Below are 144,179 nucleotides of genomic sequence, written 5' to 3'. Positions count from 1 at the left end.
AGTAACTAAGATTTATATCAACAGTAACAAATTTATATCAATAGTAACAAAGATTTATAGAATATAAATTGTTTAGATATGCAGTACTATTATTTTATTTCTGCGATTTTGTATATAATCTTCTTTCTGCTGCTCTCATAAATATATAATGATTTGAAAAAGAATGTTCAAGATTTGATTGTTGTTTACGGGGTATCACAAGCGCTTTGAGAAACAATGCTACAAATGGAAAATATAGGAGCGAGTTACTGCCGCATTACTAGATACTATTCTCTTAAATCGATCATAATTTAAAAAGAAAGACAGTTTGACATCATATAAATGTATATTTATCAATATTACATTAGCTTTTAAAAAAAACAACAAGAAATATGACATTTAATCGAAAGTGTAGGAAACAATGCGAAAAGCTACCGAAACACTGCCACCTGGATGATCTCTCTCTCTCTCTCTCTCTCTCTCTCTCTCTCTCTCTCTATATATATATATATATATATATATATATATATATATATATATATATCAGATGAATATATAGATAGATAAGTACAACTGATGAAAGTGATACGGGTATGAAGATACGATTATAACTGTAGTGAATGAAACGTTCTTTTTATATGTTTTGTCTCGTACTCATTAAAGGTAAAAAGGGGCTTTATTGTCCTTGCATTCTTTGCGAAATGGGCCGTTGAGATTTATGTCATTTGTGCACGAGATTTGAAAGACTGGGTTCGCATTTGATACCTAGTTTAACCTCTAGATTAGGTGGCCCTATACAACGATGATATGACTCTTAAGAACGCCAGCTTCAAAGTAAAATATGTTCAGATCGGCATGGTTATGAGCAGTAGTTTATTTAATTTTAATGCCCATTGTTAGCCTAGATGATACTTTGTGTTGCATATTTTCTTTCTCTGTCCAGACAGCGGTTTTGTTGACTACAACGAGTACTGCGACCTGATCAGAGAGTTTTCTAAACCAATAGAGATAATTGAGGTTGAGCTCCGCGAAGCGTTTCGCTACTTTGACAAGGACCGAAATGGGAGTCTGGACGCCAAGGAATTGAAACGAGCCCTCATGTCTCTTGGAGACCCTCTCGGGGAGGAAGATATTAACGAACTGTTTGCTCTGATGGATTTGGATAAAAATGGCAAGGTTGAAGTAGAAGGTAGGCATATTCCCAACTACAACCATCCTATCTCCCCTTCAAAGAGAAAAAAAAAGAAGTGAAAATGGAATAAGGTCTGGATATTTAAGCTTTACGATATAACTTCCCAAATATATATATATATATATATATATATATATATATATATATATATATATATATATATATATATATATATATATATATCACTTTATCTTGGTGTTGTGATATCGCCCAATTCAACTGAGTCATTACATACATCAATTTGTTGCACAAATTGAAATATGACTGAGTAATGACACTGAAAAATATCATTGTTTGGTTTATAGTACCATGTGATTAAGATGAAACTGAGCTGGTATTTTGATCAGGCCAAGTAAAATAAATTTAATTAGTCAGCTTAAATTATATACAATTTATTTATTTGGGAGTCTTTGGAAAGATGCTTGGTATACAAATTAGGCAAGATTAGTACGCCTTAATCTCATCAGTTTTGTTAAAGGATACTCTATGATCATCGCATTAGAAGAGGGGGGTAATCCGTGAATGGATAAAAAAATGTTCTGGTACAGGGTTAACAGAATTATCGCCCTACACTCACTGAGCAATCAAATGTAAATTTTATTTATTTTACATGCTAAATGTATACATGTCGCATGACAAATGCATGTATTTGACATTCCAGATTAATGTATGTAACATGCCAAGTGCATGCACATTACTTGAACAATACATGTATATCACATGACAAATGATATGTGACATGCCAAATGCATGTATATGGCATGCCAACGATAGTGTATGTACAATGCCAAACACATCAATATGACGTAACCAATATGTGCATGTGACACGCCAAATGCATGTATATCGCATGATCCATGTATGTGTCACCACATATGCATCTATGTGACATGACAGATTCATGAAAATCATATAAAAATGCATATATTTGGCGTGCCAAACACGCGTGTGACATGAGAAATGCATGTTTATATCCAGTTTTCCATTGATATGTCTGACTACTATACTTACGAATATAAGTATATGTTTGCCTTACATTATGGATGTGTCCATCTGAATGTCCATCTCTCAATCAACCGATTTTGTTTAGCAAACAGGTTAGTTGTTTGTCTCTTTAAATTTCTGTATGACAAAATACATTTACTTTCCTGTTGAACTAACTATAATAATTGCAATAACAATATCAACAGTCTAACATTTTATTAGTTTGGACTGATGCATTTCATTTAAAGAAGGCAGTGACCGTGAAAGCTATTTTGAAGACACGCCTACATTTAAATTCCATTCCTTATCGAATTTTTAAATGTTTGACTATGTCATTTTTCACAAAACCCAACAGGAGTGACTAGATTGAAAGGCTTATACTTTAAACAATTACTAAAGCAATATTATTGGCAACTTAACGATTTCAGTTCCAAAATAAAAAAGAAGAAAGAAAAAAAAGAAGATGATGAAAATAGTGATTGTCCAGATTATTTTTATTTTTGTTATTTCCCGGATTTAGTTTTAAAGTCGTTATCACTGTAAGCTTTCGTTCTTTTTCCTATTATACTAATTACTCAGCATATGAATATCTGCAAAAAAAGTGCATCGTAAACGGAGAGAGAGAGAGAGAGAGAGAGAGAGAGAGATGGACCTGTACGAGGTGCCCTAAACTTATTAGTGAATATTTAAAAGTTCGATGGGGACCGAAGTTATACAAATGAATAAAAGAAGAGCTGGATCAAAGCATCAAGACTCGTTGAAGGCACATTTGGGTCCACTGTATTAACACATGTATTTCCTCTTTTCTCTTCTCTTTCAGAGTTCACGAAGTTTCTATGTGAACCAGTTTTGATCAAGAAAGGTTAATAGTAATGCGAGTCTGATTCCAAACTGTTCTGAGGATAATTTCGTTATTTTTAAGAAATATGTATTTTTGATCATTATTGACATTTTAAGGTTATAGTCTGTTTAACAACTGAAACACTGCTCGATATTTTTTGTCCAGCTATAATTGCAGCTTTTAGTGGCTTACATTATATTACTATTTTTATTACATATCCTTGGACTTGCCAAACTATTTATCGTTTATACAAGCATTTCTGGTTTATCATTGTTTAATGTCAATGATATAAATTCAAAGACAAATTTACAATGGTTAACATAATGGTACCGTTTTTATTATAATAATTTTGGATTATTTTATACATATTAATTTTGTTGTAGAAACCTTTCCGTTGTCTTTTTAGACGTAAAATTAAGAGAATTGTTTACTCTAAATTATTAATTCGTATTTTATATATATTTTCAATAAACTCCATATATACTTCATATATTCCCTATATACTTTTTTAAACTCTGAATCGGTTTGTCATACAGTTATATAGGATTAATATAAATAATTACACTTTTGTTTCTTTACATAATTGCATTACAAGTGTCATTAATTTTTTCAGCATGACAATTAAGCTTGCACGGACTAGTGGATTAGATAATCATCTAGATTAATGTCACTGTATATAGCCGACAAGTGTTCGAGCCAGTCACTAGGTGATATTATTTTCAAAACCTGATCTCGTGTACAACTTTACTTCCGGGAACAACAACAGTAAGAACAACAACCAAACTTCTCAAAGGATTGACTTGCTAGAGATAAATGAAATGAGAAATTAAGTTCGACCTTCATCTTTAACACACCAGACGTTGTGTTGGCTGGAATCTGCCTCCAGCACTTAGTAAGATGCACTGAAAGAAGACACGGACGGACATATGTAATATAATTTGTTCTAATGTTTGTATCAGCACAGTTAAATCATTCATTTTATGGGCATAAACAAAGCGGTCAAATCAAAAGTAGGGAATTGACAAATCTGTGAAGGGGCACATTTCTGGCGATCTATGAAGTACACTTTAACTTGGGCCAGAGAACAATTAATTAGATTTATGGAGACACCCACGTATCATCACGCTATACTGCCATGATCGATAATGTCTTTTCGAGGGAAGAATGTTATTCTTAATTAAGCATTCGTTTATTTAGCCAACAGAAGAATTGTGGAAACAAAAGCTAACTTCGATTCCATAGCGTAAATGTCAGGATTGAAAGGTTGCAGAACTCTGTTACTCAAACTACATTAAAAAAACTAGGGTCATTATAGGATATGTGGATCCGACCGATAGCCTTAGCATCTGTTTAGCACCGATAGTAAGATCTGATAACGAGCGGGGGATAATGCAGGCCTATGTTATCATAAACAACAGAAAATTTATGTTGTCTCTATTTATGTTTTTTTTTTTAAAGGGCGAAAATAGCTCCTGTTAAGTATTACCTCTGCGACGTATTCTCTGACGTATTATCTCTGGGACGTATCCTATGACGTATTACCTCTGAGACGTATCCTATGACGTATTATCTCTGAGACGCCTTCTGACCAAAACGATTAATGTAGATTTAACTGTCTGTGTCACAATACATGACACGATCTCCTAACAGTTCTAAAGAGTCGTACAACTTGAAGCGAGCATGGGCTGTCACGTAGGCCGCAATGATGACATTTTCAAACTCATCGGCCTCTGCAGTTAACTAAGATCAAGACTTCAAAAATGACGTCTACGTGTTTCGTGTATTTGGTTGTGTAGTGAATCATCTGAAGGTAACGGTTCTGTCAAATACTCCGTCTTAGGTAAACACGGTCGTTGTGCCATTTTTCGCCACAAGCAATTGAAATATCACTTTGGCAAACGATCGCCTTACTTCGTTTTTCTCCACATGGTCTAAAGTGATGCCCTTCTGCTCAAAGTACTTCTCTTTGAATTTATTTTTGTCTTCAGGAGTGTTGCAACAGGAAGTATAGCCACTAGCTTCTTGTTCTAGTTTCAAAATGGCATCATCGTAGTGCCTGAAAATGCCTTTCGGAGTCTTGTCACCCTTTTGGAACTGTTCTGTCTTGGAAAAGTGGCAAATTTCGTACACCTCTAACAGATGGTATCCCAGCTCCAGAGTGTTAAACAATTCCACGCTGACAGACGTTTCCGTCATTGTTCGTTCTTCTTGAGTGTGATGACAAGGTTGGTCATGGTTCCAAGTTTCTGCACAAGTACGGCACAAAAAGAAACATCCGTTTTCCTTAGCAATGGTCAGGTAAAACGTGAAAATACAACTCCGTGGGGGACAAGACTTTGCACATGATGAATCCTTTATATTGTCGAACGTTTTCCAGGTCGATGTACCACGCACTTCTTGATGATTCAATTTCAATGTGTAGCGTGGACCCAAGACATCTTGCAAGTTTTGCATTTCAGGAATGCCACAAGTGGTGTCTTTGGTTATGTCGACTTGCTGTAACAGGAGTTCTACTTCACTTCGTTTTATGGCTCATTACGATCGTTGAATAGTTTTCCAGGCTCTTTTCCATTCTACCTTGTCGTTCGTATCGGCATACATTCGTCCCACGATAATGGTTTGGGCTAAACATATCTTGTCATGATTATTGTTAATTTGAACGATGCTGCGCTTGATGCTGCGAAGCTCGTCCACCAATAACACTTGTATGCGTTGTCCGGTCCATTTGAGATTAGAAACGTGGGTCATGTACAGTGTCGCTTTTCCATGGTGATGTGAAACGTGTCATTGAGTTGATGCACGTGTTGAATCTTGCCGATGACTTTGCAAGGTGTCAATTCTGCCAGGCTGCTAAACTCGATCCGAACAGATGACTTCAAACTGTCCTGATGAATGGAAAGTCTCAAGATATCGTCTTCTTTGGCTTCACATCGTCGTTTCAGTGTGGTTAACAAAACATCCCACAAATTGCTTTCTCCAGTGGTTCGTCTGACTTGAAATCTTTAAACTTCATAGTGTAAGTATAAGCCATAATTCTAATTTTACTTGAAGAGTGTTTTCCCGTCTCCCGGATGTGGTGATACGTTTCGGATGATACTAGAGGACTTTGGTTTGGAGTAGGCTCTCTTGAAGGTGTTGGTTCAGGCTCGCTCATGTCTTCAATTTGAGCGAACACTTCCTTTCGTGTATGAGGCGATACGCGACATAGCTGCCTCTTACTGTCTTCTCTGCCACTGAAATCGTGCGATCATTTCATCTCGATTGCTGATTCAGAAATGATTTAACCAAGTTTGTTCTTTCTATATATACCCTCTCTACCTCTTGTAGTCACAATTACTTGGTATATTTCACAAGGGCAAGTGAAAGCCAAACGTATCGGAACCCTGGCTGACTTATACGAACGACAACGGTGCGTCTTAATCACCTCGCGCATTTTGTCGACCCTTCGATTCAAACCCTACCACGAAAAAAAAAACGTTATAAGAAAAAACAGATAGTTGATGTCATCAATAGAGCTAAAGATGGTATAGTGCTGTTAGGATACGTACGTACTCAAAAAATCCACGCTACTCGGCAACGGTGTCTCCTTCTATCTGTCACTTCTACTTTGTCGTTGACCACGATGTCTACCAACCTGATTTAACACATGTGTTTCGTCATCTGACATTTAAAAAAACTCAACATATTTTTTTTTAAAGAACTACCCTTTTTCGAAAGCAGCGCCGACGTATTCTCCTGCTCTGACCACTCTGTTGCACCTACAAAGGTGATCTCTTCTAAGACCGAATACCAAAGTATGAGACAGAGCAAGTAAGTCGTGAAGTTGAATGGATGTATCTAAACAACAACTCTCAAGCCCCTATGTTTCATTTCTGTTTGTGATACTAACTTGTGATACTTCACATTTTCTGAAGTGGAAATGTTATAAAGCCTTACATAAGTTTTGTGACTTTAGCTTTTGACACTTGCGCAGACTCGTCACTTTACAAGTGTCACGTGAAAAATATCTATCCAATGTTTTACCATGTTACAAAACACGCACACACTTGCAACGCGACCAGAAATCTGTACTTCTTTATTTGTGGATATCCCACGGACCAATCCCAGCATAGAGAACTGGTTAAGAACTTTAGGAATATCCCCCGATTGTTTCAGAACTATCAAAGTTTTTATGTGTATTTTCCCCGTCACACCCTTTATTAGTGCTTAGGTATGTTCCCTAAAAAACAAACATTTTGAAAAAATGAATTGTGAATGGAGGTTTCTCTCTGTTTATAATTTTTTTTCAAGCTGTTCGTGTATGTCAGATTACATCCGCATACCTTCTCAAAGTGAAAGGCATTTCTACACTCTGCAAGCCACCACAGACGCATCATTGCCGTCAGTTTGTGGATCTATTCTGTACTTATACCGAATTTTATTCAGGACTTTAAATTATTAGGTCTTGTTTCTGTAATTCTTGCATTATTGAGGGATTCGCAATATCGTTTGTTTTATATTTCATCTCATTTTCACTTTGTATGTTTTGGAAATAAATTATTTATTACATTTAAAAGCTTGTTGTCTTTCATGCTTTTCTGTTACTTGTTTTAAAAACATAGACTTGTGAAAATTTATAGTTATATAGATGCAATGATGTTGTATAAGTAGAAACTTTAAGTATAGAGTGACAAAGATATACATGTTAATGGATATCACTTCCTTACTTAGTGGGAGAAATTTACAATATCATTTTGTCGGTTCTCGTTGGTCAATTTTAAAAGCGTTCATACATTTATCAATATGGTTTTATATACAAACATATATGCAGTTCACGAAATCATTGACAATTTTTTATCATTAAACATCCATTGCAGACTTCAAGTCAAATGATCCTGACAGAAAGGAGGCTCTGTGGATCAACGTTTAGCTTGCATATTTACAATCAGACGGATACCAGTTCAAATCCTATCCTTTACCGTGTTATTTACAATGACGTAGATTTCGGACAGAAAATGCCTTTTGACTTATACAGCACCTCTCTAAGCATTAACTACTTTCTGATTTGTTGCAGATCTCTGAAAACAAACATTTCCCTTGTGCAGCATAAACAAAACAGAAGCGTGTTCAGTTAAAAAGGATCATACTAGAAAAATACATGGGTGCGTGTTTAATTAAACTATATCATGTCTAAAGTATATTAAAAAAATCTAGGACTTTGATTGGTTACGTTGGTCATGAAGCGTTGTAAAACTTAAAAAGTTCTTCTGCTGTTCTTGATATTACATTGTTTCATATACTTTTAAGTGGCTTCATTTTGACTTTTTCAATAAATGTTACTACTGCGTTTTGACAAGGCACCAAGATGAACCAAGATATATCACAAATAAGTAAATTTAATATACTGTTTGAGAAGTCCACTCGCACGCACATTTTCAGAACTTTATTTTAACGTCGATGGCCCAAAATAAGCTAAGTTATGTTTTACATAAGGTTTTGTCGTCTAGGATGATAAATCTGACGTTATGTTTGAAATTGGATTTGATTGGATTATATGCTTAAACAGGACTATACGATACTCCTATCAAAGAAAAATTTAACCTTCAAAATATAAAAGAGATATATAATATTGTACGTGAAGAAATATAAAGACATACCTTGTACGTTTTTAACAATAGAGGCGTGAATTAGTCAAATTGTTATATAAGTTAGTATTATCAAAATTATTGTTATTTGTATTCTAAAATTTCTGAGATGTATTGCATTCCCCTCTACAATTTACTGGTTAAAATGTTTGCTATTTTAAAGTTTTAATTGTGTAAGTATGTTGCGCTGACACTTTCTGGGACAACTTCAAGCTGTTCAACTTTGTGCAGAGATTATATTACTGCAGTCTGGGAAACTTTCTAACGTAGTTTTTTTTCTTAGTTACGAGTTCTCATATGGAACGTGATACTCATATTTCATTTTTTTTAAAAACAAACATATAATTATGCAATTGGTCCAATATGCATCTATCTAAATTACTATAATACTAGTCTGAAACAAAATAAAGAAACACTTTCAAGAACATTTTGAGCCACAGGTTCTTCAATTAACATCGATTTACATAACCACAAAGGAATCTTTGCACATCACATTTTAATTTGCTGGGAAAGAAAGAAGTCATTCTGTTTGCATCAGTTGTGTCGCTTATACGCCCTTTTGCTCAAGCGTCAAGAAAATCTGCCAGATCAGGATTCAATCCATTGTTTAGCAAGACACATTGTATAGGGACTAATATTTTATTGTGTGTTGTCTTCTTCTTTTCCTTGTTTTTAATAAACAAACAATTAAAATAGTAATGAAATATTTTCTTCTGCAAAACATTTTAAAGAGTTTCATCTGTTGACCATCATTTCATTCAGAAGCGTACCAGTGTTTCTTCCATTTCTTTCTACGTTGGTCTTTCTGCGGACCTCACAAATGTGTAATGATTAGAAATATATTTGTTGACAACGTTTCTGTGCTCGTATCATACAAGTTCAAATTTCATGACTCTATCTTTGTTACGTTGGTTGACACTATTTGCATAATTTTGTTTTTATCGTTTCTACTATTTTTATTATCTATTTGCAGAGGGGGGGACAAAGGAGAACGTGAGTTATAACGGAATTCGTGCCATACCTACATTTGATGAGGGCAGCATAATAAAAGGGGCTTGAGCATTTAAAAAAATTTGTATCTGGTGAGGATATGGATATTGGATATGACGTACCACAAATACACACTTATAACTCGGGTCCAACTGCAAACATCATATCCGTTTCAATTTGAAATTATATCCGGCAAAATACTCTTTTATCTGTATAAACTTTATAAATTGTTGCATGTTAATGGATCCCATTTTAAACAATGTTTGAAAGAGGTATACGGAAATGCTTTATATCCCTGGTTCCAGCATAATGAAAGTTTAATAGTTTATATGAGGAAGATTTGTACTGTCCTCCTAGTTTCCCTTTTTGTCCGTCTACTTCACCATCCTGCATGAACACCTTACCTTTTCACAACATTGCCGTATCAGTCGTTATGCCTCTGATATGTTTGGTTTGACTTCCCATATATAAATACAGTCAATGCAAGTGTAATACAGCACAATTTCTAATCTAGCATTGACTGAGTTCCATAGGAACGATACAATTTCACTGCAAATATTGCTAAGACGGCTCTTCGTGTACTCTGACGGAAACACACTCCGATAGTTGGCATTTGTCTCTGATATTAGGCACATACTGTGTAAATACAATTTGAATGACTATCTAACTGACTTTATAATAAGTATATTTCATTTTTTGTGTTGCTTGGTATCTTGACTTGTTTTAATATTTTTTATTTTTTATTTCATTATAAGCGATTGTAATGTAGCATTGCATGTTAGAAGTAGCCTTCTCCAAAATCAAGTTTACTTTCCCCTTGACCTGAATTATTGATCATGTTAAAATTCTGTTCACAACCGATGCATAGTTAAAATATTTTCTAATTGTATGGGTTTAATATCAGAACCATTGTGAACAGAAGTAAACATATTTATGTGGATATGCGTCTAGGTTATTGAAAATCTCATACAATTCCCGTGGTGTACCTGACATGGTCCTGGTTATAAATTATAATTTCAGTACCATACTTTCGAATTATAACTAACATTTTATTTTGTTTATTTAAAGAAGTTTACAGTAGGTTATTTTTATTAGTTAATGATTTTCTTTAAAAAATGTTTTTTGTGACATAAGATCGAATAAAAGACTATATAATCGTGTTACTGATAATTCATTCGTGCTTTAACATCCGTGCAAAATTGTGTCATTTTTGTGTACAGTAGTATTTGATATGAAATTATTCAAATTATTTCTTCTCTGGAAATACAAAAGTGCTCTGGCAACGTTTTTGAAAATAGAAACTTGAATTTATAATAAAATTTCAAATAAGGATTTCTGCTTCTATTGTATTATTGTGATCAAACGAATGACTGTTAGCACATCAACACTTTACGAGCCATTACAGGCACATCAACACTTACAGCGTTGGACTTAATTCGGATTTACGCTAACGCTTTTTTTAGAAATTTTATTAAAAGACTTGTTTCTGTAATTTGTTGATTATTTGGGATTTAATTGTCAATACCGTAAGTTTCCTTTTCTCAGTTTTCACTTTGCATTATGGGGAAATTAATTATTTGTTGACATTTATAAAGCTTATTTTTTGTATTCATTTCTGTTACTTCTTGATGGGCAGAGTGAGCAGAGACTCGTTATAATAAAAATATAGTCAAAATATTACGTTTATTGGCCTTACCGTGAGGGAGCTTATTGTGTACAACAATTGCTTTATCTTCTTATGCTGACATTATTCGAAGTCGCTGGTAAAATATAAAGTTAACATTTCTCTGTAACAATGGGGAATAAGCAAATACAGGGAAGGTATTTGTGAACCCCTCAGCGGCTTCCAATTAATTATCTTAGTCAACTTGTACCAGAATTAGTAACATCTCGTTTGTTCCACTTAATTTCTGACAAGAGCAGTTAAAACACGGTGTGTGGTTGATCTATCGTGACTGCGGAGTCGATACCCATGCCGTCAGTGACACACCAAGTACATAAGTTCAAACTCCTAGAAAAGGGGTTAACTTTTAAAGTAACGTTTAGGTCATGTTTCTATAAATGTTCGACAGATTGATCTATTTCAAGAACGCAAAAATATATCAATATGTGAAAGAAATATGTACTAAACCTGTTCCCAATATAAGACTATTATGTGTTGTTCTTAATTAAATTTGTTCAGTTAATTAATTCTGTATTGTTTTGTATCTGTCGGTTTTAATTTAATTTGCTAAATTAATTCTGTATTGTTTTGTATTTCCAGCGTGTCTCAAGATCACCTTAGTGAAATAAATTATTCTCTTATCTCTTCACTACCTTCTAAAGCTTGTAAATATTTTTGGACTGTTAGTGTGGTATAGCAAACTATAAAGTATTTCAGTTTGACATATGTTGACCATTGTTACGAATCCAGCTTGTAAATATTTTTGGACTGTTAGTGTGGTATAGCAAACTATAAAGTATTTCAGTTTGACATATGCTGACCATTGTTACGACTCTAGCTTGTAAATATTTTGGACTGTTAGTGTGGTATAGCAAACCATAAAGTATTTTAGTTTGACATATGTTGACCATTGTTACGACTCTAGCTTGTAAATATTTTTGGACTGTTAGTGTGGTATTGCAAACTATAAAGTATTTATGTTTGACATATGTTGGCCATTGTTACGACTCTAGTTTTGAAATACGTAACAGGAAGAACGAGAAGCTAAAGATTTAATTAACGTCAACAAGCAATGTACTTCCCTACAATACAAAATGAAAATTGAAATGACATATACAATATTGTTAATTAAGTTCCAAATAATCCTATACGTCCTGTCACACATCCAAAATAAAGATTGTTCCGAATGAATTCCAATAGTCTTCAGTGTCTTGATATAACACAAAGATGCAATTCAAAAGGTCATTAAATGAGTTCACCAAATGTCCATCGTAATGCATTAATCTAAATGTCAATCAGCCCTTTACTAAGTCCAGCAAATAGTCTAAATAAATAACTCCTTTCCAATCGTAATTGAATAACACAACTGTCAACTCTGACAACAATTAGATTCCCACAATCTGATCTTAAAAAGGAATGGGTTTAACAAATCCCAATTAATACATATTAATACAAATCCCAATTAATACGTATTAATACACATCCCAATTAATACATATTAATACAAATCCCAATTATTACATATGAATACAAATCCCAATTAATACATAGTTTCACTTGAACTCCATCGAAAACGAATGTAAATTATTCCAACAGAAAAAAACAAGCAACAAATAAAACAAACAGTTTAAGTGTTAACAAGACTGACCTTGACCTCCACTGCTAAGCATATTTTGTTTTAACAACTTACAATCATGGACAGACGTTAGCTATGTTTACATCCTACAATCATGGACAGACGTTAGCTGTGTTTACATCTTACAATCATGGACAAACGTTAGCTATGTTTACATCTTACAATCTTGAAGAAAAAAATATGCACTGCATATAAACCAAATGTGTGCAACATCCATATTAAAAGTTTAAAAAATATAACCACCTTACGGCCATTAAAAGTTTTCACTTTAATTTCGGGGGTTTTGTTGTTTTTTCCTTCTGTTTCTTTTATAGTTAAGATTAGAAGGATTTTGTTTGTAACACTGTGACACACGCTCGTATAAATATAATGGAATGCGAGTCAAAAGTACGCTCAGTCAGGGCAAAATTTTGAAAATGACTGTGGTGATATACGCAACAAAGATTGTCAGTTACTGGCAAATGTTGCGCTATTATAGGCATAGCCATGGCTTTGCTTAATCGCATTATATTGCCGTTGGCCGTTTAGATATAACAGGTACAAATACCTTTAAAAATCCATATTGATTTTCAAGTTTGTTGTCTTATCTTTGCTATTATTAGTAGTATTATTAGTATCGTTGTTATTATTATTATTATTATTATTATTATTTGACCAGTGATGATGGGACTGTACGCATTTATCATGTAATGTTAAGACTGCAAAGACTCTATAGCTTCATAACAACTTAGCACACATGCATTGATCTCCATTATCTTTGTTTTCAGTAATGAGGACATACTATTTCAAATTAGAAGCTCTTTCTTCTTCATTTTTTTAACATTTAATATATTTTTATTTCGCCAGTTTTTGATTAGTTTTAATCTTTTTGGTTTTGTAATTTTCAATACGAGGAAATCAGTAATTGCGAGATATTTGAAGCAATAAATTTTTACAAAGAAACAAATATATATATATATATATATATATATATATATATATATATATATATATATATATATATATTGCTGCCAAGATATACATATCCTCACAAAGATATGATTGTAAATGAAACACTGCTTTCAAACCTCGCACACAAATCCATTCTTAGGATGTGGCATGCATCTTGAAATACTACTGTCAAGAACAAGCTCCAGGCGATTAAAGATTTCTAAGTTCGAGTTGCCTCCTTCCCATAGAACCGTCCGGCAGGATGAGATAGTCATTGCGCGAATTAGACAAGGTCATAATTATATAACCCAATTAGAACTGGTCATACATATAGAACCCAATTAGAACTGGTCAATCATATATAACCCAATTAGAATTGGTCATACTTATAGAACCCAATTAGAAGTGGTCATATTTACAGAACCCAATTAGAATTGGTCATACTTATAGAACCCAATTAGAATTGGTCATACTTATAGAACCCAATTAGAATTGGTCATACTTATAGAACCCAATTAGAACTGGTCAATCATATATAACCCAATTAGAATTGGTCATACTTATAGAACCCAATTAGAAGTGGTCATATTTACAGAACCCAATTAGAATTGGTCATACTTATAGAACCCAATTAGAATTGGTCATACTTATAGAACCCAATTAGAATTGGTCATACGTACAGAACTGAATAAGAATTGGTCATACTTATAGAACCCATTTAGAATTGGTCATACTTATAGAACCCACTGATAATTAAAGAGTGCAAACATTCCTGATTGCATTACTGGCAAAGAACCCTTTAATAAGAAGCACTTGCTGATAAATTCTTTTCATCTCAAACTACTGGCGGGCGTTACAATAAAACTTAGCGCATGGAGGAGATTCTTGAAAGAGTAAATATGTCTTATATTTAATATTTCTTGTAGGATGTAAATGTTTATTCTGAAGCTTGCGTGGAGCCTATTTTTCTTGAGTATTGTTAACTAATATCTTTACTGTCAATCACTCTAAATTATATTTCGTTGTCAAACTGATCTTTGTACACACCATTTACATTGCCCGTTGATATATAGCCTTCTCATTTATTACCATCTCATGTTTTTGTTTTTGTCCTTTAACCTATCGTTAATAATGAATCATGTTTCATACATACATCATATACATACATCATTTATCATATAACCATTTAGGTGGGACTGTGTAGTTTTACAGTGCTGGTGTGCCTTAAAACCAAATAAATAAATAAAGAAAGAAATAAAGAAATAAACAAAATTATGAAATACATAAAAGAGATTTAAAAAATAAATCAGTTCCTCAGTCAGGCAATCAATCAAGCAATACTTAATGCTGATATCCAGAACCGAGAAAAGACTAATTTGAAATAAGACAGCTGCCGACGTTGACAAGATTTATATAAAAATGCCATTACTTACAAAGTACAAATGTGAATATTTAGTATATAAAATTAGAATGATAGAAAATATAAATTCCATTACAATTTATTGCCATTTTATCGATTTTCGTTCCCTACGTCGTTGGGATTGGCCGTGCATGGCCTGGAAATGATAACAATCAAAGATGAAGAACAAGGTACAATAAGACAACTACGGACAAATTCAAGTGTACTACATTGAAACTTATTGTTATGGGTGGAGCTGCATTATTCTGTTTTTGTTCAGTAAAACTTGAATACAATTTCTTGCTGCTCATCATAACCCACAAATGTCCCGTAGCGAGCATAAATGATTTTGTAATGTAATATTTCTCAATACCAACTAATACATGTGGGGTGGCGGTTACGAATATGTCTTATTTCTAAAAAGGCAGCCAGATTTAAGCCGAACATAAACTCGAAAATACATGAAAAACAAAGATTATACCAATGACACAACATATTTACAAAGAAACACTGATATCGCTTGTATCGGTCTTCCTAATTCGTTCAATCAGAAATTGTTCTAAATTTGTTTGAGCATGCTGTTTCGGATTCGGTCATCAGCAAATGTAAAGGTAGGCTCATCGTACATTATGGTCTGCGCACTTGGTACTGTAACCAAAGTTTGGTGTTTGGAATGTGGGTGCATTTTTATTGTGACTAGACTACTAAAGGAAGCGTTTTCTTTTGAAGTATCTTAACGTTCTTTGGTTGTCTTGAATCTTAATCTACTGATGTGAACAGTACGGCAGACTTGCTTGCTTTGTTTAGATTAAGTCAACGTCTTTGAAACAATCTCAAAATGTATTAGTGCTAGTATTACGACGTATGCTACAATCTGATCATAACAATTAATGGACGTTTATCACCTAATTACAGACATATTTAAAGTCAGAGACATGTCAAGAGTATCCCATTATCATTGTAGCTCAAATCTGGTTGTGTGTGTGTGTGTGTGTATCTATATATATATATATATATATATATATATATATATATATATATATATATATATATATCTTTCAATCTATGCCTTTGAATATTTTGAGCATTTATTCTGAAACCACAGATTTCATTATGGTAGTTAGGAATTTATCAGGTGTTTGATTGTCATGAATAACTTGCATAATATTTGCAAAGTAGAGTTTTATGTGAAGTCACTTGACCAGATTTGACCTACTATGATAATGGGATACTCTTGAAATGTCTCTGGCTTTAGTTTTGTCCGTAGTTGAGTGATACACGTCCATTTGAATGATGTTACATTCTTAACGTTTGCTTCTGGTTGGCAAAGAAAGTTTGAATGGTATTCTAAACTTCATTACAATTTGGAGTAATAAATCTTGTAAAAGTATAAATTATAATTATTTTGGATGTAAAAAAGTAATACACTTACGAAAACAAATCAATCCACACGGATGGCTTAATCATGCATCACCGTTATCCCAAACAAAGGGTTGTCAAACCTATGATACGTTTAACGTATTTTGAGAAATTTTAGCTAAATAAGTTTCTTATAGTAGCGATCAGGAAAGTTTTATTCCCATCCAGGGGTAGGAGATAATAATTCCGAGCATGACTGTCAATGATACCAAGAATCTAACGTGTCTAATCAATACATACAACCTTAGTGATGGCGTCTTTGTCAATTATCAAACATTATTATATCAATATATCTTATGTATATTTTATTACAAAATAACGATTTCAGTAAAGGCCATTCAGTCAATGATATTGTTTGTTTAATACTAATGTCCTGTCAGTAGGTTGTACTGTAAATATAATACGTAGTACAAGTTTATTCATAAATTCCAAGATCAATGCTTTATATTCAGTAAACATCACGGGATCCAAGAAGGACGCCCGTACTGCAAAGAGGTCGGACTGGATTGTTTCCTGAATGACTAGGTCTGGAAAAGCAGTTTTTGATTTGTTGGCTGCAGATAAGTAATTTCAAAATGTTTAAATGGTTCACTGGAAGCCTGGAATAACGCCCTAGTAACGGCATATTAATTAATGAGATGTCAGTTTAAAATATCTTTATGTATAAGCAATGTAGAAAGTGAAATCGCCCATTCTTAAATTTGATATTTGTCTTGAAAGAATATTGAGGAACTTAATTTTTTAATTTCATATCATTCGTTGAAACTTCAGTGCTTCAACATTTATTCAAAGACTTGGGTGTTTTAATATGTTCGGATTTGTCATGATGTATTCAACAATGTTTGAGATTTACTTATTTGGATTTGCCTTGAAATATTTGGGACTTACTATCTTTTTTTATTTACCGTGAATTTAGTTAAAGTATATTCATATTTAATACGGTGACTATTATGTCGTGTGACCACATAAAGATATTGTAATTTTCATTCTGGATTTGCAACATATCCGGAGTACTTAGAACTGGAATAATTGTTTTTAGGAAATTTTGAAATCCATTAACCACCGTTAGGTATTTTAAATATATTTTAGGGAAATCAGTTTATATTTTTAAGGGAACAAAACTTGTTATTTGTCGCTGTTCGATGCCGTGTAGTTTAGGCCTCTCGGTCGCAAGAAAATATGCAAGTGGCGGTAAAGGTTAATGAACTGAAGTGCAAGTCGAATATAGTAAATGCTGTTTTACCTGGTAGCCGTAGACAAGAAAATGCTTTACATCGACGAAAGACCCCTATGTCATGAATATATGTAAAAGTATTGGTTTGCTTTGCAGTGACCAAACAGACCAATGTGTTGAATATATACCTATAGGTATTGGTTATTTTACAATGGCCTAAAAATCCAAAGTGGGGAAGATACACCGGCATGAATTGATGTACGTTTTAGATATCAGCAAGACTAGTGTGTTGAATATACACCTGTAAAGTTCGGATTACTTAAGAAAGCTAGAGCTTTGTGAGCAGTGTTTACTTCTTTTAGTTCCTAGCTATTAAGGTCATATTTTAGTTTCTATCGTATTTGTCCAATTTCGGCAACATGATTTGATCCTTCCATATACCTCTTACACAGATCAAGAACACCAAGCTTTGTACAGACCTAATCTTGGGCAAACAAGTACAGTTGGACTAAGCGAATCATCCGGCTAAGCTTCCATAAGCGATGGCTTGACAGTTAACTTTGCATTCTTGTAGAGGTCATTGATCCCATATCATTTTGGACAACATCACTATGTGTTTGATAGCACGCTAGGTTGACCTGATAGCTTCTTAACTAATAGCTTACTAGGTGGTAATTTTCGTTATTGCCAGTACATACTCGTCCTGCAGAACTTTTGCAGATCCATTTCCTTTCTGCAATTCCAACACTTACCACTAAAGCTGATAATATTGCCATGTAGTTCATCTGAATATGTATGTACGCATTATACTATGGTCGTTGTACACCTCCTACATCGTTATACCTTGAAACTTTAATCTTTTGCAAGTAAAGCTTTATAGGGGTAGTAACTTTGAACTTTGTCCTTGCTCTTGGAAGCGGGAAATATATGATTTAACTCGTTAGGTTTGTGTCCTTGACACAATTAAGATTTGAAAGCTAACACTGTTGATATATCCGCAAGTCATAAATTGTGCATTCAAATATGTGAACAAACTGCTCCTAAAATATTAATTGTATTGCCAATATTAAAGAACGAGCATTATCGACAGGGTCATGTCACTGAGCTGTTCAGATCTCGACCCTGTTGTCATTTTTCCTTGTGCAGGAGCTAAATCATACATGTATAGATGTGACCAAACGTTGCATTGTAAACGCCTCACTGCCCCGGGGACTTAGCTCTTGGATCACACCTTGTTTAACTCTCTAATTCCATGTGCTTTTATTACGTCTGTACGCCTATATGCTGAATTATAGTTGCAGGGCATGAAATTTGAATAATTGTGACCAATAGTGACCAAATGTGGTGTTTCCTGGCATTAGGTTCTTACACCGCTTGGTCAAATTGTAAGAACGTTCTCCCGTATTTCTTTACAACTATAGCACAACCCTCCCCCAACAAAAAATAAAACACCAACCCTCAACAAGTGTAAAACTGGTTAATATTTTTTGGAAATATTTTTTTGCGTGCATAATTATATAAACGTGAATGAAATAAAGACAAACAAAAAGCATAAAGCCATCGTTAGCTCTTGGCAAATTTCAAACTTTCTCGAGACAGATGTTTGTATCTTTTTGTCATGGTTTTTACATGATTATGGTATAAGGATGAAAGATAAAATATGATATTATGGGGATAGAATAATTTATTTTATAATTGGACCAAATTTTAGTGATGCTTCAAAAACTGTTTTCTTTTCCAGACGAAATTAAATAATATTAGAAAAGTATATAAATTTGATCGAAACATTTATGAGTGATTTAGCAAGACCAGATTGGACATTACTGTTCCTTTAAGAAATATAGTTTGGGTTTCATGTATTATTTATGAAAAAGAATATATAATTTGTACTTGTTTATATATCATATTTTTATTAATATACTTCTTTATCGAATTTGTTAAAACATAAGACGAAAGCTCATGGACCGAGCTTGATTTTCCATCACCTTATGATACTGTCTCTGTCGGATGCTTATTCACTGTATATTGTAAACTGGTGCTTACTTTGCACAAACATTTTCAACCCACATTTGTCTCCTTTGATGTAAAACAATTGTGTAATCAAAATAGCTTCATTTGAATTCGTGATAATTCTAAAACATTAAATGATGAAGTCTGAGCCCTTTTTAATTCCAATGAAGAAGTGATATAACTAAAATACAGCCTTTCAACTGAACTGAACAAAACTATGTTACGCTGCTAAGATAGATGTTTAGTCTCTATATAATTAGTTCAGAGGTAAAAATCCCTTATATGAAAACCTACGAAGGCGTTTCAGAACAAGAGTCGAACAATCATTCTAGATCAATTGTCAACAAGGTCAAGTACTTAAGCAGCTATCCAGTCATGAATTAGGTCAACCTGTTGTTTTTTTTAAAGACAGAGATGGCCTGAACCCTGATCTCATAAACATCTTTGCTTCTATCCTGAAACTATTTAATGTGTTTACTAACATGACCCCCATCTCAAAGTATGAACCCACTATCTTGAAGTAAATTAGAATTGAACTTGATGTTTTGCTTCCTAATTAACCCTTACAATCTATAATCATGAAAATTAACACACATAATATAGATATACATAACAATGTGAATTATGTACGAGTCAATTATCTATGTCCTTTTTGAAAAAAATACGGACTTATGTGTTTCTCAACGTTAAGGGGTTACTGTACGAAGATTGAAATACACGGTAAACATTAACGACAAAATCCAGCAGTAAGCGCACAATGCAATTGCTTTTTTGGTTATTATGCAATTAATTATTCACTTTCAAATTTTTAGTGACTGTCAGTGAATAATGTAACCGGCCTTCTCCGTTACATGGTCAGTATCTGTCAATCCGAATTTGTATATTAAAAATGACATATTTAAGGGGTTTGATTTCTTTATTTTATATGGATTACGAATTTGATTGGAGCTTAACTAGAGAAATTTCAGGAACTTGAGCTAAAGTAACGAAAAATGCCATTAAATCAAGAACATATATCACACGCAGACCGGCTTCGCTGTATAATTATATTCTGAAACTACCCGGACTCAATTCGATAAGAGTATGTTATCACTACGTATACTCTCCTCCATATTTGTAAGTTATAAATATGCGGACTCCATAAGTTTTTGTTGTAACTACGTAGACTACGTTCTATAAGTGCACGTTATTACAAACGAATTTTCATTCCATTATTATATAACTGCACGGAATCCATTTAATAATTCTATGTTGTAACTACGCGGACTCGGTTTCATAACTGCACGTCATAAGTACAACGATGCAGACAACCTGCACTTTATCCAACAGTTTCCTACGCAAATATAACATTCTATTAAACAAAAATTGACAGTGAGCTATTAACATTATTGCTGATGACAATGTAGATCAATACATAGTTCTAGCATATGGTTCTTTTTAGTCTTGTCTTAAACTGGACGGTGGTCACATAACAAATTGGAATGGCCGTATTTAACTCAAATGGAAACTGTCGATGTCCATTATAAATCAATCTAGTTAGCCAGTCATAACTTGATCAAGATATGTAATTAAAATATAGCACTGTTCAGACGCACTTATGTCCAGTTTTGCATATGCAGTAATATTTTATAAGTAAAAGCTATAAACACTAAGTTTAACATATTAAACATTTCCTTTTTTCCATACGAAGAAGACATTTAGAATATGACGTGGTAGATTCTCGTTGATTGATTTTTGACGCATTCATGCATCTTTTCAGTATTACGGTTTATATAAATAATAAAAACCACTGTCCTCGCCAGGTCGGGTGGGCCTTGTGGCGCCCAGCACTAAATAGTCAAATTGCCCCACTGTCACAATCTTTCATTCGCCTTGTAAACTTCAGTCCTAAGAAGTTTCGACGTTTTAATAACCTACCTGAGTACTATCATTTCTGATGCATAAAAGCGTTTTTGAAACCAAACAGCTTTTGTACCCTTTCCCACCTCACTCACCCCCAAAGAGAATACAAAATACGTTATTAATTACTAAACGAAAAAGGGTCATCCTGTAAATATTTAAAGATGCGTTATGTAAAGTCCTGGCACTATATAGTCTATATTCTACCTAAAATCGAATTTTGCGGTACTTTGGTTACGTTCTGGTGATTACTCATAAACAGTGGAATATTCTACCACTTAAGGAAATATAGTAATTTTTACACAGAAGGAATATCGTACATATATCAAAATGAACTTTATGAGATGAGTATTTAAATTGTATCTTTGTGAGTACAATATTGGAATTATTTCATAAATTAAAAAAAAATTGTATGTGCATGGAAGCTACATTTGAGAATCCATTCATCTCTTCATAAAAAAGAATCATTTTGTTTCGATTGCAAAATCTTGCAAACAAGGAGTTGACTACCCCCTGCATATTAAACCGCATACAAGCATTTGGTAACATGGCGTTGTACGCACCGTGATACAACCACATACCAAGTATCATGAACTTGTGTGTAACTGTATTTCATAGAATAACAATATACAAATCGTTAACACTGCGTTTGTCAGAGCATAGTGACGGGCTGATGGACTAACAAATGTACGAATATACAGAAAAATACGCACAGGGATTCCAAGAGTCATCTTCATGGCTGGCCAGAACAAAATGTAAAATGTTGCACGTGAGTAGTGAATAGGGGCACTTTAGGGACAATGGGACTTAGCATTAAAAACAGGGTCCCGGCATTTTGGGGACTATGTAAATTTAACATGGGGAAAACTGGCCCGGCACTTTGGGGACAATGGGAATTTAACATGGGAATATAGTTTGGGCCTGTCTAGGGACAAGGGGAAATGGAACAGGGTCGGGACCCTATTTTAATATGGGTCTATGGAAATGGAACAGGGGAGAAGGACAGAACACACACACACACACACACACACAATAAACAACAGACATTTTTTCTAAAAAAGGGGTAGGCAATGAAAGTCAAGGTCTTTTCGAGACCTATGAGTGGCCCTGAAAAGGGCCTTTGGGTTTATGTTAACATGCCCTATTGTTAACACAGAAGACACCGCATCGGTCTTCTTCTTGTCCTCAAACTACGACTGATTTCAGGTCCGTAAATCAGAACTCTCTTGAGGCATCCTTGCCTCTCCACATATATTCTTCGTATCCACATATATTCTTCGTATCCACAGGTTGGTGTCTGTCCTGTGGACAACTGTCCACTTGGATCGGACATACATCGGTATATTCGTCCGGAACATCATGGAAGATACAAGTGTTGATGATTGCACGTCGGTCCACATGTTGCGGGTGCCGAGAACAGGTGAAGGAATGCAGTGAACTGCACTTATTTATAGGGAGAGGAAGGATTGAAACGGATTGAGTTGGTTCATCAATCCAAACACCCGTTACAAAATTCAGTCACCCCACGTCCAATCCGAAGAGAGTAGTCCGTGACCTGACATGGCCTATATAGATTCGCTAGCGCCTGTGTGCAGTCAATCCATGTGACAGTTTTTCAACATGACGGAAACTCAGAAAACGATAAATTGGGGTGCACCAGTCGTGGAGACTACCAAAGGGAACCCGGACTTACTTTCAGAACAGGTGAATTGGAATTTTGTGGATTTTCTTATCTCGCAAGAATTTGTTCCGGAACCTTCGCCACCTTCTCCTTCATTACCGCAGGTCGAAAAGTTTAGACAGAGACAGAAAGAAGAATTGGAGAAATTTATACAACAGCAAAAAGAAGCAGAACAAGCTTTTCTGCTACAACAACAGCAGCAAGAAGAAGAGGTAAGACAAAAACAAGAAGAAGAAGCAGCAAAGAAACAAGGGTGTGAAAGTCAAACGGTTACGATACTGTTAGACATTTTAGCAGAGTTAAGAAGCCTGAAACAAATATATCAGACTTCTTTATTACGACCGAAGAGAACACGACCTTCCCGAGCTAAACACTCCAACCCTGTGACTAAGCCTACCGTACCACACTTAGTGATTTCAACCAAATCATCATCAACAGTACGCAGTCCAGTAGTAGGCCTTGGCCGTGGCAAAGGCTTAAGACAGTTAAAGTTGATTGCTTAAACTCGCTCCCCTACCCCCAAAGGCCCTTTTCAGGGCCACCCATGTCTCTCGAAAAGAGATAGACTTTCAATTGCCAATAACTCAAAAAATAAGCCATTTTTACCCCTATAGTATGTGTCTGTTTATGAGTGCGTGAGTGTAGCTTCTTATTTTTTAAAATCAAAACTCAAAGGCACTTACCTTTATACCTAATGTATTCTTTTATAAATATTTACAATCCAATTCACAATTCACAACAAAGCACTTTAAAAAGTTCGTAGACTTCTTCTGTCTTTTTGTTCACTCTCTCTGTTTTTTGAATTTCTTCACCTTCACAGTCTTTTCCTCTTCTTCCTCCTCACTTTCTTCCCTTCTTCTTTTCTTCTCTCGTTTCTTTTTCTTCATTTGTCTGCTTTCTTCCTCTTCATCACTCCCCTCTTCTTCTTGCTCCTGTTGTTTCTTAGGGCAATCTGGAGACCAATGCCCTTTTTCTTGACAATGATAACAGGTATCTTGACTTTTGTCTCTTTTAACCCCTGTTTTGTTTTTTTGACGATCTGGACACTCTGAAGACCAATGCCCTTTCTTCTGACAGATATAGCAAGTATCTTGACTTTTATCTCGAAAGGAAGGAGACTAGTCTGAAGAAAATTTTCGGATGACCCCTCGCAAAGCTCTGATGAAACGTTCGATCTGTGTAGTCTCTTCCATCGTTCTACTCGGTTTGAGAGTGAAATGAATAGTAAAAGGACAAGACACATACCCTTTATATACGCTGCTCTGCCATGACTATAAAGTAGCCCATGGTGTTTACACATTAGTCATTTGACTTTTTGCTATCAAGATGAAACGATCCAATTCATTTGAGAAGAAAGAAGAAAGTAAGAGGCAGAAACGTGATCTATCTCCTCGTACAAGAGCTGAAGTCTTGGCACAAATTCATGTCAGTAATTTTAAAGAGGACATGAGTGAACCAGAATCCAAACCCAAAGAGTTTTCCTCTAAACAAAGTTCACCACCCTTAGTCAACCCTGAAAAATACTATACCATTCGAGAGACGGAAAAGCGTCCCTCTAGAAAATTTAGAACCACGGCTTACAAATACACGGTGAAGTTTAAAGATTTCAAGTCCGAACTACCGTTGGAGAAAGCAGAAGGGTTCATCACCGAAATGTCGGATTCTTTGCTCACCACACTCAAGCGACAATGTCAACCCAAAGAAGACGATCGCTTGAGACTTTCCATACAACACGACGGCTTGAAATCCCCTGTTTGGATCGAGTTTAGCACCCCTGCAGAATTGACCGCTTCCAAAGTCATGGACAAGATTCAACACGTGCAACAATCTAATGACCAGTTTGACATTACCGATGGAAAAGCCATAATGGACATGACCCACGTCTCTCCTCCTCAAGGGACTGGACGCAAAAAGGTCTTATTAGTGAACGGTCTTCGCAGCACCAAAAAGAGCCTCATCCAAATTCACAATTCTCAAGACCAGATGTGTTTATCCAGGGCTATCGTGGTGGGACGAACCTATGTCGACAAAAACGACACGACAGAATGGAAAAGGACCTGGGAGAACATTCGAAAATCGGACAGAGCCAAACAACGAAATGAAGCAGAACTCCTGTTACAACAAGCGGACTTGCCCAAAGACAAACCCTGTGGCATTCCTGAGATGCAAAAATTGCAAGATCCTCTAGTTCCACGCTACACTTTGAAAGTGCACCCTCAATAAATGCGCGGACCTCTGTTGTTTCGAGGCCAAAACTTTAAGGACGGAAAATACATTCACCTCTATCATCACGATGAACATTTCGATACCATTACCGCCATCACCGGATTCCTGAGATACAGTTATTACTGTGAGAAATGTGACTATGGTTATACTAATCAAGAGCAACACAAACATTGTGGATCGAAATGCTCAGGATGTTTGGCCTCTCCAACCTGTCTGAACGAAGGACAAGAACGAGTACATTGTTCAGCTTGTCTGCCCACGTTTGTCAGCCCTGCCTGTTACCAACAACATTTGAAGACACAAGGTTCACAGCAGAAATGTGCTTGTCAACTGCTGAGATTGTGCCCTATCTGTGGACAAGGCATACTTACCAACACTGTCAAGGCACACGTATGTCGAGGAAAGAAAAAATGTCACATTTGTCACCACATCGTGGACTTGGAACACCAATGCTACGTGCAAAAATACCAACCCCAACCAGAGAAAGAGGACGGTCACAAGAAGAAAGGCAATTTTTTTTATTTTGAATGCATGCAAGAGACTAGCATTCACATTCCTAATTTCTGCGTGGCTCATCGAGCGTGCGAGAAGTGCATTCAAGAACATATTTTCAGTCATTGCCCTCACTGCAGTAAGATTCCTGGAGGACGTGAAAAAATCTTTCGAGGACCGAACACGCTAGCCGATTTCGCATGACGGGTCTTAGACCCCATCGACAAGACGTGGAGAAAAGACGACATCGAACGTTACGGAGATTGTCATCGTCATGCCACGGTGATGGCCCACAATTGCTCGGGATACGATGGACAGTTTCGTTTGAGGTACTATACGGAACATGGTACCGAACGCCCTAAAGTCACTTTGAACGAAGCCAAAATCATTTTCGTGCAAGTGGGACAAGTGCAGTTTAAAGATTCGATGAGTTACTTGGCCATGCCTTTGAGTCGAATGCCTAAAACGTTTGGAATGACAGAAATGGCTAAAGGGTACTTTCCACACTTTTTCAATACGGAAGCCAATCAACATGCCGTTCTACCCCATTTGCCCGAGGCCACTATTACGACCCCGACAACATGCGTACCGAACAACGAGAAGCTTTCCACGCTTGGTACCAGGTTCACGCCTCAGACCCTTTCGACTTTCAAGAAGAAATGCTAAAATGTTGTCGTTCTGACGTGGACATTTTATGGCGATGCTGTGGAAAATTTAGAGAACTGTTCTTGGAACACGGAGGGGTCGATCCTTTGAAAGAAGCCTGCACCATTGCCAAAGCGTGTTCCTTAGTGTACCGGCAACGATTCATGCCTGAAAACACCGTGGCTGTCATCAGTCCTCAAACGACCAACTTTGTCAAACGTCAATACTCGGTCAAAGCCCTACGTTGGTTACATTACTTGTTTGACAAGGAAGACAAATGGATTCAGCATGCCCGCAACGGAGGGGCGAAAAGACCATCAAAACGCATTCGGTCGATTGCAAGGACTTAGAAAACCCCAAGATCGTGCACGAGTTTAACGGTTGCTTATTTCACAGATGCCCCGTCTGTTACCCTGACCGTGGCACTAAAAATCAGTTTTTACAACGAACCATGGAAGACTTGTACCAGGCCACTTGTCGGCGACGCCTAAAGTTAGAATAGCAAGGATACCAAATGGTGGAAATGTGGGAACACGAGTACGATCACCGTTTGAAAACCGATCCCGAGTTTAAACGCATCGTGGAAAGTTACCAGTTCATGGACCCGCTGAACCCGAGGGATAGTTTGTATGGAGGAAGGACCAATGCCACCTGTTTGCTGTACCAAGCCGACGAAGAGAAAGGAGAAGAAATCAAATACTTGGACGTGTGTTTGCTGTATCCCTACGTGTGCAAATATTGTCGCTTTCCTGCAGGGCAGCCGCAATTGTTAACGGAATATATCGACCCGAAAAACATTCGACAATACGAAGGCTTGATCAAGTACACAGTTTTGCCTCCCACGGACTTGTACCATCCCGTCTAACCTCACCATTGCCAAGGCAAACTGATGTTTCCCCTGTACCGTACTTGTGCTGAAACGTGCAACCAAGACCAACCTTGTCAGCACACCCAGGAAGAACGGGCCTTGACGGGGACCTGGATCAGCGCAGAATTGTTCAAAGCTCTAGACATGGGATGCCAACTGTTAGAAGTGTACGAAATTTGTCACTTTCCTAAGACACAACAATACCACAAGGGTGACCCCAGTCAGAAAGGCATTTTCGCAGACTACGTGGATGCCTTTTCGAAACTAAAGCAAGAAGCTAGCGGCTATCCTTCCTGGTGTCACACTCCCGAAGACCAAAAGACATTCAAAGAGAAATACCGGGCACAAGAAGGCATCACTTTAGATCACATCGAGAAAAACGAAGGCAGGCGATCGCTTGCCAAAGTGATGTTAAATTGCTTGTGGGGAAAAATGGCACAACGACCGTGTTTACCCAAGACGGAGTATTTGACAGAACCTTCCCGCTACTTTCAGATGATTCACGACAAAACTAAATTCATGAAACACGTGGACGTCGTTCGCGAGGACTTGATCTTAGTCAATTACGAAGAAGATCTGGACTTTGTAGAAGCCGACCCCTTTGGAAATGTCGTCATTGCGACTTACGTGATAGCTCATGCTCGCTTAAAATTGTACGAAGCTTTAGAACTGTTAAGGGAACGCGTCCTGTACTTTGACACGGACAGTTGCATTTACATCGATCACCCGAGTCAACAGCACCCTGACATCGAAGGAGACCGTTTATGAGCCTGGACAGACGAGCACCCCGACGACAAGATTCTAAGTGTCGCCAGTGGCGGTCCTAAAAATTACGGCTACGAATACCGGGACAAACAAGAAGTGCACACAAAGTGTAAAGTGAAAGGATTGACTCTGAATTATCGTACCAGGCGAGTGGTGAACTTTGGGGTATTGAAAGAAGCCTTACACTCTGGAAAAGATGACCACTTTAACGTGACCACTTATCAGCCCAACAAGATTGTACTTTTACCCACTCACCACATCGTCAGTCGACCCCTTGGAAAAAGTCTATCAAATCGTGTACCAGAAGCGAGTGCGGCTTCCCAACCACTTTACTTTGCCGTATGGACATGTCGGTATAAAACATTGGTTGCAAGAGGATAGCCACCCACCAGAAGGATGACTTCGTCACAGCAAGAATCGAGTGAGAAATCCAGTGAGAACTCCAAGTTGAAACCCCACCATTTTCCGGTTTTCTTGCCTGACTATTGCGATTGTGCCCGTCGATTGGACACGTTTCAAAAATGGCCTACGGATAGGAAAGGATTACCTACTTCGCATGTTTCAGCTAGAACAGGATTTGTCTACTTGGTACCTGAGACTGGATTGGGATACGAAGTACAGTGTTTCAGTTGTGGCCTGAAGTTACGAATGGATCTATGTATCTATAAAGATTCAGCTATTCTGGAACATACTCGATGGTCTCCGCACTGCCCTTACCTTTCTATGGCCTTTCCACCCATTACACTAAGGTACAATTATGACGGCACCTTAGAGACGGTACCTTCCAAAACAAGACATAAAAAAGGAACGATGAATAAGCTTGAGACTTCATTGCGGCTAGCATAAAAAGGGGCTATGGTCAAGATCGATAGTTCACTGTGACTACCAACACCAAGCGAACAAGATGAATACTTTCAGAGAAACACAAAACAAGTTCAGATAGGCACAATTCAAGTTTGGGGCCTCTTAAGTGAAATGCGATTGTGAGTCTTGCGATGGGAACGATGCTGTACGTTGTGACCTTAGCAATGCCGTAAAGCATCATGGGAACTTTAGTGTCACTACCCCTATCATGGAAAGTGATGTTGTGCGTGTCAAACATGAGGGATGCAAAACCGATGCCGCTCGTCCTCTTGGGCACTTTACTGGGTTTCGTTTTAAAGGTGAATGTCAACCTTCACGTCTACCCCACTACGGATGTCATCCAGCCCTGAGCAAACTTCTGTCCATGTCACCCAACCCTCATCGAAACGAACCTGTGAAAGACGAATATTCGTTCCCTGTACGTTTGTCGGAATACTGCGACTTTGAAAATCGTCTTCAATCGTTCAAAGGAAAATGGCCTAAGTATCTGGGAGGACCGACCCCCCCCCCCCCCAAGAATTAGCCAGAGCCGGATTTTTCTACTTGGGCGAAGGGGATAAAGTCAAGTGCTTCAGTTGCGGTGTGTCACTTCACCACTGGGAACCGCAAGATTCGGCCTACCTAGAACATGCTCAATGGTCACCGAATTGTCATTACTTACCCTTAGTGGGACCGAGACATTGAAGTAACTTACCATGTTGTTGAAGAAGAAACCAGATTGGCTAGAAGTCAAATGTTGGACATCACCGAGACCAGTATTTAAACTTCATTTCAAAAACCATATTGAATCATTACCTAAAGAACTGCAAGAGAAGATTTACAAGGAAGTTTGGCAGGGACTTGCCAGAGTGAAATCTCAATGGGTAACTGTAGAACTTTTGTGTCAAGAAATTCACAAGAGGAAAGTGAAAAAAGTCAACCAGTGTGTTAGATTTCTCTGGGTCAAGTGTGCATTCATCCTATTATATCATTCTAGACCGTTTACATCAAAAGATTTCAGTGAGATTCTTGGACGTTACCCTGAATGGCAGTGGTCAGAAATTACTCACTATGTGGATTACTTTTGCTCTAGGAGAAGATTGTGAATTGTACGGACTGACCTATTCATGGATACTTTACAAGAGAACATTCGTGCTTTGCCTGTGCAGTTGAGAGAACGCATTTACTGAGAGCGGGTCAAAATACAAGTCAAACGTAAAGAACAATTGCATCCGTTACGTCAACAGATGTTTAACCGATGTTACCTGAATGGTATAAAAGAACTGATTCGTCAGAAATTGTTTCAGTGGTCAGACCTTGTTCAACACTCTGAGTTAGTGAATGAACGAAATGTTCATCATTTTGGTTACTTCGAGATTCACCTAGAGCAACGCATTGAGGAAGACGAGTTAAAGGATTACCAACATATTTTAGGTGGTATCTGCTTAGCGGAAGAGGAAACTTCTAAACGAACTATGAAGTTTAGGTTACAGTTTGGAGCATTTAAATTTCCAACTGGAGAATGAAGATCTCTGGGTAGAAAGTACCTTTATTGCTTCCGAAATAAAGAGACTATAAAAACAGGAATCCATGCCACGGCTTATGTCACAAGTGATTGAACAGATTCCGTGGAAGGAACTCAATGATCATATTCAAACCGTGGATCATTACCATCACTTATTACAAGAAATGTATCCGTTCAATTTGGGTCGACAAGTAGTGTGTGTCTTAGTGACTTGTTTTCTAGGATTTCGTTTACCAGCCGATTCCTTGTGGACTCTTTACGAACAGTACTTACTACGCAGTTCAACATGAAGCTGGTGCCTTTAAATGTTCACGAAAGACTCATTTTGCTCAAAGCCTTGCGTTTTCATCTGGATACTTCTCGACCTCTACGGGAAAAAAAGATTCGTCAACTTTTAGGTACCGAAGACGTGTATGACGGTGTGTGTGTAGCTTGTGACTTACACCTCCATTGGACAGATGTACGTGCCTGGAAAAAAGAGCGTTTTGACGCTTTTACCCAAGAAGTGGCCCAGTATGCTCGAGAGTTGTGATCCTTCCTTTAAACGTCCAAAGAAAAAAGTCACTTTTCAACCTGTGTTAGTGACGGTACCAGAAGAAGAATTCGTCACCCAGGACAGGACTGTCTTGGACACTCCTGAAAGACCCTTTCAGGAGGACACTTGTGTGACCTTACCCCCTATAGAACTGGTCAGAACATTACCCAAAACGTCTTGTACAGAAACTTGTTTCTATTCCACGTTGATGGTTTTTATGTGCCTTTTATCGTTGTACTTAAGCCTTTGGCTTTTATGTATTTTTGTCTTTCGTCTTCATGTTTAAAACATTCAATGTCATGAAAAAGTATAAAAACACTTGTCTTGTCTGTTTTCGTCTCACAAGTGACATTCCTGACACTATGGCTACCTCTGCTGTCTCTGCTCCCTCTTCCTCTACTGTCAAAGTCATCGACGAACACTTAGATCGTGCCAGTTGGGAAGCTTTGTATCTTCGCCATCCCTTTAACATGCTCATTGCTGGACCTAGCGGTTCAGGCAAAACCGAATTCGTCAAACGTGTGATCCAACATAAACATCATTTGATCGATCGACCACCTCAACGCATCGTGTGGTGTTACAAATAGCGGCAGTCGGCGTACAGCCTCTTGCGAGAAAGTCAAGGCGATTCCATCATGTTTGTGGAAGGCATTCCTAAAGAAGACGACGGAATCGTCTCTGACTCCCGTCAAACCCATTTCGTCATTTTCGACATGTTATAAGAAGACGAAGAAGAAATTAAACTTTGATTTACGCGCAAAGGGCATCTTCGTAATGCCAGTTTCATTTACATCACTCAAAATTTGTTTCAACAAAGTAAAGCCCATCGCACCATTAGTCTCAATGCGCATTACGTGGTCTTGTTTAAAAGCCCTTTAGATAAATCGCAAGTGCAAGTCTTAACCAAACAGTTAGGAACGCCTTGGCTGACTCAGGCGTACGACGATGCCACTCAAACTCCACACGCTTATTTACTCGTCGATTTGAAACCTACGACCCCCGATGATTTGCGATTTCGTACCCAATTGTTTCACCACTGGTGTCAAGACGGAGGACCTGTCCTGTACACGTCTCCGTCCTCGACTTAACCCCTACAAAAAAATCTATAAAAACCTCAGACACTTTTCGTCTGTCTCACACACCGTCAACATGACGTCCCTTCAGTCGCATCTTCCCGTCAAATTGATTCTTGCATTGTACGGCATCAGTCGAGAAAAAAATCCACAAATACGGGCTCGTGTCTTAGAAGCTAGTCTCAAAGAAGTCTTACGATTGTTCACGGTGACAGCACGTCAATTACTACAAGGGATCATTCAGATTCCTCATCAAACCAAGCCCTGTTTTGATCGAAACAAAGTCGCTTTGACCCAACTGGCCGATCCCCGCATCGACACTCAAACCAAAAAACAAATCATTTTGAAACCTGGAGGGAACGGTACTCTAGGAGGTGTCATCATTCGCTCTCTCTTAAGATCGGATTCTAATGCTCCCAAAGTTCTCCCCAAGAAAAAAGTCAAACGAAGCTCCAAGAAGAAGAAAAAGAGCCACGTCGGCAAGACCAGGTCCCCAAGGACACCCGTGTCTCCAAGAACTTCTCCAATGGCGGGACCCTCCTCTTATCAGTCACCACCCCGGAAAAAGAAAAGCCCCCAGAAAAAGAAACAGAGAAAAAGTCCCCAGAAAAAGAAAAGCCCAGAGAAAACTAGTCGCAAGAGAGGCACTTCGGCCAGGACGCAACCTTACACTCGCAAACCACGACCTGCAACGGCGGTGACCGCGTCTCCGGTAGCCTCATTTTCATCCACTTCTCCGTTGATGACACCAAGAACTGAAAAGTACTTGGAGATGTTGATCACACCGAGAACTTCTCCTTTGATGACCCCAAGAACTTCTCCAGTGGCAGGACCCTCCAATTTATCGGCAGTGGCCGATGCTCACAAAGTACCTGCTCCCAAAATCAAAGTTCAAGAAAGATCGGGCATGTTACAGAGTTTACTGGATTTGTCCAAGCAAGAACTGGCTCGATTTAGTCCGTTGCGTACCCCTGCACGACGTGTCATGCCTGTCCTCAAATTGATACGCCGTAAAGACAATCAGTGGCGACGCGTTCCAGTATAAAAAAAGCCTGCAACAAAGTAGGGGTATTAGTGAACTCCCAAAAGATGTCACCTCCAAGAAGTCAAAAAAGAAATGGACAAAGGCAGACTCGTCATCCGACAAAACGCTTAGCCAAGCATCGACGTTACCCTAAGAAAAGACACAGTCGTTGCAAGAAAAAGAGGCGTCAACAAAGGGAAGGATTCCTTGGCGATTTTGGGAAAAACATTGTCACCTTTATGACAAAGCGATAGTCCCAAAAAATGATAAAAGGGCATGTGTTAAGTCATCGACGTTAGTGTATGTTTGGTGAATGTCCCGGAACCCACAAGCAAAGATGTCACCCTCCAGAAAACATTCCTCTTTTAAACCCCAAGGAATGAAAAGGAAAGGACTGCCTCCACGTTTAGTCAAACATGGGGACATGTTATCTGTCCTGTCCAAAGCTTCTCCACCCCTGCGAAAAAAACTCATTCAAACGGCCTCCAAAGAGGTCATCGATATAGTGTGCGAATGTTGTTTCAACGTGTTGAAAGGCACGATCCCTTTGTCCAAACACCAGAAACAATGCTTAGGCAAATATCGTCACGTTCTTCGCCAAATGGTTTAAAAGAAAATCCCCATTGGACAAAAGAAGAAGATGTTGGTCCAACGTGGAGGAATTTTACCCCTCTTGTTAGGCCCATTACTGAAAGGAGTCTTGGGAACCGTGTTTGGAGGACAGGTGGGAGCAAGATAAAAAGGCCCTCTGGAGTCCAAGATCTCAGAATTGACCCCTGACATCCCATGGAAGGACGAAAACTAGCTTTAGTGCCTTACAAACAATGGATGGAATACCATCGTTGGCAAGAACAACGCACCCCACATTTACCTCCCAATCCCAATTTGAGCGAGATGTCCCAGTTACAGCACGAATTGCAAACCTTGATGGATCGCCAAGATTTGTCCGAAACAGAAAAATCACAAAAGTACGGTCAACTCTTGCAACGACTGTAACTCTTTCAGCAAAAAGCTTTAGACGAAACAGCTCTACCCACTCTGAAAGATTTTAAGACCTTGATGAAAAGTCCATTCCCCACACCATCACCACCACCACTACTACCATCCCCAGGGGTCACCAGAGATGCTACCCCACGAAGGCTTGAGGAAGAATAGATACGAGAAGTGTTTCAAACACCGTCAGCAGCTCCCATGTCTAGTAAGATTGCAGCATCCTTGTTGACCCCGTCCCCCACACCCCAACGAGAAGAAATGAGAGCTTGGGTTAAAAAGATGATGTCCACTCCTCCGTCGACAGAAGTGAAAAAGAAAGAAGGGAAACCAGAAGTGAAAAAAGAAAAGAAGACCAAAGCCATTCCATTGCCACCTCCACCACTACCTTCGACTTCTACTCCCGTAGCTCATCGGACACGTAAATCCGTTTCCAAACCACCCTTTCGTCCCACCCAAAGTAACATCACCGAAGAGTGGGTGACTTATTAACACAGAAAAAATGGAGAAGGTGTTAGCCAGCATTTACTATGACCCCTCCCATCCTGCAGGTTACGCAGGAGTTCAAAAATTGTATCGTGCTGCCAAAACTCGACTGAAAAGTCTCCGTTTACCTCAAGTGCAAAGATGGTTACAAGAACAAGCTACCTACACTTTACACAAACCCATTCGACGCAAGTTTTCCAGAAGTCACACCCGAGTGGAAGGCATCGATCATCAATGGCAAGCCGATTTAGCCGATGTCTCTCATTTAGCCAGCTACAATCGTGGCTACAAATATTTGTTTTGTGTCATCGACGTCTTTTCCAAATTTGCCTGGGTCGTGCCCTTCACTTCCAAATCGAGCAGTGAGTTAGTGCGAGCCCTGCAACGGGTGTTGAAACAAAGCTGTCTTCACCCTCTTCGATGGCAAACTGACAAAGGTACCGAATTTCTGAACCAAGCTTTCCAAAAAGAATTAAAGAAATGTGACATTCATTTTTTTACCACCGAGAATCCTAAAACCAAAGCCAGCATCGCGGAACGTTTTCAACGCACTTTGAAAGAACGCATGTAGAAATATTTTACGCATCACCACACTCTGAAGTACATCGACATCTTACCGCACCTGGTGCAAGCGTACAACCAATCTTACCATCGAAGCATTGGACGTGCCCCGCAAGAAGTGACTCCCGACAACGAAGTGCTGGTGTCTGATCGCCTGTTTGGTACGTCCCCGACGAGAGCTGTCCCCAAGAAAAGTGGAGTGTTGGTCGTAGGAGATTGGGTACGCATTGGCAAAACCAAACGTACTTTCGACAAAGGTTACTTACCTAACTGGACCACCGAATTGTTTCATGTCACTGGACGAGTGCATGGCCGTGATCCTGCCGTCTATAAATTGGAAGACATGAACGGAGAAGTGCTCAAAGGAACGTTTTATTTGTCAGAGTTACAACGTGTCACCAAAAAACAAGACGACGTGTACGACATCGAAAGCATTCTCGAACGCAGAACCCGTAAAGTGGCAAAACGACGTGTCAAAGAAGTCAAAGTATGTTGGAAAGGATATCCACCCAGTTTTGATTCTTGGATCGACGCTTCGCAAGTCATCGACTATAAAAGGAAGTGACCATCATGCCCTTCCACACAGACGCAGCTACGGCGACCACTCCTTCACCCAGTTCTTCTCTGCAAGATTTATAAAAACAACCCTTGTGGGTGTGGTGTGGAGAACGTCTGCCTAAAATGCAAATCGTCTTTTTCTGCCAAATCTTCGTGGTGTATTGTGTCATCGGGGCCGCCATTGCCAATTTGAGTTTGCAACAAGGAGACAAACAATTGTGGACCATTTTCTTAAGCAGTTTCATCGGTTACCTGCCTCCCAATCCATCCCTGAATTCTCCTCGAACGGAAACAACGGGAACCTTGTGTCCAGTGCCAGTGTCAGTCACCACTCCAATGACAACAATCACATTTTGGGCGGAGACACGCCTCTGACTTCCAGTAACCCCTCGGACAGCCACAGAACTCTGGAATTATTAGTCACACTAACCAATTTTACTTAACCTTACCCAGTGACAGTTCCATGGAGGTGTTTCCCAGGAACATGTTTTGCTGTTACACGGCCAAATTGCCTCCGGCCATCCAATTAGATCGCGAAGCCCATTGGGAAGTGGCTTTGGTAGAAATCATTCACCCGACCCAAGTCCTCAATGTCCTTCCGAATCAAAATTTTTTTTTCAGTGGAAGTTCATGACGAACCATTGCAACAGTACTTGAATAACAACGTCAAATATGATAACAAAATATATAACTCACAAACTCAGAAAACGACCTATCGCTTGATCATTTCCCCAGGCTATTATTTTAGTGGTCAGCATTTGGTCAGCACCATTGCCTCCAGGTTTGATGTCGTGTTTCTTAAAGCTTTGGAGAGTGTAAAAAAAAGTGTCACCATGGAGTACCACAAAGCAGCTCGTCGCTTCCTGATGAAATTTGACGGGGGTAAAATCATGTCTTTTTTATTTTGTCCTGAAATGTTTGACATGTTGGGCGGGGGTATGGAGATGAGGAAGAAAGTAGAACAAAAAGGCGAAATAGCAGTCATTTCCTACAACGATTCTTTTGCCAAGTTCTTTCGTGCCCCGGTAGAACAGAACCAAGGACTGAATTTGATCTTTGTTTACTCCGATGTGGTAGAGTACAACGTGGTGGGACACACCTCCGTACCGTTACTGCGTATCATTCCTTTCAAAGTGGATTCTGCCACGGTCGCTGACGAGGAAGGTGGAAACACTTATCACGTACACCGCGAATTTGTACATCCTCATTATTTACCCGTCAGCAAGTCTTATTTGGACACGGTCAACATTACTATAAAAGGAGATCTGGGACAAAATATTCCATTCACCAAAGGGAAAGTCACGATGAAACTCCATTTTCGAAAACGGTTCTCTAACGACTCGTAAGTCATGTATCCAGTGTACCGAGGGGTTGCTCGACAGCGAGGACATGGTTTAGGAGATATGTTAAAATCAGCCTCTCGTTCGGTGGCTCCGGTGTTGAAACCGGTGGTGACACGCGGATTGCACGCCTTGAAAGATGCGGCACTGACACGAGGCAAAGAATTTCTCCAAAATGTCATCATCGACAAACAAAACCCTAAAGAAGCCTTCGTGAGGGCAGGCAAAAATGTCTTGCTGCAAACAGGTAAAGACCTTTTGGGCCGACGAGAAACACCTATAAATGCCCTACATGCTACCGAGTCAGGCATTCCTACTTCCCTGAAGCCACAGCAAGGACAAGGTAGAAAGAGACGACGAAGAAAACACCCTTTCACCAGACTTCACACGTCTAAAACTAGAAAGAGAAAGAATAGAAGAACCGTTCGAGACTTAGACGTTTTCGATTATTGAAGTATTGAGAAAGAGAACAAATGACGCACCGAGAGTCTTGCGCTTGTTCCAAGTCGGAACTGGATCTGTTTGCCATGCCCCCCACCATGATGACCATGCAAGAATCCCGGTGGGTGAAATTTCACCCCGTCTCCTCTTTGACAGCCTCAGCCCATATCGAGTTTGAAATCAAAGGACAGCCCGAAGATTACATCGATCTGAATAGCAGTTACTTGTACCTGAAAGTCAAAGTTGTCGATGAGGACAATTCGAACCTAGAAGGTGATGAGGTAATAGCTCCCGTCAACAATTTCATGCATTCCTTGTTTAGTGGAGTGGACTTGTACTTGAATAACAAACTTGTCAGTAGCAGCATGGATATTTACCCCTATCGAGCGTACTTGGAAATTCTCTTAACGTACGGAATAGACGCCAAGAACACTCATCTCAATGCCTGTGTGGTATGGGAAGCTGACGATGAGGGCCAGTTTGAAGAATTGGAAATTGATACAAAGAAAGAACACAATGAGGGAATTGTAGCACGAAGACACAAAATCATGGGAGCCAACAAAAGTTTAGAACTGATGGATCGCTTGCATGTGGACATGTGGTTGCAAGAAAAGTATTTGCTGAACGGTGTAAATGTCCGCCTGAGACTCAATCGCAGCAGTACCGCTTTCCATTTGATGGCTAATGTTGCTGCTGCCACTTGCAAAACTGTCATCGAGGAAGCCAGGCTCTACGTACGACGCGTGGAAGTGTTACCTAAAGTGGGAAACGACATCAGTCACACGTTGAGCAGAACGACCGCGAAGTATCCGATACGACGCGTGGAAGTGAAAACCTTCACCATTCCCAAGGGGCAACGATCCATGATCGAAGATCATCTGTTCCAAGGACAGCTACCCAAACGTTTAATCCTTGGTATCGTCGAGAATACAGCCTTCAATGGAGCTGCCGATAAAAATCCTTTCTACGTTCAACACTTTGGGGTGTCCAAGATCGAAGTCAGTCGCGATGGCAAGACCTTGTGTACCCGACCCTTTGAACCTAACTTTGACAAGAAGAATTACTTGAGGTCGTACTTGTCCCTGTACGAAGCCACCGGACAGTTAGGAACCAACACCAGTCATGGCATTACATACGAAGATTATGCAGGAGGCTATGCTTTGTGGGCTTTTGATTTCACTCCAGACCAATGCAGCGACGAGGGACATTTCCACCCTATAAAATCCGGTCAGATTTGTGTGGAACTTCAGTTTGCAAACCGAGACCCTGATGTAACGGTGAACGTCATCCTGTATGCAGAATTTGACAACACGATAGAAATCAACAGTTTGAGGGAAGTCATTCTAGATTATTAGAAGCTATGGAAAACTGTTATCCCTCTTTACCTAGTGGAGAAACTTTGGACATGGAATGTGAGGAGACTGTGGAAGAAGAAGAAGAATCTCAAGACAAAGACGACGAAGCTATGATGAAGTCTAGATGGCCAGAACAAGAAGCGCATTTAGTCTCCTGTTTTGCCAAACACTTGGTCGAAAAAATTACGGAATTGATCAAGAAAGATTGCTATGGATGTCAAAACGATCATCCCAGTCAAATTCAACACGATAAATGCCTGATGCTGAGTCAAGAAGAAAAATTGGACGAGTATCTGTACGAAGCTTGGAGTTTCATCTCGGACGAAGTCGTGTTGCATCAGTGGTATAAAGACTTGAGTGAACATTCTTGTCCACCATTAACCACTCAAGAGATCCATCGTATCGAAGCTCTCCTGAATCAGAGTGGGGAGACGAAGCGAAGAAACGGTTATTTGTTAGACATTTTCAAGCAAAAAGTCAGGATCGAATTGATCACTTATTATTACATGTGAAGAAGAAAACAAGACAAACCATGGATACCTGGGAACTTTATTACCTTTTGAACCACAGCTAGTACACGGCTTCTTGGAATCCTGTCGTCTGTGCTGAAGATGAACTCCCTCATCGCAAACCTCAAGACCATCAAGCTTATGTGATCAACACGGACGACAGTCATCTCCCAGGAACCTACTGGGTAGCCGTCTACTTTTCTCAAGAAGGATGTGTGGAATATTTCGATTCGTATGGATTGCCTCCTTTGGTAGACGATATCATTGACTTTATGAGAAGAAATGCTCAGACCACCCGATTCAATAATGTGAAATTACAAGGCACAGATTCCTTGGTGTTTGGACAATATTGTGTGTATTTTCTGCATCATCGCAGCCTGGGCTATTCCTTAGAACATTTAGTGACTCATTTTGATCCTCGTTCTTCTTCTAGAAACGATGTGAAAGTAGATCAATGGTTTTGTGACCATTATGCTTATCTTTTTTCTCAAGCTAGGAAACGTAGTGTCCATCAATGGCCTAATGACTTCCAACAGTGGAAATCACAATTGCATTCACAACGTTGTCAACCCTGTCCAAAATAATGTGTTAGTTGAAAAAAATGTTTGTAATTTGAAAAAATGTTTGATGTTATATTGTTTGATTATTGTTAAAAATGTTATAGTTGTTTGTTAGTGTTAAGTGATTTTGAATATAAAAAAATGTTTTGAAGAAAAAATGCCTTTGTCTTTTGTTTTGCTATAGGAATCTTGATTCACGCTCTTTGACTTCTTACTATCCCTCTCATGACACTCATTGAACGTTCCGGCTCGAAAACCGTGTAGGGATGTTTTCCTTCAGGTCCGCGCTTTGACTTTAAAACCGGGGGCAGTCTCCAGTCTAACCATCCATTGTCGACTCATCCTCCTACGAAGATGTGCTCCAGACTAGCTAAGCTAAACGAATCCTACGTGAATTTGCATAGGGTCAGACACAGTCTGATACCGAAGCCTGAAGAGACAGAGAATGTGAGAATGTTAAAAGTCACTGAAGACCTAATAGAAGAGATCTTCAGAGAAGAAATTAACAGGGAAAAAGAAGAATGGACAGAGAAGTACAGACTTCAGAAACAGCAGAGAGAGGAGCAACAGCAGCAGCAACAGCAACCTGAACCTGACAGAGGCTTTGTCGACTGTCGTATCCATACCAAAGAGTTCTTTTTCTCTTTCCGAAGAAGCAGACCTTATCCTGTGAGAAAGCCTGTCGTCAGAGGAGGCCGCAATCTTAGAACCTAAAAGATTGCCATAGCTTCAAGTTAACATAAAAAAACAGCCCTTTTCAGGGCTACCCCAACCTCTAGAAAAGAAATAACAATCGATTGCTTATAATAAGTTAAAAAATAGAAGTGCGTGTATAAGCACATGAATTATTTATCTTGCTTAGAAAGTGTGTGTGATTGTAAGCGCTCACGTACGTTTTTGTGGATAGTAGATTATGATTATGTTTTTTTTTTTGCTGTTTGAAGTGTGGGAATAGTAGATTTTGGGTTTGATTTGACTGCTTTGGGTATGTGGATAGTATATTATTTATTTAATGACATTTTTAAATTAGTAATGGGTAGTAAAAAAAAAGTGAGTGAGTGTTTCTTTTAGGTCCGTGCGTTGTTTGGTCATGATCTAGGTAATATAAGTTTTGTCTTAGAGGGATGTTTTCCTTCACGTCCGCGCTTTTCGTATAAATTGAAAATCGCTCGGCAATTTAGCTACCCTTGTTGATTCATCAACACTAGAGAATGAACACCAGACTAGCGATACTGTTAGAACTTCATGTGCACCTGGAATATGCCAGGCGTATAGTGAATGAGCTGGCTTCGGAGGCCATTGTTGAAGAAGGGAGAATAAAAGAGGAAGAGGAGCAAAAAAGGAAAAAAGAAGAGGAGGAAAAGAAAATAGGAGAGAGGATGTCGTATAAAATTCCAGAGACAGAGGATTGGGGTGCTGAAGCCAATCATCCTCCCTCTGCGCTCCCAGTCAAAAGAGTCAACTGGAAAGATTGGAGTAGAAGGTGTGTGTGTGTGGTGCCAGGCCTGGAAGGTGCCATCATTAACTAGGTGCAGTGGAGTTCTTAAAAAACAGCCCTTTTCAGGGCTACTCAAACCTTTAGAAAAGAAATAGTAATAGATCTGCCAGTGTGTGTATGTAGAGTAGTGTGAATATAAACACTGACTCTTTTTTCCTAGTGTGAGTGTATGTGTTTGTGTTTGAAAGCGCTCACGTACGTTTGTGTGGATAGTAGATTATGATAATGTTTTTTGCTGCTTGTCGTGTGTGCGTGTGTGTGTGTGTGTGTGTGTGTGGATAGTAGATTATGGTTATGTTATTTGTCTAGTCATTACTGTGTCAATAGTAGATAATATGAGAAAAGTAGGGGATGTTTTCTTTCACGTCCGTGCGTTGTTTAGTCATGATCTAGGTAATATAAGATTTGGGTTTTAGGGGATGTTTTCCTTCACGTCCGCGCGTTTTAAGTGATGATCTAGGTAATATAAGATTTGGGTTTTAGGGGATGTTTTCCTTCACGTCCGCGCTTTTTATATAAGAACCCACAAGGTTCGTCGTTCGCACCATTCTACAAAAGAATAAAAAAGAAGATGGCTTCGAACCACCTTGACAAAATGAAAAAATTGCAAGACGTTTTGGACAATTTAGGAATAATGGAGCAAATGTTAGTAAGACTGGACGAGGATAGCTATTCTTATAGTCCACAAAAAATAAAGATGGAGATCAACAATTTAAGAAAACTAAATGAAATCATCAGTGCTCTGCTGAAAGAAATAAAGGATGAGAAGGAGGATGAAGAGGAAAGGATAAGGATGAGAGCTTGGAATGAAAAAATTGAAAAGGAAGAAGAAAATGAGAAGAGGAAGAAATAAGAGGAGGAAAAGCAGAAAGAGGAGAAAAAGAAGAAAAAGGAGGAAGAAAAAAAAGAAAAGAAGAGAAAAAGTGTAGGAGAGAAAATAAGAAGCTGGTGGAAGAATAGAATAAATTAGAAGAAGAAGAAAACCAAAGGCCCTTTTCAGGGCCCATTCAATGCCTCGAAAAGATCTTGACTTTCATTGTCTACCCCCTTTGTGTGTGTGTGTGTGTGTGTGTGTGTGTGTGTATGTTCTATCCCTCTCCCCTGTTCCATTTCCATAGACCCATAAGGTCGGGACCTTATTATAATAGGGTCCCGACCCTGTTCCATTTCCCCTTGTCCCTAGACAGGCCCACACTATATTCCTATGTTCAATTCCCCTTGTCCCTAGACAGGCCCAAACTATATTCCCATGTTAAATTCCCATTGTCCCCAAAGTGCCGGGCCAGTTTTCCCTATGTTAAATTTACATAGTCCCCAAAGTGCCGGGACCCTGTTTTTAATGGTAAGTCCCATTGCCCCTAAAGTGCCCCTATTCACTACTCACGTGTACCTATTACTACGTCACGGTATTTTATGCTTCGCTAGTATGTTGCCATGACATGTGATTTCACTAGCTAAATGTGATCTGAGACGAAGACATTGTATGCAACAGATAACTGAGACTGCTTTAATATGTTCATAAAGGACTGATTGAAACAACTAAATTTGAAACAAGTGTTAGCAAAGAATGTTGTATTTCGTTGCAGATTGCAGGTGCGAGAAAGAAGAAAATACGCCATTCTGATCATATCAACCCGTTATGTGCCAAAATGTTCAATTAGTTTTATCTTGGGTAAAATCACTGTGCCTATAAATATTCTATGAGATCTTATAATATTTACAGTTGATGGACTATTGTACTATATGTGATTTTATTAGATGTGCGGTTGAAGCAGTTCATAACATTTTGGGTGAAACTGCATTTACTTGAATTCATTTAATTAAAGTTTGAAAATCATATTTTTATATACGCTTATTCAAGTTACGGGAATTTGTTACATTTAAGAGTTTAATAAACAACATCAAAATTATATATTGTCGATTTTGCCAACGACTATGTTTTCAAAACTGATCCGTTTTTACTTTATAAGTTTATGATTTTGTACTCATGTCGAGATCGTTTCAGCTAACCCGGATATGATGTTGTATGACCTCTCGGATTTCTTGAATATGCCCGCCATGTTGGAAATGTACCTATCTCGCCAAAGCGAGATTTTCTCATCATGGTAATTGACAAAGGATGTTTATGTATATAGCGATACTATCATTAACATTGGACAAGTGACGTTGAAGTTCTACAGATTTGAAATCCTGTGTCAAGTGATATCACTCAGTGCAATTCTTTTTGTTCGTTACATCTATCGCCTGTTTGTGGATCTCTTGTGTGCTCGAATTGCAAACTTAGTATTCGTGATATTATGTTGGTCCTAAATATAAATGGTGACGATAGGACATCAAATATAACCGGCATTATGAAAATCTTCTCGTATTTGCTCCAAGTAACCAGAAAATTATATCGACATGGGGTTTCCACATGAAGACCCCTTGTTATGTTAAGCTGGTCTTGGATGCAAATGACGCCGATCTTATATCCAATATGGCCAACACGACAGACATCTTGAAGATCTCATTAATTCTATTCCAGAATTGATGGTCATATCGACATAGGATTTTCATGAACATACCTTTTATAATCTAATTGGTTCTAAATTAAAAGGATTCCCCGCAAATGTATGAATGTCACAAATGAACATATGGAAAATCCCGTTTGCATGACCATATTGGGGCGGGAGTTGCACAAAGGATTTTCTAGTGGTTTCTCTGTCGTATTAAATGAAAATTTTGTCGATTTTACACCTAATATGGTCGCAACAGATACATTTAAAATTCTTTTCTTGCAAGAACATTAGAGATGGTTTCTACACTCGGCAATTAAGAAAGAATTCCTAGATATTTCTTTTGGACATAGAGTGTCAGCTCCTTCGAGGAATTTTTGTCCCTCATTATCACCTGTAAGTCATACCAGTTTGCTTCATAAGTCATACACAACCCAGTGTGCTTGATTAGTCATACACAGCCCAGTGTGCTTGATAAGTCATACACAACCTAGTGTGCTTGATTAATCATACACAGCCCAATGTGCTTGATTAGTCATACTCAACCCAGTGTGCTTGATTAGTCATAAACAGCCCAGTCTGTTTGATAAGTCATTCGCAACCTAGTTTGCTGATAAGTCATACATACACAACCGAGTCTGCTTAATAAGTCATACACAACCCAGTCTGCTCTTTAAACAATTGCTTCCACATCTGCTCAATCCGCCGCATGCAGCCCAAAGTGATATGTTGTTGTTGTTGATGTTGTTTTTGCTGTTGTAGGGTTTACCGCCACTTTTCAGCACAATATTGCGGCCAGTATTAGTGGTGGAAGAAGAACCCGGGAAAACCCCAGAAAGAACCACCGACCCACGAGAAGCTACCGGCAAGCTTTCTCACATATTCACATTAGCCGAGCACGAGACTCGAACCCACACAGACAGAGATCAGATGGGAGTGATCTGTTACGGAAAGCGCTTTAGACCATTCGGCCATTTGGGGCCCCCAAACTGATATGTAAACCAAATGTAGAAAAATCGGCTTGGTAAGCCGTATACAACCCGATCTGGACGACAAAATCAATTGCAGCCAAATCTACTTGATAGGCCATATGCAGCCCAAGCTGCTGGATAAACATAATTAGATAAGCTTAACACGATATTGTCTCTTAATGCATTTGTAATATCAGTAAATATATACGGAAAATGTAAGAGTACAGTTGTATTATCTGGATTTTAAAGTACATGATGTGTAAGTATACTATAAATGATATGATGATATGTTCGGCTGGTCGAGGTGTGTTGAGCAATTTTAAACTTAGTAACATGCAGAAAGCAGAGATAGATGGCTGTACTTGTTTAATACAAAAGTGACGTAGAAACAGTACTTCATAAAATGATTAAGAGGCGCAAGTGGACTGCAGCTGTCTTTTCTGACCGATATGCATAATAAAGGACAGGAGAAAGTGCGTGTGTATGGGTGTGCGATTTGTATTTTTAATATAGCGTTAACAATTTTCAGTCATATCGCTACGATGTCTGCAATGTGGCAGTTTATAGTGATGTCTGGCACTGGGGCATCATACCCTTGATATGTAGCATGATGTCCCACCCAGTCACATTATCCTGAAAAGAGGCCAACCAGTCCTAACACTAACCTCTTAATGTTGAGCGCCAGCGAGGCAGCGTTTAGCACCACGTACTGAGGGAGGAATTTAATTAACTCCTTTTCTCTGACTGATACCAACGAATCTCAATAATAATAGTTGTTTAATTTTACATATATTTATTCGAGATCTACATTCTTCAGATTGCTTCTATATTTTTGTATTTAATACATTTATGTACATTAAAAAGTGATAATAGTTTAGACAAATATGCACGCACCGAATTCTGCATTTTCATAAGTGGTGGATCCATTCTTCCTCAGACATGATTCACACAAAATATGCACAAAATCCACTTTTGTCATATAAATAGCAGATGTGTCAGTGCCTGATTACTCACCCACCCACGGTTTTGATTCAAAACTATGTATTCAATGCTTTGCAACCTAAATGGAACTAGATCATTTACACGTACTTATGACATTAGTATTCTCAAACGCTCCCTCTCTCTCTCTCACACACACACACACACACACACACACACACACAGACACACACACACAGACACACACACACAGACACGCACTCACACACACACACACACACACACACACACACAGACACGCACTCACACACACACACACAGACACGCACTCACACACACACACACACACACACAGACACAGACACACACACAGACACGCACTCACACACACAGACACGCACTCACACACACACACACACAGACACGCACTCTCTCACACACACACACACACACACACACACACACACAGACACGCACTCACACACACACACACACACACACGCTTACATAAGACTACAAGATAAAGTGTTATTGACTTTTTAAAGCTAACACGGAGTAAATGCCGGTAACACTTCTTAAGTACTGCGCCCTCTACAAAGAAATAGCAAACCTCCTGTATAGGACAAAATGGAACATTAAAGATTATCTCGTCATCAAGCTTACTGTGTATAAATCTTACATAAGTAATAACTACAATGAAATATCCAGACTGGATACACTATATTACTTATGGTTTGGCTTTTCCATTTCAGTTGTACCGTTAGCTGTCGAAATCCGTTGAAATTCGTCCGTTCCTTTCGGTCTAATGATTTCAGACGATGCACAAAACACACTGGAGACAGGGCCACATATTTTCATTTTCACCTTGGGAGTGTAATTATTGAATTTTTTTTGTCATTATTTGTTTTCCGCTATTTTATACTGATGTAAGCGCAATGTGGTTGTTTTGTATAATGGATCAAACTATAAACTTAATTATCTATTTTAAGGTATGTTTATGTATTGTTAAATTTTTCTCCGACAAATGGTTAGCGACCTCTTATTTGGCAGGCGGAACACTCAGAAAGCAAATGATTACCTGTCCTATGTTGGAAGTATAAAAAATTTCAACATAACAATACAAAGTAAAAACTAAATTAAAAGAACTCAGATTAGCGAGCTTAAAAGAAAGTTTAAACCTTAAAATACAAAAATGTTAAACGGTTGGGATGCCTCCGCGAGTTTGGAACTGGCGACCTCTTGCTTGGCGAGCGGGACACAGATACAGAAAAAGAAAGAAAGAATTAAAGAAATATCTGGATGTTTATATATATGGTTAGTTATTCTGCCTTTCTCTTACTATATGCTTGGACTACGACATGCTATATATTGACGAATTGACAACAACCAACCAACCAACCCCAAAGAAAATAACCCAGAGGTCACCAAGTAATTGTATATAGCGATAAGAGACAAAAGTTACGTTCTTCAATTTCACGTTAACAAATATAATGGTTATACCTAATTAGTTTTACAGTGCATTTTATGTTATTGTGTACACAGAATCGGAGACAGTGCATGTATAGGATACGAGACCGTTTGTGTGTAGAATAGGATACGAGGTGTGTGTATAATAGGAGACCATCTCAACAAATAGCGCTATTCATATACTAAATGGAGATGGAACGAGTTCAATATTATATGTATGACAGCGTGGCAATAGTGAGTAACGTGTTTAATACTCAATAATTGTAAAGTCTTATTTTCAACTACCAATTATTAGAACACGTGAAATCTCTCTCTCTCTCTCTCTCTCTCTCTCGTTTGTTTACACCTGTCTCTATTTTGATAAAACTTCAAAAATGACAAATTTAACAAACTTCATAGATATTTTCTATATGTAACACACATTATAACACGAGACAGTGTGTCATCTTCCGAGCACACTTCATGTCTCTCGGATAAAGACTGAGAATTTCTTTACTTTGCATTTTATGTGCCGTCATCGTCATCGTCATCGTCAGTATCATCAAGAGCAGCAACGGTTTTACACTTGTTATCAGTAGTATATGCTGAAGAAAGGAATATGCATATAGAGAGTATAGACAGGTGGACACACTTTACTAAAGGGTCTTTGACCAGCAAATGTCTTTTTGTGCAAACAAATGATATAAACTAATTTAAAATAAACACAAAATAACAACAAATTTTTCGGATATATTTTTTTCTGTGCGGTAAATTTCAATTTATAGGATAGGATACATCGTTTAGAGTTACAATATATGGAGTTTATATAAGGGAATAAAGGTTTACTGAGACAGTTAGGAAGTGATCTGAAAAGGGGATGCAAGTTTAGATTGTAGTAATGGTGTAGTTAGTAGTAGTAGTAGTAGTAGAAGTAAAGATATTAGTATTTGAAAACCAATTGTAAATGGGTTTTTTCTTCCGCTGTTGATATTAACTTACACCACATGGTGAGGCATAAAGAGACAAAGAACATTAGACTAAATGGCCTAAATTACAATGTAGTACTAAAATTCTGCAATTGGCACGGACATTATAGGGGACTGAAAAACAATCAGAAAAAATGTGCAATCGATGGCGGAGACTAAAAAATGCATTAAATTTCAGGAAATAAAGTCAATTGATAGCATAAAAATATTATTTCTACATTCCATCTACACAGAAGGAGCCTTCCTGACAATTTATAACTGCAGCTTACGCTAACTCAGTTAAATGTAAGGAGTTCAGTTTTTAAATTTCAACAGAAAAGGAGGATCTCATAATTTCAAATTTTATCTGAGTCAATGTTAGAGAAATTGAAGGACAATGCTAAGGTTACCGGTCAAGCTCGTTTCAGACTACCCGTCACTCACAATAGTTTGAAATCTCCTGCGTGGATAGACTGTTGTACACTTGTGGAATTAACTGCTCCCAAAATCCTGGACAAAATTGAACAACAACAAGCCAACGATAAATTTAACATGGCCAAAGGAAAAGTTAATCTTCACGTCAAACAAGCTTCGCCTCTAAGAGGGAGCGGGATCCTAAGGCTTTGTGAGGGGGTGTGGTCAATTTCTCAGTACCAAACTAAGTATTGTTCTAAATTAAAAACGAGTCGAACAGTTTGGTAGTATCAAATTTGCGAATTTCGTAATAGCCAATATCTTTCTAAAATATAATTATATATTTTAATAGTTAGGATATCAGGTCTTTTACTTTGATACCATTAGTTGCGTGTACGTCGATCACCTTGGAAACATTCATCCACATATCGAACACGAAAGTTTACGAGTTTAAACGGACGAACATGCAGAATACACAGTTACAAGATTTGCCGGTTTAGGACCTAACAATTACGGCTACCAGAACCGAGACAGAAACTGAAAGCATCATGACAACTGCAAAGTAAAAAGAGTTACACTACTCTATCGCTCCAGTCAATGGTACCTTGGAGGTCAAGTCAAGATCAAGACTTTGGTCTGAATCCGCTCTATCCTTGCAAAGTAGTACGTTTATCAGATCACCAAATCGTCAGGATACCCTTGGAAAAAAGTCTAAGAGAAGCAAGTTCGACGTCACAGTCACAATGTATTACCACATTGATACAGTTCTAGAGCATATAAGGATTACAAAATATATAGATAATTGTGACCAGAGACACCCAATAAGATTGCTGAATTCAACACAGTAACTGTCTGGTGGACCTACTGCTGACTCCAAGTTCAATAAGCTCTAGTTCAATGAGGTACCTTGAGAGAAGAGTGATGCCATATGCTGCGACATAAGCGATGAATCACGACCCTGCTGATCTACTCGCAGTTATTATGGCCAGCTATGAATGTTATTCATGTACTTACAAACCACTCTGAATGCCACCACAACAGCTTCATCGGGAATCGCAAAGTAAAAAAGAATACAAATTTCCCTTGGCCCTGCTTAACTACTGCGATCCCGAAAGTCGACTCCAGATGTTCAATGGGAAACTGCCCAAATATCTGGAATGGCCCACTCCTAAATGTTTATCCTGCACAAGATTTGTCTATTTAGGACTAAGAGACCCAAGAGAGTGTTTCAGATGTGATGATGTGATGTAAACTTCCCAGATGGCCTCTTTGCTGTTACTACCTTTCTTTAGTGGTTTCAAAATATGATTCTCGTGTTGCATTCTTCGCAATTAGATGGGGATTCTATTTTCTCTTCGGAACTGCAAGAATGCATTGGCCGAGAATTTGTCAAGATTCGATTGAAATGCAAAGAACAGCTGAATCCAGTCCACCATAAAGTGAGTAACCAGATGTGTCTGAATCCTATTAAAGACTGAATGAAGACGGTTGCAAAATAGTCACAAAACAGAGTTGCTGTGCAAGCACATAACAAGACTCTGCTGTCAAAACGGTATCAATGGATTTGTCGAAGATCCCGTTAAGAATCCACCACAAGCAAAATGCAGACAACAATTTCCATCGTCTACGACATAAACTTTTTAACAATTGGTATCTGAATGCTATCAGAAGTCTGATTACTTGGAAAGTGTTCACCTTTCTCAGACGTTAGGGACAACTACTCACAATTAAGAATTTTTTCGATGTCAAGACATCCACCCTAAAAATACGTGTGTTACACAGAACTGCATGCAATGAGTTCCAGGAGACCGTTTTTAACTTGCAGGAATTTAATTAAACGTTTAGAAGAATCATAGCCTCAAACGACACTCATTCTCAACGTGTTTCTGCCAGTTAAGAATATAATTTATTGCGATGATTTCATTTGACAAAAGTATGAATATGTCTACACAAAAAAGATTCCTACAAATTGATAACTTAGACAAGGATATTTGGAATAGGCTACTGGAACTGAGATAATGCATTTACAGAGAGTTTTGTAAATATTCTAATACGTGGCGCGAAATACCGATCTGCGGTTTTGAAAAGCGTACGGCAATTAGTAAAAGCGGCGTAATACCTATGACCGGCTGGGGTTTCAGTAAAATTATCGGAGCTTCTTCTCAGGAAAACATCTTACATTATCTGGACTATAATCCGTTAGAAAATGCCAATATATTTGCCTGAGGCAAATATAGTAGAAAGGAATCAAAATACTTGAGTTTTAAATAATCTTGAGTTTTAAATATCTAAGATACGGAAGCCTTTGTAATTGTGAAATAAAAGTAGCGGACGGATTCCTTGAACATATGGGGAAAGTTTACAATTTCCGCAGAGATAAGACTGTTTTAGGGAACATTCAGAATCACATAATTCAATCTTAATCCTGGGTAGTAGTGAAGGGGGACACTTTACGTACAATGGGAATTAGCATTACAGACCCCCCCTGGGTTAGATTACGTACAATGGAAATTTAACATGGCGAAAAATCGTGGGTCAGATTACGTACAAGGGGAATTAACATGGCGAAAAATCGTGGGTCACTCTACGTACAAGGGAATTTAACATGGCGATAAATCGTGGGTCACTCTACGTACAAGGGGAATTTAACATGGGGAATAGAGTTTGGGCTTGTTTAGGGACAAGGGGAATGGAACATGGGATTTTTTTTTTAAAAAAAATTTTTAAAAAAGGGGTAGGCAATTCAAAGACTATCTCTTTTCGAGAAATATGGGGGCCCTGAAAAGGGCCTTTGGGTTTATGTTAATATTAATATTAACATAGATGGCATCTCTCACATCTTCTTCTTCTTCTTAAACTCCTTCTAACTGCCGGTCCATACACAAGTACCCTCTTCAGACATCCTTGTCTTTCTATATAAACTCTCCTCATCCATAGACTTGTATCTGTCCTATCAACAACAGTCCACTTGGACCGGACATACATGAGCATGTCCGTCCTGAACATCATTGTTGACACAAGGGTTGAAGATTGAACGTCGGTCCACATCTTGAGGCTCCGAGAAACAGGTGAATCAATGCAGTGAACGGCGCTTATTTATAGGCAGAGGTAGGATTGAAACGAATTGAGTTCATTCACCAATCCGAACACGCGTTACAAAATTCAGCCAGCCGCATCCAATCCGAAGAGAGCAGTCTGTGACGTCACGTAGTCAATATAGATTTGCTAGCGCTTGTGTGCAGTCAATCTATGCGACAGTGATTCAACATGACGGAAACTCAGAAAACGATCCATTGGGGTGCACCAGCAGGGGAGACTGCCCAAGGGAACCCGGACTTACTTTCAGAAGAGGTGAATTGGGATTTTGTGGATTTTCTCTCTTCGCAAGAATTTGTTCCGGAACCTGCGTTACCTTCTTCATTACCGCAAGTGGAGAATTTTAGACAGAGACAGAAAGAAGAATTGGAGAAATTTATACAACGACAAAAGGAAGCGGAACAAGCTTTTCTCCTACAGCAACAGCAAGAAGAAGAGGTAAGAAAAAAACAACAGCAGCAACAGCAAGAAGAAGTAGCAGCAAAGAAACAAGAGGGTGAAAATCAAACGGTCACGGTACTGTTGGACATTTTAGCGGAGTTAAGAAGTCTGAAACAAATGTATCAGACTTCTTTATCACGACCGAAGAGAATACGACCTTCCCGAGCTAAACACGTCAACCCTGTGACTAAGCCTACCGTACCACCCTTAGTGATTTCAACTCAATCATCATCATCATTACGTAGTCCAGAAGTAGGCCTTGGCCGTGGCAAAGGCTTAAGGCAGTTAAAGTTGATTGCTTAAACTCACCCCTGCACCAAAAAAGGCCCTTTTCAGGGCCACCCACATTTCTCGAAAAGAAATACAATTTCAAATTGCCAATAACTCAAAAAAATATTCAACAGCCCATTTTACCCTTATAGTACGTGTCTGTGTATGAGTGCGTGAGTGTAGCTTCTTTTTCTTGAAATCAAAACTCAAAGACACTTACCTTATATCATTAATTTATTCTTTTCTCCATTTTTTTACAATCCAATTCACAATTCACAACACAACACTTTAATTAAAAGTTCATTCACTTCTTCTGTCTCCTTGTTTAGTCTCTCTGTTTTTTGAATTTTTTCACCGTCACACTCTTTTCCTCTTCTTCCTCTTCCTCGCTTTCTTCCCTTCTTCTTTTTTTCTCCTGTTTCTTTTTCTTCACCTGTCTTCTTTCTTCCTCATAAGAATCCCTCTCTTCCTCTGAAGAATCCCTCTCTTCTTCTGAAGAATCCCTCTTTTCTTCTGACTCCTCTTGTTTCTTTTTTGGGCAATCTGGAGACCAATGTCCTTTTTCTTTACAATAATAACAGGTATCTTGACTTTTGTCTTTTTTAGCCCCTGTTTTTGTTCTTTTTTGACGGTCTGGACACTCTGAAGACCAATGCCCTTTCTTCTGACAGATATAGCAAGTATCTTGACTTTTATCTCTAAAGGAAGGAGAATAGTCCGTAGGCTGGTCTGAAGAGAATTTTCTAATGACCCCTCGCAAAGCTCTGACGAAACGTTCCATCTGGTTAGTCTCTTCCATCGTTGTGCTCGGCTTGAGAGTGAAATGAATAGTAAAAGGACAAGACACACACCCTTTTATATACGCTGGTCTGCTATGACTATAAAGTAGCTCATGGTGTTTGAACTTGAGTCATTTGACTTTTTGCTTTCAAGATGAAACGATCTAATTCATTCGAGAAGAAAGAAGAAAGTAAGAGGCAGAAACGTGATCTATCGCCTCGAACCAGGGCTGAAATCTTGGCACAAATTCATGCCAGTGATTTTGAAGAGGACATGAGTGAACCAGAATCAGAACCCTCTAAACCAAGTTCACCACCCTTAGTCAACCCTGAAAAGTACTATTCCATTCGAGAGACGGAAAAGCTCTCCTCTAGAAAATTTAGAACCACGGCTTACAAATACACAGTGAAGTTTAAAGATTTCAAGTCCGACGTACCATTGGAGAAAGCAGAAGTGTTCATCACTGAGGTGTGGGATTCTTTGCTCACTGCACTCAAGCAGCAATGTCAACCCAAAGAAGACGATCGCTTGAGACTTTCCATACAACACGACGGTTTGAAATCCCCTGTTTGGATCGAGTTTAGCACCCGTGCAGAATTGACCGCTTCCAAAGTCATGGACAAGATTCAACACGTGCAACAATCTAATGACCAGTTTGACATCACCGATGGAAAAGCCACATTGGACATGACCCACGTCTCTCCTCCTCAAGGAACTGGACGCAAAAAGATGTTATTGGTGGACGACCTTCGCAACACCAAAAAGAGTCTCGTCCGAATTAACAACTCTCATGACCAGATGTGTTTAGCCCGTGCCATCGTGGTGGGACGAACCTATGCCGACAAGAACGACACGGTAGAATGGAAAAGAACCTGGAACACTATTCAACGTTCCCATCGAGCCAAACAACGAAACGAAGCAGAACTCCTGTTGCAACAAGCTGGCCTGTCCAAAGACGCACCCTGTGGCATTCCTGAGATGCAAAAATTGCAAGATGCCCTAGCTCCACGCTACACCTTAAAAGTGCACCCTCAAGAAATGCGCGGGCCTCTGTTGTTTCGAGGCCAACATTTTAAGGACGGAAAATACATTCATGTTTATTATCACGATGACCATTTCGATACGATTACCAGTATCACCGGATTCCTGGGATACAGTTATTACTGTGAGAAATGTGACCATGGTTATAATAATCGAGAGCAACACAAGCATTGTGGATTGAAATGCTCAGGATGTTTGGCCTCTTTACCCTGTCTGAGCGAAGAACCAGTGCCTTGTTCGACTTGTCTGCGCACGTTTGTTAGCCCTACTTGTTACCAACAACATCTGAAAACGCAAGGTTCACAGAAGAAATGCGCTTGTCAACTCCTGAGATTGTGCCCTACGTGTGGACAAGTCATACGTACCAATAATACCAAGGCACACGTATGTTCAGGAAAGAAAAAATGTCACATTTGTCACCACATCGTGGACTTGGAACACCAATGCTACGTGCAAAAATACCAACCCCAAACAGAGAAAGAGGACAGTCACAAGAAGAAAGGCAATTTCATCTTTTTCGATTTCGAATGCATGCAAGAGACCGGTATTCACATTCCTAATTTCTGCGTGGCTCATCGAGCGTGCGAGAAGTGCATTCAAGAACCTATCTTCAGTCATTGCCCTCACTGCAGCAAGATTCCTGGAGGGCGTGAAAAAATCTTTCGGGGACCAAACACGTTAGCCGATTTTGCCCAATGGGTCTTAGACCCCATCGACAATACGTGGAGCCAAGAGGACATCGAACTTTACGGAGATTGTCATCGTCATGCCACGGTGATGGCTCACAATTTCTCCGGATACGATGGACAGTTTCTTCTCAGATACTATACGGAACATGGCACCGAACGTCCTAAAGTGACTTTGAACGGAGCCAAAATCATTTTCATGCAAGTGGGACAAGTACAGTTTAAAGATTCGATGAGCTACTTGGCCATGCCTTTGAGTCGAATGCCTAAAACGTTTGGAATGACAGAAATGGCTAAAGGGTACTTTCCACACTTTTTCAATACGGAAGCCAATCAACACGCCGTTCTACCCCATTTACCTGAGGCTCACTATTACGACCCCGACAACATGCGTACCGAACAACGAGAAGCTTTCTACGCTTGGTACCAGGCTCATGCCTCGGACCCCTTCGACTTTCAGGAAGAAATGTTAAAGTATTGTCGTTCCGACGTGGACATTTTACGGCGTTGCTGTGGAAAATTTCGAGAACTGTTCATGGAACACGGAGGGGTCGATCCTTTGAAAGAAGCTTGCACCATTGCCAAAGCGTGTTCCTTAGTGTATCGACAACGATTCATGCCTGAAAACACCGTGGCTGTCATCAGTCCTCAAACGACCCACTTTGTCAAACGTCAATACTCGGTCAAAGCCCTACGTTGGTTACATTACTTGTGCGACAAGGAAGACAAGTGGATTCAGCATGCCCGCAACGGAGGAGGCGAAAAGACCATCGGAACGTATTCGGTCGATGGTTGGGACTTAGAAAACCCCAAGATCGTGTACGAGTTTAACGGTTGCTTATTTCACGGATGTCCCGTCTGTTACCCTGACCGTGGCACTAAAAATCAGTTTTTACAACGAACCATGGAAGACTTGTACCAGGACACTTGTCAGCGACGCCTAAAGTTAGAACAGCAAGGATACCAAGTGGTGGAAATGTGGGAACACGAGTACGATCACCGTATGAAAACCGATCCCGAGTTTAAACGTGCCGTGGAAAGTTACAAGCTGATGGACCCCCTAAACCCGAGGGATAGTTTGTACGGAGGAAGGACCAATGCCACCTGTTTGCTGTACCAAGCCGACGAAGAGAAAGGAGAAGAAATCAAATACTTGGACGTGTGTTCGCTGTATCCCTACGTGTGCAAATATTGTCGCTTTCCTGTAGGGCACCCGCAATTGCTGACGGAACACATCGACCTGGTCAACATTCGACAATACGAAGGCTTGATCAAGTGCAAAGTTTTGCCTCCCACGAACCTATACCATCCCTTCTTACCTCACCATTGTCAAGGCAAACTGATGTTTCCCTTGTGCCGTACTTGTGCCGAAACGTGCAACCAAGACCAACCTTGTCAGCACACCCAGGAAGAACGGGCCTTGACGGGAACCTGGGTCAGCGTAGAATTGTTCAAAGCTCTGGACATGGGATACCAACTGTTAGAAGTGTACGAAATTTGTCACTTTCCCAAGACACAACAATACCGCAAGGGTGACCCTACTCAGAAAGGCATTTTCGCCGACTACGTGGATGCCTTTTTGAAACTGAAGCAAGAAGCCAGCGGCTATCCTTCCTGGTGTCACACTCCCGAAGACCAAATAAAATTCAAAGAGAAATACTACGAACAAGAAGGCATCACTTTAGACCACATCGAGAAAAACGAAGGCAGGCGGTCGTTTGCCAAAGTGATGTTAAATTGCTTGTGGGGTAAAATGGCACAACGACCGTGTTTACCCAAGACGGAATATTTGACAGAACCTTCTCGCTACTTCCAGATGATTCACGACAAAACCAAATACATGAAACACGTGGACGTCGTTCGCGAGGATTTGATCTTGGTCAATTACGAAGAAGATCTGGACTTTGTACAGGACGACCCTTTTGGAAATGTCATCATTGCGGCTTACGTGACAGCTCATGCTCGCTTAAAATTGTACGAGGCTTTAGAACTGTTAGGGGAACGTGTCCTGTACTTTGACACGGACAGTTGCATTTACATCCATCACCCGATTCAACATCACCCTAACATCGAAGGAGACCGTTTAGGAGCCTGGACAGACGAGCATCCCGACGACAAGATTCTAAGTTTCGTCAGTGGCGGTCCCAAAAATTACGGTTACGAATACCGTGACAAACAAGGAGAAGTGCACACGACGTGCAAAGTGAAAGGACTGACTCTGAATTATCGTACCAATCGTGTGGTCAACTTTGGGGTATTGAAAGAAGCCTTGCAATCGGGAGAGGATGGAAACTTTAAAGTGACCACCTATCAACCGAACAAGATTGTACGTTTACCCACTCACCACATCGTCAGTCGACCCTTGGAAAAAGTCTATCAAATTGTATACCAGAAGCGAGTTCGACTTCCCAATCATTTCACCTTACCGTACGGTCACGTCGGTATTGGTCTGTATATAAAAAGGAACCCTAGGCAAGATCGATAGTTCATTGTGACTACCAAGACCGAGCGAACAAGATGAATACTTTCAGAGAAACACAGAACAAGTTGTTTAGAAGGGCACAATTCAAGTGTGAGGCTTCGGAAGTGGAATGCGATTGTGAGCCTTGCGATGGGTACGATGCTGTACCTTGTGACCTGAGCGATGCCGTAAAGCATCATGGGAACTTTAGTGCCCCTACCCCTATCATGGAAAGTGATGCTGTGCGTGTCAAACCTGTGGGATGCGAAAGTGATGCCGCTCGTCCTCTTGGACATTTTACTGGGTTTCGTTTCAAAGGGGAATGTTCACCTTCACGTCTACCCCCCTACGGATGTCATCCAGCCCTGAGCAAACTCCTACCCATGTCACTCAACCCTCATCGAAACGAACCTGTGAAAGACGAATATTCGTTTCCTGTGCGTTTGTCGGAATACTGCGACTTTGAAAATCGTCTTCAATCGTTCAAAGGAAAATGGCCTAAGTATCTGGGAGGACCGACCCCCGAAGAATTAGCCAGAGCCGGATTTTTCTACTTGGGCGAAGGAGATAAAGTCAAGTGCTTCAGTTGCGGTGTGTCACTTCACCACTGGGAACCGCAAGATTCGGCCTACGTAGAACATGCTCGATGGTCACCGAATTGTCATTACTTACCCTTAGTGGGACCGAGACATTGAAGCAACTTCTTACCATAATAATCTGTTCATGGATACTTTACAAGAGAACATTTGTGCTTTGCCTGTGGAGTTGAGAGAACGCATTTATCGAGAACTGGTCAAAATACAAGTGAAACGTAAAGAACAATTGCATCCGTTACGTCACCGGTGTTTGAACCACTGGTACCTTCAGGCTACACAAGGACTGATTGAGTTGAAAGTGTTCCATTGGACAGACATTGATCAACGACCTCCTGGTTATAAAAAGGAATGGTTTGGTATGGACGATTCTATCTACTACATTGTAAACGTACTGCATCGAATTCCAGAGGAAGAGTTAACGAATTACCAACATAATTCACGCAATGTCAACTTGGTGAAAGAGGAAACTTCTGAACGAATTGTAATGTGTAGATTAGTGGTGAAACGATTTAGATTTGACAATGAATTAAAACCATGTTTGTGCAAAGAGTACATTTCTTGTGTCAGACCAAAGAGAATTTAGTATAACCTATTCATGGATACTTTACAAGAGAACATTCGTGCTTTGCCTGTGGAGTTGAGAGAACGCATTTACCGAGAGCTGGTCAAAATACAAGTCAAACGTAAAGAACAATTGCATCCGTTACGTCACCAGATCTTTAACCACTGGTACCTGAAGGGTATAAGAGAACTGATTCGTCAGAAATTGTTTCAGTGGTCAGACCTTGTTCAATACTTCCAGACCCCCGGTGATTCACGTGTTGATCATTTTGGTTACTTCGAGATTCACCTAGAGCAACCCATTGAGGAAGACGAGGTAAAGGATTACCAACATATTTTCCGTGGAATCTACTTAGCGGAAGAGGAAACTTCTAATCGAACTCTGACGTTTCGGTTACAGTATGCAAGATTTATATTCCCTACTGGAGAACGAAGATCACTGGCTAGAAAGTACGTGCATTCTTTTCGAAACAAAGAGACTATAAAAACAGGCAGCTATGCCACGACTTATGTCGTATGTCATCCAACAGATTCCGTGGAAGGAACTCAATGACCATATTCAAACCGTGGATCATTACCATCGATTATTACAAGAACTGTATCCATTCAATTTGGGACGACAAGTGGTGTGTGTCTTAGTGACTTGTTTTTTGGGATTTCGTTTACCAGCCGATTCTTTGTGGACTCTTTACGATCAGTACTTACCACCTCCATGGCCTTAAATGGTCACGAAAAACTCCTTTTGCTCAAAGCCTTGCGGATTCATCTGGATACTTCTCGACCTCAACAGGAAAAAAAGATTCGTCAACTTTTAGCTACCCAAGACGTGTATGACGATGTGTGTGTAGCTTGTGACTTACACCCTCATTGGACAGATGTTCGTGACTGGAAAAAGGGGGGTTTTGAGGCTTGGACCCAAGAAGTGGCCCAGTATGCACAAGAGTTGTTCAAGGAAAAAAGTTACTTTTCAACCTGTGTTAGTGACGGTGCCAGAAGAACCCGTCACCGAGAACAACCACTCGCTTCAGGACAGGACTGTCATGGACATTCCTGAAAGGTCATTCCGGGAGGACACTTGTGTGACAATACCTCATGTAGAGACTGTAAGAACATTACACACTGTCCCTAGGACATCTTGGTTACCCAAAACATGTTGTACAGACACTTGTTTATATTCCACTTTGATCGCTTTGCTGTGTTTTATATTCCTGTACATCACTATTTGGGTTGTATGTATTTTTGTCTTTCGTGTTCATATTTGAAACATTCAATAAACGTGTTCTGAAAAAGTATATAAACTCTTGTCTTGTTTGTTTTTCGTGTCACAAGTGACATTTCTCATATCATGGCTACCTCTGCTGTCTCTGCTCCCTCTTCCTCTACTGTCAAAGTCATCGACGAACACTTAGATCGTGCCAGTTGGGAGGCTTTGTATCTTCGCCATCCCTTTAACATGCTCATTGCTGGACCTAGCGGTTCAGGCAAAACCGTATTCGTCAAACGTTTGATCGAACATAAACATCATTTGATCGATCGGCCCCCTCAACGGATCGTGTGGTGTTACAAAGAGTGGCAATCGGCGTACAGCCTTTTGCGAGAAAGTCAAGGTGATTCCATCGTGTTTGTGGAAGGCATTCCTAAAGAAGACGACGGCATCGTCTCTGACTCCCGTCAAACCCATTTGGTCATTTTCGACGACATGTTAGGAGAAGACGAAGAAGAAATTAAATTGTGGTTCACGCGCAAAGGGCATCACCGTAATGCCAGTGTCGTTTACATCACCCAAAATTTGTTTCAACAAAGTAAAGCCCATCGCACCATCAGTCTCAATGCGCATTACGTGGTCTTGTTTAAAAGCCCTCGAGATAAATCGCAAGTGCAAGTCTTAGCCAAACAGTTAGGAACGCCTTGGCTGACTCAGGCGTACGACGATGCCACTCAAACTCCACACGCCTATTTACTCGTCGATTTGAAACCTACCACTCCCGAGGATTTGCGATTTCGTACCCACTTGTTTCACCACTGGTGCCAAGACGGAGTGCCTGTCCTGTACACGTCCCCGTCCTCGACTTCATTTCACTCCCCATGAAAAAAATCTATAAAAACCTCAGACCCTTTTTCGTCTGTCTCACTCTCAGTGTGAACATGACGTCCCTTCAGTCGCATCTTCCCGTCAAACTGATTCGTGCCTTGTATGGCATCAGTCGAGAAAAAGATCCACAAACACGAGCTCGTGTCTTAGAAGCTAGTCTCAAAGAAGTCTTACGATGGTTCACGGTGACAGCACGTCAAATACTCCAAGGAATCATTCAGATTCCTCATCAAACCCAACGTTTTTTCGATCGAAACAAAGTCGCTTTGGTCCAACTGGCCGATCCCCGCATCGACACTCAAACCAAAAAACAAATCATTTTGAAACCTGGAGGGAGCGGTACTCTAGGAGGGGTCATCATTCGCTCACTCTTAAGATGGGATCCTAATGCCCCCAAAGTTATCCCCAAGACAAAAGTCCAACGAAGCCACAAGCAGAAAAAGAAAAAGACCAGGTCCCCAAGAAGAATAACTTCTCCAGTGGCAGGACCCTCCTCTTACCAGACACCACCACCCCGGAAAAAGAAAAGAAGCCCCCAGAAAAAGAAACAGAGAAAAAGTCCTCAGAAAAAGAAAAGTCCACAGAAGAGAACTAGTCGCAAGAGAGGCACTTCGGCCAGGACGCAGCCTTACACTCGCAAACCACGACCTGCCACAGCGGTGACTGCGTCTCCGGCAGCCTCACGTTTGTCCACTTCTCCGTTGATGTCACCAGGAACTGAAGAGTACTTAGAGACGTTGATCACACCAAGAACTTCTCCGTTGATGACCCCCAAAAGAACTTCCCCAGTGGCAGGACCTTCCAATTTAGCGGCAGTGGCTGCTGCTCACAAAGTACCTTCTCCCAAAATCAAAGTCCATGAAAGATCGGGCATGTTACAAAGTTTACTGGATTTGTCCAAGCAAGAACTGGCTCGATTTAGTCCGTTACGTACCCCTGCACGACGTGTCATGCCTGTCCTCAAACTGATACGACGTAAAGACAATCAGTGGCGACGCGTTCCAGTATAAAAAAGGCCTGTGACCGAGTAGGATATCAGTGTTTTTTTGTGCTCCTAAAGACTCAAAGATGTCACCCTCCAGAAAACCCCAAGGAAAGAAAAGGAAAGGACTGCCTCCACGTTTAGCCAAACATGGGGACATGTTATCTGTCCTGTCCAAAGCTTCTCCACCCCTACGAAAAAAACTCATTCAAACGGCCTCCAAAGAGGTCATCGATACCGTGTGCGAATGTTGTTTGAACGTTTTGAAAGGCACGATCCCTTTGTCCAAACACCAGAAACAATGCTTAGGCAAACATCGTCACGTTCTTCGGAAAATGGTTCAAAAGAAAATTCCCATTCATCAAAAAAAGAAGATGTTGGTCCAACGTGGAGGCATTTTGCCTCTCTTGTTAGGCCCCATACTGAAAGGAGTCTTGGGAACCATGTTGGGAGGACTGGTGGGAGCAAGATAAAAAGGCCCTCGGAAGTCCCAAGATCTCAGAATCGACCGCTGACAACCCCATGGAAGGACGAAAACTAGCTTTAGTGCCTTACAAACGATGGATGGAATACCATCGGTGGCAAGAACAACGCACCCCGCATTTACCTCCCAATCCCAATTTGAGCGAGATGTCCCAGTTACAACACGAATTGCAATCCTTGATGGATCGCCAAGATTTGTCCGAAACAGAAAAATCGCAAAAGTACGGTCAACTCTTGCAAAGACTGCAACTCTTTCACCAGAAAGCTTTAGACGAAACAGCTCTACCCACTCTGAAAGATTTTAAGACCTTGATGAAAAGTCCAGCACCATCATCATCATTACCACCACCACCACCACTACTGTCATCCCCAACCGTCACCAGAGATGCTACCCCACGAAGACCTGAGGAAGAAGAGACGCGCGAAGTGTTTCAAACACCGTCAGCAGCTCCCATTTCGAGTAAGATTGCAGCATCCTTATTGACCCCGTCCCCCACACCACAACGAGAAGAAATGAAAGCTTGGGTTAAAAAGATGATGTCCACACCTCCTTCGACAGAAGTGAAAAAGAAAGAAGGGAAACCAGAAGCGAAAAAAGAAAAGAAAACCAAAGCCATTCCATTGCCACCTCCACCACCACCACCACCACTACCTTCGACTTCTACTCCCGTAGCCCATCGGACACGTAAATCCGTTTCCAAACCACCCTTTCGACCCACCCAAAGTAGCATCACCGAAGAGTGGGTGACTTATTAACACACCAACACAAAAAAAATGGAAAAAGTCTTAGCCAGCATTTACTACGATCCCTCGCATCCTGCAGGTTACGCAGGAGTTCAAAAATTGTATCGTGCTGCCAAAACGCGACTGAAAAGTCTCCGTTTACCTCAAGTGCAACGATGGTTACAAGAACAAGCTACCTACACTTTGCACAAACCCATTCGACGCAAGTTTGCCAGAAGTCGCACCCGAGTGGAAGGCATCGATCATCAATGGCAAGCCGATTTAGCCGATGTCTCTCATTTGGCCAGCTACAATCGTGGCTACAAATATTTGTTTTGTGTCATCGACGTCTTTTCCAAATTTGCCTGGGTCGTGCCTTTGACTTCCAAATCGAGCAGCAAGTTAGTGCGAGCCCTGCAACGGGTGTTGAAACAAAGCGGTCGTCACCCTCTTCGATGGCAAACGGACAAAGGCACCGAATTTCTGAACCAAGCTTTCCAAAAAGAATTAAAGAAACGTGACATTCATTTTTTTACCACCGAGAATCCCGAAACCAAAGCCAGCATCGTGGAACGTTTTCAACGTACTTTGAAAGAACGCATGTGGAAATATTTTACGCATCACCACACTCTGAAGTACATCGACATCTTACCGCACCTGGTGCAAGCGTACAACCAATCTTACCATCGAAGCATCGGACGTGCCCCGCAAGACGTGACTCCCGACAACGAAGTGCTGGTGTTCGAGCGCCTGTTCGGTACGTCCCCGACGAGGGCTGTCCCCAAGAAAAGTGGAGAGTTGGCCGTAGGAGATTGGGTGCGCATTGGCAAAACCAAACGCACTTTCGACAAAGGTTACTTACCTAACTGGACGACCGAATTGTTTCGCGTCACTGGACGAGTGCATGGCCGTCATCCTGCCGTCTATAAATTGGAAGACATGAACGGAGAAGTGCTCAAAGGAACGTTTTATTTGCCCGAGTTACAACGTGTCACCAAAAAAGAAGACGACGTGTACGACATCGAAAGCATTCTCGAACGCAGAACCCGTAAAGTGGGCAAACGACGTGTCAAAGAAGTCAAAGTACGTTGGAAAGGATATCCACCCAGTTTCGATTCTTGGATCGACGCTTCACAAGTCATCGACTATAAAAAGAAGAAGTGACCATCATGCCCTTTCACACAGCAGACGCAGCTACATCGACCACTCCTTCTTCCCCTAGTTCTTCTGTGCAAGATTTACAAAAACAACCCTTGTGGGTGTGGTGTGGAGAACGTGTGCCTAAAACGCAAATCGTCTTTTTCTGCCAAATCTTCGTGGTGTATTGTGTCATCGGGGCAGCCATCGCCAATTTGAGTTTGCAACAAGGAGACAAACAATTGTGGACCATTTTATTGAGCAGTTGTATCGGTTACCTGCTTCCCAATCCCTCCCTGAAATTCTCCTCGAACGGGAACGTTGTGTCCAGTGCCAGTGCCAGTCACCACTCCAACAACAACAACCACAACCAGAACCCCATTTTGGGTGGAGACACGCCTCTGACGTCCAGTAATATCCCTTCGGACAGCCACAGAACTCTGGAATTATGAGTCACCAAAACCAATTTTACTTAACCTTACCCAGTGACAGTTCCATGGAGGTGTTTCCCCACAACACGTTGTGCTGTAACACGGCCAAATTACCTCAAGCCATCCCCTTAGATCACGAAGCCCATTGGGAAGTGGCTTTAGTAGAAATGATTCACCCGACCCAAGTCCTCAATGTCCTTCCCAATCAAAATTATTTTACGGTTCAAGTTCATGACGATCAAGTGCAAAAGTGGATGGATACCCATAGCAAATATAACATGAAAAACCCTAACAAAAGAAAATCCAAAGTGGACCGACTATCACTTGTTCATTCCCCCAGGTTATTATTTTAGTGGTCAACATTTGGTCAACACCATAGCCACCAAGTTTAATGGCGTGTTTCTGAAAGCTTTGGTGGCTGCCCAAAAAAGTGTCACCCTGGAGTACCACAAAACAGCTCGTCGCTTCCTGATAAAATTTCCTGAGGGGGATAAAATCATGTCTTTCTTATTTTGTCCTGAATTGTTTGACATGTTGGGCGGTGACATGGAGCTGAGGAAGAGAGGAGAACAAAAAACAAAACCCGAATTATCAGTCATTTCTGACAACGATTCTTTTGCCAAGTATTTTCGTACCCCGGTAGAACTGAACCAAGGACTGAATTTGATGTTCGTGTATTCCGATGTGGTGGAATACAACGTGGTGGGACACACCTCCGTGCCGTTACTGCGTGTCATTCCTTTCAAAGTGGATTATGCCGCAAACGCTGACGAGGAAGGTGGAAACACTTACCACGTCCACCGCGAATTTGTCCATCCTCACTATTTGCCGGTCAGCAAGTCGTATTTGGACACGGTCAACATTACTATAAAAGGAGATGTGGGACAAAATATTCCATTCACCAAAGGAAAAGTCACAGTGAAACTCCATTTTCGAAAACGGTTTTCTCACGACTCGTAAGTAAGTCATGTATCCAGTGTACCGAGGGGTTGCACGACAGCGAGGACACGGTTTAGGAGATATGTTAAAATCGGCCTTTCGTTCGGTGGCCCCGGTGTTGAAACCGATGGTGACACGCGGATTGCACGCCTTGAAAGATGCGGCACTGACGCAAGGCAAAGAATTTCTCCAAAATGTCATCATCGACAAACAAAACCCTAAAGAAGCCTTCATGAGGGCAGGCAAAAATGTCTTGCTGCAAACGGGCAAAGACATTTTAGGCCGACGAGACACACCTATAAATGCCCTGCACGCTACCGAGTCAGGCATTCAGCAAGGACAAGGCAGAAAGAGACGACGAAGAAAACACCCTTTCACTAGACTTCAAGCTAGAAAGGCCAAGAAAAGAAGAACCGTTCGAGACTTAGACGTTTTCGATTATTGAGACACAGAAAAAAATGATGCACCGAGAATCTTGCGCTTGTTCCAAGACGGAACTGGATCTGTTTGCCATGCCCCCTACCATGATGACGATGCAAGAATCTCAGTGGGTGGAATTTCATCCCGTCTCCTCTTTGACGGAATCAGCTCCCATCGAGTTTGAAATCAAAGGACAACCCGAAGATTACATCGATCTGAATAGCAGTTACCTGTATTTGAAAGTGAAAGTGAGCAAAACGGACAACACTAATCCTGCAGACGTTGCTAGAGTAGCTCCTGTCAACAATTTCATGCATTCCTTGTTCAGCGAAGTGGACTTGTACTTGAATAACAAACTGGTCAGCAGCAGCATGGATACTTACCCTTATCGCGCCTACCTGGAAAATCTCTTGACGTACGGAAAAGAAGCCAAGAACACTCATCTGGATGCTTGCGTGGTATGGAAACCTGACACAGCGGGTACAACCACGTTTACCGACCTAGCTATTGCACCAGAAGATGACAATCCTCACAATGCGGGATATATGGCTCGACGACAGAAAATTCTGCAAGGGCGAAGTTTAGAACTGATGGATCGTTTGCATTTGGACATGTGGTTACAAGAAAAGTATTTGCTGAACGGGGTGGATATCCGTCTGAGACTGAATCGTAGCAGTGCCGCTTTCCATTTGATGGCCCATGCCAATGAATACAAAACTATCATTCAAGAAGCCCGACTTTACGTGCGTCGTGTGGAAGTGTTACCTAAAGTAGGTAACGACATCAGTCAGACGTTAAGCAGAACGACCGCCAAGTACCCGATACGACGTGTAGAAGTGAAAACGTTCACCATTCCCACTGGACAGCGATCTATGATCGAAGATCATCTGTTCCAAGGACAGTTACCCAAACGTTTGATTGTTGGTATCGTCAGGAATTCAGCCTTCAATGGAGTTCACGATCAAAATCCTTTTGAGTTTCAACATTACAATGTATCCAAGATCGAAGTCAGTCGCGACGGCAAGACCTTGTGTACCCGACCTTTCGAGCCTAACTTTGGTGCCGCAAAGAATTATTTGAGATCGTACTTGTCCCTGTACGAAGCCACCGGCCAGTTAGGAACCAACACCAGTCACGGTATTACGTACGACGATTATGCAGGAGGTTATGCTTTGTGGGCTTTTGATTTCACTCCAGACCAAGGCAGCGATGAGGGACATTTCCACCCTATAAAATCTGGCCAGATTCGTGTGGAACTTCAGTTTTCGAGTGCTCTACCAGAGACGGTGAACGTCCTCCTGTATGCAGAATTCGATAATACAATAGAAATCAACAGTTTGAGAGAAGTCATTCTAGACTATTAGAAGCCATGGAAGACTGTTATCCCTCTTTACCTAGTGAAGAAACTTTGGACATGAAATGTGAGGAGACCCTGGAAAAAGAAGAAGAAGTGATCATGATGAAGTCAAGATGGCCAGAACAAGAAGCCCATTTAGTCTCCTGTTTTGCCAAACACTTGGTCGACAAAATAACAGAATTGATCAAGAAAAACTGCTATGGATGTCAAAACGATCATCCCAGTCAAATTCAACACGATAAATGCCTGATGTTAAGTCAAGAAGAAAAATTGGACGAGTATCTGGACGAAGCTTGGAGTCTCATCTCGAACAAAGACGTGTTGCACCAGTGGTATAAAGACTTGCGTGAACATTCTTGTCCACCATTAACCACTCAAGAGATCCATCGTATCGAAGCTCTCCTGAATCAGAGTGAGGAAACAGAACGAATAACCGTTTATTCGTCAGACATTTTCAAGCAAAAAGTCAGGATCGAATTGGCGACTTATTATTACCTGTGAAGAAGAAAACAAACACAAAACAATGGATACCTGGGAACTTTATTACCTTTTGAACCACAGTTCGTATACGGCTTCTTGGAATCCTGTCGTCTGTGCTAAAGATGAACTCCCTCATCGCAAACCTAAAGACCATCAAGCTTACGTGATCAACACGGACGACAGTCATCTCCCAGGAACCCACTGGGTAGCCGTCTACTTTCCTCAAGAAGGATGTGTGGAATATTTCGATTCGTACGGATTGCCCCCTTTGGAAGACGATATCATCGACTTTATGAGAAGAAATGCTCAAACCACCCGATTCAATAATGTGAAATTACAAGGCACAGATTCCTTGGTGTGTGGACAGTACTGTGTGTATTTTCTGCATCATCGAAGCCTAGGCTATTCCTTACAACATTTAGTGACTCATTTCGATCCTCGTTCTTCTGCTAGAAACGATGTGAAAGTAGATCGATGGTTTTGTGACCATTATGCTTATCTTTTGTCTCAAGCTAGGAAACGTAGTGTCCATCAATGGCCTAATGATTTCCAACAGTGGAAATCACAATTTCATTCACAACGTTGTCAGCCCTGTTTAAAGTAGATTGTCCATTGAGAAAAAAATGTTTGTGATTTGAAAAAAATTGTTTGATGTTATAGTGTTGGATTATTGTTAAAAAATGTTAGAAATGTTGTTGTTTAGTGTTAAGTGATTTTTGAATAAAAAATGTTGTGTTTTGAAAAAAATGTCTTTGTCTTTTGTTTAGCTATAAGAATGTTGGATTGATGCTCTTTCATTTCTTACTATCCCTCTCATGACACTCACTGAACGTTGCGACTAGAAAACCGTGTGGGGATGTTTTCCTTCACGTCCGCGCTTTGACTTTAAGAACCGGGGGTTGTTTCCAGTCTAACCATCCATTGTCGACTCATCCTCCTACGAAGATGTGCTCCAAACTAGCTAAGCTCAACGAAGCCTACGTGAATTTGCATAGGGTCAGACACAGTCTGATACCGAAGCCAGAAGAAATAGAGAATGTGAGAATGTTAAAAATCACTGAAGACCTGATAGAAGAGCTCTTCAGAGAAGAAATGAACAGGGAAAAAGAAGAATGGACAGAGAAGTACAGACTTCAAAAACAGCAGCAACAGCAACAACAACAACAACAACAACAGCAGCAGCAACCTGAACCTGACAGAGGCTTTGTCGATTGCCGTATCGACACCAAAGAGTTCTTCTTCTCTTTCCGAAGAAGCAGACCTATTGCCAGAAAGTCTATCCTCAGAGGACATCGCATTCTTAGAAACTAAAAAAAGAATGCCATAGCAAAACAAAAAAACAGCCCTTTTCAGGGCTACCCACTACTCTAGAAAAGAAATAACCATCGATTTGCCAATGTGTGTAGGTAGAGTAGTGTGAAAATAAACACTAACTCTTTCTTAAAAAATGTGAGGGTATGTGTTTGTGTGATTGTGTGATTGTGTTTGTAAGTGATAAAGTAGGTTGGTGAGGATAGTAGATTAAAATGATGTAGGGGCTGTTTGAGGTGTATATTTGGGGTTAGATTGGATTGCCTTGCGTATGTGGATAGTCTATTGAAGTGATTTATAAAAAAATTTATAATAGTGGTGGGTAGCATAAAAAGTGAGTGAGTGTTTCTTTTAGGTCCGCGCGTTGTTGTTGTTGTTTTTGGTCATGATCTAGGTAAGATGAATTTTATGTTTTTAGGGGATGTTTTCCATCACGTCCGCGCTTTCAGTATAAATTGAAACTCGCTGGGCAGTCAAGCTACCCTTGTTGATTGATCAACACAAGAATGAATAGCAGAATAGTGAAACTGTTAGAACTCCAGATGCACCTGGAATATGCCAGGCGCATAGTAAACGAACTATCAGCGGAGGCTATAGTAGAAGAAGCAAGAGTAAAGAAGGAAGAGGAGGAGAGAAGAGAGAGGGAAGAAGAGGAAAAGAAAAGAGAAGAGAGGATGTCGTTCAATATTCCCGAAACAGAGGATTGGGGTGTTGAAGCGAATCATCCTCCCTCTGCGCTCCCCAGAAGAAAGGTGAAAGAAGACTGGGGAAGAAGATGCGTGTGTGGCGCCAGGCCAGGACGGTGCAACCATTAGATAGGTGCATCAGGAGTTCAAAAAACAGCCCTTTTCAGGGCTACCCAATACTCTAGAAAAGAAATAACGATCAATTTGCCAATGTGTGTAGGTAGAGTAGTGTGTATATAAACACTAACTCTTTTTTAAGATAGTGTGAGGGTATGCGTTTGTGTGTTTGTGTGTTTGTGTTTGTAAGAGCTCAGGTATGTTTGTGTGAATAGTAGATTATGGGTTTCTTAGCGTATGTGAAGAGTATAGTTAGGGTTTTATTATATGAAATGAGAAAGTAGGGGATGTTTTCCTTCACGTCCGCGCGTTGTTGGGTCATGATCTAGGTAAGATCAATTTTATGTTTTTAGGGGATGTTTTCCTTCACGTTCGCGCTTTGAGTATAAAACTAACAGTGTTGGCCATTGGAACCCATTCTACGGAATAAGCAAACAAGAAGATGCCAGCAGCTTCAGCTTTATACAACGATCTTATGGGAAGTTGGTATTGGATGGTAGATGGATTGAGTGTAGTAGAAAGGGTTGAACAGGAATGGAGGTATGCAGTGACAAAAGACTTCGTCTCAAGACAAGTAACCAGCCTCCACTTATCCGTAAATATTGTAAAAGAAATGATAGAGGATGAGGAGAAGAGAATCAGAGGTTTAATTAACCCACCGTATGTCAAAGTGGGTAAGTTAAAAGAAGCGATAGATCATGTGACGAGTGCAAGGTGCTTTCTAGAAGACATTGTAGAATGGACAGATTGGTGTTTCGCGAAGTGGGGGTTAGAAAAACTTAAGAAAGCTGAAGAACTAATGAGGAATGTGCTGACCGAAGAGGTCAAGAAGATCAAAGAAAAGTGGTCAAAGGAAAGAAAAGAAGAAGAAAATAGAAAAAAAAGGGATGAATTCGATAAACTGAACACAAACTGGATGAAAATCCAAGAGAAGTTCCGGGCCATGGGCCACCCGGACTGGTTGCCGGAAACAGAAAAGAAAAAGAAGAAAGGAATGATGGACAAAATAAGAGGATGGTGGAAGAAGTTAAGAAGTTAAAAGAAGAAGACAAACCCAAAGGCCCTTTTCAGGGCCCCCATATTTCTCGAAAAGAGATAGTCTTTGAATTGCCTACCCCTTTTTTAAAAAAAATTTTTTTAAAAAAAATCCCATGTTCCATTCCCCTTGTCCCTAAACAAGCCCAAACTCTATTCCCCATGTTAAATTCCCCTTGTACGTAGAGTGACCCACGATTTATCGCCATGTTAAATTCCCTTGTACGTAGAGTGACCCACGATTTTTCGCCATGTTAATTCCCCTTGTACGTAATCTGACCCACGATTTTTCGCCATGTTAAATTTCCATTGTACGTAATCTAACCCAGGGGGGGTCTGTAATGCTAATTCCCATTGTACGTAAAGTGCCCCCCTTCACTACTCTGGGTGAATGTTAAATTATAAGGGACCAAAATAATTAAAGATTGATCAGAAGCCATCCAGATGAAGAAAATGACTATAGGACAGACATATTTTTTTTGGGCAGATTGCAGGTGCAAGAAAGAATAAAATGGAAGATTCCAACCTGTTGGATCCTTACAGTGCACAAGGTATGATTAGTTCCGACTCTGGTAAGGTAACACTAGGCACACAAATTGTACTTTTTTACATTTACGGTTGCTGAAGTTTATGACATTACTTACGATCATTTTACATCTACAGTTGGTACAGTTTATAACATTACTTATGATCATATTACATTTACAGTTGGTACAGTTTATAACATTGCTTATAATCATATTACATTTACAGTTGGTATAGTTTTAAAATTACTTTTGATCATATTTGATTTACAGTTAGTACAGTTTATAACATCACTTATGATCATATTAATTTTAGAGTAGGTACAGTTTATAACATTACTTATTATCATATTACATTTAAAAATGGTGCAGTATATAGCATTACTTATGTAAATATTACATTTACAGTCGGTAAAGTTTATAACATTAATTATGATCATATTACCTTTACAGTTGGTACAGTTTATAACAGTACTTATGATCGTATTACATTTAAAGTTGGTACAGTATATAGCATTACTTATGATAATATTACATTTACATTCGGTATATTTTATAAAATTACTTTTGATCATAATTCATTTATATATATTAAAGTTTAGAACATTACTTGTGATCATATTACATTTAAAGTTGGTACAGTTTATAACAGTACTGATGATCATATTACATTTGCAGTTGGTACAGTTTATAACATTATTTGTGAATATATTATATTTACAGTTGGTACAATTTATAACATTACTTATGACCATATCACATTTATAGTTGGTACAGTTTATAACATTATTTATGATAATATTACAGTTTGTATAGTTTATAACATTTTGGATAGTGCTATATTTACTGAAATTGATATAATTCACTTCTGAAGATTACATTTCCTTTAAGGTTATTCAATTTTGAAGATAATATTTAATCTAAGGTTATTCAGTTGTCAAGATGATATTTCATCAAAGGTTATTGAGTTGAAGAAAAGGTTTTATATTTAAGGGTTGAATTAATCTCAATAACATGACAACTCAGTTGTCGTTATATACACCTATCAATCGGCTATGATCTCATAATTCCAAGCTAAACATATAACCCGTCCCCCATAATTATAAGGTTCTCTTAACGAAAGCATGTATTTTCCCAATCTTAAGGTATTTTCCACTGTCACTATAAGAATGCAAATGACTAAAGAACTGGAGAAGAATGCTCTGTCTTCTAATGAAATAAAAAAGATAAGGGTTTCTTTTGGACAAATAGCATATTGATTGACAGAGGACTTTTAATTTGTTGCCTACGAAGGCTCTGGCAGAAATTTTGACCTACCCGTATACATAACACACCGCAGGGTTTAAAAGACCATTTGACCTACTTGTATAAATGACCCGCCGGACTCTTAACGGATCATTTGAATTACCCGTATACATGACCCACCTGACTCTTGACAGATCATTTTGACCAACCTGTATACATGACCCATCGTACTCTTAACAGACCATTTGACTTACCGATATCGCTGACCTAAAGGACTCCTGACAGACCTTTTGACCTTCGCGTATAGGCGACTCTCTACGGTTCGTATTATGCATGGGTTATATTTTTAAAGAAGAGTTCAAGGTGTTTTACACTTGTTATACTGACTATTTAAGATAGACCGTGTATATCTTAGATTTTGTTACAAGGGCGTAGCTACTATAGCCCATTTCATGCAGACTTCGGTGAACTTCGTAATTTGCTCAGAATGTTGTTCATGTGGTGGGCGGTCAGCTGACCGCAATAGTCACTCGATAGGTGGTGGGCAAAATATGGCGGACGCTTCAGCGTCAGCATCAACTTCTGTAACTACTCACAATCGTTTATCGAGTTGAAAAATGCATATTCAGCACCGATGCTGCAGCAGATATTGACGAAATTTAATACTTGAACCATCCTGTCTTATTTTCTGGAAACCAGGGCGGACTTCAAACCCATACGAGAGAGTAGCTTTGAGCTGTTTACATCTGGACATGTACATGTAAGTAAGGAAACGGTGTCGAAGTAAACAAATTTAATCCTGACAATCAAAGAGCAAGTTGTTCAAACTATTTCTGTGCATCTGAAACGTCACTATAATGAAATGCGTTTCATATGAGTTTATCAGATTTGTTTGTGAAAGTCTGTGGATAATTCACATATAAATTTCAATCATTTAATTAATTTTATTTCTGAAATATTTCTAAACAACAATAGACGCCATTTTATTATGTACATGTGCCCACCAGCGTTTGATTGGCTGGAGTATAAAGTAACTCGGGAGGTTATTCGGATAATTAAGGAGCAACTCGGTTAAATTCGGTATGAAATGGGCTATATAGCAAGAGAATGCAAAGCATAGGCGCCCACCAATTATTTTCTTACGCAATAGATTAGGCAGGGACCCTATCGGTAAGCTTTGCATAATGGTCCGCAGTGGAGCCCAAATATTCTAGCTAGGCTACTGTTTTGATGTATGATTGATGGGTGTAATTTGGGTTGTAGATTATACAGCTTGGCCTTACTCCAGGTGTGCATCTATCAAATAGCTTCTAACTCCGCATGGTCATTTTCACTTCCTGGACTTCAGAGGTAAATTGTGAAAAAGATGACTATAACGTTTCTCTATATCTTACATATTTTGTAATTCATTCATTGCACTTTCAGAAGCTTTTAGTGTCTAGTCCTGCAAAATTAGTTTTCCTTATTTTAATAACTACTAACGATAGTGTACTTTAGACTAATTCGGATGATTTTTATATCAGATTGGAGCAGTCATTTTAGTTAACTGTGTGCTTAGCTCTTGCACAATTGTACAAGATCAAATAAATTTCAGCCACAGTACATTAAGTAACATAATTACACCAACATTCTCTCCATTGGGCATGTTGCTATTTCAAACTACTTCAACTTACACCTGTCACTCTCTCAGAAGTTAATATTATCTGCAGAGCGCGCCAATCGGTCATCCGCCAAGCTCCTAACAAACCATTCGACCTGCCAGCATAGGTAAACTACAAGCTGGGTTATTAGATGACCATTGGAATTTCTGATTGCGCTAGATGACAGACATTCGCTACGAGAGACATTGAGGTCAACGGAATTGTTTATGCGCCATGAGTGGGTTGAATAAAATTCTTTACAAGTTGTACCCCCAGTAGTACGTTGAACATCATTTTTTAAAAGTTGTGCCGACTAGGTTTATTATATATAACGTCTCAACGATAGCTGAAATATTTTGCTTCAATGATTACAATACTTCTATTATATTTGGATTTATAATTTTTATCTTTAATACTGAGCGTACGGTCTAGTTTCTCTAGCAGTAATGAAGTTGGTTCCCGTTTTCTTTCCCTTTTATTTAATGGCATTCTCAAATTGAAGAGACATATAGAAGATGTCATTCTGGCCTCCTTTTGCGGAGATTGCACAGCGGGCGATAGAGGTTTACATCGCTGGGGTGAGAATGGGTAATGGGTTCGTGCCGATAAAGAAAGTTAGAATTCTAAAGCCCCAGGGGTCTAGCATCTTTATTACTGAGGTCAATCAATATTCGATATAGAAGTTTACACATGTAAGGTAATGCATTCAAGTTATAGAATTACATATTAAATTATCAAAATTATTCAAAGCTTACCACTTTGATACGATTCTGAAATCTCCATCCTTTTGAGTTCGACTTGTATAATTAATTATCAAATGAACCAAAGGCACATAAAATATACTTAAAATATAATACGAATTCAATATTTCTAAATAACACATAAATCATTTAGTCGTACGGACTAATTATTAAATGTTGGTTCTTAAATAACGATATATTATGTTTTATAGATTCAGAGATATTTCGTTTACAATGAAGTTGGTAGCAAGTCGCTTGAACAATGATTCAAGACTACTAGTACAATACATATAAATTCGTAGTAAGTTCAACCGATCCAAATGATAATTCATACGTAATATTAAATAATCAAACAACAAAAGTATAGATGTTACAAGAGACAAGATAACCACTTTACACAATCTTTTTAAACAACATTGAGGTACTAATAAAAATTATTAAACTATAATAAGATATTTTTTTCTTTCTTGAAAAAAAAGTCAGAATTCTGAAGCACAAGTTACGTTGGAAAATAATCGGACTATCTGCGCTGTTTATTTATATTCGGTTTTGGAAGGCATGGAACGCGTATCTCTGTCCCACAAAGGGCAAAGTTTGATACAAACGCCTTCCGTTTCTAAAAGTTGTTTGTCCACTAGATGAATATTACGCCACCTGACATAAGAACACATGACTTCCTATCTTTATATGTTTTCGCCCACCTACTTAATGTAGCTGATGATATAAGCAATGTTCACGAATTCAAATGCTGCTTATCCAGTGTGACGTATTTTAGGAATCTAATAAATTTTTGTATGTAATGTGCAGAATTATAGAATTCAAGCTCTACAAGTCCAATTTGATCAAGAATAATAGAAATTTAAGTTATTCAATAAAAGATTGTTGTCAGAAACATTCTTAGAAAATTTCAATTTGTAACACATATGATATCTTATGAGACACCCTCCTCTCTCTCTCTCTCTCTCTCTCTCTCTCTCTCTCTCTCTCTCTCTCTCTCTCTCTCTCTCTCTCTCTCTCTCTCTCTCTCTCTCTCCATAACTTAAACTGCAACTCACATGAGTTCTTGGCCAGGAACTGAATCGCAACGAAATAAAGAAAACGTGGTTTGTGTACGTGGCTTGTGAGTATAAATAGACGACGGTTTCAAAAAACCTGCAGAAGGTATGAAGTTTACGTGCGTGAATAACTTTTAAAAGACTTCATATCGTTACTTATCTAAGGTCGAATGACTGCTTTATGTCGAGGTAATCATTGCCGTCACCTTTTAATATAGTTTGTGTAATTGTTTTATAAGCCTACTCTACCCAACAATTTATATTTGTAAACGTTGTTTAGTTTTGATGTCAAAACGTCATATCAAAAATACATTTAAAAAAGTATTAGCATAACATCTCGGCATATTTAGGATAGAAAATCTGACATTGAATATATATATATATATATATATATATATATATATATATATATATATATATATATATATATATATATATATATATATATATATATATATAACTTGAAGACAGGGTTATACATTCACGATGATTAACCTATTATTAATTAAAAACAATTTTCAATTGTATTTTTTTACTGCTTTTATTAATATTATTATTTATATTTTATTATATTTGTTGTTGTGGTTAGTTAATTAGATGACACGTTCATATTGTTCAAAATAATACATTTTACACAGGTAAAAAAGGTATATAATGAAAATCTTTCCTCTCTCATTTATTATTTCGATTTATTTCCTAAATGAATTTCAGAGCTGCTGGAGGCCTTCTCTCTATTTGACAAAAATGGGGATGGTAAAATCAGTACCAATGAACTGAAGTCAGTAATGCGGGCACTAGGCCAAAATCCAACTGAAAAAAATCTAGCGGACATGATAACCAGAGTTGACAAAAACAGTAAGTAATAGTTACCGCCCTGTTGCGAATCTACAAGGTTCGTGCGGAACTGCCCCCCCCCCATTCTTGTAAAACCTATTTTAGTATGCATTTGTTATAGACATGTCATTTCTAATTGATTTGTTCTTGATTTCCAAGAAATACCTTATCAGAATCTTTACCATCAGAACGGGGACACACACATATACACAATGTTAGAAATTATACAATCAAATACGGGACATTCAATAAGTATGGATTTTGATTGTAAATAGAAATCAATTCAATCTAAATACTGCAGTAATCTCACCTGATACACATAGCTCCCATCCATATTAACAAACAAAATTAAAAGTATCATGTTGAATTTTTATATAATGTTTGTTGCATATATAAGTAAAAATGCGCGTCCACGAGTTGTGTGAAAAAACAGAGAACGTGTCCCTTTTCTAAAATGAAATGATCAAAGATCTTCATGCCAATCTTCAGTTAAAATGATTTTATTGACAAGACTACGGTTTAGAATTAAAATGTCCCACAAAATAACACATGTTTAACTTTGGTGTACAAAACGTTTCCACTTTAGTGTAATCACCTTCACTAATAATTCTATGCATGATATGATCTCTTCGAGATGAAACACACCAAAAAATCCTTTTTTTATGATGCCATGATTTAGTTTTAGTGAACTCGGGTCAGAGCCGCATAAGTGTCTCTGGAGCCAAATAGTCCCTGTTAAAATCTTATTGTATGTACTGATTGTGTGACTCCATGTGCAGTATTTATGATAGAGACTGTTAAGTCGTAAAATGGAATAATTGAGAAGGGACTGTCCCGTTATCAGGAGACAACTTTTATTCTTACTATGATGGTAAATATGGAGTAGAGTTACGGGAGAAATGAGGCTTAAAATAATGATTTGACTGACTTAAGGTAGAGTAGGAAAAATTGTTCCTGGTATTTTGATTTCTGAGTTGTGATTTGTATTTTGTGGTAGTTAAGTATCGGCGCTACGTTACGGAAATGTATTAAGGAGAAACAATGCAGTTGTGAGGTAGGCAGGCAATTGTGCAGTTGTGATGTAAATGTGTAGTTGTGATATTGGTAGTCATGCATTAATCAGAGGAAAATTATTGTTGTTTGTTTCATTAGTTCACTAAACGACCTCTTGCATATAACTGTATTAGTGTTCTGCTTTTCGCTTAGTGATGTCAGCTGTGAGTTTAATGTTGGGTAGATGTGGTCATTGATTGATTAGAAGAAAAAAAAATGACGACTGTTAGCATCGGGGCCTTAGAAATATGGGAACACAAGGGACTTACGGCCAGAAAGAAATGACTCTAGCAAAAAGGAAGAACGAAAGACAAAAGGAACGAAGCAGAGAGAGAGAGAGAGAGAGAGAGAGAGAGAGAGAGAATATTAAAAGGTACTGAGTAAATGAGGGAAGAATGAGAAATATTTGATAATTTACCTTAGTCAAACAAACATTTTCTGATTGTTTTGTTTCATATTATTGATACTTCAGCCAACATGCACATTTATGATACATCGAGAAACACTAAATATGAGTATGAAAACTTGTATTTTCAGTGTCGTGACTGGTGCCATGTACAAGTACTTACAACAGTCATTGTTATTTCCTATTGGCTCAAGCTTAACTTGTCGGATATAACTCTAATGCGGTTAATTGGAGGAAAGAAATGGTGTTATGTTTAGGACATCACGTTGACTGTTCGTTGTTATGCTTCTAACCATATTTGAATGAACAACAATCTATGGCGATATTTTCCAGCATATTTCTTATCCAAATGTTCATGGCTCAGAGTTAAATAGGAGATAAAACATACAAGCACAGATGAGTTGCTATAATCTCTTGCCCATCGTAAAAAACGTGCATAATATCTGCATAAAACCTTTTATTCGGTTTTCTTACTTTCTCGATCCAATTTGGCGAAATGTGTTATGAACGTTTTACATTAATAACATGTATATCAATCTTGCTCTCTGTGTTAAAATAGAAAATATATCATATATATTTGTATACGTTTGCATAAATGATTTAAATCATGTTAGCTCTTCTTGATGCCATCTTCGGTGAGTAATTCGGAATCAAAATGAGCTAGCCGACAGCAAAACAGTGTGAATTTTTACCGCGTAAACGTGGACGCAGTTTTCCGACTGATACACACTAGGTTTTGAGTCGAGTGGGACGTGTGCATTTTTGTGGATAGCATGATGCCAATGCTGCGCTCATTTATGCTGTTTCAGCTGTTGTTGAGTGAGTGAAAGGATCGGTGCTGAGTTTCTTAGGATCTCCCGTATGCGTTTAAGCTACGATGCGAGTTGCTCAAAGAACCATATAATACAATTCTCATCACACTACTGATGATACTCGGACGACAAGGATTCATCGACGGGGCATAATGTTTTATCGCTGATTGAGCAGGGGACATGTGTATGCTCCACCTGAGTGAATGAATGACTGCGGTTTGGCGATCCTTCCACCTTTTTAGGATAGCGCCCAAATAAAAGACGATGCAAAACGTATGAAAGTATTTTTTTGGGTGATGTTCGAACCATAGCATCTCATCCCGTGGCATCTGCAAGGTCTGTAATTCTTGGCAATATCCAGATGAGATGCGCGCGTGGAATCGTACAGGTCGTGAAAAGCACTGCAACCAGCGAAAACAGAAATAGCTATGATTTTAGCTCTCTGTGTACTGAGATTGTCATAACCGACTGAAATTTGTGATGTGCACAAAGTGCAGCAAACTGATACTGTATTTTGAGCCTAATTTGGATATTAACAGCGGATATAATACGAACTGCTTATCACCTGCCTTTTTGTCATAGTGTACAAATACATTGATGGAAAGCCTCTCGTTGAGCGATTCTAGTTTAGGAACGTCTTTTGTTTCTTGCTGAAAAGGTGATGACAGAAAGTTTTAAGAGTATCAAAATAAAGCCTCTACTTGGAGACGCGGTCGGCATTGTCTTCAGCAGGTGTGTTGCGGATATAGGATAGCCCACAAGATACGGTAGGCATTGTTTTTGACGGTGATGCAGGCTTTACTGGCCAAGACGGATCTGGTGAGAGGCACCTACCTGCTTCCAAGTAACGGGCTGAATTTGTACGTTTGAAGCTTAAACAGGAGATTTTTTTTATCATATATCATGTAGAGAGTGCCCGTGTCGTAGAACGTTTTCTGCTGCGCTGCTTTGATCAGGACAAGATCTTGTTTTATGCCTACGACTTTTGTCACCGTAAGATTGACGCTAATATCGATGTTGAGATGGAACGCTCTGACAATTGTCTCCTCGAGATCGTCTTTTTTCCACAATGACATAGGTCATGTATTTCGTATGGTCTGATGCGCCCTGAATCATCTATACGTCCTGCATGGTTCTATATTAAGACAATTTTAAAATCATTTTTAACGTTCTTTCTCACATACATATCATACAGTGCTGTCGGATTATATTCTGGTCGAAGCGGATTTCAATGATGCCATCCTCAGCCAAGTCTATTCGTTGTTCTCTCATACAGTAAGGCCTGTCCACGTGATGCTCCTTACACATTGGTCATAGTCAGTTCAATGTTCACTGAAACCTGATTTCGTAAGACCGTAAGATGGCTTCCTGGAGCAATTTTGGGCGATGCAAGATCACGTCGGTCACAAAGACCTCTTCGTCGCTAGACGTTCTCTTTATATTTTTGATCATAGATTTGTTTCAAATCGACTAAGAGTCATATACTGATTTCCTACCATATCCACGATGATGTCGTCCATGGTTCTTATTTCGGTGATCAACAACGCCATGTGAAAAGGAGCTCCTCGCAAGTACTATCTGAATTAATTGTGCATTTTCTGATAGGCCAGCCTAGCTTGTTTGGTAATATGTTGTGGCCTCAGAACATGGCTAGTGAAGTTTCGTCAGCTTCTGCATTGCTACTCCAGCTCCGGAATAAATCAACATGAATGGATTTCCTAGGGCATCCGTGGCAATGACACACGTCGCCGTTATGATGAACGGAAGCATCACAACGACTCTTAATATGCGTTTGTAACGACGGCAGGCATGTTTATGAGGTAGGCTAGTCGATGGTAATAACGATAATACGCTTCTAGTTCATGATGTTGTTCTGTCGGTAAGTGCTCGTGGATGTGGTTAAAGTCGAGAATCATTCTACGTGCACAAACCTATGCAGTAACAGTTGCAGCTGTGATAAATTTTATTTTAAAAATTGGATGTGTGCATTCACTTTATCATCGTCGATCTCAGATACGTTTTCTCCCACCAATCACAACGGATATACGTTTAAGCCATCCGTGACGTTGGTCAGCTGATTTAATTTCACGAGATACGACAGCATGGTCCAGATATTGCTGTGATTCTAGGACGCGTAACATCTCGTCGAGAGCTATTATATGGTAATATCGATAGAGATAAGAGCAGCTCAGAGCGATATGTTCTACTTCAAATCTTTGATCATTGGAAAGATGAAATTTGTCCCTGTGAACCCACGGACTTCAACACTTGTGTCAATATTTTTCTCGATGGTTGATTTTATCTAAATGTTCCTGAGAGGCGTTTGGAACAGGGACGAAATGTCCACGTGGAAGAACACTTCCTTTTTCAAACACAGCACTCAGACTTTGTTCTTTATCCTACGGCTTAAATTGTTCTATATACGCACAGGAGACCGCAGCTAAATTGGGTTCGATCTTTATGTACACGCTAATCATGATCAATTGAAATCTCGCTTCCATAGCCTTGCTGTTTTCAGGCACGGATGTCTCATCTCTGGCGATTTCATAGTCATCTCTTCCAACTCCGCGGTGGTCGAATTTCATCACCGCCATGATCACATCCACGTCCTCGTATTCCAGTACTACCTGATGGAAACATTTTGCTTGTCGATAGCATCTCTGAGTTTTCGGACCCCTTTAAAGCGTTTCCTGGAGACTGTCTTGTTCATGCAGTCGTGATCATTTCTGTAGGCTTCGCTTTCTTCCTTTTGACCACCAAATCGCCTTCGTTTGACATACAACGTTTTCGTAATGGTGTATATGAGGATTGGATGTAATTCGTTAATAATATTATGAACGAGGATCTGGATGGCTTTGACTAACCGCGCTGACTATAGTTCGTTACAAATTCCAATATCGATCGATGGCCTCTCGTAGCTGCCTCTTCCGCATGTGTAATACGGACAAATGAGATCGTTTTTGAAATCATCCTCCTTCCATTGTTCATAGTCCTCTTTTGGAGAGGATTTAACAGCGTTTCTCACTTCATTTAGCTCTGCACGCACTCCCTTTGGTCTGCTTCAGCACATGCTGAGCACTGGATGCAGAAGAGGCCTTCTGTCTGTACTCATCGTCAAAAAACAACTTGTACAACCCCGTTGCAATACGCACAATGTCTTCCATGCTCTATACGAGTTCAGCGATAGTACAAATCTGAAAAGAACTCAAGCCGGTGTTGGTAGGTTCAGCTGTGGGTGCTCTAAACTAAAAAGAAGAGTATTTTGTGTACGTGCTTGAGACTGCAATGAAACATTCGAACATGATAGATCCTGTCGCTGCTGTGCTGGTGTATAAGACATCTGAGGTAGCACCGGGTTTAACACCCTCATGTATCCAGCTGGGAATTTTTCCACCACCGCGATATTTGCCTTGGACCCTAACTTTCTATATCGCTACGGCATCAATCAGTTGTACCTGCAGCCAAACATTAGAGGTGACTCCGTTAGTCACCCACACGTTGTCAATGCCACCTACTGCTGACACATGGGTTGATAGAACCATGTAAGCCTTGAAGGATGCCGAGTATACGTATGACGCTGAAACGGTAATGTCACAGCAATTGTTAGTGTTTTCAAGATTTGACCTGGATGGATGCCTAGTTTAAATGACAACACAAATACAATGTGATGAAATATGGAAGTTTATGAAATGAATTAATAAAAATATGTATATCCTCTACAACATGTACATGGTGATTATTTCAAGCTCTAAATTTACGACTCATTCATTTACATCGCACAAATATTCACAAATGGGGAAAAACTTTGATTCATACAGATACATGATACAGTAAAACGACGATATGATTCAAATAATCTCATGTAATGAAGGTAAGATTTATATAATCATATGTAAAAAGGTGCAACTCAATTTGTACTAAATTGTACTCATTGAAACAAAACACAGGTTCTATGTACTCAGTTGAAACACAACAAAATCAATTGAAACAAGTATGATAATCGTAATAAACATAATTGTATCAAACATATGACTAATGACTTATAGTCATTTGTACAGCATGTACGATTCATAACAACGTATGGCTCGTGGAAATAATTGTAAATCTTGTAAATGAGAATTTTTGACCCTGTTCACATGACTAATGTCAAACCACACAATTTTCCCGAATTCCTGGGATTTCCCACACTTGCATTGGCCGCCCGCACACCCCTTTATGGATCCACTATGTGGACAAGTTTACAGATCAGCAATTCTGTCCTGGTTTTGCCTTGATGGTTGCGCATGCTTCCATCCCCATACAGACAGACATACACACAGCCAGATCGACAGCCTGATACACCAGCACACATACAGCTAAAACAAAACAAAACTAATCGTAAAAACAGATACGGAATTAAAATCTATAAACACATGCTTCTAAATTTAACTCTTAACAGCGACATGTAAAAGTTCAAAAGTTCATGACGTTTCCTATCAGCTTAGTGATAAAGGCAACATTTCACGCAACGTCATTAAACCTGAGTATGCTTCATATATTTGCAAAAATAAAATGTACCCTTATGGATGTAGAAGGCGAAGGAGAGCATATACCCCTTGGCACGATCCCAAAAAGACCATTGTGTCGATTAGAACAGAAACGTGCATCAAAGCTATAGGAGAATGAGTATTAGCAAGGGTAAAATACCCTTGCATATCGTGATTTTTGTGTATCTCGCTGCAAGCGATCTATGACGAGATACATGATTGTTCAGTCACTTAACTAGAAAAACAATAATCTACTCTAGGAAACGTTATATGCATGTACGACGAGAAAGTTCAAATAGTCCTAAGGCGAAGGCAAGTTATTTATTGCCTTATTCCGTGACACTACTCCACTTTGTTTCTGACATGGCGCGTATCAACACATATTTCTATGGCGACGACGTTGTTGGCCGCAGAAGGATAATCTGTCACCACCATTTTAGCTCCCGCCGCCACAGTGAGTGTCCCTGTGAAGGTTCCTCCTGTTGGAAATAATTTAGTGCCTCCAAACGAGCCGACCTGGCCATACAACATCGCTTGGGTTGTAGCGGTGACGGGGAATGTGGTAGGAAGTCAGTACAGCTTTTGGTTTTGCATCGAGACCGTCTGTTTCAAATCAACTTGGCTATTGCTATAATTCATCAGGCTGTTTTAAGTGGCGTTATGCACATAAAGTCCTTTTACAGTCTTAATCACGACGTCTGTATAATTTCCTACAGCGTCTCTATCGTTCAAAATCAAATAGACAATCGTTCCAAAATGGTAAATCATAGTCCATCTTGCATTGAGGCCGCTGTACACTCCTACACGCAGTGAGTTCTCAGACGTAGTTCCTGACGTCGTCGAGGTCATGGCTAGGTCACTCGTCACGTGTTCCGCGGCTGACGACGTTCCCGTCACATCAACATTGCCGCTGATCGCACCAACCATTTTATCGTACCTGCCCACCAGCGCCACATCCAGATCAGAAGTTCTTACAGGTTGAGAAGACCCAGCTGTTGACGCAGGAAGTCCGTACAAACTCAAACCTCCCATGTTGATATTTCCCGTCATTGTCCCACCAGACAGAGACAATTGTGTCTGCGCCAGCTTAGTCACGTGAGATTAACGTGCAGCATTGGCGTCAGGAGAAGGATAAGTCACATCCTCGTGATTGTTCAGACTGTGACCACTCATGGTGAGATGGCCTGTCATTTAATCACCGGAGCGACTGACTTTGTTCGCATTCGAAAAGGTATTATTTCCAGAGCCGATCAACGTTCCAAAGGTAGTGTACGACATGTAAAAATTATATAAACCATGAACATCATTAACTTTGACACACGTTTAAACACTCCAGAGCATCCGCATAATTTTTTTACCAGACTGCTATTACATGATCATGGGTCCCACCGGACGAGGGAAAGCCAATCTCCTCATGAACATGCTTCTCCATAACATGATCAAATACGATCGAGTCATCCTATATACGCTCAGTCTCCATCAGGACAAATGCCACACACTGCACACGTTCGGAGACTCGATTGACGGCAATAGGGCTATTGAGAATGTCTTCACGATCTCCTATCAAGAAGAGATTCAGCCTGTAGCAGGCTTTGATTCCTACCTGCGAAAGATCATCATGTTTTACGAAATCAAAATCGACCGCGAGAACATAAGTAAAATCTGTGAGTACTCTTCGTTGTCGATACAAAAAAGAAGCAACTGTATATATCTCACTCAATCGTATTATGACGTTCCTAAATACATCCGACGAAACACGTGGTGCTTTGTGATGTTTTCGAGGTTGGATAACCGAGACGTGAACGCGATCGAAGAGTCCATTGCAGGCGTCATTACTAAGCAGTTCAAAGACTGCTATGCCGAAGAGACGTCGTCCTCAGGACAAGATTTTATGACCTTTCTTCGCGATGCGGAAGCAATTTCCGAACGTTATCGAAAAGGCTTTTCCGCATTTGTCCTGCCTGATTAGTAGATGAGCTAATTTTACCTGCCTGATCAGTATATGAGCATCTTCGTGGCCGGGAAAAACATTGTCCATGCCGTTCAAAACAAATGACATCAAAAATGTATCGAACAGTGGGCAGCCTTACGTCAATGCGTGCTCGAAGGCGAAATAGGTCAGCAGTTATTGCAGCGTGATGTGGATGTAGACTTGTTCAAACCCCTCCTAACCAATATGGACGAGGCAAGTAGGATGCCAAGCAAGATCAACTGCTGAACACTATCACGACTCAGCGTCAGAAACAACGATTGTTAGAGAAGTTAGCACCACCAGTAAGACCTACAGCCCCATTTCCAAAACAGCCTGCTCCTCGGGTTAAAACTGTTGCTTTAAAAGAACGTTCATCTCCATAAAAATTTCCAGCTCAAACATAACCTGCACCAATCGGTCAAAAAACGCAGAAACTAAGGAATAAAATGGAGAATTTCCACTGACAATATAACAAAATAGGAAGAATCCAGACGTGAAAAAGCTAGAAAAGAGGAAGGAACCCCAGGCTGGAAAAGATAAAAGAGGAAGAAGCTTGACTGAAAAAGATAAAAGAAGAAGAACTTCCAAAATCATAGCTAGAAGAGGTGTGTAAGCAGGAGAAAGCGACCAAGAGTGAATTAGAAAAGTTATATGAAGAGAAAGAAAATGCCTCTAAACACAGCGATTTTGAAAATTTCAAAATTGATGAGTCTAAAATTAAACTGATCCAGGAGATAAACTATTCAGAATCAGATTCTAGCTTAGAATGGTTATCTGATTTTAATCTAAAGAAATCGGACACTATGCAAAAATACTTAAATAGGAAAACAACTTTGGAGGAAGATTATTTCGACGTTGTTGCAGCACGTTCTTTACTTGGTAAAATAAACCACAAATATGGTTCACTGCTTAAGGCTGTCACTGATGGAGGAGGGGCTACTGAGATGAAAAAAGTAAACAATAATCTACGTCTGAAGCTGACAAAAGAGAACAAAATACAGAGATTACTTTGAACAAAATCGGATAAAACATGTTGAACAGAAAGTACAGCGGTCAGGTTTAATTGGAATGTTTAAATTATGGCTTTCAGTGAGGGTGAAAAGAAAGGAAGTGGCATTCGATATTTGCATACCTCTGGAGAGATCATCTCTCGACTCAAGTTGCTGATCGCTTTTAAAAAAAGCCGGAAATGTGGGTATGGACGTCAACAAGGAGATGATGGATAATCAGTTTTCATATGTGATCGCGCTACAGTAAAAAACGATCATGATTTCTGCCGGTCGCTACAACATTACTAACATCTCCAAGGAAATCTCCAGACTGATCGCGGTCAACGGAGACGTCTCTGCAAACATTAAAATCGAATCTAACTATTAGTAGTGAATGGGGATACCCTAGCGACAATGGGAATTAGCATTACAGAGACCCCTGGGACACTCTGGCGACAATGGAAAATTAACATGGAGAAAAATCGTGGGACACTCTGGCGTCAAGGGAAATTAACATGGAGAAAAAATTGTGGGACTGTTGAGCGACAAGGGGAAATTAACATGGGAAATAGATTTTGGGACTGTTGAGCGACAAGGGGAATTGAACATGGGAATAAATCGTTGGACTGTCTAGCGTCAAGGGAAATTGAATATGGGATTTTTTTATTTTTTTTTTTAAATTTTAAAATAATTTTTTTTTTTTAAAAAAAAAAGGGGTAGGCAATTGAAAGTCATTCTCTTTTCGAGAAATATGGATGGCCCTGAAAAGGGTCTTTGGGTTTATGTTAATGTATCCATTAACATAAAGGGCATCTGTGGCATCTTCTTGTCCTCAAGCTGCGTCTTACTCGAGGGCCATAAATCAGTGTCCTCTTGAGGCAACCTTGTCTTTCTACGTACACGCTTCGTATCCACAGACTGGTGTCTGACTTGTCGACAACGGTCCACTTGGACCGGACATACATGAGCATGTCCGTCCTAAACATCATGGAAGACACAAGGGTGGATGATTCGACTGTGGTCCACATCTTGAAGCGACGAGAACAGGTGAATCAATGCAGTGAACTGCGCTTATTTATAGGTAGAGGAAGGATTGAAACGGATTGAGTTCATTCACCAATCCGAACACGCGTTACAAAATTCAGTCAGCCCGCATCCAATCCGAAGAGAGCAGTCTGTGACGTCACGTGGTCTATATAGATTCGCTAGCGCTTGTGTGCAGTCAATCTATGCGACAGTGATTCAGCATGACGGAAACTCAGAAAACGATCCATTGGGGTGCACCAGCAGGGGAGACTGCCCAAGGGAACCCGGACTTACTTTCAGAAGAGGTGAATTGGGATTTTGTGGATTTTCTTACCTCGCAAGAATTTGTTCCGGAACCTTCGTTACCTTCTTCATTACCGCAAGTGGAGAATTTTAGACAGAGACAGAAAGAAGAATTGGAGAAATTTATACAACGACAAAAAGAAGCGGAACAAGCTTTTCTCCTACAGCAACAGCAGCAAGAAGAAGAGGTAAGAAGAAAACAACAGCAACAACAGCAAGAAGAAGTAGCAGCAAAGAAACAAGAGGGTGAAAATCAAACGGTCACGGTACTGTTGGACATTTTAGCGGAGTTAAGAAGTCTGAAACAAATGTATCAGACTTCTTTATTACGACCGAAGAGAATACGTCCTTCCCGAGCTAAACACGTCAACCCTGTGACTAAGCCTACCGTACCACCCTTAGTGATTTCAACCCAATCATCATCATCATCATCAACATTACGCAGTCCAGAAGTAGGCCTTGGCCGTGGCAAAGGCTTAAGGCAGTTAAAGTTGATTGCTTGAACTCACCCCTACACCAAAAAAGGCCCTTTTCAGGGCCACCCACATTTCTCGAAAAGAGATAGCCTTTCAATTTGCCAATAACTCAAAAAAAAAAAAAAAAAAAACATTTTACCCCCTATAGTACGTTTCTGTGTATGAGTGCGTGAGTGTAAGTTATTATTTTAAAATCAAAACTCAAAGACACTTACCTTATATAATTAATTTATTCTTTTATCCATTGTTACAATCCAATTCACAATTCACAACACAACACTTTAATAAAAAGTTCATTGACTTCTTCTTTCTCCTTTTTAGTCTCTCTGTCTTTTGAATTTCTTCACCGTCACACTCTTTTCCTCTTCTTCCTCCTCGCTTTCTTCCCTTCTTCTTTTCTTCTCCTGTTTCTTTTTCTTCACCTGTCTGCTTTCTTCCTCTGAAGAATCCCTCTCTTCCACTGAAGAATCCCTCTCTTCTTCTGAAGAATTCCTCTTTTCTTCTGACTCCTCTTGTTTCTTTTTTGGGCAATCTGGAGACCAATGTCCTTTTTCTTGACAATAATAACAGGTATCTTTACTTTTGTCTTTTTTAGCTCCTGTTTTTTTTCCTTTTTGACGGTCTGGACACTCTGAAGACAAATGCCCTTTCTTCTGACAGATATAGCAAGTATCTTGACTTTTATCTCGAAAGGAAGGAGAGTAGTCCGTGGGCTGGTCTAAAGAGAATTTTCTAATGACCCCTCGCAAAGCTCTGATGAAACGTTCGATTTGGTTAGTCTCTTCCAACGTTGTGCTCGGCTTGAGAGTGAAATGAATAGTGAAAGGACAAGACACACACCCTTTTATATACGCCAGTCTGCCATGACTATAAATTAGTCTATGGTGTTTAAACTTGAGTCATTTGACGTTTTGCACTCAAGATGAAACGATCCTATTCATTTGAGAAGAAAGAAGAAGAAAGTAAGAGGCAGAAACGTGATCTATCGCCTCGTACCAGGGCTGAAATCTTGGCACAAATTCATGCCAGTGATTTTGAAGAGGACATGAGTGAACCAGAATCCGAACCCTCTAAACCAAGTTCATCACCCTTAGTCAACCCTGAAAAATACTATTCCATTCGAGAGACGGAAAAGCGCTCCTCTAGAAAATTTAGAACCACGGCTTACAAATACATGGTGAAGTTTAAAGATTTCAAGGCTGAAGTACCGTTAGAGAAAGCAGAAGTGTTTATCACTGGGGTGTGGGATTCTTTGCTCACCGCACTCAAGCGACAATGTCAACCCAAAGAAGACGATCGCTTGAGACTTTCCATACAACACGACGGCTTGAAATCCCCTGTTTGGATCGAGTTTAGCACCCCTGCAGAATTGACCGCTTCCAAAGTCATGGACAAGATTCAACACGTACAACAATCTAATGATCAGTTTGACATCACCGATGGTAAAGCCACACTGGACATGACCCACGTCTCTCCTCCTCAAGGGACTGGACGCAAAAAGATGTTATTGGTGGACGACCTTCGCAACACCAAAACAAGTCTCGTCCGAATTAACAACCCTCAAGACCAGATGTGTTTAGCCCGTGCCATCGTGGTGGGACGAACCTATGCCAACAAGAACGACACGGTAGAATGGTAAAGAACCTGGAAAACTATTCAACGATCCGATCGAGCCAAACAACGAAATGAAGCAGAACTCCTGTTACAACAAGCCAGACTGTCCAAAGACACACCCTGTGACATTCCTGAGATGCAAAAATTGCAAGATGACCTAGCTCCACGATACACCTTGAAAGTGCACCCTCAAGAAATGCGCGGACCTCTGTTGTTTCGAGGCCAAGATTTTAAGGACGGAAAATACATTCATGTCTATTATCACGATGAACATTTCGATACCATTACCAGTATCACTGCATTCCTGAGATACGGTTATTACTGTGAGAAATGTGATTATGGTTATAATAATCGAGAGCAACACAAGCATTGTGGATGGAAATGCTCAGGATGTTTGGCCTCTCCACCCTGTCTGAGCGAAGAGCCAGTGCCTTGTTCAACTTGTCTGCGCACGTTTGTCAGCCCTACCTGTTACCAACAACATTTGAAGACGCAAGGTTCACAGGAGAAATGTGCTTGTCAACTGCTGAGATTGTGCCCCACGTGTGGACAAGGCATACGTACCAATAGTACCAAGGCACAGGTATGTCGAGGAAAGAAAAAATGTCACATTTGTCACCACATCGTGGACTTGGAACACCAATGCTACGTGCAAAAATACCAACCTCACCAGAGAAAGATGACGGTCACAAGAAGAAAGGCAATTTCATCTTTTTCGATTTCGAATGCATGCAAGAGACCGGCATTCACATTCCTAATTTCTGCTTGGCTCATCCAGCGTGCGAGAAGTGCATTCAAGAACGTATTTTCAGTCATTGCCCTCACTGCAGTAAGATTCCTGGAGGACGTGAAAAAATCTTTCGGGGACCGAACACGTTAGCCGATTATGCACAATGGGTCTTAGACCCCATCGACAAGACGTGGAACCAAGAGGACATCGAACGTTACGAAGATTGTCATCGTCATGCCACGGTGATGGCTCACAATTTCACCGGATACGATGGACAGTTTCTTTTGAGATAATATACGGAACAAGGCACCGAGCGTCCTAAAGTGACTTTGAACGGAGCCAAAATCATTTTCATGCAAGTGGGACAAGTGCAGTTTAAAGATTCGATGAGCTACTTGGCCATGCCTTTGAGTCGAATGCCTAAAACGTTTGGAATGACAGAAATAGCTAAAGGGTACTTTCCACACTTTTTCAATACGGAAGCCAATCAACACGTCGTTCTACCCCATTTACCTGAGGCTCACTATTACGACCCCGACAACATGCGTACCGAACAACGAGAAGCTTTATACGCTTGGTACCAGGCTCACGCCTCGGACCTTTTCGACTTTCAGGAAGAAATGCTAAAGTATTGTCGTTCCGACGTGGACATTTTACGGCGTTGCTGTGGAAAATTTCGAGAACTGTTCATGGAACACGGAGGGGTCGATCCTTTGAAAGAACCTTGCACCATTGCCAAAGCGTGTTCCTTAGTGTATCGACAATGATTCATGCCTGAAAACACCGTGGCTGTCATCAGCCCTCAAACGACCAACTTTGTCAAACGTCAATACTCGGTCAAAGCCCTACGTTGGTTACATTACTTGTGCGACAAGGAAGACAAATGGATTCAGCATGCCCGCAACGAAGGGGGTGAAAAGACCATCGGAACGTATTCGGTAGATGGCTGGGACTTAGAAAACCCCAAGATTAACGGTTGCTTATTTCACGGATATCCCGTCTGTTACCCTGACCGTGGCACTAAAAATCAGTTTTTACAACGAACCATGGAAGACTTGTACCAGGACACTTGTCAGCGGCGCCTAAAGTTGGAAGAGGAAGGATACCAAGTTGTGGAAATGTGGGAACACGAGTACGATCACCGTATGAAAACCGATCCCGAGTTTAAACGCCTCGTGGAAAGTTACCAGTTCATGGACCCGCTGAACCCAAGGGATATTTTGTACGGAGGAAGGACCAATGCCACCTGTTTGCTGTACCAAGCCGACGAAGAGAAAGGAGAAGAAATCAAATACTTGGACGTGTGTTCGTTGTATCCCTACGTGTGCAAATATTGTCGCTTTCCTGTAGGGCACCCGCAATTGTTCACGGAACACATCGACCTGAAAAACATTCGACAATACGAAGGCTTGATCAAGTGTAAAGTTTTGCCGCCCACGGACTTGTACCATCCCGTCTTACCTCACCATTGTCAAGGCAAACTGATGTTTCCATTGTGCCGTACTTGTGCCGAAACGTGCAACCAAGACCAACCTTGTCAGCACACCCAGGAAGAACGTGCCTTGAGGGGAACCTTGGTCAGCGTAGAATTGTTCAAAGCTCTGGACATGGGATACCAACTGTTAGAAGTGTACGAAATTTGCCACTTTCCCAAGACACAACAGTACAACAAGGGTGATCCCAGTCAGAAAGGCATTTTCGCCGACTACGTGGATGCCTTTTTGAAACTGAAACAAGACGCCAGTGGCTATCCGTCCTGTTGTCACACTCCCGAAGACCAAATACAATTCAAAGAGAAATACTATGAACAAGAAGGCATCACTTTAGACCACATCGAGAAAAACGAAGGCAGGCGATCGTTTGCCAAAGTGATGTTAAATTGCTTGTGGGGTAAAATGGCACAACGACCGTGTTTACCCAAGACGAAATATTTGACAGAACCTTCCCGCTACTTCCAGATGATTCACGACAAAACCAAATACATGAAACACGTGGACGTCGTTCGCGAGGATTTGATCTTGGTCAATTACGAAGAAGATCTGGACTTTGTACAAGACGACCCTTTTGGAAATGTCATCATTGCGGCTTACGTGACAGCCCATGCTCGCTTAAAATTGTACGAAGCTTTAGAACTGTTAGGGGAACGCGTCCTGTACTTTGACACGGACAGTTGCATTTACATCCATCACCCGAGTCAACAGCACCCTGACATCGAAGGCGACCGTTTAGGAGCCTGGACAGACACACGACGGTACGATAATTCAGAGTCAGTCCTTTCACTTTGCACGATACGTGTGCACTTCTCCTTATTGGACAAATAAGGAGAAGTGCACACTACGTGCAAAGTGAAAGGACTGACTCTGAATTATCGTACCAGTCGTGTGGTCAACTTTGGGGTATTGAAAGAAGCCTTGCAATCGGGAGAGGATGGAAACTTTAAAGTGACCACTCACCAACCGAACAAGATTGTACGTTTACCCAGTGACCACATCGTCAGTCGACCCTTGGAAAAAGTCTATCAGATCGTGTACCAGAAGCGAGTTCGACTTCCCAATCATTTCACCTTACCGTATGGACACGTCGGTATTGGTCTCTATATCAAAAGGAACCCTAGGCAAGATCGATAGTTCATTGGGACTACCAAGACCGAGGGAACAAGATGAATACTTTCAGAGAAACACAAAACAAGTTGTTTAGAAAGGCACAATTCAAGTGTGAGGCTTCTGAAGTGGAATGCGATTGTGAGCTTTGCGATGGGTACGATGCTGTACGTTGTGACCTTAGCGATGCCGTAAAGCATCATGGGAACTTTAGTGTCACTACCCCTATCATGGAAAGGGATGCTGTGCGTGTCCAACCTGAGGGATGCGAAAGTGATGCCGCTCGTCCTCTTGGACATTTTACTGGGTTTCGTTTTAAAGCGGAATGTTCACCTTCACGTCTACCCCCCTACGGATGTCATCCAGGCCTGAGCAAACTCCTGTTCATGTCACCCAACCCTCATCGAAACGAACCTGTGAAAGACGAATATTCCTTTCCTGTGCGTTTGTCGGAATACTGCGACTTTGAAAATCGTCTTCAATCGTTCAAAGGAAAATGGCCTAAGTATCTGGGAGGACCGACCCCCGAAGAATTAGCCAGAGCCGGATTTTTCTACTTGGGCGAAGGAGATAAGTCAAGTGCTTCAGTTGCGGTGTGTCACTTCATTACTGGGAACCGCAAGATTCGGCCTACTTTGAACATGCTCGATGGTCACCGAATTGTCATTACTTACCCTTAGTGGGACCGAGACATTGAAGTAACTTACCATAATCTGTTCATGGATACTTTACAAGAGAACATTCGTGCTTTGCCTGTGGAGTTGAGAGAACGCATTTACCGAGAGCTGGTCAAAATACAAGTGAAACGTACAGAACAATTGCATCCGTTATGTCACCGGTGTTTGAACCACTGGTACCTGAAGGCTATACAAGGACTGATTCAATTGAAAGTGTTCCATTGGACAGACATTGATCAACGATCCAATAGTTTTAAAAAGGATTGGTTTGTTATGGACGATTCTATCTACTACATCATTGTAAACTTACTGCATCGAATTCCAGAGGAAGAGTTAACGAATTACCAACATCTTGAACACAATGTCAACTTACTGAAAGAGGAAACTTCTGAACGAATTGTAATGTGTAAATTAGTGACTAAACGATTTAAATTCGACACTGAAGTAAAACCATGTCTGTGCAAAGAGTAAATTTCTTGTGTCAGACACAAAGAGGATTTAGTATGACCTATTCATGGATACTTTGCTAGAGAACATTCGTGCTTTGCCTGTGGAGTTGAGAGAACGCATTTACCGAGAACTGATCAAAATACAAGTGAAACGCAAACGCAAAGTTATTCAACCGTTTTTAAATTATGCTCTGTTTCAAAGTATAAGAAGACTGATTATGAGTGGATATTACATCAGGCACAAAGGTAAACGAGGCTATTGGCCACCACCCAAGGATTCCAAAAACAGTGTATATACTTATGGATACTTTACAAGAGAACATTTTGGGCTTGCCTGAGGAGTTGAGAGAAAGGATTTACCGAGAGCTGGTGAAAATACAAGTCAAACGTAAAGAACAATTGCATCCGTTACGTCACCAGATCTTTAACCACAGGTACCTGAATGGTATAAAAGAACTGATTCGTCAGAAATTGTTTCAGTGGTCAGACCTTGTTAGTGAGTTAGTGAATGAACGAAATGTTCATCATTTTGGTTACTTCGAGATTCACCTAGAGCAACGCATTGAGGAAGACGAGTTAAAGGATTCCCAACATATGTTACATGGAATCTACTTAGTGGAAGAGAAAACTTCTAATCGAAGTTTGAACTGTAGGTTACAGTATTCTAGATTTCCTTCTGGAGAACGAAGATGTCTGGGTAGAATGTACGTGTAAGAGAGTACAAAAACAGGAATCCATGCTACGGCTTATGTCACAAGTGATTGAACAGATTCCGTGGAAGGAACTCAATGACCATATTCAAACCGTGGATCATTACCATCGATTATTACAAGAACTGTATCCATTCAATTGGGGTCGACAAGTGGTGTGTGTCTTAGTGACTTGTTTTCTGGGATTTCGTTTACCAGCCAATTCTTTGTGGACTCTTTACGATCAGTGCTTACAACAACCCCCATGGCCTTAAATGGTCACGAAAAACTCCTTTTGCTCAAAGCATTGCGGTTTCATCTGGATACTTCTCGACCTCTACGGGAAAAAAAGATTCGTCAACTTTTAGCTACCCAAGACGTGTATGACGATGTGTGTGTAGCTTGTGACTTACATCCCCATTGGACAGATATCCGTGTCTGGAAAGAATGGGATTTTGAGGCTTGGATCCAAGAAGTGGCCCAGTATGCACGAGAGTTGTTCAAGGAAAAAAGTTACTTTTCAACCCGTGTTAGTGACGGTGCCAGAAGAACCCGTCACCCAGGACGGGACTCTCGTGGACAGGCCTGAAAGACCCTTTCGGGAGGACACTTGTGTGACCTTACCCCCTACTATAGAACTGGTTAGAACATTACCCAAAACATGTTGTTGTACAGACACTTGTTTTTATTCCAAGTTAATGGTTATCATGTGCCTTTTATTTTTGTACTTAAGCCTTTGGCTTTTATGTATTTTTGTCTTTCGTATTCATGTTTGAAACATTCAATAAACGTGTTCTGAAAAAGTATATAAACTCTTGTCTTGTTTGTTTTCGTGTCACAAGTGACATTTCTCACACTATGGCTACCTCTGCTGTCTCTGCTCCCTCTTCCTCTACTGTCAAAGTCATCGACGAACACTTAGATCGTGCCAGTTGGGAGGCTTTGTATCTTCGCCATCCCTTTAACATGTTCATTGCTGGACCTAGCGGTTCAAGCAAAACCGAATTCGTCAAACGTGTGATCGAACATAAACATCATTTGATCGATCGGCCAAGTCAACGGATCGTGTGGTGTTACAAAGAGTAGCAATCGGCGTACAGCCTCTTGCGAGAAAGTCAAGGCGATTCCATCGTGTTTGTGGAAGCATTCCTAAAGAAGACGACGGCATCGTCTCTGACTCCCGTCAAACCCATTTGGTCATTTTTGACGACATGTTAGGAGAAGACGAAGAAGAAATTAAACTGTGGTTCACGCGCAAAGGGCATCACCGTAATGTCAGTGTCGTTTACATCACCCAAAATTTGTTTCAACAAAGTAAAGCCCATCGCACCATCAGTCTCAATGCGCATTACGTGGTCTTGTTTAAAAGCCCTCGAGATAAATCGCAAGTGCAAGTCTTAGCCAAACAGTTAGGAACGCCTTGGCTGACTCAGGCGTACGACGATGCCACTCAAACGCCACATGCCTATTTACTCGTCGATTTGAAACCGACAACCCCCGAGGATTTGCGATTTCGTACCCACTTGTTTCACCACTGGTGCCAAGACGGAGGGCCTGTCCTGTACACGTCTCCGTCCTCGACTTAATTTCGCTCCACACAAAAAAAAATCTATAAAAACCTCAGACCCTTTTCGTCTGTCTCACACAGTGTGAACATGACGTCCCTTCAGTCGCATCTTCCCGTCAAATTGATTCGTGCCTTGTATAGCATCAGTCGAGAAACAAATCCACAAATACGAGCTCGTGTCTTAGAAGCTAGTCTCAAAGAAGTCTTACGATGGTTCACGGTGACAGCACGTCAAATACTCCAAGGAATCATTCAGATTCCTCATCAAACCAAACGCTTTTTTGATCGAAACAAAGTCGCTTTGGTCCAACTGGCCGATCCCCGCATCGACACCCAAACCAAAAAACAAATCATTTTGAAACCTGGAGGGAGCGGTACTCTAGGAGGGGTCATCATTCGCTCTCTCTTAAGATGGGATCCTAATGCCCCCAAAGTTATCCCCAAGAAAAAAGTCCAACGAAGCCCCAAGAAGAAGAAAAAGACCAGGTCCCCAAGAAGAAGAACTTCTCCAGTGGCTGGACCCTCCTCTGACCAGACACCACCCCGGAAAAAGAAAAGAAGCCCCCAGAAAAAGAAACAGAGAAAAAGTCCCCAGAAAAAGAAAAGCCCACAGAAGAAAGCTAGTCGCAAGAGAGGTACTTCTTCTTCGGCCAGGACGCAACCTTACACTCGCAAACCACGACCGGCCACGGCCGTGACTGCGTCTCCGGCAGCCTCATGTTCATCCAATTCTCCGTTGATGACACCAAGAACTGAAGAGTACTTGGAGACGTTGATCACACCAAGAACTTCTCCGTTCATGACCCCAAAAAGAACTTCCCCAGTCGCAGGACCCTCCAATTTAGTGGCAGTGGCTGCTGCTCACAAAGTACCTTCTCCCAAAATCAAAGTCCAAGAAAGATCGGGCATGTTACAAAGTTTACCGGATTTGTCCAAGCAAGAACTGGCTCGATTTAGTCCGTTGCGTACCCCTCCACGACGTGTCATGCCTGTCCTCAAACTGATACGACGTAAAGACAATCAGTGGCGACGCGTTCCAGTATAAAAAAGTGTGTGACCAAGTAGGGTATCAGTGTTTTTTGGTGCTCCTGAAGACTCAAAGATGTCACCGTCCAGAAAACCCCAAGGAAAGAAAAGAAAAGGACTACCACCACGTTTAGTCAAACATGGGGACATGTTATCTGTCCTGTCCAAAGCTTCTCCACCTCTTGGAAAAAAAACTCATTCAATCGGCCTCCAAAGAGGTCATCAATACCGTGTGCGAATGCTGTTTGAACGTCTTGAAAGGCACAATCCCTTTGTCCAAACACCAGAAACAATGCTTAAGCAAACATCGTCACGTTCTTAGCCCAATGCTTCAAAAGAAAATTCCCCTTCGTCAAAAGAAGAAGATGTTGGTCCAACGTGGAGGCATTTTGCCTCCCTTGTTAGGCCCCATACTGAAAGGAGTCTTGGGAACCATGTTGGGAGGACTGGTGGGAGCAAGATAAAAAGGCCCTCTGAAGTCCCAACATCTCAGAATCGACCCCTGACAACCCCATGGAAGGACGAAAACTAGCTTTAGTGCCTTACAAACGATGGATGGAATACCATCGGTGGCAAGAACAACGCACCCCGCATTTACCTCCCAATCCCAATTTGAGCGAGATGTCCCAGTTACAACACGAATTGCAGTCCTTGATGGATCGCCAAGATTTGTCCGAAACAGAAAAATCGCAAAAGTACGGTCAACTCTTGCAACGACTGCAACTCTTTCACCAGAAAGCTTTAGACGAAACAGCTCTACCCACTCTGAAAGATTTTAAGACCTTGATGAAAAGTCCAGCACCATCATCATTACCACCACCACCACCACCACCACCACCACTACCATCCCCAGGGGTCACCAGAGATGCTACCCCACGAAGGCCTGAGGAAGAAGAGATGCGAGAAGTGTTTCAAACACCGTCAGCAGCTCCCATTTCGAGTAAGATTGCAGCATCCTTGTTGACCCCGTCCCCCACACCCCAACGAGAAGAAATGAAAGCTTGGGTTTAAAAGATGAGGTCCACTCCTCCTTCGACAAAAATGAAAAAGAAAGAAGGGAAACCAGAAGTGAAAAAAGAAAAGAAAACCAAAGCCATTCCATTGCCACCTCCACCACCACTACCTTCGACTTCTACTCCCGTAGCCCATCGGACATGTAAATCCGTTTCCAAACCACCCTTTCGCCCCACCCAATGTAGCATCACCGAAGAGTGGGTGACTTATTAACACACCAACCAACACAAAAAAAAATAAAAATGGAAAAAGTCTAAGCCAGCATTTACTACGATCCCTCCCATCCTGCAGGTTACGCAGGAGTTCAAAAATTGTATCGTGCTGCCAAAACTCGATTGAAAAATCTCCGTTTACCTCAAGTGCAACGATGGTTACAAGAACAAGCTACCTACACTTTACACAAACCCATTCGACGCAAGTTTGCCAGACGTCGCACCCAAGTGGAAGGCATCGATCATCAATGGCAAGCCGATTTAGCCGATGTCTCTCATTTGGCCAGTTACAATCGTGGCTACAAATATTTGTTTTGTGTCATCGACGTCTTTTCCAAATTTGCCTGGTCGTGCCCTTGACTTCCAAATCGAGCAGCGAGTTAGTGCGAGCCCTGCAACGGGTGTTGAAACAAAGCGGTCGTCACCCTCTTCGATGGCAAACGGACAAAGGCACCGAATTTCTGAACCAAGCTTTCCAAAAAGAATTAAAGAAATGTGACATTCATTTTTTTACCACCGAGAATCCCGAAACCAAAGCCAGCATCGTGGAACGTTTTCAACGCACTTTGAAAGAACGCATGTGGAAATATTTTACGCATCACCACACTCTGAAGTACATCGACATCTTACCGCACCTGGTGCAAGCGTACAACCAATCTTACCATCGAAGTATCGGACGTGCCCCGCAAGACGTGACTCCCGACAACGAAGTGCTGGTGTTTGAGCGTCTGTTTGGTATGTCCCCCACGAGGGCTGTCCCCGAGAAAAGTGGAGAGTTGACCGTAGGAGATTGGGTACGCATTGGCAAAACCAAACGCACTTTTGACAAAGGTTACTTACCTAACTGAACAACCGAATTGTTTCGCGTCACTGGACGAGTGCATGGCCGTCATCCTACCGTCTATAAATTGGAAGACATGAACGGAGAAGTGCTCAAAGGAACGTTTTATTTGCCCGAGTTACAACGTGTGACCAAAAAAGAAGACGACATGTACGACATCGAAAGAATTCTCGAACGCAGAACCCGTAAAGTGGGCAAACGACGTGTCAAAGAAGTCAAAGTACGTTGGAAAGGATATCCACCCAGTTTTGATTCTTGGATCGACGCTTCGCAAGTCATCGACTATAAAAAGAAGTGACCATCATGCCCTTTCACACAGACGCAGCTACGTCAACCACTCCTTCACCTAGTTCTTCTGTGCAAGATTTACAAAAACAACCCTTGTGGGTGTGGTGTAGAGAACGTGTGCCTAAAACGCAAATCGTCTTTTTCTGCCAAATCGTCATGGTGTATTGTGTCGTCGGAGCAGCCATTGCCAATTTGAGTTTGCAACAAGGAGACAAACAATTGTGGACCATTTTATTGAGCAGTTGCATCGGTTACCTGCTTCCCAATCCCTCCCTGAAATTCTCTTCCAACGGGAACCACGGGAACCTAGTGTCCAGTGCTAGTGCCAGTCACCACTCCAATAACAACAACAACCCATTTTGGGCGGAGACACGCCTCTGACGTCCAGTAACCCCTCGGACAGCCACAGAACTCTGGAATTATGAGTCACCAAAACCAATTTTACTTAACCTTACCCAGTGACAGTTCCATGGAGGTGTTTCCCAACAACATGTTGTGCTGTTACACGGCCAAATTACCTCAGGCCATCCAGTTAGATCACGAAGCCCATTGGGAAGTGGCTTTGGTAGAAATGATTCACCCTACACAAATCCAAAACATCACTGAAAAGCAAAACACTTTTGAGGTCGAAATCCTGAACCAACAATTGCAAGAAACCATAAATGAAATCGGGTTTTCAGGGGACACAAGACCATCCAACAATTCACCCTTCAATATCTACACCTTGAAAATTTCGGCAGGGTTTTATTTTAGTGGCCAACATTTGGTGGACACCATTGCTTCCAGGTTCGAGTTAGCCTTTGGCAAAGCCCTGAACAGAATCAAAAAAAGTGTCACCCTGGAATACCATAAAGTGGCTCGTCGCTTACTGATGAAATTTCAGGACACCCAAACGTTGTCCATCAGTTTTAATCGTGACTTGTTTGATATTTTAGGTGGAGGCACAAAAATGGCTCCAAATTTTAAACCGAAGATCAACAGCAATACGGAATTTTACAAGTTTTTTCGATTCCCTGTAGAACTGAACCAAGGACTGAATTTGATGTTCGTGTACTCCGATGTGGTGGAGTACAACGTGGTGGGACACACCTCTGTACCGTTACTGCGTGTCATTCCTTTCAAAGTTGATAGTGCCACGACCAGTGACCAGGAAGGTGGAAACACTTATCACGTCCACAGCGAATTTGTACATCCTCATTATTTGCCCGTCAGTAAGTCTTATTTGGACACGGTCAACATTGCTATAAAAGGAGATTTGGGACAAAATATTCCATTCACCAAAGGAAAAGTCACGGTGAAACTCCATTTTCGAAAACGGTTCTCTCACGACTCGTAAGTCATGTATCCAGTGTACCGAGGGGTTGCTCGACAGCGGGGACACGGTTTAGGAGATATGTTAAAATCGGCCTTTCGTTCGGTGGCCCCAGTCTTGAAACCGATGGTGACACGCGGATTGCACGCCTTGAAAGATGCGGCACTGACGCAAGGCAAAGAATTTCTCCAAAATGTCATCATAGACAAACAAAACCCTAAAGAAGCCTTCATGAGGGCAGGCAAAATTGTCTTGCTGCAAACGGGCAAAGACCTTTTGGGCCGACGAGAAACACCTATAAATGTCCTGCACGCTACCGAGTCAGGCATTCAGCAAGGACAAGGCAGAAAGAGACGACGAAGAAAACACCCTTTCACCAGACTTCACACGTCTAAAGCTAGAAAGGCAAAGAATAGAAGAACCCTTCGAGACTTAGACGTTTTCGATTATTGAGAAAGAGAAAAAAAAATGATCCACCGAGAGTCTTGCGCCTGTTCCAAGACGGAACTGGATCTGTTTGCCATGCCACCCACCATGATGACCATGCAAGAATCCCAATGGGTGGAATTTCATCCCGTCTCCTCATTGACCGATTCCGCTCCCATCGAGTTTGAAATCAAAGGACAGCCCGAAGATTACATCGATCTGAATAGCAGTTACTTGTAGCTGAAAGTCAAAGTTCTAGACAAGACAGGAGGTGATATAGACACTGTAGCAGTAGCTCCCGTCAACAATTTCATGCATTCCTTGTTCAGTGGAGTGGACTTGTACTTGAATAACAAACTAATCAGTAGCAGCATGGATACTTACCCTTACCGTGCCTACCTGGAAAATCTCTTGACGTACGGAATAGACGCCAAGAACACTCATCTCAATGCCTGTGTGGTATAGGAAGCTGACGAAGCAGGCCAGTTTGAATTATTGGAAACTGATACAACTGATTAAAAGAAAGAATGCAATGAGGGATGTGTAGAACGAAGAAACAAAATCAAAGATGGACAGAGTTTAGAACTGATGGATCGTTTGCATTTGGACATTTGGTTGCAAGAAAAGTATTTGCTGAACGGGGTGGATGTCCGCCTGAGACTGAATCGTAGCAGTAGCGCTTTCCATTTAATGGCTGATAGTGACGGTTACAAAACCAAAATCCAAGAAGCCAGACTCTACGTACGCCGTGTGGAAGTGTTACCTAAAGTGGGAAACGACATCAGTCAGACGTTGAGCAGAACGACTGCCAAGTATCCCATACGACGCGTGGAAGTGAAAACCTTCACCATTCCCAAGGGACAGCGATCCATGATCGAAGATCATCTGTTCCAAGGACAGTTACCCAAACGTTTGATCGTTGGTATCGTCGAGAATACAGCCTTCAACGGAGCTGCCGAAAAAAATCCTTTCTACTTTCAACACTTTGGCGTGTCCAAGATCGAAGTCAGTCGCGATGGCAAGACCTTGTGTACCCGACCTTTTGAACCTGACTTTACCAAGAAGAATTACTTGGGATCGTACTTGTCCCTGTACGAAGCCACTGGTCAGTTAGGAACCAACACCAGTCACGGTATTACGTACGAGGATTATGCAGGAGGCTATGCTTTGTGGGCTTTTGATTTCACTCCAGACCAAGGCAGCGACGAGGGACATTTCCACCCTATAAAATCCGGCCAGATTCGTGTAGAAATTCAGTTTGCAAACCGAGTCCCTGATGAAACGGTGAACGTCATCCTGTATGCAGAATTCGATAATACGATAGAAATCAACAGTTTGAGAGAAGTCATTCTAGATTACTAGAAGCCATGGAAGACTGTTATCCCTCTTTACCTAGTGGAGAAACTTTAGACATGAAATGTGAGGAGACTGTGAAAGAAGAAGAAGTGATCATGATGAAGTCAAGATGGCCAGAACAAGAAGCCCATTTAGTCTCCTGTTTTGCCAAACACTTGGTCGAAAAAATGACGGAATTGATCAAGAAAAATTGCTATGGATGTCAAAACGATCGTCCCAGTCAAATTCAACACGGTAAATGCCTGATGTTGAGTCAAGAAGAAAAATTGGACGAGTATCTGGACGAAGCTTGGAGTCTCATCTCGGACGAAGACGTGTTGCACCAGTTGCATAAAGACTTGCGTGAACATTCTTGTCCACCATTAACCACTCAAGAGATCCATCTTATCGAAGCTCTCCTGAATCAGAGTGAGGAGACGAAACGAAGAAACGGTTATTCGTCAGACATTTTCAAGCAAAAAGTCAGGATCGAATTGACAACGTATTATTACCTGTGAAGAAGAAGAATAAAGCACACAAAACATGGATACCTGGGAACTTTGTTACCTTTTGAACCACAGTTCGTATACGGCTTCTTGGAATCCTGTCGTCTGTGCTAAAGATGAACTCCCTCATCGTAAACCTCAAGACCATCTAGCTTACGTGATCAACACGGACGACAGTCATCTCCCAGGAACCCACTGGGTAGCCGTTTACTTTCCTCAAGAAGGATGTGTGGAATATTTCGATTCGTACGGATTGCCCCCTTTGGAAGACGATATCATCGACTTTATGAGAAGAAATGCTCAAACCACCCGATTCAATAATGTGAAATTACAAGGCACAGATTCCTTGGTGTGTGGACAGTACTGTGTGTATTTTCTGCATCATCGCAGCCTGGGTTATTCCTTAGAACATTTAGTGACTCATTTTGATCCTCGTTCTTCTTCTAGAAACGATGTGAAAGTAGATCGATGGTTTTGTGATCATTATGCTTATTTTTTGTCTCAAGCTAGGAAACGTAGTGTCCATCAATGGCCTAATGACTTCCAACAGTGGAAATCACAATTTCATTCACAACGTTGTCAGCCCTGTTTAAAGTAGACTGTAAATTGAAAAAATGTTTGTGATTAGAAAAAAAATGTTTGATATTATAGTGTTGGATTATTGTTAAAAAATGTTAGAGTTGTTGTTTAGTGTTAAGTGATTTTTGAATAAAAAATGTTGTGTTTTGAAAAAAATGCCTTTGTGGTTTGTTTGGCTATAAGAATGTTTGATTGATGCTCTTTAATTTCTTACTATCCCTCTCATGACACTCATTGAACGTTGCGACTCGAAAACCGTGTGGAGGATGTTTTCCTTCACGTCCGCGCTTTGACTTTATTTGAAAAAAAATGTTTGATGTTATATTAAACGGTTATTGTTGAAAAAAGTTGTTACTTGTTAGTGTTAAGTGATTTTGAATAAAAAATGTTGTGTTTTGAAGGAAAAAAAATGCCTTTGTGATTTTTTTTTTGCTTTAGGATCCTGATTCATGCTCTTTGACTTCTCTCTATCTCTCCCATAACACTCATTGAACGTTCCGACTCGAAAACCGTGTAGGAGTGTAGGGATGTTTTCCTTCACGTCGGCGCTTTGACTTTAAAACCGGGGCAGTTTCCAGTCTAACCATCCATTGTCGACTCATCCTCCTACGAAGATGTGCTCCAAACTAGCTAAGCTAAACGAAACCTACGTGAATTTGCATAGGGTCAGACACAGTCTGATACCGAAGCCAGAAGAGATAGAGAATGTGAGAATGCTAAAAGTCACTGAAGACCTGATAGAAGAGCTCTTCAGAGAAGAAGTGAACAGGGAGAAAGAAGAATGGACAGAGAAGTACAGACTTCAGAGACAGCAGCAACAGCAGCAACAGCAACAACAACAACAGCAGCAGCAACAACCTGAACCTGACAGAGGCTTTGTCGATTGTCGTATCGACACCAAAGAGTTCTTCTTCTCTTTCCGAAGAAGCAGACCTATCGCCAGAAAGTCTATCCTCAGACGACATCGCATTCTTAGAAACTAAAAGATTGCCATAGCTAAAAAAAAAAAACAACAGCCCTTTTCAGGGCTACCCCAATACTCTAGAAAAGAAATAACCATCGATTTGCCAATGTGTGTAGGTAGAGTAGTGTGAATATAAACACTAACTCTTTTTTTAAAATGTGACGGTATGTGTTTGTATATAAGATTGTGTGTTTGTAAGTGCTCACGTACGTTTGTGAGGATAGTAGATTAAGATCATGTCTTTTTTTGGTGTTTGAGGTGTAGATTTGGGGTTAGATTGGATTGTTTTGTGTATGTGGATGGTCTATTGAAGTGATTAATGAAAAAAATTTGTACAATAGTAATGGGTAGCATAAAAAAGTGAGTGAGTGTTTCTTTTAAGTCCGCGCGTTGTTTGGTCATGATCTAGGTAAGATCAATTTTATGTTTTTAGGGGGATGTTTTCCTTCACGTCCGCGCTTTCACTATAAATTGAAACTCGCTGGGCAGTCTAGCTACCCTTGTTGATTGATCAACACCAGAATGAACACCAGACTAGCGAAACTGTTGGAACTTCATGTGCATCTGGAATATGCCAGGTGCCTGTTGAACGAACTGGCCGCGGAGGCCATTGTCGAAGAGGGAAGAATGAGAGAGGAGGAGGAAAGAAGAAACAAAGAAGAGGAGGAGAGAAGATACAAAGAAGAGGCGGAGAGAAGATACAAAGAAGAGGAGGAAAAGGAGAGAAGAAGAAGAAATTTCAGAATCCCAGAGACAGAAAATTGGGATTCTGAAGCTATTTATCCTCCCTCTGCTCTCTCCCCAAAAAAGGTAAAAAGCAACTGGGGAACAAGATGTGTATGTGGCGCCAGGCCTGGAAGGTGCCACCATTAACCAGGTGTCCATGAAGTTCCAAAAAAAAAAAAACCAGCCCTTTTCAGGGCTACCCAATACTCAAGAAAAGAAATAACCATCAATTTGCCAATGTGTGTAGGTAGAGTAGTGTGAATATAAACACTAACTCTTTTTTCATAGTGCGAGTGTATGTGTTTGTGTGTTTGTGTTTGTGTTTGTAACTGCTCACGTAAGTTTGTGTGAATAGTAGATTATGGGTTTCTTTATTGTTTCTTAGCGTATGTGGAGAGTATAATTCGGGTTTTATTATATGAAATGAGAAAAGTGGGGGATGTTTTCCTTCACGTCCGCGCGTTGTTTGGTCATGATCTAGGTAAGATCAATTTTATGTTTTAGGGGGATGTTTTCCTTCACGTCCGCGCTTTTCGTATAAGAACCCACAATATTCGTCGTTCAAACCATTCTACGGAATAACAGATAATCGATGGAAGTGTCGGCGTTGTTTAATGATTTAAGAAATGTTTACTTTTGGATGATGGATGGAGAATATACTATTGAAAGGATAGAAAGAGAATGGAGGTTGAGAAAAAGTCTTGACTATGTCAATGAACTAAAATTAGCGAGGAAGATGACAGAGGAGATGATAGAGGAAGAAGTTAAGAGATTGAAAGGATTGATTCAACCAGAGTATGTAAGAGTGGGGACTATAAAAGAGTATATGGACAAGGTAAAAGCAGTGAGATGCTATTTAGAAGAGCTAGAGAAATGGTCAGAGTGGAAGTTTGTGAAAAGGGGCATTGAACAACTAAAGAAAGCGGAAGAAAAAATGAAAAAGATAATAGAGGAAGAAGTGCAGAAAATTAAAGACAGGTGGGCAAAAGATAGAAAAGAAGAAGAGAATAGAAAGAAAAAAGAAGAATATGAGAGACTGAACAATAACTGGACAAATATCCAACAGAAGTTCCGAGCCATGGGTCACCCGGACTGGATACCGGAAAATGAAAAGAGAAAGAAGAAGGGAATTTGGGGAAAGATTAGGGGCTGGATGAGGAAATGGAGGAAATAGAAGAAGAAGCAGAAGAAAGCCAAAGGCCCTTTTCAGGGCCACCCATATTTCTCGAAAAGAGAATGACTTTCAATTGCCTACCCCTTTTTTTAAAAAAAAAAAATTTATTTTAAAATTTAAAAAAAAAAAATAAAAAAATCCCGTATTCAATTTCCCTTGACGCTAGACAGTCCCACGATTTATTCCCATGTTCAATTCCCCTTGTCGCTCAACAGTCCCAAAATCTATTTCCCATGTTAATTTCCCCTTGTCGCTCAACAGTCCCACAATTTTTTCTCCATGTTAATTTCCCTTGTCGCCAGAGTGTCCCACGATTTTTCTCCATGTTAATTTTCCATTGTCGCCAGAGTGTCCCAGGGGTCTCTGTAATGCTAATTCCCATTGTCGCTAGGGTATCCCCATTCACTACTACTATTCTACTTTGCGGTCTCCCATCACCCTCAGTGGAAATTACATCGTGCGATTTGACGTCGCTAAATCCATCGGATCTGTACTGAGGTTTATCACTGAAACTACTCTTTCACAAAATGAAGAATCTGTCTCCAACGTGATTTATTCCACCTCGATTAACGTTCCTCCAGGCACTCTCGTGCAACTTCGTCCGAATCCGCTCATTTATTATCCCATCACAAGCGCGTACGCGATCTGAAAATTACCATGTGGTTAAACGATCGGTCTGATAATAAAGTCGATAATAATTGCGAAAGAATCAACTGTTATCTGCACGTCTGAAGTAAAGCGTCGTAGCCACAAAGCAGTTCCCTAAAATGTTCGCAGTTAAAATAAAGCAACGATGAGGATTGACGCGTTCATCGACGTAAAATCGTTGATTGATTTTTATCCACGCTGTTTTCTTCCATTCAAGCAACACTTCCAGGCATTGTCGCCAAAGCCATAAGAGCAGCCTCTTCAGTTGGAGCGGCGGTAGGACAAAAAAAATCAAGCCACAGTCATTGACCGCAGAACCGTCTCCCTTGGCAGAAATGCCTATCTCCAGGATGTTAAAAAGGCTCTTCGAAACACGATTAGGGTCCTCAGCGATCCATCTGAAGGAATTTTACAGGACAAAAATGTCGGAATACCCAGTACACCAGCCTCCACATGTCCGAATTCGGCTTAAAACGAGTATGGCAATTTTTTATCACACTCCTATAGCATAGCATCATGTATTCAAGATTCACTCTCGATTTTCTACGACTCAATGAAGATTCCCCTGTGGAAGATAGCATCACCGAGTATGAGTAAGTGGAGTATCAGTACACCAACATAATCAATCTCAAGGCTGGAAACGTGCCTGGGATAACATTGAAAAGACATCTTCTCTACACTACAGGCAAACCTCTATTAAAGAAAAACAAAGTGATAGCGATAACGAAGTGAGACAATCCCCACCCCCCGCCTTTGATACCCCATAGAAAAATGAGCCAGAAACCCATTCTTTATGGACAAATGAGCCAGAGCCGAAAAAATACTATAAAGTGAGATAGCATCCCTAAATCACTGTACTATTGATGTCTAGCAGTGGGACATTATACCGCATACATGTATCATCATGTCCCACCCAGTCACTATCCTGACACCAGGCCGAACAGTTCTTACACTAACCTCTTAATGCTGAGCGCTAAGCGAGACAGCTGCTAGTACCATATGTATGTCTTTGGTATGACTTGGCCGGGGCCAAGCTCACGACCTTCCGCATCAGAAGGGGACGCTCCAACGAGTTAGGCCACCAAGACGGTGTTTAACCTGCTGAATAATGCCATGAAATATTTACAGTGCATCATTACACTCGTTTGACAATACGATGAAATATTTACCACACATCGTTGCACTCATTTAACAATATTATGAAATATTTACCACGCATCGTTAGATTCGTTTAACAATGCTATGAAATAATTACCACTCATCGTTATACTGGTTTAGCAATATCATGAAATATTTACCACGCATCGTTATACTGGTTTAGCAATATACCACGCATCGTTATACTGGTATAGCAATATACCACGCATCGTTGTACTGGTTTAGCAATATCATTAAATATTTACCACGCATCGTTATCCACGTTTAACGGTACTGTGTTGCTGGAAACGCTCATCGGTTACAAGATAAGTCCATTTTCTAAATTCTCAGTCGATGAGATATGTAAAATGTCTATATATATTGTTATCTCCAATGTTATAATAGACTGTGTGACTTTATACGGTTTGTTGAAATATACAAATTGTGTCTTATGTTTGTTTGTTTGTTTGTTTGTGTAGCTTTACCGCAGTTTACATTTTCTAACTTGGAGTGACTGTAATGCATTACATTTTCTGATGCATTTTGCTTATGAAAGAAGTTACCTTGCGTACGGTTTTAATTCTGCAGAAACGTTGCTGTCATACCAAATTAGTGCACACATTTGCAGACAAGTTATATTGCATTTTAGAAAACTTTGTAAAATATGTTTATTAATTTAATCTGTGTGATTTGTCGGGGGTGTATGGGAATATATTTTCATGAAATATAAATTTGGTCAAGAAAAGCCACTCGCTATAAAACTATCACACTAGTTTGAAGAAAACAAACATCACTTTAATTTTGTACCCAACGTTACCTTTTCCTGACTTACTATTCGATTCAAGTCGATTTCTATAACAAGGAAAGGAAATATTTGTATTACCCGGCCAAAAATATGGTAAGCACATTTTGCTTGTTAAAAAGAATTACTCTTCGTCATTACATTAATTTCACATTTTGCTTGTTAAAACGAATTACTCTTCGTCATTACATTATTTTCACATTTTGCTTGTTAAAAAGTATTACTCTTCGTCATTATATTAAGTTCACATTTGATGTTGAACGCCTACTTGTTCTATCCAAAATTCTTCATCCTTTGTGCTGAACAATCTATAATCAAAGTACAACCTACTGTCGAACAAAACCCATACCATGAATTGAAAATTCGTCTTCTTCCTCCCTTTCCAAAATAGCTTTCAAAAATAGCTACAGATTAATATGAATAGGCAGATAATTTTAAACACTGTATGTTATTCACCAGTAATGTACGCAATATTATTAATTATTTCTGATATATCGTCTTGCAACCGTCTTTCCGACCCTCCCATAAATCTAAATTGATTTGAAAAGGGCTGTTCAATATTTTGCTGTTACTTGTGGGATTACAGAAAATCTTTGAGCAAAACTGGTAGAAACAAAAAATGTATGATCGAGATTCTGTCTTACTAATATAATCTTTTTAAAGACATTCCATGAAATGGACCCCAGTTTTTGAATACCTTCTACCTCAAATTATCACGAAAGGTATATTTATAAAGATTACATAAGCGACCATAAAATAATATTAAGGCTACAGTTGGATACATTTATAGATACGAAAGATGAGTAATAGTGATACGAGTGTAACCATGCGATTATTATCTAGGTAAATAAAACGCTTATTCTCTTCCATTTCATCCCTTACTCATTCGATTTTGAAGGGAGTCTCCTTTGTCCTCGCATGCGGCGCAAAAAGACAAAGGTCACTCAAATTCGTCTCATTTTTTAAGAGTTTTCAAAGACTGGGAACGAATTATAATAATTGTTTAAACTTTTAGATCATGCGGCCGTATCCGGTGACGATACGACTCGAAAGAACGCTAGCGTTTAAGTAAAATGCATTAAAATTGGCATAGTTTTGAGCCGTATTTTATTTTAGTTTTAATGCCGTTGTTGGCCTGAATATAACTTTTTGTGGCATGTTTTCTCTCTCTGTCCAGACAGCGGTTTCGTCGAATATAACGAGTACTGCGAACTGATCAAAGAGTTTTCTAAACCATTAGAAACAATTAAGACTGAGCTTCGCGAAGCATTTCGATACTTTGACAAGGACCACAATGGAATACTGGACGCCAAGGAATTGAAACAAGCTCTCCTGTCTCTTGGAAACCCTCTGACAGATGAAGACGTCAATAAACTTTTTGTTCTGATGGATTTGGATGAAAATGGCAAGCTTAATATAGAAGGTATGCACTTTCTTTCTTTTTCTTTAAAGAAAATCACAAGATAAAATGAAACGTGGTCTGCAACATGCAATAACATCTCACATTTTTTGGCAAACGTGTTCCTCATTGTGTCCCAGGTCGCACATGATATGCTATGTATTAATTCAATTAAGGATTGTACTTTCTACGACTTCCCCTGTTTTATTTCCTTTGTCCACGTAATTATTATCATGTGTAAATAACATAAATTTTCAGAACATTAGCATGTGAGCTGTTATTCATCTGATTTTATGTGTTCGAATTTCCAAAACTAACCAGAGTATATGGAAGGGTGACAAAACCAGGCTTTCTAATCTGTAATTGTTGCAGTTGCTTAGAAAAAAAAAAAAGAATTTCAAAACAAAAAATTGCAGAGACGGCTATTTGAAAAATAAGAAACCTTCTTCATTCGGGAAGGATGTAGATATCAAACATATAACGTACCAGTACTATTTGAATCAATAGCTGACTTTATAAATCCAATTAACATGTCCCCCAAAGACTTTATAAATACACAAAACATGCCTGCCAAAGCAGTTAACATGCCCGCCAAAGACTTTATAAATTGACTTAACATGTCCGACAAAGACTTTATAAATTCACTTAATATGATCGACAAAGACTTAAATAAAGTCACTTAGCATGACCACCAAAGATTAATGAAAATGGATAGTTTTCAGAACCGTCCTTTATACTGTAACATCGACGTACCTTATCTTTGTTGCAAAAACAAGATAAAAGTAACTACTTTAATTTAATTTAAAGACCTATACAAACATATGGAAATTAATCCAACTGACATAATTACAACGTCTGCTTATGATCGAAATATATGACAACTGGATGCTAAAAACCTGATCCCAGCATCTAATATTGCTAAATTAATGGATCAGTAATTGTTTTGTTTATCTAATTTTAATCATTATCCTACCTTACATTCCTCTCACTTGACCCATCGGGGGATGAGGGGTCGTGTGATTGACTATATAATGCTCGCTAAATGGCCAGAACCATTATTTATCAGTTAATATTGCTTGAAGGGCATATTACCCCACTCCCCTCCACAGGATCATAGATATCCTTTGACTGTTTGTATGTCTCTGGAACGTTAGCCTAATATTTCTTCATATGTCTAAATATTCATTTTCTATTGATCTCCTGGTGGTTGAATAAGGATCAAATAACTGATACGGTTGGTGTTTTCAATACTTATCTAATTGTAAGCAGAGGCCCTTGAATTTTGCATAAGAATGTGATATGATTAGATCAGCTGGCATTGTACATTAGTTTTGTTTTTGCGTTTTTGTTGCGTTGGGTACGTATGTAGAGAAGTTCGGCAATCTTATTAATCTTCAATTTCATAGCAGATCATACTTGCATAGATCCTCAACGTTTGGTAAATTGCGTTGAAAAAAATATTCCAGTGGAACAGCGTACCACTATCATGCAATTCAACCGAAATGTAAACTAAAATGTCGAAGCAAATGTCAATCTTTATTCACCCACTTATAATATGACAAATGTTTTCCAAGAAATCACTGGATTAGATGTCGCTGGACTAAAGAGCACCTCAGACACGTAAGCATCTCTCTCATGCACAGCACTGCTGAATTAACATGAAAATGAATTGGTGTTTTGGTCACGCGAAAAGTGATACTAAAGAAAGGGATTTGTCCAATGAAAACAAAGCTGTTTCCACTTGTGTATCATGGCTTAGAATCACAGCAGCAAAACACGTTGAAGGCACATCTCTATATACCATATTAATAAATGTATTTCCTCTTTTATCTTTCAGAATTCACGAAGTTTTTATGCGAACCAATTTTAATCAAAAAACGTTAATAGTAGTGCCAGTCTGTTTTCAAGCCTTGCTGAAGATAATTTCGCTTTTTAATAAGAAAATATGCATTCTTACTTTACTGATATTTATCATGATATGTGTTTTACTTCTAATTGCATCTTTTAGAGGTTTACATTCTCTTAATGTCATTTCTTCAATGTCGATGATACACACATTTACAAAGGAGGACATAAATGTGGAATTTGTTAACGCTAATAGTATTGGAATCTTTCATACTTATCGATTGTTCAGTGTATTTCTTATACCACTTTAAAGGGGAAATAGCTCGGCAAGATATTTTATGTAAACCCTTCAGTAGATAGATTTATAAATTTATTGTCCACTTAGAAATAGGGCCCTTTTACAAATGTTTCGGAATTGTATATCTTGCTTTTGAAACTAAGAAATGAGCTGTAAAATGTATTAATATCAACAGATATATATATATATATATATATATATATATATATATATATATATATATATATATATATATATATGGCCGGAGGTCTAAAGTACTGAATGATTTTTGTTTGTTCTGTTCTGTAGAACTTTAAATGAAGAGATCTTTTTATAATTGATATTAATTTATGCTTGTTTTTTATTTATATTTTCACATACTCCATACATACCTGTATAACTTTGAATCATCTTGTCATAGAATTATAGATGTCAATAAAGCTGAATAAAAAAAAAATACACTTTTGTTTCTTTACATATTTGCATTGCAAGTGTCACCAAACATTTTGCTCAGAAGCAAATGTCGTTTATATACCACTGATTCAAAGCTAAAAATGATCCACTTCCCATCCTCCATGAATGATGTCAGAGTTTAATAAACCATCTAGAAGCATATATACAGGTAAATCAAATGAGAAATTAAGTTCCACCTTCATCTTTAACATCTAATAAGTTGTGCTTACTTGGATCTGCTTCCTGTATTACGTAATAAAGTACTGAAATAATCTAAGTATTGATATTACTACTGTCGCATAAATGAAGACAATGATGGACAAATGTCTCCCCCATATACATACACGCAGAAAGGTTTGAGTTTCTTAAAAACAGATTATAACTAAAACGCATCATTTAAGAATATTTGAAAATAAACCTGTAGTTTTCAATGGAAATTTCTTCAGCGAGAAAGCACTTAGATTTTGGGGTACCAATTTGTCAGCGCTAACACTGCAGCTTATGTCATCCATCTGGTTCCAAAATTCAACAAACACTAGTTTTAGCAAATTATTTACGTTGCTGAAAATGACGTTAAAACATGTTTATAATAAATTTCAAAATAAATTACCACATAAAGGTGGAAGAAAAGAAAATATAGTACAAAACCAATTTATCGACGGATTGGATTACACAATTATAAGTACCGAAGATGTATACACAATTTACAAGAAGGTTTGCACTGTTATGTATTGTTTTTGTTTTTTTAATTTGAACACAGCTGGATTAACGACCCACTCATATTGTTAGCTATATATTATCCTCGGGCTCAAAAGGTGCTGGCGAACTTGTTTGAAGTTAAAGGTGTGAAATAGTTTATAAGACGATTGAAATAAAAAAAATTACAAATCAGTGAAATGGTTGAGAGACAAGATGGTCAAGAAACATGCATCTTTGAATAATTCGTAATACGTCTATGATTGTCTTATAAAGATTACCGCACTTCTAAATGTTGAATGTCTGCTAGTGAGTTAGGCAACTTTCGGACACACACGAATGTAATTTTGCAGTGTTCTCAGCAACTATTAGGATAACCCAATCTGCACCAAACGGACAGGTTATATATGCATGCGCATATATTATATTCTCCGTTACTTCTTTCCGGGGATTTCCCGGGTTCTTCCTCCACCATTAATACTGGCCACCATGTATAGCCTATCGTGTGCTGAAAAATGGCGTTAAACCCTACAACAACAACAACAACTTCACTGACCATTTTGCATTGTTTCCTCTCCGTAAAAACGATATATTCTGCGATTTGAAGTAGCCAGTCTACGCCGTAATACAGTAAAATACTTTTCCCCTGTTAATTTACACGGCTTTTATTTCGGATATGTGATCATGCAGATGCCATCATTTTGGTGTATAGTAACCAATGAAATTTCTCAATGGCATAACAAATCCCGAAAAGTTAATATATCCAACGCAAACTGTATTTCATAATTGTACGGTGTATGTACTCGGTTCCACGCAACATTCACTTTACCGAACAGATTTACACTAAAATAAAAGTTTTTAATACACATAAATCAATAGTCATTTCTAAACTTTGTTGCTGCTAATGGGATTGTATTAATCACAGAATCCTAGTATATGATTTTTTGCTATAAAAAAAATCTTGATTCATAATTTAAAGAAAAGTATGAATATATAAATAAACATAGAGTTCTTAGTTCAATTCAAGAAAAGAGTCGCTTAACATCAGCGGGATTCTAAAATCATCCTATATGATATATGCATCTGATGATTTAATACATATAGTTTTATTTCAGCAATGTAGGCTTCACGACCAAATTACGCACTCTGTAAAAAATGTACGTACTACACATGCATGGAGGACTAATATTATGTTATTGCCTTCTTCCATTGGAAATATTCATCTCTAATGTTGTTTGCTTGGACATAGTACCCGTTATGAAGGCAACGGGAAAGGCTCACATTCATATAATAAATCAATTCAGGTAACCAATCAGGACTCGAAAATGCATCACATTATGTAAGTAAAGTATATCATTGTTCGGATACACAGACATACATCTTAAACAGATGCAAATTTGCTTAGTAAGTATAAACTTTAACTATTAGAGTGACGTAGATATGATTGTACATATATTTCTTTTATTCCATATGCAGCATAAGAAAACTACAAATTCATTTGCTAGTTTGTCTTGGTTAATTTTGAATGCACTCAGTCATTATCAGCATGTTGGTTTTATATTCAAACATACAAGCAGTTCACTAAATAGTGGACAACTTGATATATCTAACTTTAATTATGATACGTCCATTGCAAACTTCTGGTCTAATGACCCTGCCAGGTAGGAAGCTCCTTGAATCAGCTTGCAATAGTTACAATCAGTCGGGTACAGGTTCATATACAGACCTGGATGCATAGTCCTCCGTGGCACAAAAAAAAAAAAAAAAAAAAAAAAAAAAATTCCAGTTGCTACGGTACGAAACAATCCTTGCTTTTACGTTGTTTTTCATCATGACGTAGACTTCGGTCACAAGAGGCATTTTGATTTATAGCATAGCTTTCTTAGCACTAACTACTTTCTAATTTGTGGCAGAGCGCTGGAAACAAAAATGCCTCCTGTACAACATAAATAAAACAAAATCAGTTTTCGGTTCCAATGGATAATACTTGAAAAATATGTATGGATGCGTTGTGTTTTGTTTTCTCATAAGTCGCTGCAAGCGAACTATATTCTGTCGAGAATGAAATTTTTCCAGAACATTGATTAGTTACGTTGTTCATGGCGCTGTAAAATTCTTCTATCGTTCTCTATATGATATTGTTTCAAACGATTCAGGGGGTATCCTTTTATGTGACTTCATTTCGACATTTTATTAAAAATATGTTATATTGCTGTTTGACGAAAAAGCATACAAGATGAACCACATTTAAGTATATCAAATGTATCTGATAAGTCCGCATGCATATATATATATATATATATATATATATATATATATATATATATATATATATATATATATATATAAAGAGAGATACATACATATAATCCTCATGGAAAATGTCAGCCTTTCATGTCTACTTCGATGACCCAAAATAAGCTAAGTTATGTTTGAATAAGCTTTTGTCATATAGGATGATAAATCTGACGTTATGTTTGATATTGGATTTGATTGGATTATATGCATATAACAACACTATACGATACTCATGTCGAAGAAAATGTACCTTTCAAAATATGCAAGGGACGTATACTATTTTACTTGAAGAAAACTTAAACCATTAGTTACATATTCGCAAAGATAAACGTATTAAATAATCAAATTAGTATTCAAATTATTATTATTATTGTTATTTGTATTGTATAATGTCAGTAGTTTGTTTCATTCCCCTCTATATTTTAACCATGAAAGAATTTAGCTCTATTATAGTTTTAATGGTGTAAAATATATGGCGCTTCCACTATCTGAGACAACTTCAAGGTGTCCAACTTTATGACCAGGTATATAGTAGTCTGGGAAACTTACTGACACAAATTTATTTTTAGCTGTCTGTCCTCAAATTGGCATGTTACTCTTATTTCATAAATAAAAAATGCAATTATGCAATTGGTCAGTCAAATACATATATCTATATTAGACGACACTAATCTTAAAAAATAAAGACAAGACTTGTTGAATATGTTGTACCCTAATGGCATCATCCCAGATCAGGCTGTTCAATTATTATAGATTTATATAACCACGAAATAAGGTTTAATGATCATAGTTTTATCTGTATGGAAAGGAACTTATTTGATTTACCTATTATTCGGCCTTTCGTTCATTCAGATTTTTTTCCCTCTGTTTAAAATTTATACAATTAATGCCTTATTTTATTCGGCATTTGTTTTTCACAAGTCTAAACTGTTCTCCATCAATTCAGTTAGTAGTATTCCATTCAACCTACCTCCGTCTTTCTGCTGGCCTCACCAATGTATAAGGATTAGAAATATATTGTTGACAACGTTTATGTAATAGTATGATGTACGTTCTAATTTCATGACTGAGTTATGCATAAGTTGGCTGAAACTATCAACAAAAATTATTTACAGTTTCGATGATTATTATTATTATTATTATTATTATTATTATTATTATTATTATTCGTATCATTAGATGTATTATTTTTTAGATGACTAGAGAGAGAGAGAGAGAGAGAGAGAGAGAGAGAGAGAGAGAAAGAAAGAGAGAGAGAGAGAGAGAGAGTGAGAGAGAGTTCTGATTTTTGTATTTATTTCTAAACATTCCTTCTGCAAATGTAGACGAGATTGAAAATGTGGTGAGGACGCCAGGAAACAGAAAGTCTAAATGAGACTCTCTGACGTAGGAAGGCATAAATGAACTTCTTGTTTTAATGAATTTGCATAACAATGGTTAGAAGGTATGTCCTTTCCACCCCCACCCCATATCATTTCCTTGTCTTCTTTCAAAGCATCAAGACGAATGCATTAGTGGCCTGGATGGTGAAAATGGGTCTAGATTCCTTTGCGTCTCTGTGATCCATGTTTTGATCGCTGGTTCCATATTGAAAGACACATGGGATAAGGCCCAACATTAAAACATGCATATGTTTATATTTTCAGAGAAGCCATACAGATTTGCTTTCAAAAACCTTACCGTTGCCTAGGTGCTTAGAGCGTCCGCCTCAGATGAGGGAAGTCGACAGTTCGAACCCCCGTCCCAGTCATAACAAAGATGTATGAAAATAGTACTAGCAGATGCCTTCCTAGGCGTACAATATTACGAGGTCAGTGTTACGACTCGTGGGCCCGATGTCAGGAAAATATGACGGAGTGAAACACTATGCTGTTTATTACAAATCTGAATCACAAACAGAGGATTCCTTCAACATGTTGCGGACGTGCGTCCCTTAAAATCACCCTTTCAATCATATTTCATTTCAGTTACACACACACACACACACACACACACACACACACACATATATATATATATATATATATATATATATATATATATATATATATATATATATATATATATATATATATATATATATATATATATATATATTCACAATAACGGATAACACATTTCGAGTTAAACAAGCTTTTCTCGTCATGTGAATAATCATAGTACATATGGAACATTCTTGACTCTGTGTGTTTGTATGTGTATGTGTGTCTGTGTAAATGTGTGTGTATAAGCATTTTCCTGGATAAACCGTTGTAAGTAGATCCAGAAACAACTTATAATTGTTTGGTTTAACTCTGAGGGAGCCGATTGTGTTCGTCAATTGTTTTTATTATCTTCTATTGTTGACGTCAATCGAAGTCGCCGGTAAAAATATGAAGTTAACATTTCTCTGTAACAATGGATGATAAGCAAATATAGGGAAGATTTGTTGTCCACCCCACAGTGGCTTTCAATTAGTTACAGTAAATTTGTTCCGAAATTAGAACCACCTTGTTCGTTCCTCTCAATTCTGACAAGGGCAGTAAAAACACGGTGTGTGGTCGATCTATCGTGCTTGCGTAGTCGACCCCCGGCTGTGGGTCTCCAGGTACACAAGTTCTAACTCCTTAATACTGGATTAACTTTTCCTGCAACCCTTAGATTCTGTTTCTATACACGTCCACCAGATTGATCTAAATCAAGGACACAGAGATAAATGTCTGACAGATTGATCTATTTTGAGGACACAGAGATAAATCAACGCATGAATCAAGGATTTACATAACTTGTCACCTGTAAAAAGAGAATAATTTAATGTATGTAATTTAATTTGTTACATGAATTAATCCTATATTATTTTGCACTGCTCCAATGTATCAAGGTCCCCTAAATGAAATAAACAATTATCGTGTCGCTTCTTTATATTCTTAAACGGGGTAAAGTTTTGTTTATCAGATAATATTATACAGCATACAAAACGATATTTCAATTTGACATATGTAACCCTTTGTTAGGACTGTAGGTCATAAAATATGCAACAAAATAAAATGAAACAAACGATTCAATTAAAATCAACAAGCAATTTATTTCGCTACAATATAAAATGAAAATCAAAAAGACACATCCAATAATGAGAATTAAATTCTAAATAATCCATTATGTCCTATCACAAGTCCAAAATTATAGAACTGGATTATTTCTTTGGACGAAAAAATGCAGAATGTTCCGAGCGAATTTTAACAGTCATCAGTGCCTTGATATAACACAACTGTGAAATCCAAAATAATTTTCAATGCGTTCAGAAAAATCCAAAGTAATATATTAATCGGAAAGTCAATGAGCACTTTATTAATTCCAACGAATAGTTGAAATAAATAACTATTCTAGAATTGTGTCTGATTTCAACATCACAATTGTCAACTCTGATCACACATGGATTCACACAATATGTCCTAAAACAGGAATGAGCTATTTGTTTATCAAATCTCTATTTTTAGACATTTTTACTAGACCTACATTGTAATAGATTGTAAAGTGCTCTAACAGAAAAACATAGTCTGATTGTAAGCAGGACTGAACTTGAGCTAAATAACTATGCATACATTGTGTTTGCTACCTAAAATAATGGACTAAGTTAGCTATGTTTACAGATTACAATCATGATAAAATATAAGCATAGAATATAAAATAAATATTCAAAGCAAAATGAATATTACCAACTTACGGCAATTAATCAATTTCGCTTTTCGCTTTAATTTCTGTTTTTGTTTTTGTTTTTGTTTTTTTTTTTTTTTTTTTTTTTTTTTTTTTGTTTTTTTTTTGTTAGTTGCTTGAATTAATTGAGAAGGATTCAGGTTTCAATACTGTTCTCTTCGCTGCTGCAAATCTGCAAGAGTGCGAATTTCAAACTAATGATTTTAACAAGAGCCATTCAGTAATTTTTACTAGTTTTAATACTAATTTCATGCGAACAGTTCGTACTGTAAAGGTGAGTAGACGAGTCATGTAAAATACGTAGCACGATTTCATTAATAATTTCCATTGTCTATTCTTTGGACAAATTCATTCAACATTTCGGGATCCAATAACTAAATTCGTTCTGCTAACTAGTCCGACCGATCTAGTTCCTGACTGGCTATATCTGGAACAGCAGTTTTGAATGGTTGGCTGGAAACTAGCTTTTTGTGACTAAGTTAGATGATTCACTGAACGCCTTTAATCCTGATCTAGAAAAAGTGTATTTGTTATTGCATGATTATCTTAATATATCTTCCTGTAAAACTATGTAGACTTCTGAATCACTCATTATTAAAGCTGATATTTGTTTTGAAAGAATATTGACAGGCTTGATCTATTTAATTTCATATCATTCATAGGAATTACAGTGCTGGTAAATGTATTCAACAACTTGGATGCATTAATATCTTTCCATTCGTCGTCCAACGTATACAGATTTTTTCGACTTTTGTATTAGGATTGACCGTTAAACAGTTTGGACTTACCGTGAAATTAGTAAAAGGATATTTGGATCTAAAACAACGATTCTTCTTTGGTATTAGCTCCCAAGGACATTGCAGTAGTAATTGGTACATTAGGAAAGTATCCGGATTACTTGAAAATGGTTGGAATTTTAGGAATCCATTGATTACTGTTAGGTATTTTTAATTCTTTCGCTATATACTTTGAATACAGTTATATTTTCGGTGATTCAAAACTTGTTGTTTTTGTCGCTCTTTCTTGTTATGTAGCTTAAACCTCTAGGTCATAGCAATATTAGAGGAGGATAAGGTTACTGAACTGAATATAGTAAATGCTTTTTGACCTTGAGCTTTGTAGACAAGATATTGTGTTACGACGAAAGAGCCCTATGTGTTGAATACACGTATAAGCCTTGGTGTGCGTTACAGTAACCAAAATGCCCAACTTGTTGGATATATAAATGTAAGTATGGTTGTACTTTACAATGGTCATACAGCAATGTGTTAGATATTTTGGTGTACTGTACAATGACAAAAAAAACCGCAATATTTTGAATATACACCTGGCAGTTTGGATTACTTAATAATGGTAGAGCTTTGTAAGCAGTGTTTAATTCTCATAGTTCCTAGTTACAAAGAGCATGTTTTAGTTTCCATCGTATTTGCCCAATTTTGACAACATGGTTCTTTTATTAGATCTCCCTCTATCTACCTCTTACACAGTTCAAGGAGATCAAGCTTTGTACAGACATAATCTTGGGCAAGCAAGTACACTTGGATTAAATAAATGATCCGTCTAAGCTCCAATAACGATTACTTGACAGTTGACTTCACTTTCTTGTAGAGGTCATCGAACCCCTGACATTTTGGACAACTGCACTCGGTGTTTGATAGCACGCTAGATTCTGATAGTTTCTGAACTGCTATCAGGTCGCAACTTTCGTTATTGCCAGCTCAGAATTGACCTGCAGGAATTTGGTAGGGTTGTCTCACTTTTGCAAATCCAACACTTACTAAGAAATTCAAGGATATAGCTGTACAGATCATATGAAGGTATGCATACGAAGACTAATACTGAACTGATAATATCTACACAATTTTGTGTTAAAACTTTAAAGTTTGGCTAATGATAGCATTACAGGTTCATTAATTTTGAACTTATCCCTTATGTTTGGAAGTGGGGAAATAGATGATGAAACTCAGTGAGGCATTATCTTTGTCACTATTAAGATTTAAAACCAGATCTCGTTGGACGCATATGCAAGTTATGACATGTTAACTTAAATGTGTAAAGAAACTCGAAAATGATGTGTGCTTTCACAGGGTCATATCTTTGAACGTTTTATATCTCCACCCTATTGCCATGATCTCATGTCCTGAAGGTAAAACGATACATTTATAAATGTGACCGACTGTTGTCATGCAATCGATTCCCTACCACAGAGACTTACTTGCTGGATCACGCCTTCATTACACCACGAGTAATCATTACCGATTTTTGCAAGATATATTATTTCTTGGCATTAGGTTCTTAAAACTCTTGCTCAGAAATAAAAATTATGGCACTGGAAAGACCAACGAAAACGGCCAGAGACTGCTGGAGCTATGCACCTACCATGGCCTGTGCATCACAAACACCTTCTTCAAGTGTAAGCCACAACACAAAGTGTCATGGAAACACCCCAGATCTCATCACTGGCACCAACTCGACTTGGTCATCACCAGGCGCTCTGCCCTTAACAGCGTCCTCTCCACCAGAACCTACCACAGTGCAGACTGTGACTCCGACCATGCCCTTGTGAGCAGCAGAGTGCGACTACAGCCACATGTGCTACACCGCACAAAACCAAAAGGATGTCCTCGCATAAACACTGCACAGATGTCAGTCCCTGCCAAGGTGGAGGAGTATGTGTCTGCCCTGAACAAGGCTCTCCAGGACCTGCCTGAGTATGACGCTACAGCCAAGTGGAACGCCATGAAGGGTGCCATCTACAGTACAGCTATGTCAACGTTTGGCAAGAAGGAACGACCCAGCCAGGACTGGTTCAATGCACACCTATCAAGGATGGAACCACAAATCGAGGAGAAACGAAAAGCCTTCATAGCTTACAAAAAATGCCCTAATGAACGGACGCTTGCTGCTCTCAGAAGTGCCCGAAGTAACACCCAACGCATTGCTAGACAGTGTGCGAACGAGTACTGGCAACAACTGTGTGAAGGGATCCAGCGAAGTGCCGAGTCCGGACACATCCAAGGCATGTACAGTGGCATCAAGAAGGCTCTAGGCCCTACAGTGAAAGGGGTCGCTCCCCTGAAATCCCTGACGGGAGAGAAGATCACAGACCGTGGGCAACAGATGGCCAGATGGGTGGAGCACTACTCAGAACTATACTCCCGAGAAACGTCAGTCACTGATGCAGCCCTCAGCAGCATAAAGAATCTGCCCACCATGGAAGAGCTCGACAAAGTGCCAACCTTAGAGGAGCTCAGCAAAGCAATCGACTGCCTTCCAAACGACAAAGCACCAGGTAGTGACAGCATCCCACCCGAAGCTATCAAACGTGGAAAACCAGCATTGATTAAACCACTGCACGAGCTACTTTGCCGCTGCTGGGAGGAAGGAGTAGTCCCCCAAGACATGCGTGATGCCACAATTGTGACCCTTTACAAAAACAAGGGCGACCGCAGTGACTGTAATAATTACAGAGGGATCTCGCTCTTGAGTATTGTTGGTAAAGTGTACGCCCGCATCATACTCAACAGGCTGCAGTTGCTGGCAGACCGTGTGTACCCGGAATCACAGTGCGGCTTCAGAGCAGGCAGGTCGACGACAGACATGATCTTCTCCCTACGACAACTCCAAGAGAAGAGCAGAGAGCAAGGTCAACCACTCTACATGATGTTCATCGACCTCACCAAGGCCTTTGACTTGGTCAGCAGGAAGGGCCTTTTTGAACTTCTGAGTAAGATCGGTTGCCCCCCAAAACTCCTCAGCATGATAATCTCTTTCCATGCAGATATGAAGGGAACAGTCCTGTATGATGGATCATCCTCAGCTTCCTTCCCAATTAACAGTGGTGTGAAGCAGGGCTGCGTGCTGGCACCAACACTTTTTGGGATCTTCTTCTCCCTGCTCCTGTCCTACGCCTTCGACACGTCCACGGATGGCATATATCTACACACCAGGTCTGATGGGAGCCTGTTCAACCTGGCACGACTGCGCTCAAAGACCAAAGTGAGAGCTGTGCTCATCAGGGAGATGCTTTTTGCAGATGACGCAGCTCTTGTGGCCCACACCGAGGAAGCCCTCCAGAGACTGGGAGACCGTTTTGCTGTTGCCTGCACGCACTTTGGTCTCACAATCAGCTTGGAAAAAACAAATGTCAGCGTGCAAGATACCACCATTGCCCCTTCAATCAAAATCAACGGTGTCACCCTGGAAGCAGTCAACAACTTTACCTACCTAGGGTCAACCATCAGCAACACTCTCTCGATTGATATGGAGCTGGACAGAAGGCTTGGAAAGGCAAACACCATCATGGCTCGATTAACAAAGAGGGTTTGGGAAAACAACGCGCTGACAGAGCACACCAAGGTCCGAGTCTACCAGGCCTGCGTTCTCAGCACCCTTCTATATGGAAGTGAGACGTGGAGTACCTACATGAGGCAAGAACGCCGGCTCAACTCCTTCCATATACGGTGCCTAAAACGCATCCTGAAAATCAACTGGCAAGACCATGTTCCACACAGCGAGATCCTGCAGCGTGCAAGAACCCCCAGCATGTACTCCCTGCTAATTAAACGCCGCCTTCGATGGCTGGGTCACGTCCGACGCATGGAGGATGGAAGGCTGCCAAAGGACATCTTATATGGACAGCTGGCCACTGGCATGAGAAGAGTCGGACGCCCCTCACTCCGTTTCAAAGATGTGTGCAAGAGGGACATGAAGGCATGCAACATTTCACCCGATGGCTGGGAAGAGCTGGCTGAGGACCGAGGCACCTGGAGACTGATGGTAAACAATGGCATATCAGTCGCTGATGCGAGGAGAGGCCAGTTGGTGGCAGAGAAACGTAAGAGAAAGAAGAACGCAACAGCAACCACAGTAATGCAGACTTCCCAGTATGTCTGCACCAACTGCAGTAGGGACTGTCACTCACGTATAGGCCTGCACAGCCACAGCAGACGTTGCCAACAGAGACAGGCAACACCCCAAGGGCGCTATTCGCATGGTCTTTCGAGACCGAGTCGCCAATGATGATGAATCATTACCGATTTTTGCAAGATATATTATTTCTTGGCATTAGGTTCTTAAAACTCTTGCTCAGAAATAAAAATTATAAAACCTTTTCTGTATAGCGGTTGTATTCCTTTTGCCAGAAAAAAAAGGTTCAAAAACGCAGAAAGAATACAAAAGTTTCATTTCACTATTGAAATGTTTGAATTTTCATTCAAAGGACGAAGATAAAATATCAATTATGTATCACTTCTCAAGACTGAGTGAGGTTTCAAAACTGTTTTTGTTTCCACAAGAACTACATCAGATCTTAAGAAACTATATAATTATTGATATAACCAGTTAAAAGTGTTTTGGTACGACAAGCGTGGATGAAAATGCTCCTTTTAAAAAATGGTATGGGTTTGTTTCATACTTTATAAAAGAATTTTTTTCCTCACCCGTTTATATATCACATTGTTTATTAATATTCTTTATCTACATATGATAAAATTCGCGACAAAAGCCCAAGGACCAGACTTGTTATTTCATCTTTGTATGGCACCTTCTATGCTCGTTGCTTATTACTAGTGTGTTGCAAACTGATGCATACTTTGCGCTGTTATTTCCAACCTACCGCGGTATTTTGTCTCCATTACAATTACGTTTGTTAATATAAAGATGGCTTTGTTTACTCGACAAAAATAAATCATTGGTATAAACATGAATAAGAATGTTAACATGTGACGTTTAACGCCATTTTTCAGCACAAGATAGGCAATACATGGCGGCCAGTATAACTGGTGTAGGAAAAATTCGGGAAACCCCCAGTAAGAATATTCAAACCACTGGACATTAATGCCAGTTTTTTTGGCGTGCCGACATTTGCCGCGCCAGAGACTCGAACCTACACAGATGGCAGTGATCCGTAACGGAAAGTACTTTATTCCCCCCAGTTTACCCAATAAGAATACAAAATGATGACGATTTACTGTTGGACAAAATTACCTTACATATATTGTCACTAGCTCGAGTAGAAGCCGTTGAGACTCTCAATTTATAGGGATACGTATTATTAGCTTATACGTATGAATTCTCAATCTTCCAATTTAATGCATCAATTGCTATACACCATATCTATAGATAAACATATAGATCCAGGATCCGTTTGCTTAATGACATAGAGAGTATTAATATCGGCAGATCTATACACTCATAATCGGTAGAGATAGAAAACGTAGAAATTTACCGGATAAACCAACAAAGAGTTATATTTGTCTGGCGGCTTCGTTAGCTCCCGCGACTTTGGATTGGATTTGCGATTTTGTGTCATGTCATTCCAGCACAAAACGAACATGTATTACTTTAGCGGCTTAGCCATTCTAGAACAAACTGATCATGTACAACAGCTGAGGTGTACTGATTGAACTGTCTTTTAAAAGTAACGTTATAATTTGTGATGATGTTTGTCCTTCCGTCCGTCTGTTAACATGTTCGTTTCAGCATAACTTACTTGTTTTCCACTATCTTATAGTTAGGAAACTTTGTAGTGGCTGTAAGGGCAAAGGTAAATCTCACAGTGACTGAAGGAGTGTGGACGGTTGTCAGGGTAGAACAATTCAACCGTGTACCTTCATGAACGTTCTACAAGGTATGTGCTAATGGTAAAGAAGATGTCTGTTTAATGTGTGGTTAAAAGATCAAAGAAAAGCAATGTGTTTTGAAAAGCAGCTTTTATTTATCAAACTGCTTCCACTGACAAACTTTTTTTTGTGGCTGGCTTAGAAGGTAATGCATAGATCCACATATTCTGGGTTCCAAATCTAGAAGGCCACGGGCATGGAAAGTCTAATAGACATTTACCGGAGTGCTATGGTATCGTGGGTCATAAAGTTACCTAATAGGTAAATAAGAACGCTCACCTTTAAGATATTATATACGTCTCTTTTGGTGTTCTTCGCTCTTTACTAACGTACATTTAATTTTCATTTTAAATCAGATGATTGTGGGAAACGATCGATAAATAGACGTCATGTAGATTCCAGTGTAAGCAAGGGGCGTTGCTGTAATACTGCGGGAATACAGTAAAATATCTTTAGGGTGTTAATGCTTGTCCTTATGTAAAATCTTAAAGTATACGCCACACAAATTGGAGGCTACTTCAATGGCTCTCATTATGTCATCTGTACCCCTCAACAACTTAAACTTATCAGAGAGAATTAAAACATGTGTAATCACTGCTGAACGGTGTGTTGCCAGGATTGTCGGTGAGGCTGGGCACACCAAAATGAGCATACTTATGGACCATTGACTGTTGAAAGAAAACCAAGTGTTAAAACGAATAGCAATAACTAAACAAATTTGTTTAATGTCAATACCTGTCAATTGAGCAAACCACCTCAAAATACCAACATTAACATCATTCATATTTTGACTCTTTCTCTTTTGCTACCATATATTCGATCTATTGCTTCTTGTCGAATATGATAATTACGTAACCTGGCTCTTGCGAAAATTAATTGGTCATTATGACACAATAAACAGGTTAACCGATTCCTCACAATGATGTCTAGTTTAAGATGATACAGGTTATGTTGAGAACTAGTAACTTATGGTCATTCTATGCATATCAGATAGTCATACGATAACTGGCATTTTGCAGAAAGAAAAAAAAATACTGAAAATCCGAATACTGCATTACCAACGAATCCCTGATATGGTAGAAAGCAACCATCAGTGTTGTTATGCATTAAATTTAGCTCAAGACCGCACACATTTGCCGAAAGTCGATGTCCTGCAGACCTGTTGGTCAAAAATGGTCAATAATCTGAGCAGTTTAATATTTCCTACTAGTGTCTACAATGAAAACAACTATAGAAGGGATACGCGCATACTTTGCTATTCACGGTACTTTCCATTCTTAAAGCATTCGGTCACAACTTGTGATCAAGAATATACAAAAGGGACGCTGGTAAATTATGCATCTTCAGATGGTGAAATCTCCAGCAGCACGTATCCTAAAAGTCACTGCGAGTAACTCTTATGTTGCATTTGTTTGCCAAGTATGCTAAGAGCTAAACAATTACAATAATGAAAACAAAATGGGCGAAAGAGAGATAAAAAGCGACGATTGACGAATAGGTCGTCACATATTTTGAATTACAGACATTAAAACTGAAAACTTGTCATTGTTGTAACCTTTGTAGCATATCTTAGTTTTAACCTTTGGAATTCATAAACTTTGCAGACGAATTCGAAAAAAGAACGAAAACTGTGTTTTTAGGTATGGGAAATTAAAAAATTAGGTTTCAGCACAAAACCTTCATTTTTGACTTTTAAACTATGCAGATTATAGTTGATGAACCTAATGGCTATAGCATGCTGATAAGTTATTATCTCGGCCGTACTCACCAAACTCATCAATTTGGGTGTAATCTGTTAATGTTTGGGATTCTACACACACTAATTTGTGGACCACCGATTTGATATATGAGATTTATTCAGCTGAAAAACAACTTTTATTAAATATGGAGGGTTTATTCTCGAAATATTTGTAACTACTATACATCTCATAGACATTATTTGAGTCCGTGTACTCAGGTTGACGAGTTTTCAATCTGAGTGTGCACTCAGGATGACAAGTTTTGAATCTTAATGTGCACTCAGCATGACGAGTTTCAAGTCTGAGTGTGCCCTCAGGTTGACCAGTTTCGAGTCTGAGTCTGCACTCAGGCTGACGAGTTTTCAGTCTGAGTGTGCACTCAGGATGACGAGTTTTGAATCTTAATGTGCACTCAGGATGACGAGTTTTGAGTCTGAATGTGCACTCAGGTTGACGAGTTTTTAGTCTGAATGTGCACTCAGGTTGACGAGTTTTGAGTCTTATCATGTACTTAGATGGACGAGTTTTGAGTCTGAATGTGCACTCATGATGACGAGGTTTGAGTCTGAGTGTACTTTGATGGACGAGTTTTTAGTCTGAATGTGCACTCAGGTTGACGAGTATTGAGTCTTAGTGTGTACTTAGATGGACGAGTTTTAATCTGAATATGCACTCATGATGACGAGGTTTGAGTCTGAGTGTACTCTGATGGACGGGTTTTGAGTCTGAATGTGCACTCCAGTTGACGAGTTTTGAGAATACAGGCTCAAACGTTTATTTCGGTACATCTGTCTTGTAATACTCAGGTTGTAAGATTTACAGAATATGAAGTATATAAAAAAAGTCAGCATTGAGTGCGATATTATACCATAATGCTTCACGGAGATTACGAATCTACAATCTAAGAAACTCAGATATTGTTTTAAGACTTGTATTTTAAATGCATTTGTTATTTCGTTATATTTAATATAGCTTTTCCTTGAAATGTAATAATGAGTATGCATTTTTGTGTTTCATAATGAAAATAAGAAATGGACAAACGATTGTGATATGCATCACTTATTTCTTGCGACTGACAGAGAGTACGACATCTTTTATTACATGAAACACAACCCCATCTATTACTTTCTACCGAAACCTATGACGTGCTGTCCTAAGCTTATTCATCCTTTTAGATATATTTTATGATAATAAAAAGTAGATCTTTTAAAAACTAAAACAGTTTTAAAACAGATGCAATTGCGACCATAAGATGGCGTATTCATATTGGCTGCACAAACTTGTCTATATGATCACTCATTGTTCTACTGTCTTTGTTAACTAATTTAGTTGCCACAAATTTGGTTTCTCCACGTGTTGCTATACCCAACATAATTTAATATTGATTTAACTGCTAATATCCAGTGAATGTCACAAACTGTATTGCGAACATGTGGGAACATATATTAAAAGGCAAACTTCCTTCAACAAACTTAACTAAACTAGCCCAATAATGCATAATGCGAGTCTTGACACTAATTCTTTAAGGGAACCGAGCAAGTTCACCATATACTGTAAGCTTTCGGCATTCAATATACTTCAAAAGGAAGATACGCGTGTTTAAAGTATCGTCAGATCTTACAAACCCCAAAGTTTTACAGACATATGTTAAAATAGGTACAGTAGTTTGATCGAACGGTTTTACATGATAATGAATATGCAAATGTTAATTAGTTTTACACTGTTTAGGTAAGTCTCACTAAGAAAAGTACAGACCTTGAAACTTTTATCTTTCATCCACCAATAATCCCTACTAGAATCATGAGCTCACCTAATCTTAAATCGAATTAAGTTATCATATAAATATCACTAATTTTAAAGAGGACTTATTATGTGGCAGAACTTTACGCTCATTTTAGCGCATCTAAACTTAATCGGACGCAACACCATACTAGACTGGGCAAGATCTTAGGCGGTTTGATGTTGCTGACAAGGTAACCTACAGGGGTCATAACTGTTTAGATAATAGGAAAAGATGCAAAATAAAATATCGTCATAAATAATTTATAATCATAAAATGCAACAATGAAACATACCGGAAAAATTAAACGACTTCGCCAATAATCTTGTATGGTTAATCTTGAAGTGTATAATGAAAACGAATGATAAATTTACAATTTAGTGTATTTGTATCGATTATAAAATCCCCAAAATGGTCCCCCCTCCCACAGCGTGACATCGACTCAGGGTATAAATGATACTGAAAATATTTCCATAGGAGCCTTATTGAATTATATATAGTGTTATGTATATTTAAAGTAATTGTGTCTGTTAGTTTTAAAGCAAGATTTATTTCATTACATGGAATTGTAATGTAATCTTGTTTGCTGGACTTGATTTTATTTTCTAAATCAAGTTCAGTTCGGTTTGATTTTATTGATTTTTTAATTTGTTTTCATTGATGTAAATACCTAATAATAGAAACATTATATCTAGTTGCTGACCTTAAAATCAGTGACAGTTTTGGGAAACAACTTTTTAACATTTTTTTATTCCTTCTCAGAGTTAGAATCATTTAGTTGAGTCAAGGTCATATCTGGACTGCGTAACGTAAGGCACGTGCTAATTCGTAAAAAACATCTACGTTTTCTAGAAGGGATGAACTCATGACCCCATCCGGGAATCTGTTTTGCGTTTTAGTTAGTCTTATAACTGATGATATGATACCAATTTAGTCAGTCGTGCCGTAACACTTTTGAGAAGTCAAGATATTTTATGTTGTGTTGAGATTGGTGGTGAATTTGTATTGTCTTCAAATTATTGAATTTCAAATGATTGTTTTCCCTGGAAATACTAAAGTGCTCTGATAATTCTTGCACAAAGATATTTACTGGAATTAATAGAGAATTCAAAAACTTGAATAATATTTTGTGTGATACACCAAGAGACTGTTGATACATCAGTACAACGCTGACTATTGCATACGTCATTGCCCTCCATCTGGGATTTTCAGCGTGATCTGAACTGCTATGAATTTTTCATTGATAGAACTTGTGTTTTTTAATTCTTGGATTGCAATTCAAATTTAATTCACAATACTGTAAGATCTTTTTCGTTTATATCACTTTGTTGTCTTTGGAAATAAATTATTTGTTAACTTTTACAAAGCTTGGTCTCATCGCTTGTTCTGTTACTTATTTTAAGACCAAGGACTCGTAACAATATATATGAATTTGGAGTATGCGCATTTGGTTAAAGCGCTTCGTTTTAAGGAATTCCTTGATTTATGTGATTACTTTTTGATTACTGGAACTCTTTCCTATGGAAATATTCCTTAGCCCATAATAATTAGGCCAATTAACAGAAGCAAACGTCACGGTGTGATGTGTTAGTGTGTTCCCATGATGCCATGGTTTACCGTTGACAAATTAAGGTCAGAGCCGCATGAGTGTCCCTGTAGTTCCATAGCCCCTTTTAAATCTAGTGATGTACATTGGTTGTGCTGCTGTGTGTTTAGGTTGGAGACTGTTTCCTCGTCAGCAGATACCATTTATGTCGCCATGGTGGCAAATGAGATGCAATTTTTCAGGCGAATTGTGGCTCAAAACCATGATTTGACTGTCCTAAAGTGGCGCAGTAAAATATAGTTCCCTGTGACATGGGAAGGTGTATAGTTTTACGGCGTGAAATGCTGATGGTACGGAAAGTTGATTAAGAGAAACCATGCAGATGCGCGGTTGATAGACAGTTGGAAGGTTGTTAGATCTGTGGTCTTGTATTGATTAGAGTAAGATATATGTCATAGAATGGACGCTTTGGGCTGTCTAATTTGCAACATAATTTGTATGGAAGTCTTTGGAAATTTGGGGAAAACTTATCAGTTCGAGCAGAATCGCGCCGGTTTTGACACCACTAGGTCAAGCAAATACCCCTGGTTTATAACACTTTATATATATATATATATATATATATATATATATATATATATATATATATATATATATATATATATATATATATTTCCTTTTTACGTTTTCCTGGAAAGAGACACGATAACTGTGGATAGGGCGTAGGACTCGTAATATATGGGTCACAAGTTCGATAGATACAGAGGCCAGCCAGCTTCGGGTTTCTTGTCGTTTCGTAAGGAAGGACACTTAAGTCCTATTTCATCGACATGATGATGTCAATATTGTCTTGAACGTGCCTTAAAACGCAACAAATCATCCAATCGTTTTACTTGGTCTTCGTAATCTATTTATCGTTGCCGAAAAAAAGAAAATCTCACACTCGTGTCCACAGTTATGATAAGACAATAAATACTTGGTGGAATAATGTATACATCCCTAATCAAAAAGAACCACGGTACCGAGGTACCTCATATGAAATTCACTTACTGAGCTCCACTCGCATGGTTTGGGCATTTCGATTAAAAATCATCACTCGTATGCTTCATGACCCAGTAGTATGATTATAGTGGTTTGTACGATGTCGGCTCCAGCTTAAAATCTTCTACTTCATAGGGGCGCTTCTTGGTACCTTTGTTTGGCGGGCTAGTGCGATGGATTGCATACATGCTGGTGTGATGTGCGGACAAAGTCATGGGTTGGGGGTGGGTGGAATGTTTTAATCTTGATCGGAACGAAAAATTCCAATCCGCTATTAACATGCTACTTGAGGTGTGATTTTGTTTTGGGCTGCCAGGCCACGCTGAAATCATTCCTTCTGGTCCGTGTTATCTTCAGCTTGGTTAGTCATATTTTTAATCTGCACAATGTTGCAGTTTTACGTCACAATATCAACCCAACCACCCCTCTTGTAAGTATACTCAGATCTGAGTGACGCGATAAATGATGTAGATGAAGCTTATCGGTAGCATTAGTTCTGTGTTCAAGTTTGGCAGGGTATGTACTTTTGGGTTAATACAAAACTACCTTTCTATGCTGTTCTACATCCTTACCATCGTTGAAGTGGTATTGAAATTTGCTGTTAGTTTTCACACATTGTTGCGATTAAAATGTACAATTTTTATAACAGTACCCAGTATTACCACAATGTAACAAATTCACAAGGCCAGTGATTGGAGTAAAACCTGGAAGGCAGAATTACATATATTCATAGTGGTAAATTCTCTAGTGTATTTTTATTATTTAAATCTTTTCCCTTTGCAAAAAAGGGAACATCTATGCAGGTGTTGAAATTTTGAGCTTAATTAATCTTCGCTCTTCTGCCATCAACAGCCCTAACACTATTACGTCATCCATGTCAATCATGAAATACCCAATACAACTTTTACAATAGCATGCTTTTATTTCTAACTAGCCCCTTTGGGGTACATCTACTACATTCTGACAGACGTAATCCTTTTATACAATGCACGTTTGTCTATCGATTTCAAAAATGTATTTTAAAACATTTTGAAAGTCATTATAAAAAGATGTTCCACAAGGCGGCATAAGGAAAATTCTCCCAGTCACATAAAATTAGTAAAGACAATATTGAGTAATAATTTCATTGAGTAATTTGGGCCAATCGGATTCACATAAAAATGATATGTTAATATGTTGAAATAATAAGCATATTAAAGTGTGAAGTGTACATATTATATTATAGATATTATATGTGAAGTGTACTACAATAGGTGATAAAATAATCTCAGCTACAAGTAGAATATGCCGGATACCTGCACAAATATGTATGACGAGACTTAGGTGCCTGCGGCTGACTATACGTGTGCCACTGAACATTGGTGTTCCTCTACAGAGTACCCAAAAGTTCTCAAAAACCACCAAGAAACATGTACCTGAAAATATACATATACTCTATCACAATGCAGCAGTGCATAAATTCTGTCACGTGACAGATGTTCTGATAGATTACACCATCTCAGCCTTGCCTCATACTCCATATGCAGCCCTACTTTATCTCCATGTAAGGTTAGGCTAAATCTCGTGTATGTAACTATATTGTGTGTTTAAATTTTGTCCATGATTATAGGTTCTAATAATCATTTGTAAATAATATTGCATAGCTAACTTTTTCCATGATTATAGATTATATTTTTAAATAATAATCGGTTGTTAGTAACATGCAAAATTGGATTTGAGTTCAGGAAATTGGGTTTTCCATTGGAAACAAAACATGGTCTATCTGCCTTTGTGCCGGCTTGTTTAGAAAAATGTAAACATACAGACCGCCTTTGTTTACTAATTTGTTTATAGGGTGGGTAATGTTCAATTAAGATGATGGAGTTCTTTTCGGAATGTGCTTTTGCGACATAGGTGAAGTGGGTATGTGTATAAAGTTGTTTGCATCAAATGGTTTCTTTTCTTTTTTAACATCTTTCATGTGTACGAACTATTACATTCGTACAATTACAATGTGAGAGAGTCTATTTATTTAAACTATTCACTGGAATATCTAAAGTGCTTAGTGATTTGATTAACGCTATTTTTTAGTATTGTCTATTTATCCCAGGACATTATGTATTATATCATTGTGATACATCGAGAATATTGGCACATCAGCACAGTCAATACTAGAATTTATTCGGAACAAGCTATTTGGACTTGTGATAGAACGTTCATGATTATATTGGATTAAATTGACAATTATTTCAGTTTCTCTTAAATTTTCATTTTATATCTGAGATAATTTAATTATTTGTTCATTTTACAACACTTGTTGGTTGTGCTTTTTCTTTCACGAGGTTCAAGTCCATAGAGGAGTAACACTGACCTTCTTATAACTTGCCACACTTATGGCGTTCGTAAAAGCGCTTGTGTCTAGCATCCTTCACCTTAGTGTAAGTGTGGAAATTACAAACTTTTTCATATGAATTTTTCCTACCTAGTACGACCACTGCTTCCCGAACTGATATACAAACCAACGATAGACATAACATTTACTTGCAACCAGTCTAAGATCCTGGCTTGCCAATGTAGTCCCGGCATCAACGAAATACGAAGGAAAAGATGCTCATTCCAGCAAAGATAGTCCCTACGATTCCACTGTAACCTATCTTTTGCTACGTTTACTCAAAATCCAATAAACTGAGCAACGTTTTAATTTTACACAAGTTGGTCAACTATATGTAGGTAATTGAATACACACGTACGTACGTATGTAAGTATGTATGTATGTATGTATGTATGTATGACTAGTCCGATAAACCATCAACTAACTGATCGTATAGTACAAAAGGTTTATAATCTTGTCTCATTGCAGTCAAAGTTTAAACATATTAGTAATATCTTTCAGACCAGTATGTATTATATTGATTTGTACATACATAAGATGTGCATTTCACCATATTAGCTTTTACTTAAAATAGATTTTTAAAACAATCCCTATCAATTCTCAGACAACCCATCTTATGCAATCAGTCATGTCGATTCAACGTGTGCTCACTTACCTTATTGACTACGAGACTGAGCCATGTGCCTCATAACGTTGATAACACAATGGATGCTGAATGAAGTGTACATTTCTTACGATGGGGGATGTTACAAGCTGTTTAAACAAAGATGAAGCTGATTTATAAATAAATATGATACAAATTTATAAAAGCTAGTTACGTACGACAACAACATCTACTATGGGAAATGTAGATGTTTCCTAAAACAATTTTTTTAAAATATTAAACTTGAAAAACTATATAATCGACTTAATCAATTGGTCTATGCAAGGTATAAGATAATATAAGATTACATATAATAGATAATTAGCAAAGATAATATATTAAGATAAGATATGACTAGATTTAAAATCGAAAATGTTTCAAACAACAGCCCGACATAAGCTCTAATGAGTTTTTAACTGATATAACATTATGAAACAATAAAGACATTAAACCAACAAGATTTACATTTCTTACCAACACAGATAGTATATAAATACCATGGGACAACTCACATACCTTAAAATATAAGGAAACAAACCTTTGATTAAAAGTGGATATATATTATTTAGATAACTTAAGCAACTACCACTTGGTGCCTGAAGAATGATACAAAGAATGATACAAAGAATGATACAAAGAATGATACAAAAATGACACAAATAATGATACAAAGAATGATACAAATAATGATACAAGATGATACAAAGAATGATACAAAGAATGATACAAAAATGACACAAATAATGATACAAAGAATGATACAAAATGATACAAAGAATGATACAAACTGATACAAAGAATGATACAAAATGATACACAGAATGATGCAAACTGATACAAAGAATGATACAAAATGATGCAAAGAATGATGCAAAATGATACAAAGAATGACACAAAATGTCTTGTTTTAAGTTAACTTTAGAAAATGGAATTACAAGCAAATGCCAGTTTGAGAACTGAAAGCGTACCAAGCTGCAAATGAAGGCGTCATTTAGGCAGGGTAAAATTCGACTCCACTCTAAAGTGATTTGGTAGCTCATTCCATAGAATGACAGTTGCTTATCTAATACAGTTTTTGACGTATCTTGAGGATTTAATTCTAAGAACATTTAATATATTTGATAATCTCAGAACTGTATTTATTCTGTTTGACATGTTTTAAATCATTTAAAGATTAGGATCAGTTTTTTCATAATTTTAATAATTTCTCAAAGCTAAGTCTAGGCATCATCATGGTTTTTACTGTTGTCTTAGAAACTGTTTGCGAAACCATCATAAACAAATCTCAGATCAAGTTGCATTTTTCAAGTTTAATGTTGTCCTTATCATTGCAGTAGTGCTAGGATAATGGACATAAATTGAAATCGGAAAGGATAGTGTTATGTATGACAGTCCGTTATTTTGAGTCCTGTTAACTTTTGACCAATACGTTGCAAGACAATCACGTGCCTTCAAGCTTACCTACATAAACTTTTATATATATGAGTCGAACTCCTGCTGATTGTTGATATCAATTCCTTGCAGTCTGCCAAGATATTGACAGTTTATGGCAGCACTGATAATGTTAACTACGGGTTTTGTACTGAATGTCATTCTACACACACCAATTGCTTGAAACCTTTTTAAGAATTGTCTGCATTTTGTTCGCTTTGAACCAGTAAACCAGAATGTGCTACTAGTTTTAAGGTCTCAGGTGTGGAAAAGGACAAGGTACTATCATTAACATAGTTATTCAGCAAGCGGTATTCAATAAAATAATCAAACTGTAATTGACCCCTTAGCAACCCCTTTTTATTTTTCGTCAAGCTACTTAAGACACCCTTAATTTGCTGTTTACAATCTGACAGAGAGCTGAATAAGAATCCTTGTGAGCCATTCAGCTTGACATTAACTGCATCAGAAACTGCAGCTATATATTTGGTTTTGCCAATGGTCTTCATCCAGCCTTCATGTACAAATCAAAGAGTTATGTGAACTCATGACCTTTTGAAAAGCACACACACACACACACGTACATGTGTGTGTGTGTGTGTGTGTGTGTGTGTGTGTGTGCGTGTGCAATAAACTGGCCACGAAGGAACAGTACAAAACTAGTATCTAACTCCCCCGAGCGCTTTCGACTCTTAATGAGTCTTTTTCAAACGCGAATTCAAAACATCTACAAGACAAAAAAATAAAGCAGGAGCCGGTTGTGTTTGCAAAACTTTACATGACTATTTCTTAAAAGCTTTACATTTATTATGCTTCAACTATATTATTGCAACTTCTTGCGGATGCTGCAACATATTTTATATTGACCTAGAAATCGATGGGCCATAACGACCTGTTATTTTATGTAAATTTATGTAAACGCAACTTATATCCCGGATATTTCATTGTTATAGAAGTAAGTATATGCTATTGGGTAGCTTTTAAGCAAATTTAGATAATTATTTTAAAACAAATGTGTGGGCTGCATAAATACAACTGTATGTGTGCATGGGTGTCTTTGTCTAGTCTTTCTGGTTTTAAACCGCTTGATTTCAATTATCTAGTGTTATATATCCAGTAAGAATCCTTTTCTTTCCTGGCTTTGGAACTCCATGAGCAATTGAAATAAGTGTTATATCACTGAAAGTGTGGCCCAATCAGTGCTATGAAGGTCGATCCATTCGTGTAGCTTTTCGGTTTCTCCGACATGCTGAAAGCTACAGATCTTACATGTGATGAGATAAATTACATTCTCGGTTTTGCTCGTTTTGTTTGGACCATATTTGTTCCATGTTTTTCTAATCACTGTGCTAGAAAATGTCCTGGTCCCTATCATGTGTTAATAGGGTTTGCACCTTTTCTCGCGTCTGGGGCCAGATTTACTAGGTGGTCTATATTCATTGGTGTTAGCTTCGCCCTGAATAGGACGTCCTTGAGGTTTTTCGGTCTCCGGAAAGACGCTACAGGTTTGTTCGTTAGGATTGACTTTAGTGCGTCACCCGATTCCACGATGGGCCAGTGTTTCCCGATGATTTTACCTATTTTCAGGATGGTAGGTCGGAATAAATGGTATCCTATCAGTCTTTTCTTTCATTCCATATTTTAGTAGGTCATAGCGGTTATTTTGTTTGGCCCTTTGGATTGCCTGCGATATCAGGTCTTTGTCGTAGCCTCGGTTAACCAAATATTTTGATAATTCTTCAGAGCTTTTTGGAATGTTTCATCGTCGGAGCAAATGGCTATATGGGATGTTCCGAATGCAGTGTTTGGATTACAGCTGGTTGTGAGGAGATAGTGGTGTTTGTGAGTTGGTTTTAAGTATATGCTATATGGAGTTCGTTTTCCTCCACTCCGGTTGTTTTGTCGTGGAAACCGTGGTTTGGGTTGGAGACTTTTGCCGTGAATTTTATTGACGGATGGAAGTTGTTTGCCTTTGATATGAAATCATTCAGACTTTCTCTTCCATGTTGTCTCTTAATTTCTGTACCATCGATAAAGCGTACTCAATGGTTTGGTGTAAGTTCCACCGATGCTGAAAGGTGATCCACCAGTTTCCGCATAAAAAAATGTTAGCATACGAAATGGCCATTTTAGCACCCTTTGCGGTTCTTTGATTTTGGAGGTAGATTTCTTCATTAAATTCAAGCAGTATGGGTCAAATATAATTAAAAAAATTATGCAAAGAATAAAATGCACTTCGTAACGGACATCCTATCTAACTTGCACGATTATTCATAATACAATACTTCCAAAAATAAAGAATTACTTCACAAATACTATACACTGACAAATTTTGTGGGAGTTTCATTGTTAATGTTTACCAATGTGTGATTACGAAAAAAGTACATAAACTTTAACGAAACATATATATTTCAACTGATGATATTATTAATGAAGTAAGGATGCAACTTCTAGTCTTCCTCAAGAAACGTAATTCGAAATGACAGATGTGACTCTGTATAAATGAGGACGTGATTATGCCATTCACGATTTGTCGGTATTTTAATGCAAGATAGCCAACATAGTAATTACGATTTCTGAAGTAACCTTGATGAGATTTTTAATGATTACATTCTTAATTAGCATTAAATTTAAAAAAAAATCCTAGTTTGTAAATAGTGGCAGGTACACAATAAAACCCGGTCAAAGGCAGAGAAACTATTCCAATATGTGGATTCATAGAAAATAATGCAGCCTCCCTTTTGAAACACGTCAAATAGTTTTCACGAATCTACTGCTTTTCTTGGCATCTGAAAAACTTGAACATATTGGCCGCTATATTTCATGCAGTGAACCTTTCAATAGGAATCGTTTCAACTGAAATCTCTAACATGCGATGAATAAAGTCTATGTTTTCTTGATAAGCAAAGTATTGCATATATTCAACGCGTTCTAATTTTGTTTGCACAAATAAATATGCCGAGAGAGAGAGAGAGAGAGAGGGTGACTTTTACACTTGCTTTGGAATGCATCCTTGTGTGATCTGGTTTATATTGGCCGAATGACCAAATATATTAACAGATGGCTTGTCAACATATGCTGAGTGTGTCTTCCATTGAATACCATATCTTTATTTTTGTTGGGGACGGGGGTCCTTTGTTGGCGGTTGCATTGTTTGTTGCATGCAAGTTATTGATACATACATACGTACGCAAGAACATACGTACACGCATACATGCTCATAGAAATTTTGGGATAAGATCATTTCGTGATGATGAGCCTATCAATAATGTTCGTTCCAGATGTAATGGTGGAGAGAATGCTTTTCTACCAGGATCAAATCTTGAATGCTAATTTCACCTTATATATTCTACTTCAAAATCACACAGCGGTTTGTCAGAAACTATCATTTATAATCTTTTTTTATTTCTGCATTTAAATCGGTGGTTTAACTAGGTGATGAAGTCAAATTGTATGCGTTCGTCATTCAATCATTCCTCTCAATACTACCTTTTCTGGGACAAGCGTCCTGTGTTTCCAGGTGCAAGCTTTATTTTTTGTTTTAACTAACATAGGTCAGGAAGAAGTATATATTAATTTTAAACTAGAGAAGAAATCGGTAAAGCATTTCTAAAAATATAATTATCTTATCTTAATTGAAACCTCTCTCGCCTCGACCTAACAATGTTTTTTTTTAAAATTACAGTGGGTAAACATTATCGGGGTATATTCTTGGATTTATGAGTTACATAATTCTTGCGTTAGAGTTAAGTACAGTGATTTAATCCTTCAATCAATAAGGGGCGTGTTCTGAGCGATCAATCTTTCCTATCTGTCAAAACAAATCGAGTTCACATGACCTATTTATACCAGAGGCAGGTAATATATAAACTCGGTAAGGTTCAATTGAGTTTTATTTAATAACTGTTCATACAAACTGTTACTTGACGACAGTATCTTTCCAGAGGACTGCTATACTTGTTTATGACAGCTTCCACATACGAGACAAACGTACAACCGAAACAGGTAAGAGATATTTCATAAGTAACTGTATCAAATACATGCATACATACATACATACATACATACATACAATTTCTTTTTTGAAAAAGAAAGATATTTTATTTTATGCCTTTTGTGTCATCAAAGTCACTTTTGCAAAATCTCGTAACTAGTGTGTTTAGGCCAGTGAGTTGTAAAGCTTGTATCAATATGTACAAATAGTTCGGAGATCATATTGGAAAAATATCACACAGCAACCGCAGCCTTGAAATTAATTAAGAATCTAAAAGATAACGTTGACACCTTAAACGAGAATATGACACCTAGACGTGTAAAATAATTTATTTTATGAAATTAAGTATGTATATTATTTTAATAACTCTCAACACTGGAACGCAAGCTTTTACCGTAATTTCATATTCTTTATTGATTAGCTGCTTTACGAAGGTTATCGTTTATGGGATTTAGTACGTAATATCAGTTGCACATAGTATCATGCACAGACTAATTGGTTGCTTTATCCAGTAATTATTTACAGAAGTCATCGTGTAAATTATATAATATTAAACACGGGATGTACTAGCGATTCATACACCTATTGTTTTGTACATCTGTCAATGTGTGTAACTGACAATTCTTTTACAAATGACAATATTTCTACACATGACAATATTTGAATGCCTGACATATTTGTACACCTGACAAAATCTGTATCACTTGCAATATTTGTACCCTTGTTTTTTTTTTAGTTTTTTTTGTTTGTTTTTTTGTTGTTTTTTTTTTGTTTTTTTTATATCAAAATTGAATTTCAAAGAAAATAGGAGTAATTTCTAGAATTTTCCAATTTAAAAACACATATTTCTGGTGAGCTTAAGATGATATGACTGAAATCGAATTCTTGATATCTGCTGAATTCCAAATACAATTTATTTTATGCACGTTTTAACATTATCCTCGTATTTGATGAACACTAAGGTCCTGGAGCACCATCACACGGCTATATTGCAATCAAATAATCTTGGTCATCAGATAATGTAGGGATAATAAGTATGACATACAGAAGAAGAAAACACACACACACACACACACAAACACACACACACACACACACACACACACACTGAGTCACCTTGTGGTCTAAGACGCTAGCCTTTATATATAACTGATATCTCACTTTTTCCGTTTTGGGTTCCAGTCTCGGTTCGGCCAACGTTGGTATGTGAGAAACCTTGCCATTAACTTCCCGCGAGTCGATGATTCTTCTCGTGATTTTCTCGGTTTCTTCCTTTACCAAATGTACTGGATGTCATTTACAACCTAACCTGTGCAAAAATGTGGCATCTAGCACTAAAACCAAACCGGAAAATGTACGGAAGCGTCTAAGTGATATTAACTTTTGGGATATTACAACTTTTTCGGCTTTTCGATAGTCAGACCGAAATTAAGAACAAGAACGACAACAACAAAAAACCAACCCATTCCAACCCAACTAAAAAAACCATTAACAATAACAAACATGCAAGTAAACAAACAAAGAATATACACACAAGGAGAAATAATAGAAAAAGGATTTATGATCACAAGTTATCAAGTTATTCTTGTTAACCCATTTGTTAAGAAATCTGTCATATTTATCTTTTTCTTTCCATTTCCAGCTGTTTATGTTTCATTTTGTTACAAATATATGTTGAAATCTTGTTTAAAACATAAAAGAAAGATTTTATGTATTAAATATCAAGTGTAAATGTATTGTTGAGCCAGAATAAGCAAATATTTGCACAAAATATCCAGCTTTAAACTTCTTAAAATAATTTTTCTTGGACAAGCAATATTTGGATAAAAGCAAAATATTGCATACAACGTTGCCTACATTTTGAAGCAATATAGCAGTCATAGAAAAGGTGTACACTACTTTAATTTTTTAATCTCTGGAAATGATGTCTGTTACCAAATAATATCCTTTTCAAATATAATTAGTAAAGACTATTCCAGGTATGAAAATAAAACTAGACGAGATCAAATTTGTTCCTTTAGAATAGAAACATTTGCTCAGCATTATTTTGTTTGGAGTTCCACTGCATGATTTTTGACCAAGACTTGTATTGGTAAAATGGTCTGGTTGACAGCATTTAAAATACTTTGAGAAAATGGTCTGGTTGACAGCATTTAAAATACTTTGAGAAAATGGTCTGGTTGACAGCATTTAAAATACTTTGAGATGTATATTAATTTAGATACTTTACTTTTCTTTTAATATAATGCCGTCGAAATGACACTCACCTAAATTTATTTTGATGAGCTACCCGAATTCGTATAGCTTGCTTCTGAAGAATCAAAATATCCTTTATATTTTTGTTTATAGTTGTCTGATTAAAC

At 39.1% G+C, this 144,179-nt stretch overlaps 2 protein-coding genes across 2 annotated transcripts in view; both read left to right on the top strand.

The window, feature by feature from the left end:
- Positions 1-3,503, top strand: part of LOC149773207 (neo-calmodulin-like) — an 11,203-nt gene extending 7,700 nt beyond the window's left edge. Inside the window, exons 5-6 of the mRNA XM_089946635.1 lie at positions 923-1,168; positions 2,976-3,503. Coding sequence (XP_089802761.1) covers positions 923-1,168; positions 2,976-3,022 — 293 coding nt within the window. The 3' untranslated portion in view covers positions 3,023-3,503. The remainder of the gene's footprint in view (positions 1-922; positions 1,169-2,975) is intronic.
- Positions 3,504-47,652: 44,149 nt separating this feature from the next.
- LOC149773206 (neo-calmodulin-like) lies at positions 47,653-113,934 on the top strand. Its single transcript, XM_089946634.1, has 5 exons — positions 47,653-47,821; positions 71,558-71,621; positions 76,986-77,129; positions 111,165-111,410; positions 113,224-113,934. Exons 1-5 carry the CDS (start codon positions 47,774-47,776, stop codon positions 113,268-113,270), a joined length of 549 nt encoding a protein of 182 aa, XP_089802760.1. The 5' UTR covers positions 47,653-47,773; the 3' UTR covers positions 113,271-113,934.
- Positions 113,935-144,179: the final 30,245 nt, after the last annotated feature.

The sequence above is a fragment of the Sinohyriopsis cumingii genome, unplaced genomic scaffold (genome assembly GCF_028554795.1).
Source record: "Sinohyriopsis cumingii isolate HCF-2022 unplaced genomic scaffold, ASM2855479v2 utg000813l, whole genome shotgun sequence".
NCBI lineage: Eukaryota > Metazoa > Mollusca > Bivalvia > Unionida > Unionidae > Sinohyriopsis > Sinohyriopsis cumingii.
Note: the sequence above shows the minus strand (reverse complement) of the source record. Positions and strands in the feature narration are given on the sequence as shown.

Coding starts and splice junctions, on each gene's coding strand:
- LOC149773206 (XM_089946634.1), top strand. CDS start 47,774: ATGGAGATGGAACGAGTTCAATATTATATGTATGACAGCGTGGCAATA. Junction 47,822..71,557: donor TGTATGACAGCGTGGCAATA/GTGAGTAACGTG, acceptor TTTTTTGGGCAG/ATTGCAGGTGCAAGAAAGAA. Junction 77,130..111,164: donor AACCAGAGTTGACAAAAACA/GTAAGTAATAGT, acceptor CTCTCTGTCCAG/ACAGCGGTTTCGTCGAATAT.